The sequence below is a fragment of the Arvicanthis niloticus genome, chromosome 1 (genome assembly GCF_011762505.2).
Source record: "Arvicanthis niloticus isolate mArvNil1 chromosome 1, mArvNil1.pat.X, whole genome shotgun sequence".
NCBI classification, from domain to species: Eukaryota; Metazoa; Chordata; class Mammalia; order Rodentia; family Muridae; genus Arvicanthis; species Arvicanthis niloticus.
In genome coordinates this window covers 58,564,656-58,708,834 of record NC_047658.1, presented here as the reverse complement: position 1 = coordinate 58,708,834, position 144,179 = coordinate 58,564,656, and the positions used below count along the sequence as shown (strand labels likewise).

Below are 144,179 nucleotides of genomic sequence, written 5' to 3'. Positions count from 1 at the left end.
TGTTCATCTGGTCTTAAGTCACTTAAAAGCTTAAGGGTAATCAACCTTAGGAGCTGTTTGTTGTTGCCAATGTGTATGCACCACTACTGTAATATTAAGGTTCTCATGCTATGTTAGTCATTATTGTGGTTCATAGGCATCTTAAGCCTCATAGATGGATAGGTTGTTTTCATCCTTTGGAAGCCTGAACAGTGTATTCTGGTACCATTAAAGCAAGTCCTCATGAAGGAATCATTCAGGCTATTGTAGCTTAGGGGTCTCTGGGCCTTGTGTCTGAAGTACATGGTCTCTTCAGCAATAGAAATTCACCTTCCATCTCCTGGGACCAATCAGGGGTAATAGCAAAAGGCTGTAATGCTTTGTGAGTCTCTTGAGTAGTCCTTACTACCAACTCAAAAGAGGGCTTCTGTAAAAGTAATTTCTATTTTTGAAGAGGTAATTATCATCTTGGAGGCTTATTGCTTTATAATCTCATGGTTTGTAGATCTTACTGAACTCCCAGTGGCCAAATCAACTCAGCTACTGTGTTTTAAATTCCTCTCCAAGCTGAGTGATTCAATCAGGCTTCTTTCTGCTTCTCACTGAATTGTTCTTTTTGGCCTCAAACTAATTCTCAATTTGTTCTAATCATCTGGCTTCTTCTTATTCTCTGGCTTCAACTTTCTCTGCTTACCTGCACTGAACTGCATGAATTACAAACAAGCTCAACTCTAATGATTCCCAACTCACTGAACAGAACTGCCTGACTGGTTGAACTTTTCTTAAATAGCTTCTCTGTTCTGTGCTGTTCTTGTGAGAGATAGGCGTATCCTATTCTGCCAAATCTTTCTCTGATTCATCACTTTGTGCCTCGATAGACATTACTGTTTGAGACTAATAGTATGTACTAAGGGTATACGTATATTTCAGCCAGATCACAGAAACTTGGATCTTTGGATGTTATCAGATCAGTCGTGTTGCTGGATTAAAATTTCTCTATAGGCTTTTTATGCCCAATATTGCACTATTTTGCCAAATAGTCTTCAGCTCTTAGATGGAGCATTGTCAGATAGAATAAGAATTTTTCATTTAAAGTTTATAGGCACATTTATACAGACTTATGTGTATTACCTTTTTTAGTTAGGTAATTTTGTTATTTTTTAATCCTCCTCCCTCCTTCTTCTATATTTATCTCCTTCCTCTCTCTCTCTCTCTCTCTCTCTCTCTCTCTCTCTCTCTCTCTCTCTCTCTCTCTCGAGTCCCCCACTTTACCCATTTCTATATCAGATCACTTGTAACCTCCCATTCCCCACTCTATTGTTCTTCCATCACTCTACTCAGGAAATTGGCCCTTTTTATTTTCTTGGTTTCTGTGATTACTCCAGAATATGTACTCACATTTGCAGATCAGGCTTTTCTCATGATAGAGAACATGGAAAGTTTGCCATTTGGTACCCAAGTTACAACAGTTATGCACAGCACATTCTTTGACTGGGGGTTTAAGTAGGTGTAACACCACCAATCTACCAATAAACCCTTCACCTTAGTCATGTTTACCTTAATCATGTTAACCAGGACACTATTCCTTGTCCTGTTGTAAGAGTCTCGGGAATCCTTGTATGTGATACAGGGAATGATGTGGGTGACCACTGATAATCTCTCATTTTTAGGTTCTTGTCTCCCACTTCTATTTCTTTCTTCATCACTTGTGTTTTGACAAATTCTATGAGCATTATGTATCCAGCCTCTGCTTGGGGCTTCACAGCCTTATTATCTATCTATCTATCTATCTATCTATCTATCTATCTATCTATCTACATATCTATCTCTCTACCTACCTACCTATGATCTATCTATTTATCATCTTCTCTCTTCCTCTCCCTACTCTTTGTACCAATAGAGTTCTTCTCTAACCTCTAGAGATGAATCCAACTTGGCAAAAGCAATGTGCTGGAGTCAGCAGATTGACAGTTTTGTTTTTTGTTTTTTTGTTTTTTGTTTTTTTTTTTGGTTTTTTAGTTTTTTTGGGGGGGGTTGTTGTTTTTTTTTTTTTTTTTCAAAGAAACATCCCACTTGGGCTTATTTCTTATTTACTTAGCTCTTCTTTTATGCATAAGAATAAGATATAATTTTTTACCTTAAATAGTAATTATCTTATTGCACAGCTTCAGAGGCTAATGCATACTACCAGAAAGCTTTAACTTACTGTTCTCATGTTTTATCATAAATGGCAACAGTGTTTAATATTTTCCAAAGTATTTTAGAAATATCCTATTCGTTTTTTATTAGACCATTCAACCAAACAAACAAAATCACCAAGTCTTTATCTATCAAATCTGAAAATCCGTGCTCTTCTTTTATTTATTTCAGAGAGACCATTTCATGCTCAAATAATTTGTGAGTTTTGCTTTATCTTGCTGACTTTCCAACAGGCAACTTTATGGGCATATATGACACATTCCACATTGAAATTTACAATACTTTCTAAAAATCCACTCCATTTATTTATTTATTTATTTATTTATTTATTATTTACTGGCTTTATGAGGCTACTGTGCTCTGCTTTGTAGTTGTTAGAATAAAAAAGGAAGCTTTTAGCTATTCTACAGAATGGACAATCAAACAAATAAAATGAGCAAACAATGGAAATTTAAAAAGTAACATTAAACCATACTTGAAAGTGTGGTGGCTAAAGTTGTATTTAAGTTTAAGGTACTGTGTTGAAGAGATTTATAAAACAAAAACATCTAACCTCTAAGCCCTATTTATCAAATACATTCTAAGGAGGCTGAGGGCTATGGTTCATAGAAGATAAAAAAGCCACATTTTTTTCCCTTCTGTAAACAAGCTTGGTTGCCCCAACTGCACAGGATGTGTTTGATCATATGTAGGTAGGAGGGATGTAGGAAATATTTGGATGTATGGTTCCCCCTCATTGGACAATAGTAGGAAGTATGTGATAGCCCTGATTGGAAGAGGGTTAGATTCCTAGTTCCTTATAGGTTTTGTCTGTCTAAGCCTCTGACTAATGTAATTTAGTGTCCTACTCTTGGAATACTGGATATGGACCCATCAGTGTCCATGGTTCTGGCCAGTATTTAATAAAACTTCCTTCAAATTTGGCTCCAAAATTGTGGTAGTGGTCTTATAATTTCCTGGTGAGATTAACAAAAAGTACCTAATAAATACAAATATTTGAGCTGAGATAGGAAGAAATAAAAATTTGTTATCTATATATACCTTTTTTCTTTATTTGGAGCCAAGTTGAGGAAAATTTTAGATTGTGTCCTTTAGGGACTACCAGGAGGAAATGGACAGTATTTTTTAACATAATGTTGGAATCAATTTAGGGACTCACATGAAAATTTCATCCTTCCTCCTTCTTATATGACTAAGCTGAATGAAATTTATGCTAGAGTTGCCATTTTCAAAAGTAGTTTCATTGTTAAGATAGAGGGACAATGCACCATAAATCAGATTTATTTATTCTCCAGAGAGTTACTTAAAAGATTCCACAGGCAAATATAAATCAAACAAGCATATGGTGCCCTATATAAGCATAATAGTAGAATTAGAAAAGTTCTGTGGTATTAGTAGCCATGATAGGTAGAGCGTTAGATTTCTAGTCCCTTTCTTCCTAAGTTGTACTCATGAGTTGATAGGTCCTACAAAACCTTACTGATTACAAACTATTTGAAGTAAAGGAATCTGGAGGATAAGAGATGTCTTATTTGCACGCTGTGCTCAAGAACAAAGCCTAAATGAAAATGAGGAGTGGCAGAAATCATAAGCCTTGCAAAAAGTTATAAACAATGACTGTCTTAAATGTGACTGCTATACTGCCATCACTCAAGCAAGTAACCTCCCACTAATGTTTATGAAGGAACCTTGATGTAGTAGGATACACACACACACACACACACACACACACACAACATGAAAATAGGAAAGAGATTTGGAAAAATTGGTCATAGAATTTTATAGCTATAAAATTATAAAGAATAAGTAATAAAAACGTAACCTCAAACATAAGCATCTTCAAATGAAGAGAATGATGAAGAACGGTCTAATAGTGCAAAATCAGTCCTCAGCTTCACTGTAATGTATGAAAATGAACAAGGCAGTACAAAGATTCATGTGCTTATGATAAGATCTGATTCTCTTTTGTGGTCTGGAGCATCCTAGTTATTGTGTACTGACTAAACCTTAATGATTCTTAGATAATTGCTAGATATTAAGAAAGACCCAAAAGAGAAATTCCAAAATCTTTTCTATATTTCTTTACTCAAAGTATCACAGACTGTGAGACTGACGCAACAGAAATTTATTTGCTCATAGTTTTGCGTGCTGGAATTCAGAGCAAAGTATCAGCAGACTCTGCAGCCCCTCTTCTTCAAGACTTCTCCCTGCATCTTCACATTTTCTTCCCTCTGTGTATGTCTGTGTTTTATTCAGACTTTACTTGCTGTGATAAAATACCTAAGAGACCAGCATTACAGCAGCAAAGATTTGTTTGGGTTCAGGAATTCAAAGTTTTGTGGTACGCAAGCTTCCACTAGTCTATTAAAAACATCATAATAATGTTGGTCACTCGGTAACCAGAAAGTGGAGAGGAAAAAGGAAGGAAGGAAGGAAGGAAGGAAGGAAGGAAAGAAGGAGGAAAAGACCAAGAAAGGGAATCAAGAGAGGGAGAGAAAAAAGAGAGAAAGGAGGGGAAGGCGAAGGAGGAAGGGAATAGAAGAGAAGAAAAGGTAAGAGACATGTTGCCTTAGAATATACCCGAAGTGACCACTTCCTCCAGCTAGATCCACCTCTTAAGGTTTTCAAAACCTTCCAAAATAGTGCCACCAATTGAGAACCAGCCTTTGTGAGTTGAGTCTTTTGGAGGAATACTTCCTATACAAGCCATAATATTTTGTGCCTAAACACCCATTGCATTCAATCAGAACAAATTCTAATCTCATTTTAACTCAATTACCACTTTAAATATCCTATCCCCAGTATAGTTATATCCCAAAGTAGTAGAGATTAAGACTTTAGTATACTAAAATGGTGAGGGCGTAACATTTATCCCAGGATACTTGCCAAGATACACAACTGGAAAATTGAGGGTACTTGAATGAGACAAAGATAAAACAGTTATTAATTTTAAGTTATTTGATACATCTTTGCTCAGTGATAACTTTATCATATCTTGGTTTGTGCCAACTTGCTTAGCTTTTTACCAAATAAATAAATAATAAGCAAACAATCAAAGCTTTATCAAAGCTCTTTGTGAGTCTTTCTTTATTTCCATTCATGTCACTGTTCTTTAGAGGACAATAGTCCTCCTAAAAACTCAACAAAGATTTGTTTTAAATCCCTCTTTTGCAAATTTACCTGTATTCTAATCTGTTGTGCATAGTGGTTACTTTTGCTTTATAGTCTAATAGCAAATTATATTCTCTAGTATGGCATTTGACTGAATTGCTTATCCTGAGCTGAATTTTCTGTCCCACTCTCTGCCCTGCCCATTTACAGTTATGAGGCGAACGTGTCCCCGGCATTCATAAATTTCTGTTTCCTTGTGCATTTGTTTCTCTGCCTGAATGACCTTGCTTCTTGCCCTCTAATCTTTGGTCTGTTATTTATATTGTCGTCATTGAATAATGTCTCTGTCATGATGCATTTCTTTCCAGATTAAAATCATTGCTTTTACAACATTCTTCATGTTAAGGATTCAGAATGTGCTGAGTATAAAAAGCAGACATTTCATAATTCAATGTCTAGAATGTGACACGTAAAATGCTATTAACTCAAAATTTATTAAATGAATGACTAACATATGAGTTTATTGGTTGGCAATGTTAGTGATAAGACTGCTTGGCAGCACATACTACCCAATGAAGCTGAGAAAATGTTCAGCTGTTGGATAAATGTGAAATTAATGAACCTCTGAGCTCCCTTGTAAGAACAATAGATGCTGCATGTAGATAAGGAAAAGAAGAAAGATGAATTTTCTGAGAACTGTTTCTCCTCCTGAGACAGTCAGCATTCTCTTCCTTCCCAATGCAGCTGGGAGCATATGTTTATGGTTGATAGGATCCAGATGCTGACATTCGGCCCTCCTTTGACACCTGAGGGCTTAGACTCTCAGATCCTGTTGATAACTGTGACAAGCCACTAGGCAGCAGGGACTTTTATTCTCAACTTATTAAAATGGAGATGTGGTCCCTGGAAACTAAGTTGTCCATGACCCATATTTGGGAGAAAGGAGTTAGAATTTGATGGTAGATAACAGACCAGTCTCTTCATACAGATTGAGAGACCAGTCCAGGTTTCGAATAAGGAAAGTCATTTTATCACAATTATGCTCAAATTTAGACATAAACTAAATTTTCTTTTAAATAAATAAAATAACTATTTCTAACAAATCACAAGTCACAGATTTTCAAAGAAAAGGCAAAAAGGGTCTCACTAGTTACATATCTTTTCGAATTTGTACATACATGGTAGAAAGCCCTTGACCCTGTCACTTAGTAATCTTGGGAACGCAATTCATGTGTAGAGCCCAATAATACCCCTTAAATTAATTGTGTCTCTGGGAAGCCCTATGTATCTGGGGAAGGAGGCACCTACTGGTATACTGAGTTAACTCCCTGAGGCTGTCTCAGGCTCATTATCCGTTTCTTGCACATCTGCCTCTAGGTATCCCTGGAGCATTTCAAGTCAGTCATGACATAGGTGAGCATTCTGGATTCCTCACCTGACTCTTGAATGATATGACTGGAGGATAATCCCCAGGCATAGTGACTAGGGAAGCCAGCAAGTGCACTTGGGAGACTGGTAATCCCCAGGTAGATATATGTCAGCTCGTTCTCACTAATTAGTGAAAGCAGACAGAAGCTGTCTGGGTCTGCAGACCTGAGTTTCAGGATTGTCATTTGAGATGAAGCCAGAGAACAGTGCAGAAGCTTCACAGGAAAGCTTTACAAAGTCCTCAGAATGCCTGAGCCATGTCTCAGAATGGACCAAATAATCAATAATTGTCATTGAACATGTAACAACTATTTGAAGTAGAAATTATTCTTTAGAGGATTAAGACATAGATAACTTGCAAAAGGAATAGCTTAGTTTGGAGTATTTAAAACACACATACCATATGCATTTAAATAAAAAAGTCTTTAATGTACACATAAACCAACATTGAACAAGGATATGAGTTGTTTTACTGGGATAGAGAAATCCCAAGCAAAAGAGAGCAGTCTGAGGCTTGTTGACTAGTTAGAAAGAAATCAACATAATCTAGAAGATTCCAGTATTTGAGATATTTATATATTTTAATGCATACTGTTCTAAGATCATTTTAATTCTTCCATGTGATTATGACTGCTTCCTCAAGTAAATTCCAGTACTCTGAGCTGTACAGCCTTTGTCTTGTCTACTTTTTATATCACCTATAGTATCTAATAAAGTGACAGGCAAAAGAAAGTGCAGAGTTGGTGGGTTTATTTTTTTTTAAGGATGGAAATGAAGCAAAGGAATAATGGCAGGCTGGAGGCAGCGGAGACAGGAAGGTGGAAAAGAAGCTATGGATATTTAGGGCTTTCTGGAATCGTATAGAAAGCATTTGTTGAGCCAAATGCAGGTAGTACTTTTGTGACAGTGGATACAATTAAAATACTCTTGATTTTAAAGCATTAAACTAGGGATTCTCAACCTGTGGGTAACAATCCCTTTTGGTAGGGTTATGAGGGTCCCGTGTCTGCTCCACCACAGAGCTCAACCGCTTGGGAAGGCAGGACGTTGGAAGTTGACCTCACTTACCCCACGCTGTCACTGCTGGACACCACTGGTTCCAGGGGTAAAGAAGCTCAGTCGGAGATCCAGGATAAGCCAGAGCTGGCTCGGCGGTCTCCGGGCCTGTGAGGAGGCCGAGGTCATCTGGTTCTCAAGTTCGTGGACACCCAGGTGCCACTGGAAGCTACAGAAGAGCTGAGAATGGAGTCGGACCCGTGTGGTTGGGAATGCAGAGTGGCCTTCTATGGGAGATTAGATGGCAGTTCTATAGGGAAGGCCTTCTCCATGGCTCCCCACAGCAGATCTTGATGAAAGAGGATCCTGATCAAAGGAGGCAGTCCATGGTTTTAAGACATTTGCTGTCATGGCAGAAAGTAGATGAGTAATACCATACCCCACTTCTGAGGGTGGGCCTGAGATTAAACACCTTTTGCAGGGAGGGGTGTATGGGAAGAAAAAATTATTGTCTAAGCCCTCCAGGCTGCTAGGTACCTCATTAAAATGGAGATCTGTTTTGAGCCTATGTGACCACAGGTCACGTCCTTTACATGTGGAGGGGCTTGAGGCATTGCCCTTACATGACTGATGGCCACAAATCTATTGAGGGCTGCTGCTAGTGAACAGGCAAAATGCCTACCATTTTTTCAGGTTCTCTGGGGGTTGAGCATTAGCTCAACTGGGAACCAAGCTACCTTTCGCAGTCCCACACCTTTTGAATCAACTGACCCTTTCACAGGGTCACATATCAGATATTCTGCATATTGGATATTTACATTATGATTTATAACAGTAACAAAATTACAGTTATGAAGTAGCAATGAAATAGTATTTTGTCTGGGGGTCACTTCCTTAGACAGTTTTTATACACAGTCCTTAGTCTTCAACCATATAAAAAAATGTTAAGAAATCTTGCTGTACATTCTACACTATTGTAGCCTCCTGCCTAAAACTAGTCATGTTCAATAAGCAAAACAGTTGTGGGCCTGGAAGTAAGAAGCAGGTATTCTACACAAATGTCTCCACACAGTGCATTAGAACATGGTTCTCAGTCTTCCTTTTAGTAGGTCTTAAGATAAGTAAGGATGTAGTGGCACTAAGCTAGACCTACTTTACTTAAAATAATGATCTTCATAAAGATTTATGATTTATTGTTCATACATAAGAAAAGTAATATGGTCAGTGTTAGCAAATACGAAACACTTAAGAAAGATCCTCACTCTCATAATTTTCCCAAGACAACATGGCAGAAGGAAGTCATAGCAGGAAGCCTTAAGTTATGAATTACAATGTTTTTTCTTTCATCAGTTTAGACAGGAATATGATTTTCACATGTCACATTAAAGTGTTACTCATCTTGATCATTAAATGTATTGATGTGTTCCTAAATTTCATACCTGAGAAATCTGTATCATTTGCCTTATCCTAGTCTATATCTTGCAGGGAGATAAGAAAACTAAAACCCCAGCTTTCTGGCTGAGTGTTCCAAGTAGGCAAAAGCCAGGGTAAAAGAAATTACCAAAAAATATCAATGATAGTAGCTCATGAAAATGTACTCATGAAGCTAACTGTGACCTTTTTGATTGTCTATGATTAGATCTAGAAGTAATCAACAGGCTCAGATTGACACCTGAAGAAGCAGATACATCACTATTGATGTTGCTGACAGAAAAGCAGAAAAAAAGAAGCAACGGCTTTGAGGTTGCAATTAATATTGGCACAATAAGCATTCTCATGGGGCATGGTATCTGCAACCTGAATTTTACCAACATGAAAATCATCTATTCTCCTGGTGTTTGAATAGGATACAATCTAAAGGGAGTCAATATATGAAGAATAGTGGGCATCACCTGGAAAAATGATCAACAGAGACCAAGACACAGAAGTAAGGATTATCTGAAAAAGTCTTTAAAGGAACTTTCAGAAAAAGTGTTCTGACATAAGACAGGCTCAGTCTTGTTTATGAAATAAAGAAGGGGAAGAGTCAGAGAACTTTTGGGGCTGCTTGGCAAGAATCTGACATGGGCCAAGGACAAGGAAATGGGCTTCAGACACGAATCTGACATGAGGCTAGAACAAAGATGTCATTTTAGGCAGGAATCTAAATCTTAGGCTAGAATAAGGAAGTAGACTTCAGACATGAAAATGACTTTGGGCTAGGACAGGGAAGTAGGTTCAGATATTTTGGTCATCCTAATAAAGCCCTTAGAAACAGGGATCATGGGAGTGTTCATGGAACTTTGTTTATTGCCTTGCCTGTTCTTTGACTATTTGTGTTTATTGTCTTGTTTGTTCCTTAACTATTTGCATCTATTGTATTGCTAGTTCCTCAACCTAGAACTGACTTTAATACTTGCATGTAATTAAAATGGTATAAAAGCAAAAAGGAGGGGGGATGGGATAGGAGGTTTCTAGGGAGGGGAAATGGGGAAATGGGATGACATCTGAAATGTAAATAAATAAAATATCCAATAAAAAATAAAATAAAGGAAAAATGTAGATTGGCATTTAGCAGCAACTTAATGCCAAAGTGTAATACATTGTAGAAAGGACTTCCCACATCCTCATACAGAAAAGAGGAAACTCAATAAGAAAGCATTAAATGGAAGTTTTTGTAGGAATGCAATGAAATAAGGTGGTATTTGGAAAGAGGTTAAGAAAAACTGTTTTCTCCAAAGAGGTTGCATTGTGGATACAAAACACTTACAGGCAGGTTTTGTGCCCAGTAAGTAGTACATGGCCAACTCAAATGAAATAAATGATATTTTTGGAGGGGTTTTATTGTTGCTGTGCTTTTGTTTTGTTTGTCTCATAATGCTTTGATTGGGCATTTTTTATTTTATTTTACCCTATGAGGCTTTTGTTAATATATTATGATTCCTGAATTTATTTCTTTACAGGATTTCTATGCATGTTAATTTATGTGGATCTGAGTTTATATGTTTCTTGTGCTTTTTTTTTTATAGGCTCTTTTTCTGTTTGTTTGTTTTGGCCTGTTTAGGTTTGTTTGTATTTATTTTATCTCTTTTTTTCTAATTTTTGACTCCTGTTTGTTTTCAAAGGGAGAGCAAAAAACTGTATGAATTTGGGTGGGGAAGCATCTAGAGGAATGGGGGAAGGGAAAACCATAATCAGAACATGTTTTATGAAGAAACTCTACTTTCAATTTTAAAAATGTGGAAAAAAAGTGTTCCAAAACACAGTTATAAAAGGTATTTAAACAAACAGAAACATGTAAAGTCTTAGCAAAGAATTGGAAGGCATGAGAGAAATCTCAGTAGACATCTTTTTTAAATCTTTGTTTCTCTCCTTTGTAGTACTAAGTATTGAACCTTGGGCTTTCTACATGCTAGGCAATGACCTCCCACCTATACATAGCTCCAGTCTTCCTTTCACATTTTTTTTTTTTATTTTGAGACAAGTTCTATCTAAGTTATTCAGGCTGACTTTGAACTTACTCTAAAGTCCAGATTTGCCTTGAGTTTGTAAATTCTCCTGCCTCTGTTGCTCTACCTACTGGGATTATAGTACTTCACCATCAGACCCAATTCCCAATGGACAACTTCTAGAATAAAAGCATAGTGCCTGAAATGAAAATCTTGATGGACCTAACAATGGGATGCAGTTGACAAGGAAACAGAGGAAGAGAGAAATCAATGTCAGATCGCTGGAAGTTATCTAGTCTGAATAGAGATGAAAGAACTGACAAATGAAGAGATAAGAACACAGAACTTTCTTAGAGACCTGTCTACTATTAACATCCTTATTCCCAAACAGTGAAGAAAGAGAGAGAGTTATAAACAAGTGGAATGAATAATGGCCTGGAACCTTTCCAAACTGTTGTTGTGTGGTTCCATACATTTCCATGTATATGTGAATCACAGACCCAGAACTGTGAACAGGTAACATAATATGATAGGAATCCAACCCCAAGTGTTTTGTGATTAAAGATCGTTCAGGTATTTCTCATGTATTTTAAAGATTATTTATGTCTTACTCTTGTCTTTCCCCTGATCTGTAGCTGAGTTTTTCCAAATACATATTCTCTTTCTTAAAATATCAAAAATAGAATGCTATTTGGCTCTGGCCATTTCTTCTATTTCCAGCACCTCCTGACAGCACGCTATCAGTGCTACATTAGTGATTATGTTGGTGGTAGCAGTTTCCCTCAAAGCTGACTTTTTAATAGTTGAAAATCTCCAGTGACCTAGAAGAAATTGAGGCCACCTTTGAAAATCAGCATGAAATCTTTCAAGTTGTAAGCTCTTTCTACTTGCTGGGCCATGGCTGTCCCTCTAAAAGTGGGCAAATAGAGGTTAACATGAATTTTGTATACTACCTATTGCTGCCTATTTTTATGCAGTATATGTATAGAAGCTATGCTTTGTTTCTCCATTTTATACATATATTATATACATAAATATATTTGCTGCTTACACTTTCCAAAAATATCAGACCAACATGAAAGTCATCAAAGGCTGTTTTTCCAATGGGAAAAAATGCATTTATGAAATCCATGAGGGGTCTCACTAATACTAGGCAAGAAAAGTACAGTTAAAACTAACTAATATCAGGAGGCCAGGCATGTGACCAAGGCAAAAATTTGAAATAAATTCTACTAAAAGCCTAAAATACACAAAGGGCTTTTATGGGTAAATAGTCACTTTAGTTCTCAACCAGGGGCACTGTTGGAAGAAAGGAAATATTTTTTCCCACAGCAGGACTGCTGACAAAGGGGGGAACTTATTTGAGCCAATAAATGAACATAGAAAGGCACTGGAATTTATGTCACCGTTGTTCAAACAGCAAGAAAAGGCCATATGACAGAGAACAAAAGATACCCACTTTAAAGCTGATGAATTCTTTGCAAATTTTACATACTCTATTTTACCTTCTGTGTGAACTCGGCGAGCATTAAACTTGTCTTTACCCTGCTTTCATTATCGACAATGAATGAGATAACCATGCCCAAATCACATGATTATCCTGAGGATTAATGCAGATAAGAACATACAGAGAGAGCTCCAAGAACTTGAACATTATTAAGGGAGCAACTCTATCTGCAAAGCAAGAGTTCCATTCAATTGAAAAATTTTCTATCTTCATCTTAATTTGGGAGCTCAAACAAAATAAAAAGCTCGAATGAGCCCAACTCTCTGAGTTAAACACATTTCAATAAAGATTTCTTCTTTCTATCAGCCTCAAGCTATATGTATAAAATGGGAAAATAAATAAATTCCTAACCTTAAAACACTTCAGTTAAGCAATTCTATCCTGGATCTTAAAAAGCAAATGGCCATAGCTATTGCATAGGAGTGTCTCAAGTATGTTTTTAATGTTCAAAGTCTTAGATCTATTTCAGCTCATTTGGTTTTACAGATCATCTACTACAAATGACATGCTTTTTGTCACCTGATGGTGTCCTAGTTAGGGTTACTATTGCTGTGATGTAACACTTGAAGGGAAAGGGGTTTACTAGGCTTTTATTTATTTACACATGATTGTTCATCGTTGAGAGAAGTAAGGACAGGAACTCAAAACAAGGCAGAAGCTGGAGACAGGTGCTGATGCAGAGACCATGGAAAAGTGTTCTTTATTTGCATGTTCATCATAGCTTGCCTACCCTGCTTTCTTATAGAACACTGGAACACCAATCCAGGGATGGTTCTACCCAAAGCTGGATGGCTCTCCTTCCTCAACCACTAATTAAGAAAATGCCTTTCAGCCAGATCATGTGAAGGCATTTTCGCAGTTGAGGTCCTCTCCTTTCAGATAGTTCTACATTGTGTCAGATTGACAGAAAATTAACTGTCACACGTGGCCTATGATATATTAAGGGAGGCAATTTTTTCTATCCATTTCAATATGTAAAGTTCACTAAAGGAAAGATGTACAAGCAAACAGCTGGAAGAACAAGAGGAGGGGACTAATGTCACTCACATGTAACTTCACAGAGATATTGTGCTCTAAACAAAAGAATATATAGTGTTTTTCAGGTCTTAACTAAGATCAGATTTTTCAGAACAGGTAGTTTGTAAAAAATTTCTCTGAGTTATCTGCAGACATTCTTAAGTCAGTCATGATCTCAACAAAGGCAACAACAAATGAACAACAAAAGAAGTAATGATGAAAATTTTTTAATGAAAAAAACTGTACCATCCTACATTCTTCCTATGTCACAATATAGAAGATCAAATGTAAGTGAAAATATCAAGGCTAGCAACAAGATCTTGAGTAAAGATTTGTTGAGGATTTGTTTCCTTGTTTCCTAGAATAAATTTCATCATTGCATTAATACCTGTTGTAAGGAATTACCTATGAAAATACTCTTTAAACTGCAAAATTAGAGCCGGGCGGTGGTGGCGCACGCCTTTAATCCCAGCACTCGGGAGGCAGAGGCAGGCGGATTTCTGAGTTCAAGGCCAGCCTGGTCTACAGAGTGAGTTCCAGGACAGCCAGGACTACACAGAGAAACCCTGTCTCGAAAAACAAAAACAAAAAATCAAAAAACATAAACTGCAAAATTAGGACTGGTGAGATTGATCACTAGGTGAAGACACTTTCTGCAAAAGCCTGACAGCCTGAGTTAGTTCCTTCTGATCCACATGGTAGAAGGAGAAAGTCAACTCTCACAAGTTTTCTTCTAACAGAAAAATTTTAAGTCCAATAAATCTACACAGTTTTTAATTTTTAATGAATACTAACATAGACATGATTATTTGTAAATTATCAGCATCAGATAATTGTAAATAGCTATATTCATAAGGGAACAAATTAAAGACTCTTAAATAAAATAAATACCGAATATATGACTCCCCCTGGAGTCCTCTGGAAGGTAAAATTGGTCTGATAAGATTCAAAAATTGTTGAGTGGCTTTCAAAATTATTAGTAACCAAGAAGAGAAAACCTATCACTTATATAATGACTTCCCACAGGCAAAGTTTGCAGAGAAATCTTTAATAGGAACAGGTATTAAGACAGAGTAAGTGATGTAGAGGGGCAACCAGTGCTTTGATTATTTTGAAAGAAACTTAAAAATGAGGATACAATATTCAAAGATGAAATAGAGACCAAGGGAGCATAAAGCATGAAAAATAAAAATGGTACATCTTGCCACAGAGACCAAATGGAAGCAAAGAATGCACAAGACAGGATGGCTTCAACCTGAGCAATTCAAACGCAATGACTCCAATGAGATGATACCAGAAGACCTGGAAGAGTGAATTGCTGTGATGAGATAAAGCAAAGAAGGCCCGGATGGCCAAATAATGACAAAGGTCCTCACTGATTTGTTTGGGGAGTTCTACAAGGTTCACAATCCTTCTTGGATACTTAATGACATTTTTCTTTCTTTTCAGCATGTGCATGTGTGGAGAAGGTTAGGTTTTATGTAACAATTTGCCCTGAAACTTTACCAAGTAGAGCTTTTAGTTCTTTTTAGATTAAGACTGCTGGCAAAACCTTGTGAATCACCTGGTTGGAATCACTGAGTGAACTAAAGTGCTTAATTAATCAGTTAATTCAATGTTTTAATCAATCAGTCCCCTTTGTGATCCCAAGATGGGAGTTATGAGTATAAAGGTGACAATACAGCTACTGCTCTGCCTTTGAGATGCTTGTATGTGATGTAGGGAAATGTTCAAAGGACTTTAGAAAAAACGCTAATTGCTGCTTTTGTAGGAGATGCAGTGCTACAGGAATCTTGGAGCAGAAGCTTCCTGTCACACCTCAGACCTTAGAGTGGCAGTGGGTCACAATGACTATCACTGATAGACTTCCAAGAAAGCTTTCTGAGGTAGATGCTGTTTTACCAGGTCTCTCTCTCTCTCTCTCTCTCTCTCTCTCTCTCTCTCTCTCTCTCTCTCTCTTCCTCCTCCCCCTCCTTCTTCTTTCTTTTTAATCTTGTTCTTTCAAAGCATTTCATAAGCACATTTCATAAGCACTCAGTATATGCAGAATGTAGAAACCATTAAGTCAGTCTCCAAAAAGAAAGTTACTGTTCACTGTATCGCATAGTGATATAAGAACAAAGTGAAGGTGAGTCTACCAGGCAAGTTTTATATTTGCTGATGGGTGACCAACAATAGAAACTGAGCAAGCAAGCACTCTAGGACATTTAGTTCCTATCGTAGCACAGAATAGTGACTATTTTTACCATTAATGAAAGTAGAAAGGCTCAATATTATTAGGCATGGGAGCTGGGCAACAAACATGTCCATAAGAATTTCCCAAGAAAGGGAAGCTGTATAGACTATCTGGCCTCTGGCAGGGTGGCAGTCCTTGATGGAAAAAAAAAAATGTTTTTCACCATCTAATAGACTAGCATTTATCTTCAATCATTAAGTAAATTATCAAGGAATATTAATGTCTTATATGGGCTTGGCTTTAAGTGTGAGCACTGAACAAAACTGTCCCAATTCTCTCTCTCACTGAACATTAACGGAGCCCATCTACTCTCTTCACTGCAGCCTTGGAGAGATACTTAGCTCAAGTGAAATACTTATCCCAAGTTAGAAGTAGAGACTCTTCCCTGGGAGTAGTATGCTCAAAAAGCCTGTTGAACATCAAGAATCCCTGCCACTCCATTGCTGGCACAAGGGATGCAAATCTTCAACCAGATATTCTGGGAGGAATTTATTTTTCTCTTCCCCAAAATCATACATAAGATAACTGACTTCACTGTCAAGACTTTATTAGGCCTGGAATCATAATGTTTGAGGGAAAGTGTACCTTTGAAATATCACTTGGTTGGATTATTAGCCTCCAAGGTGTCATCCTAGGACAGCCACTTGTGATTCTAGATCCTCAATCCTTATTTTCATTACTTCTTCAAAAGAATTAAAGGAAAATTGCTATAAATCAGGTGGCGTCTCAGACTGCCTTCAGTGGCTCAGTGCTGGCAGCTAAGCTCTGGCGTCACAACTTATCAACCTTTAAAGGGTCGCTGCCATCACAGGGGTCTCTCTCTCTCTCTCTCTCTCTCTCTCTCTCTCTCTCTCTCTCTCTCTCTCTCTGTGTGTGTGTGTGTGTGTGTGTCTTTGTCTCTGTCACTGTCTCTCTCTCTCTCATCTCTCTTCCCCTGTCACCTGCCAATCTCTTCTTAAGTGAGACCTGTTGCATGATGCAATCTCTGCTGTGGCATTTCTTAGCTCCAATGTGCCAAGGTACTTTGCTGAAAAATCCTAACAAAAGCTTAGTTAACGTAAAGTCAGGCAAAATGCTAACCTAACTGAAGACATCATGTGTTGACTTATTCACTTCCAAGGCTTCTCTGTGTACTGTTACCCTAGGCTTCAAGATCCTATCCAATTGTCAGTACATTGGTAACACTTTCTTAGCTTCCCTCAGCAGACTGTGGTACTCAAAATTTTCCTCTGTTCTAATTCTTCTTAAACATAACTCTTTTTATTTTTATCAAGCTGAGTGTTTTTCCACCAAGCTACAAACTTCTTGAGCTAGGGAACATGTCTTCTGGGTCCATGTAATCTTCTCCCAATGTAACCTTCTCTTGGAACCCTAGCTGCTTTTGGGCTCTGACAACCCTTGTACTCACTCACTGTTATCCAGACTTCCCGCCACAAACAAGAGATGAACTCAGAGCTCAGGGGGAGAACTTCTAGTTAAGAGGATGTTAAATCAACAGAGATTTGTGATTTGTGGTTCCCAAGTATCATCTTTAATAATACAGACTGCTTGAGAAGACTCTGTCTCAGTCAGAGGGAGGATTTCCTGCACAGCTAGAGCCTATGAATTTGCAAAACGAGTGGCCATACACATTTGGCAGCCAAAACAAAGAAGAAAATGTGAATATTTACATGATTTGATGTGAGAAAGAAAAAGGCAAACAGAAGCATTAGGGAAGCATCATTATCCCTTGTATTAAAATCAGAGAGTTATTTCTCTAGGGCCTCACAGAGAGGATAGCATTTAATTTAATTAACAATTCCAGCAAATCATCAAACAACAAAAGGGCCATAGCCAGAAAATCTTGGATTTTTCTTGCTGGCCATTTGCAATCCAGAGAGAGACTTGTACTGTATCTGGGGAACAAATGGAGAACATAATCTTCAGACAGTCATCCATAAATAGTGTTTTCCTGGAGTCTGTTTGATAAATGCAAAATGTTGACAATCTACTCCCTGAAGAAAATAGCTGCAGTGTTGTTTAGTTATGGAGAATCAGGGCTGAGTTTGAGGCCAGGGAGGGAGGGAGGCGCTCCTTCACTGCTGGTGGGAATGTCAACACATGCAGCCACTATGGAAATCAGTATGGAGATTCCTAAAAAGAGCTAAAAAGAGAAGAACCTTAGGCAAGGAAACTAGCTCAGTCACCTGGAGATATGACTTATCAATAAAATTCTACCTGTTCAAGCATAAAGACCTATTAAGGATCTCAGAAATGGCAGTCATGTTAGTACATCTTCATAATCCCAGTTCTGGTAAATGGAAACAGGACATCTCTGGGGTTTGCTAGCCAGCAAGGCTAACAAATCAGAATCAGTGAGTTCTAGGACATTGAGAAAGCTGCCTCAGGGGAAAAAAAGTGTTCTGAGATATGGCTCCCAAAATCATAAATACATTGAAAAATTCATACAAGTCATATAAAATATCCAAACTCTGAACTCACACTATTAATTCCATGAGTATAAAAAAATACAAAAACAAAAAACAGTGAATTTTTTATGACTCTATTTTCTTATATATAGAATGAGGTAGATACAGAATCTATGTAATTAGAAGTTGTGAGCAGGAAGTGTAAAAAATGTATGAAAAGTGCTCAGCTCACTATGTAGAAAAGAACATGCGTTTAATAAGAATGAATTATTGACTCACTTTTAAGTTATCCTATTATGAAAGAGCTGGAATCTCACATCTTGGAGAAAGACTATTTCTATAGTAGCCATAAGTCCTATGACTCACAGACTATATAGAAAATGTGCCCCCTGGACGAGGCTGCCTTGATCTCTGCCTAGAGTTCTCCTTTCAGAACTCAAAGTCAAATATTACTAGAATTTAGTCATTATTTATCAAATACTATGTCCCATTAACTGTTCCTGGTACCACCTTTGCAGCAGTGAACAAAACAGCATGCCTCCTCACAAGGTTTCTGGCCAGATTATCTTGGGTCTCCTTGGCTCCTGTCTGTAACTACTTAACACGGAATGTAAACTGCAAAGGAGCCATACCTTCTCTGAAACTTTGGTCTGGTCTGTTAGCCTGGATGTTGATTTCAGTGAGAACAGATGTCATTATCTGTCCTCTGTGCTTGCGTCTGGCTTCTTGCATGTTGCAGTGTCCTTTGGAGGCTCTCAGTCACTATGACAGTCTTGGTAAAGGTAAGCCTTTGTGATTCTATTAAATCAATTAAGCAAACATTCAATTTTCTAAGTACTTACTGAGCTTAGGAAGTTAGTGTACTCAACATGTCTAATACTTTGGCATGCTTCTCCTCATGCAATCTATCTTTGGGAAACAAAGACAAAAGCTCAGAGTGACTGAAGGCTCCGTTTTTGTTCTTTTTCTGTAAGCACCATTTTGGCCGGGATTGTCCCTCTCTGTGTCTCCAGGAAACAGCCAATGTCTTACTATGACTCTTAGATCTTACTAAAACAAGAATCCATTTTCACCTACTTTCTTGTATGTGGATTCTTGCAAAACTTTATTTATGAAAAAATTAAGCATATTAGGAAATTTCTATGTTTTAATACCTTCTATAGTCCCTACATTAAAATAGATTATTTATGCAATTATGTCATCCCCAAATAAAAGTAAAAAGTATCTTTATGGTACAGAAGAAAAACTAAAATGTAGTAAAGTTATCTAAATGAACATATGAGTTGAGATTGAAACTAAGTCTGACTCCAAAGTCATATTTTTTTAATAATAGTAGTGGCTTCTAAGGCTAGCACTGTTAGGTTCAGAGCAAAATCATTCTCATTGTTTTCATATATTACATATTTTACAATGTTTTACATTATCCATAAGCCATACTAACAGATGTCCATAGCAGCTCACGTATTTGTAATAGCCAATATTTCTCCCTGATATTGCCAAACATCTCAAAATTGATAACTATTACCATATGCTAGCCTAAAAGAAAACATTCAAGTTACCTAACTTTTCCATATTACAAAGAAATTACACATTTATCAAATTATGTATGGTAGCACATTAGGAACTATGTGGATACAAAGGTGTATTTAGCATTCTACATTTGCGTACCCTCCTAAGATGGGATTGAAATGGCTGGGGCTACAACTCAGTGGTAGAGCACCGGTCTAGGATGGGAAAGGCTTTAAGTCTGAGCCTCAGCAACACATGAACACAGACATTGAAATGAAGAAAAGATTTTAAGATTGTGTCAGGTCAGCAATGTGGCTCAGAGAGTAAAGATGCTTCTTGCCAGGACTAATGACCTGAATCCATCCCTGGAATATGCATAATAGGAGAGAATAAATTCCTGCAAATTTAGTTTGTCTCTCTTTATATTCTATGTCCTGTGCATCTAGGTATATATATTAAATAAATTAAGTAAATAATTTAAGGGTGCTAGGACTTCTTATAGATGTAGCAATCTATTTCATCTACTGAGAGGAGAAAACTTTTGAAGAGAATTGTCATCTATTCAGTGATCTGACCAACCTTATCAACACCCTAGGAAATTGCTTCTTGGCCATTGGGCTAAGATCAAGTATAACATCCTAAAATGAGACAATGTGTGAGTAGTAATTATCATAATCATGACAATTATGTTAAAAGATTGACAGGCTTTTGCTGATTTTAAAAATAAATGCATAAATGCTGGGAAAAAAACGTTAGCTGTGTCAAACCACACATCTGTGTAAAGGAAAGGTCAGAATAAGCACCCATTTTCTTCTGCTTCTAACCTGAGTCAGAGGATCTATAACACTGGACAGTCACAGATGCTACAAGAGACCCAAGTGCAAGCAGTTGGTGGAAGCCTTGGAAGCAAAGTGAAAACAGCAATTTAGGCACCAGTTTCAGTGCTGTGTAAAATGATAATATTAATTGTGCATATTTGGAGAAGGCATCCCAGATGTCTAGAGACATTAGCCTGCTTATGCAGCATAAATGAAGACATCACTTTGTTTAATGATCATTTAAGAATCAAATTATAGTATGTGTTTGCCTCAGATGTGGAGGGCTGATTCTAGCTAGTGAAATATTAAACTCAGGCAACTGAGGAACACTGAAGCAATGTACAGAAAACACAGACCAAATAGCTTATAGGAAAAAAAAACACTACCAGTGTATTAGTCTTTTTGGACTCTCTAGTGAAATGTCTGAATTCTAAATTTGAGGGCCCTGTTTTTCTTTCATGTGATCAAGGATCTGAAGGTCAGCCAAGAGTTTGCCAGTCTGTTTCTTTGGGAGCCCATCTGGCATCATACAGAGGCATTGTTATGAGAGGAAATGGTCAAGTTTACATGGTTACTGGTATATCTACAAGTGTTCACTGGTTGCATCTTTTTCTTGACTTGTTTCTACCTATCCAGAAATAGAGTGTTTTGTCCTCTTTGTGACCTCCTTAATTTCACTATTTTCTATTGTTTTTTTACATTTAAAATTGCAACTTCTCTTGAATTTTCTGATAAATACATTCTCTTGCTCTGAGGAGAGGTGTTTTATACAAAATAAAAGATATATTATTTAGAATTAGCAATTAGATGATAATTTTATGGTGCTTTAAATGTTTCTTCCCATAACTGTCTTGGAGTTGCTTATGGAAGACAGAGTTTGTTCTTCATGGTAAGTGGTAAATGTACATGCATTGGCTTCAATTAACCCAAGTTATAAAAGAATACTTAGATTGGCTTCTAACCCTCAGTTCCCACTGGCTTGACTTGTCTTCAATCAGGGGCAGAGTATCTTTAGATTGATTATATCTTAGCCCCACAACACAAGATATGGTATATATTTCCTAAATCTTCAGTAATAGAAAGACTGTGGACTTATAAGTTTGATCAGTGTCCACATGTTCAACTTTATTTAAGTTTATGTGATTTTAGTAATCACATCCATTATATGACAAACAAAATATTTTGTAGCTCAGAATCACCATCCAAACTCAAAGCCATCAGAAACAACATACAAAACAAATGTTTGTTCACATAACAGTGGTAATGACAGCACTATTGAAAAGTTTTAAGTGTAAAAACTAGAATTGTAACTAGTTTTTAAAATACATATTTTTTAGATACCTAGAGAATCTTAATATGGCGTTTTCTCAGTCTAACTTGATAAATTTTATTTTTTATGCATGAAGTTTAGTATTTTTGTAAGAAACAAAATAGAGTCTGCTTGGTAGAAATTTTTACAGGAATTGTTTATTAGTAGCTTATAAATGTCTCCATTTGTTCCTGTGATGGAGTGTTCTGGTTAACTTTAGCTGTCAACTTGGCACAGCCTAGAACTCTATAAAAAGGGAGTCTCAGGTGGAGAGCTGCCCAGATCAGTCTGATCTGTTGAATTATCTGTGGGGAATTATCTGGATTTCTAATTATTAAAGGAGGACCCAGAACGCTTTGAGTGGTGTCGTTCTAGGCAGGTGTTCCTGAACTATACACAATGCAGGAAAGGCAGCAAGCAGCATTCTTCCATGGTTTATGCTTCAAGTTTCTTCTTGAGTTCATGCCCTGACTTCCTTCATTGATTGCCATAACAAGGAATAAAAGAAAAGGAGGAGGGGCCTTGGGTAACATCACTACTTTCTCTATTTGTTGGAATTTTCCTTATTGAAATCAGAATGCTTGAAAGTGATATAGATCTGTTAACTTTCACATGATATCATTAATTTTACTTGTGAGGATAATAAGTACTCTTGGATTATTTTGGACTCTTTAATATTAGTTTCACTTTATTACCAAACACTATTGGGCTAGACTCAGAGAAAGAAAAAGAGAAAGAGCACTTGTAACTTAAACTTTCTCAATATATTTGGTATTTCATTGAAATACAAGGAAACTTTACCATTCCATGTTGTTATAGGTAGGTAATTCATAATGTTGCCTAATGATAGGAGTGGAACCTCATCATTTTCTATGTCCTCTTAGGCGCATAACACAAAAATGTTACATAGCACATTCAAGATGAGGGAAATATACATAGGCATGAACACATTATATATATATATATATATATATATATATATATATATATATATATATATACACATGGCAGTGATCACTCTATGTATGCTAGAGTATAGCTTGGAGTTCTTGTGGAACTCCTAATGGTAGAAGTTGGGGTGGCATTTATGACTCTTTTAGTTGCTATAAAGACCTTTTCCTTTCTACTGGGTTGCCTCATCCAGCCTTGATACAAAGATATGTGACTAGTTTTTTATAACTTGCAATGCAATGTTCAGTGATATCTCTGGGAGGCCTGCTCTTTTCTGAAGGGAGACATAGAAGGAATGGATCTGTGGAGAAAGAGGAGTTTCAAGGAGTACTGGGAGAAGTAGAGGGAGGGGAAACAGTGGTAAAGATATGAAAGGAGAGTTTGGGGGTTTATCTTCCATGTCTATATACTATGCTCTGTGCAGCTTCTCTTTGCAAATATTGACTCTTTTGACACAATCATGTCTTGTAAGTTGATGGAAACTAAGATTTCACTTACAGTTCTTAAATCAGTCTAGTACAAAATAAACTACATTTCCTGGTATCTAATATTCCAAATATTCTTCTTGCCCTCAGAAGTCAGTTTTAATTTGTTTTCTTTAGTATACAATGCCCTGGGATTCTGAGCTTAAAAGAGTGTTTAGGGCTTGGTGAACTACTGAATGGGGCAGAGAAAGAAATAGATTCATTCTAAAACTACTTTCTAGAATCCATGCACCTCCAAAAGTAGGTGTAAGCAACAAAATATCTCAGTGTGTTTTGCTATTCTCTTGGGAAGAAATAATATATCTAGTAGTAGAGAAAAAAATGAATGGATATACCTTAATTTTGACTTTTCCACTCAAAAACTACCAGAAGTGTGTCCTTGAGTAAGTCAATTAAATTAATTAATATATATCTTAATAATCTACAAATGGATGTTTTCATAAAAAGTCCTAATAGGGTTGCTGTGAAAACTGGTTTAATATATGATGTACTTAACACGGACATTTGAATGTAAAGTGAGCTTAGATTATAGCACAGAGAGGCACTTTTCAGTTTATGCTCATCATGACACATAGAAAAAATGTCCTTGTGATTTGATCAACTGTCCTGTTAGAAATTTACATTTCAGATTCAGTTTTCAGTATCATTATAGGTCTTTTGATGAAAAGCTGGGAAGTAACATATGGGGCAAGGTTATTATAAATTTAGAAGTTGCTGAAGGAGAAAACGATCCTTAAGTGACCCGAGCTCTGAAAAGACATGGCTTTATGTTACAATCATCAAAATAGCAAGGGCCCTTTGCTGACATGTTTGATTACAAATTTAAATGTGTGCTTTGTCAGAGCGTTAGACATGTAGCAGGTTACTTGATTGCTGACATTCGAAGAGACATCCTGACTTTTTACTGGCTCACTGAATAGCAGAGGCACTGACAGCAGTCTGCTACTTTAGTTCTTACTGGGTGAGCTGCCATTTCAAAATGCTGCCAGAGGATAATTTTAAAGACCCCATCCAACCCTTGCCACAATTTCTAACAAGTACATACTGATTTCAGAAGATGTATCCTGGTATCAGATCCCTACTAGGCATTTTGCATGGATAATATGTTTCTCTTTATGGAGTTTTGTGAAAAATTTGGAAATCCCATCTCTCTAATTACATAAGTCAGGATATTTCAGAACCTATTTCTTTGTCTCAATCTAGATCTAAAGCAGCACGGTAAGCGTTAGAAACCAGAGGGCTGTGTTTTGTCTAGAAAAGTGGTGTTAAATAGTTAAGTGCAAGGGCCTTGCACCAAAATATGTTTGGATTTTTGTACTGTTTAGTTCCAGTAAATGTGAAATTGACTAAATAATTTCATCATTTAAATCCTTAGTTTCCTTATTTGAAAGTAAATATAAACCAACAAGGCAACAAAACAAACAAACAAATGAACAAACAAACCAAAACCACATCTAGGCAAATCTGGTTGGCAAAAGCCTATAACTCCAGTACTTAAGAGACTAAAGCAAGAAGATCATGGATGTAAGGCTAATCCGGGTTTCAAAACTATTTTTGGCCAAAACAGGCTACATAGTGAATATATATCTCAAGATGAGCAAGCAAATAAAATAAATAAACTAAGAGCACTTAAAAAGCATCACTTAATTCTATGTGATATTTCTCTTGCCAATCTCTTCTTGAGGTATAAGTAACTAATGGGGAATATCCATACCAAGGACAAACAATCACGTGTGAAGGAGGCGTACTTTTTTATAAGTTCACATACTTCCTTGAGGACTATTTCCCATTCAACCTCTACTATTCCACTTAAGAGACAGTTACTATTCTGATTTATTTCATCTTTAAATTAGGTTTCACTTAAGCAAATCAAAGTGTAGATGAAAGCATGGATTTGAGTGCTTAGACTATTTATTGGTGTCTGATAAATATTCACTTGACTATTTTCACTAATAACATTAATAAATAATAATATATCCACACAAAGAGAAAATTATTGCAGTTGATTATTGGCACTAGAAAAAGCAATGTGAGTAAGTTCAGACTAACAGGGAAGAGTTATATGAGGGTACAGGAAGTGCTGGAGAAATAACTAGAAGCGGGAGATTATATTACATCCATTCAATGACTGCTAGATGCCAACATTATGATAATAGTTACTTTTATTTAATACTAATAGTTTAAAGTAGATGTTGTTTCTCTCTCCACTGACACACATGTATGTGCACTCACATAGACATTAAGCAGCCTCTTAATATAACATTACATCACTAAGTAACAGGGCTGAATTTAAGCCTCCTCCCAGATACAAGATTCTATTAATTTCAACAAAAACTGGGACTCAGAAAACTGGGACTCCTGTATTAGAAAGCAACACTGGAAAGGACAATGATAGTAGTTGAATCTAAAAATAGAAAAACATTCAGCTTGGTGCTTTCTTTTCAAACATTATTTCATCTAATCATCAAAGATATGATTTTTTTCATTTAAGTTTTGTTGAATTAGCAGTACAAAAGAGGTGAGCATTGGTATGATTTTTGCTGAGCTTCAACTGTCAATTTTCTGCTTTTCAAGAACAGAAACTAAACATATATATGCATATATATATGCATACATACACACATATACAAATATATATTTAAAAATAATATTTATTACATTATTCAGGGCTCAAAATGCCCGTATAAATCTTAGTAGTTAAACTTCAGGTTAAAACACATGTTCAAACACAAAAGTTGGAAAATGTGGTATGATAGCAGATCAAGCTAAGTTGACCTTTTCTCGTTAAAAGCACATTTAAAGTTATGTGTGTAGCTTCTGACATTACTAAAAGACATAATGGCATAACAAACTCCGTGATCATCTGGCTTTTACATTCTCTCTGTTCTCCCTTCTACAGCACTCCCTAAACTTTAGGTGTGGGAGTTCTTATGGATGTCCTAGTTATACAATACCAAGCGATCAGCCCTAAAATCACACATACAAGCAACAATAAACAGGCTGAGCAAGTTGTAGTTATATATTTAGGAATATATGTATGAGAAACAATAAAACAGAGGCTATGCATTTGGAAAAGAGCAGGGGTATATGGGAGGGTTTGGGGGGAGGAGAGGTAAGGGAAATAATATAATTCTAATCTCAAAAATAAAAGATGGACTAAAAGAAAATTATGTGTGGATTTTTGTTAACTATCTCATTAATTTAGTAGCATTTACTTTGAATAATGCAGCAACTACATTGATTTTTTATACCGTTTTAAAGAACTTTATTATATTTTTTTCTATGTGGAAGCACTGGCTGATTGAGAAATAGAACAATAAATAGCTCTCAAACTTATACAAGCCTTGAAGTGATCCAGTAAAACACAGGACATATGTGCATAAAATCAATGAATGAAAACAGAGGCCATTAATTCAAAAAAGGATCATGAGGGTTTGGAGGGCAAATTGGACTAGGAAAATGTTTATTCTAATATTAAAATATTAAATAATATAGTAATCTAAAAACCTTTAAAAATATAGCATGTGTCTAGACTAGAATGAAGAAATTGAAAATGAAATTAAACTCTTCCAGACCCTGAGAAAATTGATTATATTTATACCATAAGGTTTTTCTTCATCTTATTAATATGAGATTGAAAACCAATTCAGTGATACTTTTTATATTAAGAGTATTTCATAAATACTTACCAAATAAAAATACCCCGTGCATGTGTGTGTGTGTGTGTGTGTGTGTGTGTGTGTGTGTGTGTGTGTGTGTGTGTGTGAAATAAGTGAACTTGGTTAATCAGGCAAATAAATGACTTTGTAAAATGGGCAGAGCACAGAGCACAGACCACGGATCTATGGCTACCAGAACTTGAGAAGAAACGTAAGGAAACATAAGGAAAAGACTGTTTGCAGGAGCAGTACCCTTCTGGTAAGAGAATTATCTAGTACTTTGTAACCCTGCTGGGAGAGGGCCAACCTTATTCTCTTTTCCTGCTACTATCCTTCCTTTGTTCTTCTACTAGCCAAACCAAAGTCACATGAAAAGTAGCTCCTGTAACATAGTTCCTGAGATCACAGCCATGGATAGAGCAGAGCTGGTACTAAAGCCTGCAGGGATACCTTGGAAGTGGACTGACTTTTCCATAGTCACAACTTAAATCTTACAAATAGAAAATGTAAAACCGGATTAGCTGGCTGCCAACCTAATTACATTTTCATTACATTTTGCTACTATCCCATCCTAAGTCCTTCATGAATAAATATTATAATCTAGTCTGGAAAGACATTGTTAATTTTAGGTTATATCTTTGAGGAAAACAGTTACATGCATCCCTTCTAAGGAATAATTGAGAGCTACTTGTTCTAAAACAGAAACCAACAGGAAAGTCATTTATTACTTACATACGTATTTTAGTGTGACAGTGGTATGTTTATCAGTGGATACATTTCATATGCTGCTTGTTCACCAAACTGCAAACTTTAGTAAAGACTGAGACCACAACCTTGCAAAGAATAAAGTATTTTCTATCACAACCTCTACAGAGAAGCTTCCTGATACCTGATTTGGTTTTTTTTTATTCTTTTATTTTTCTCTCCTATATTACCTTCTAACAAGTTTCCCCTCCTTCCACTCTTCTGAGCTCCACCCTCCATCCCACCTCCATTCCCCAAGCCTGCTGAGCTGACTCCTCTTTTCCCTGATCTTTCCTTCACTGGTATTTCCAAAGAAAGGAAAATCAAGATGAGGGGCAGCTTATGGTCCATTGGTAGCCTAGTGTGAATTGTAACGCAACCGCCTTCTAACTGCATGACTGAGAATAACTTAATCTTTCTACCCTTTAATTCCTTCATCTGAAATGTAACTTAATAAGACCTTATATTGTTATTATGAGTCTCAAATTGTTTAATGATTGTATTTCTGGAAATCATAAGTATTAGAAGCATGCCTTTTGTTTTGGGAGATGAAACATAAAGCATGGGGCTGAGTTCCTTTGGTGTGTGTTCTTGTTGAGGCTCCCTCCTTATATAGTTCCTCATCTGTCATGAGGAAGTCAGCAGTTTTCTGTCAATATGTCAACCTAACCACAACATCTATCATGAAGTCATTGAAGTGAAGAGGTAAAATTATATTATCATGGCCCAAGGAGACACATGCCTAGGAGAGTCAATGCTCATCAGTGCTTTTCCCTTTGAGTATGCACAGATTAACAAATCATCTTCATTAAGAGTCTAGTTATTAATGTGTAAAGTGCTAACATTTAATTCTGGTATAAGATGATGAGCTCTGACACATGCTAGTCCAGTTACTGAGCCTTAAGATTTACCAAGACCCAGATAGGGCTAGGATAAGAGTCCAATCAGAGTTTTATATCAGTCAAATGATCAACTTCAAATTTGAATTTCTGTACTATGCTAATAAATAGTATACACATTTGATGTTAGAGTATTGTAAAATAAAAAAATAAATAGATAGAAAGGTAGATAGGTATTTAGGTAAAGTAGTTTGGCCTTTTAATTGTCTTCCCTGAGTGTGCCTCTGGTTTGAAATCCTATGCCCTATGATTAAATGAGGTTCATTCTTATGTCTGCATAATATGGGGTTTTGTGGACCAGAGATAACATTCTTACTACAGTTCTAATTCCTAACATGGGGTAAATGTCCAAAAATATATTTACTATTTGTGCTTGAAAAACATTGATTGCACTAAAAAGTGGATGGTAAAATGATACAGGAACAATGAGAAAGGTGTCTAAGAAGGAAAGATAGAAAGGTGTCTAAGAAGTTTTGCAGCACAATTTGTAATAAGACAAAGGATGGAGAGATGCAGAACATGATGTAGAAAAAATCTGGACATTGGTTAATTCTCTTTCCTCTAACAGGCATGATGTACCTTTTTGAGCATAATGTTACTTTAGCCAAATACTAAGTTCTGAGTCCTGGTATATGAGGTCAATTATGAGGAAGTGAAACCTGGAGGAAGATCTACCCTGTACCCAGAGCAAAATCTTTCTAAGAAACAGAGCAGTGCTCACAATTTACAATTATTTAATTTATTATAAATACTTAGTCATAAAGATTATGCTCTGTGTTTGTGGGTGGTAGTTAATTCCAATCTTTACAACATGTATGATAAATTCATATAAGAAGTCACCTAATTGGGAACACCCAATTTAGAACTGACTAGTCAACATATGAAAGCATTGCCCAAATGTTTTTGCCTCAGAGGAAATACAAAGATTAATAAAGTTTTGTGGGTTGGTTGATGTATATTTTTCTAGCTGGGATGCTTTGTTTGGCCTCAATGGAAGAAGATGTGCTTAGCCTCACTAAGACTTGACATGCCAAGGTGGGGAGATATGCGGGAGGAGAAGAGGGAGTGGGGGAAGGATTGTGGGAAGGGTGACAGTGAGGGTTCAGTGAGATAATGTAAAGTGAATAAATAAAAAGCAATAATAATAAGAAGAAAAGATTTAGAAAAATCACAAGGGTCTCTAAACTCATGAGAATTCATTTTGAAGGGCACATGGGATCATTAAAATGGGGGGTTGGGGGAGCTTCTTAATATAGCCAAACCCGAAAAAGATGAGAACTCTGGAACTTTAAAATCTTATAAGATACAAGCACCTCTTTTTGCTTCTCTGGGGTCTCATTGTCATCATGGCTTTTCAGAGAAGTCTACTTTCTCTGTTCCAAACAAGAGTGGTCAATTGTGTTTCTCTATGTAGTCTCAAATTTAGACACTTGTTGAAAAAAAATGATTAACTTTCTGAGACAGCATAATCTTTGCAGAGTCTCCATGTATGCCGATGAATAGAGATTTCTCAGTAAGCTACTTCACAGACATTTAATGACTTTCTCACTAATAAACCCTGAGATGTACTCTCTGTCCTCACTCCTGGGCCTGTCAGTGGCTGTGACATTATTTTCTCTGAACCCTTGAAACTTTCATTTGTATTCCAGGAGGTTGTTGTTTGCTCCATAGACCAGCCATTACTTTCTGTCTTTTACTCTTCCTTCTCACCTCTCACACTAAATTTTGAGTATCTGAAGAACTCAGATAGAATTATTTGTTTCCATAGGCATTTGCATGTTTTTCTATCATCATCATAACTATAATTACAGTGTATAAGCTCCAAAAGTTTTAACTAAATCTGAACTTCTTCTTTATTCAAATGTCATGTCTCACATATCCAACTATTTATGTCAAATTTAAGAAGCTTAAATTTAACTTCTAATCTCTCCATCATCAGGAAAAGTTCTCTCATTCGTCCCAGAATTTTTATAGTCAAGATAAAATTCTTGAATATCTTCAACATCTCTCATTTCTCACACATAATCTATCAGAAAATCTCTTTGACTTTTAAAACTTTACAAGTCAGTAAGTATTTTCTCCTATCTTGCTATTCAACTCTTGACAAACAGACCCCCCCCCCCAAACTCTTGTAGGCATATATTAGGTCATTCTTTTTCACAGTTATTATTGATCATGTGAGAGTTCTTTTGCCCAGTTTGGATAGAAATTATGAAAAGATTGATTTTAGTCTTCCTGGTATCACCTCTTAGCTCTTTGTTTTTACAGCTCTGGATTACCAGCTCTTAGTGTTTGCCACCTTAGCCCATGGTTCTTTTCTTCAATTCAAGAAAGAAATCATGAAAAAGAATAACCCAAACTATATAAAGGAGACATTACTGGATCTTATGATACAACCCAAGGAGTGCAGAACAGGGAGTAGATATTCTGGACTGCCTCCAAGGAAGTGAGAAGTAAATCTTATATAGTCAAAAGATGTGGATCAATATGCTCAAAATCTGCTACCAGACACAGAATTTCTACGTAGTCATGAAGGCTCCTTGCTCTAGGTACTGCAGTCAGTTTGCACTTGGCAGGGAATCTGGTCTTTTGTTGATTCCTCTACACTCAGCTGTCATGGGATCAGGGGGTCATTTCAACCCCTGAAAACTATAGAATATTTCCTGGCACATCTATAGTGAATCGAGCAGCTGAAGCAATGGTTATTGCCGTTTCTACAGAGACTAAGCAGCTAAAGCAATACTCACACGGCAGCCATAGAAGCAAAGGGTCTTGATAGGGTGCCCTTAGAAGTAAGGCCTGCAGCAGCAGTAGAGAAGTCATAGCAGCAGCTACTGTCCACTGACCACCCCAAATCTTTTCAGATATGGTAACTCCAAAACAGCATCCCAGTGTACCCTACTCTAATTCCCGAGTCTTTAACGAAGGAACGTAGCATCATAGGAAGCATGACCTCTGCCTTGCCTTTATCCCATCTTGTTGGACGGCGTGGTCTTAGCCATTTTATAAACATAATCTGTACACAGAAAAACAGTCACCTTAGGAGCCTTATTACTCTACTTCACAATAGTTTCTTATTTTATTTTAGTCAAATTTGAGGCAAGAAGTCTTATACCATTTCACACTCCTCACACAGGATGTCTTTTTAATCATTCATTGCTAATCTCCATTACAGCCTTCACATTCCTTAATTTTCTTGAGGTTTCTTGGATTCTCCAAACATGTCCCCACCTGGAGATTTTTAGTGTTTGTTCTGTTTCTCTAGACTTTTGTCTTCCAGGATATTTTCAGATCTTGCTTTCTCATTTTCCATTTACTTCTATATATCTTCATCGTATCATAGAAGACTTCATTGAATAACCTATAAAACAATTAAAAGACAAAACCCTACATTTTACATTCAAGTATTTCTACTTTGAACATGAGAATCTTAATACCTAATATAACACATATTTATTGCTGTACATTGTATGCCATGTGAGCTACGTGGGAGTGAGGAATCCTGTTTTATTTATAACTTTGACTCAGCAATGTCAACAAAGCCAAGCTGTTAAAGAAATGAATTTCACTTTAAGAAAGAATATTATTGAAGCAAAACATGGGAGTGAAGAAGAAATGAAAGAAAGATAATGAAAAAAAATAAAAGCAAATGTAGAACAAAGGAAGGCAGAGGGGGAAAGGAAGGACTAATGACAAACGAGTCAAACTAAAGTTCCATATGCACAACATTTGTCTTATTTGGGGTGGCAGTGAATTATGATTTGATATATTGTTTATATTTTAAAATTAAAGAAAATTTATATAGTATTCATAAAGAAAACAGTGTAGAAACATAAATAATAAACTATTAAAAGAGTGCACAATTCAGTATTGTGGTTACAGAGAAAAATTTGGAAAGAAATGGGATTTATTTTTTATTATATTATTTCGTATCTAGAAAATGATCAAAGAAGACCTCCGATTTTCTTCTATGAACTGTGTGTGTGTGTATGTGTGTGTGTGTGCACGCACATGTGTATATACATGTGCATATGGATACTAGAATACAACCTTGGGTGTCACTCCTCAAAAGTTTTATTTTATTCTCAGGTAGATCCTTTCATGGGCCTGTAGCTTATTAGGTAGTCCAAAATGGAGACTGCGGGCATCAGAATCTGCCTGTCTCTGATGTTGGGATTACAGGTGCTCATCAGCAAGCCTATTTGATATTGGTGATGTTTGCTTGCTTGATTCATTTTTAAAATGTATTCTAGAGATGGAATTCAGGTCAGAATGCTTGCCTGGCAAGTTCATTATTGACTGGGACACTTGTGAATATTTTTAAATGGAAAAAAAAACATTAAGAAGAATAAGATCTAATAAGATGAGTGTGTGTTCCTATTTTTTCCCATCTACCTCCTAAGCAAAAAGCTAATCCACTGGACTAAATTGGTACAGACACAGTTTTAGCTATTAGGAAGGGACCTCCCTTTCCTCTCCCATCCCCTCTGGCTTTTCAGACTATCATTCAAAATCCATGAAATGCCTGAACTGACTGTATGGAAGTAGAATGTTACAGGCCCAATTTCACATGCACCTCTAGGTAAAAATAATAAAACTCTAAGCACTTACCTAACTTAGCTAAGTACAGAGAAATGTGCACTGCAAACAGAGTAAACTATCAGGAAGCAAACACAGTGTTTGCATTTTGGGAAATAAGGTAATGTCTGTGTGTGAGCCATGGGCTGTAGTCTTTAGGAACTCAGTTAAAAAAAGTAAACAAGACTATACTGGAGCCTTCCTAAGACAAACCTGCTACAGCATACCTGGACACGCTCACGGTCTAATATATGCTTTGTGGTGCTCTTCCTGTGATTCAGCTATACCAAGGAGTTTATGTCTACACAAGGACCATTTCCATTTTCTACTGCTCAGAGAATGCACTCTCTTAACTCTCTTTGTAGCTATAGGTGTGGATGCCTAACTACTCCATTTAAAACCTAAAGAAATTCCAACATATGTAGAAAAATTTTATAATAAGAAAAAGACAGACTGAGGCTTCAGATTGTATCTCTGTTCAACTTATGTCTTATTCTAAGGTTGCAGAGGTTCTCCTGTCATATCAGCACTAGGTAATGGCATGGTTATCAACACTTGGTAGAGTCATACATAAAAAATAAACTCAACACAGTATCAGTTCATCAGTGCTCTAGTGATCATGACTTTCATTTGTGAAGTCAATCCTTTCAGAAAGTCATCAACTCTTATTTGATTTGTTACTAGAAATTTGTAAGCATCTTAGGAATTTCCACATGGCCCATTTATAAACCGATATATATTATAAATCGATATATATATCACATAGATAATAGCACAATAGATAAAATAACAAAATGCCATTTCAACACATATCACATAGATAATAGCACAATAGATAAAATAACAAAACGCCATTTCAACACCAAAGTTGGAATACAAAGCGATGAGGACTATAGGCTAGTGTATCTAAAAGACTTATCCTAAGGATGACAACTTTATTTGGCTCTACTCTTATATGTATGACCATTCACATGTTACATAACTTCTCTGTCTCTGTTCCTTTTAAAATTATATGTATAGTGCAAGTTTGATATACGACTTCCAAAACTAATATAAACGGAATACCTGTCTTCCAACTTGGTACTACAAACTGGAGGTATGACTAGTGGAATGCTGAGAATGCAGCTTTTAGCTACCCTTCTGTTTCACAGCTGGTTGCATGGTCTCTTGTGGGCCACCCAACCTTCTGAGATTGAAGTTATTTCTTTTAAGAAGTAGGAAAAAAAAATGGTTCCACACTGTGGGTTTAAAATGACCTAGATCCTTTGTTTAAAGATAGGGCATCTACTTGTACTAATACCCTGAGAATACATCTCTGAAGCTCAGCAAGAGTTAAACCCAAAGCCGGGCTGTCAGTACCCCTTAAAGCTAACCTGCTCACTGTTTTAGAATTCTGATTTTTCAGGTAAGGCTGTGTATTCTGTTTACCTCTGAAATGCCTACCATATCCTGGAGAATAGACCCAACTCCTGAAAATCCAAGAGTCTCTTTATTTTGTATCTTCTGAATAGTCATGCTAATGAAATGATTTTTTTATTGTCTTCATTATTATGGGCTTGAGGAATGAATAAAAATTTAATCCCTTTCATTTAGAAAGTTAATAGTAGCAAAATTTATTGTTATTTATTTCTACTTGAAAACAGCAGATCCAAGGAAGTGAAAGCGTTTCCTTAGTATCCAATCTGATTTGAAGTAAAGTTCTCAGATCTCCTCTTTTCTAATAATTGCTTAAAAATTATAGAGAGAGCTACATCTTGTCTTTCTCAAAATATAATCTAAATATAAGGAGAAACTTGTCCATGCAACTTTCTCGAATGTAAACTGTGTGGTGAGTGTACAAAATTCAATAATGTAATAAAAAATAAATTCTGAGATTAAAATCAAGCCTAAGTTGTTATTAAATATTCAATGACATTCATGCCCTGTGGCACAAGGAAATCCTTTTCCTTGTAATATTACTTTATATTTCAATTTTCACAGAATTCATTACCTCTTGAGTCACAAATTTCCTTTGATTGACATACAGGGAAAAAAATGAAAGGAGAAAGTGAAAGCAAACTTCATAAAGACTGAAGTGGAAATTCTTTACATTGAATTTCATTGTCACCAGTTATAGTCTCCTGAAGGGAGTGAACTCAGTCAAAGTGTAAGCATCGATGTTTCAGCAGTGGGTTGGATAGGGAGATAGGGAGGATCTGGGAGTGATTCGGGAAGGAAACAACATGATTAAAATATAACATCTGAAATAAGTAAGTGAAATAAAAAAGGAGTGTGTACTGTTCTTAGAGAAGAATGGAGTTCAGGTCTCTGGAGACTCCCAAGGGCCTGTAACTCCAGACCTAGGACATCTGATACCCCTGGCACCTGCATACACATGCCTAGACTTACACTTAGAAATACATACACATTCATCACTAAATATAATAAAGAAATAAACCTTAAGTCATTGCAAGCATTTGAGTGAGTACACACACACACACACACACACACACACACACAGGTGCACAGAAACCACACAAACCCACAGAGCTTCATCCAACAGAGTCTAATAAATAAGAGAGTATACTTAGAGGTCTCAGATAAGCTTTTTCTATCACCATTAGTGTTGCACTCTTAGAAGAGAGATTGGGGTCAGATGTCTCTAAACCTCAATGTATGGTTGTTGTAGAACACGTTCTTGGCACAGAAGGTCACAGAAATTCTCTTTGTCTTGTGTGACATTTAACTTTTAATTCATATCAGAGAATCACTAGCTAACATCTTTAGAAAGCAAGAAGCCAGGGACTCATCTAAATATTTCACATTGATTATTTCATTTAATTCACTTAGGAATTCAATTATCAAGATTTTAAAGTTTTATCAGCAAGTGTTTAATCATGAATCACTTCTGAAGTCTCCCCCTAGGAGAAATTAAAACTCAAACAGGCAGCAAATCAAAAGGAAAGAGAGGGAGGGAGAGGAGAGAAGAAACTGATGTACAAATCTTGTTTTCTTTATCTTTTATTTTGGGGATTACAATTACGACATTTCTCCCTTTTCTTTCCTCCTTCAAAACTCCCATATATCACTCTATATTTTCCTTCAAATTCTTGATCTTGTTCTTTATTAATTGTTACTGCATGTGTATATGTATTTATATACACATAAAAATTTCTAAATACAACCTGCTGAGTCTGTATAATGTTCTTTGTTTTAAGCACTGACCACCTGGCACTGGACAACTGATTGACATGCTTTCCTCAGTTGACTATAGTTCTTTGTTCAACGTACCTAAAAGGATTTTTGAAAGATATTTTTTCTCCTATTCTAAATCCAAAGAAGAAGGAAGATGGAATAATATTGACAGTCATCATTAACTCTGATTCAAAGGCGGCCAAGATAAACTGAAAATGAAAGGTATGAAGTACCAGAGGAGATGATATGATTATGTGTAGCCTGAACACAAGGAAATCATATGCACTAGCCTTTACAATGGTAGATTTAAATTGTATCACACAATCCAGAGGTCCTCAATATCTAATATTTTGTACTTTTCCAATCTAATGTACCATATTATGATGGGTTTGATAGGTATGACTTCCATAGACTCATGTGTTTGAATGCTTGGTCTGTAGAGAGTAGCACTATTAAAAAGTGTGGCTGTGTTGGAGGAAGTGTGTCACTTTGGGTGCAGGCTTTGAGGTCTTCTATGTTATAGCTATGTTCAGTGGCACAGTCCCCTTCTGCTGCCTTGGGATCAAGCCAAGAACTCTTGGCTCCTCCAGCACCATGTCTCCTTGCACACTTCCCTGTTTATAAAATCCAAATTAAGACAGATGTTAGTATGAGGACTGGTGTATTGCTGTGATAGGGCTTTTGTTTGGAAGAATCTGGATTTGGGGACTTTGGATTAGGAAAGCAATGGAATGGACATTCTAACAGGAACATTGAACATAGTGCTGTTGAGAGTGATTTGAACTATGGGGCCCTGGCTCAGGAGGTTTTCTAGAAGAATTTTAGTATGTTGCCTAAGATCATCCTTGATATTTTGGGGGAGAATGTGGCTGTTTTTTGCCCTTGTCAAAAATGTGCCTGAGGCAAAATCGAAAAGTTTTAGATTAATTGCATTTTTACAAAGGAGATTTCAAAACAACCTAGTATGGCCTGTGGCCTGTGGTTATTAGTGGCCATGCTTATAAAGATCTATAATGAAGAGAAGAGGTCAAGAAAGGATAACTACAAAATGTAAAATTTAAGAAGAAAGGGGCACTAGGAAGAGTAGAGTTAAATCCTATGCTCAAGGAGATAAACAGATTATTTGGATGTTAAGTGGAATAAATGGAGACCTCAAGGGAAGACGCCATCCAGCTAAGCTTCTAACTTGTGAAAATGAGTTAAAGAAAAACATAGATCCATATTTGTTTGTACACATGTTTAATCCTAACATTTAAGAGACAGAGGCAGGCAAATCTCTGAGTTGAAGGCCAGCCTAGTCTACAGAGTAGGTTCCAAAATAGCCAAGCTTAGGCAGTGAAAGAAACCATCCAAAACAGAGAGCTGTTAACGATGTAACTGAACAAAAAGCCATGTTCCAGCCCCAGCAAGCACTAGAACTTGATGGCTTTGACCATGTGTTTTTGGCTTTAGAGTCAAGAATAAAAGAAGGAAATTTGTGATCTGTGTTTTGATTTTGGTTTTATAGGGGATTATAGTTAAGAGATTGCATGAATCTTAGAAGAGACATTGAATTCAGACTTTTAAACATTGTTGAGACTATGATAGACTATGGGGACTTTTGAAATTGAAGGAAATACATTAGAATCTTATGGCCACAGGCCTATGGGGACCAGGGACTGGACTATGATGGTTTGATTAGGTAGGGTCCCATACATTCATGTATTTAAATGTTTGGCCCATAGGCAGTTGCATGATTAAGAGGTGTGGCTTTGTTGTCCTGGGTGTGGTCTTGTTGGAAGAAGTGTGTCACTGTGCAGGTGGGCTTTGGGGTCTCCTATGCTCAAGATATTCCTAGTGATACAGTTGCCTTCCACTGCTTGGGTCAAATTGTAGAACTCTTGGATTTTCCAACACCATGTGTGCCTGTACACTGCCATGTTTCTCACCATGATGATTGTGATGGTTTGTATATGCTTGGCCCAGGAGTGGCACTATTAGGAGGTATGGCCTTGTTGGAGTAGGTGTGTCACTGTGGATGTGGGCTTTGAGACCCTCATCTTAGCTGCCTAGAAGTCAGTATTCTGCTAGCAGTCTTCATATGAAAATGTTGAACTCTCAGCTCCAACTGTACCATACCTGCCTGGAAGCTGCCATGCTCTTGCCTTGATGATAATGTAGTGAACGTCTGAACCTGTAAGTCAGCCGCAATTAAATGTTGTCCTTAAAAGAGCTGCCTTGGTTATGGTGTCTATTCACAGCAGTAAAACCCTAACTAAGACAGAAATTGGTACCAGGGACTGGGGTATTGCTGTGATAGGTCTGACCATGCTTTTGTTTGGAGGAATGTGGATTTGGGGACTTTGGGAAGCAGTGGGATGCTTTAAGTTGGGCTTAATGGACTATCCTAGTAAGGATATGGAAGACTTTGTTGCTGAGAGTGATTTGAATTGTGCAGACCTGGCCTAAGAGGTTTCAGAGGAGAACTTCAGTATATGGCCTAGAGACTGTTTTTGTAGTATTTTGATGAAGAATATGGCTGCTTTTTGTCCTCCTCTGAAGAGTCTGCCTGAGGCTAAGTGAAGAGTCTCAGATTAATTGTTTTGGCAAAGAAAGTCTCAGAAACGTCCATCATAGACTTTATTCTCTGGTTAAATCTCATGAAGGGCATTTTGAACAAGGATAACAAGCTTAGAAAGGAAAAATATAAAATATACCATTCGATTATTAAAAGGGTACCAGAAAGAGAAATGGAACTGAATCCTATGTTCTAGGAGATAACAGATTAAGGAATTTTGAGGCAATATCCTACTCAGCTAAGTTTAGATCCAGGCATGGTGGTACACACCTTTAATCCCAGGAACCAAAGCCAAACAGATCTCTGAGTTCAAGGCCAGCCTGGGACAAATCAGGTTCTAGGTGAAGAAACACTAAAATTCAGGCATGGTGGTATATCCCTTTAATCCCTGCATTATAGGAGATAGAGGCATGCAGATCTCTGAGTTTAAGGACAATCTTCAGAGCAAGTTCTAGGAAGGCCAAGCTTAGGCAGAGAGGGAGTCAGAAAACAGAAACTTGGTAATGAAAGAGTTAAAAATCTTTTAAACTTTTCATAGATGGAGTCAAGAATGCAGATCAGCTTGTTCTGCATTCTGGGTCCTAGGAAACTAGCTATTCACAAGACAAAATAGATGATAGATTGAATAGAGTTCAGAGGTGGGAGGTAAAGATAGCGTGATCAAGCGCTATGGGTACCAGGAACTAAAAACTGACCATAAGATAGATTGAATAGGGTTTGAGCTGAGAGTTCAAGTTAGCGTTTCTGTGCACCCTGGAAACCAGGAGAGTTTGAGTTGTGCACCCTGGCTACCAGGAGAGTTTGAGTTGGGAGTTCTCAGCGTGCCCATACATCCTGGATACCAGGAACTTGGCTGATTACGTATAGGCTCTTAGAGAATAGCCTGTTCCTTGTGCCCTGTCACAAACTGAATAATGGGCTGGGACTTTCCACAGGTGCTCTCCAATAGCCCTCCCTTACTCCCCCTGTGTTGTGGTCCCCCACCCCCCGAGTTGTAGTTTTGGGCTTTAAATTCTCTCTGTCTCCAAAGCCCTGGGGTCAGACCCCATTGCCCCTGCGTGGGCTACAGGTCTTGACCTCATTATACTGATTAAAATATGCCTCTTGCTGATTACATCAAGTTTGGTGTCTTGCAGTTATTGGGGTGGCTGCGAATTCCCGAGGCTTGGGTGAGGTCCTCCATTCGTGGGGGCCTTACAGTAATAGAATAAGGGGAGACATGTTCTAGACCAAGAAATCAGCAGAACATGGCAGTTTCAGCCATGTGGCTCTGGCTTTAGAGTAAAAAATAGAAGGACTACGGACAAGTGATCCTGGTTAGCTGGAGCTAAAAAATTAGGGGTGATTAAGAAGAGACCAGTATCACCTCTAGAGGTGAAATCTTCTAGGAAGTGTTTTCTGAGAGTACAAAGAAACTGCGTTCCAGAGATAGCCAGGGTTGTAACTCTTGCTCCAACTGTACTTGGTAATATGAAGAGTCACCCAGGTGGAAATGGTTTTGAAGGCATGAAAGGGTCATGAAAAGCAGCTGACACTGTGAGAGGCCATGGAAGGCCATTGAAGAAGATGCAGCCTCAGTTGCAGTTGATGGCCCAGTATTGAGGGTGTCATGCAAAAATGTTAAGGCTTGGCACTGTGAAGAGAGCCTATGAGAGTCTACTTACTGGTAAAGCCTAGTTGCAGCAGAAGACCCTAGCGTATTGGAGATGCCAGTACGATGGGATGACCACTTAGAACAGCTGTAGCAGTGGAGTGGATCAACCTGAGCTTAGTATGCTACAGATGGCAGAGCTGGAGAAATGACACCAACCCTTAGGAGGATCACAGGAGATCATGTGTGGATCCTAGACATTGAAACAAGAAACTATAACATTGAAACCATAGGCTGTCTGCTAAGGAAAATTGCTAACACAGAGTGAAACCATCCCAGGAAAAGAAGTTTGTTGTAGTCAAAAAAGATGAAAAAGGAGTTGGAGATCTGAAAACTGCTTTGACATCAGACATGGAGATGCAGAGTTTGGAGTTTGTCAGCTGGTTTCCTGTCTTGCTTTGAGGATTACAGTTAAGTAATTGGATGGATCTCAGAAGTGACTTTGAACTTTAAACTTTTAACATTGTTGAGACTGCTGTAGACTACGGGGACTTGGAAGTTGAACTAAATGTACTTTTTATTATGCTATGTATAGATATGGCCCCCATAGACTCATGTATTTGAACAAGTCTATGGGAGCCAGGGAGTGGAATATGATGGTTTTAATGTTTGGCCTAGGGAGTGGCACTATTAGGAGGTATGGCCTTGTTGGAGTAGGTGTGTCATTGTGGGTGTGGGCTTTAAGACCCATATCCTAGCTGTCTGGAAGTCAGTATTCTGCTAGCAGCTTTCAGATGGAGATGTTGAACTCTTAGCTCCAACTGCACCATGCCTGCCTGGAGGCTGCAATGGTCCTGCCTTGATGATAATGGACTGAACGTCTGAACCTGTAAGCTAGCCCCAATTAAAAGTTGTCTTTTATAAGAGTTGCATTGGTTATGGTGTCTGTTCACAAAAGTGACACCCTAAGACAATGATAATGGACTGAACCTCTGAAATTGTAATCCATCCTAATACATGTTTTTTCTTTATAAAAGTTGTAATGCTCATGTCTTCACAGCAAAAAACAAAACAAAGAAACAAAAAAAAAAAAACCCAAAAACCCAAACTAAGACACAACAGATCTGATTTTTATTTATATTTTTGATACTCGACTCACTGTATAGTCAGAGCAAAGTAATATCCAATTCAGTGTCCTCCTGCCTCAGCCTTTCTGAGTGCCAGAATGGCATTACAGGTGTGTGAAATTGGGGCTGGAAAACCTTTATAAACTACGATTAAAAACAAAACAAAACAAAAAAAGCAAATGAAGTATGACTGGGGAAATGTTTTATGCTTCGATTTATTCTGTCACTACAATTCAATTTTCTACAAGGTTAAAGTGAAAACAGTCTCAATAGTATTTTGCAAAATGCACTTTATTGTCATAGATTGAAGGCAAACCAAGAAGATTCTACTATGAATTTGGAAGTGTTATAATTTACAGTGCCTTTGTAGAATAAATATAACATTATAAACCACAATACTTTAGTTATTGATTTTATTAATATTGGCAAGCAGATTTACTGAAGCCTACAGGTTACATCTTCCTACCAGATAAAACACTTCCTAAGAAAGCCAGTGTGTGCTCATTGGCTTGAAGTGGTTTTTTTGTTTTGGGGGGTTTTTGGTTTTGTTTTGTTTTATTTAATACCATGACACTTCTCCCCAAGGACTAGAGAACACAATGACCTTTTTCAAGGTATTGAGAAGAGGAGAGAGGAGTCTAAATTTGTATTTAATAGGGTCTCCTATAAAAAATGACATCATGTCTTTGGTGTCTGCAGAGATTTCTCTTACTCTCATATATTTGCCTATCCTCTGCAGCACACACACACCTAGGGAGATTTTTCTGCAAAGAACGTACAATGGGTTTGAGTCCAGGCAGAATAAAGAATCCTAGCTTGTTTTGCTCTCTGGTTATTTTTGAATACCTTAGAGAGAAAAAGAGATCGGTATACATTTTCTGCAAAATAATTTTCAGGTGGCTCTAAAATTTTGTATAAATTGTGACACAGCAGTTTCATTTCTAGAAATTTATTCTGAGGAATTAATCAGGTCTATATAAAAAGTGTATCTTTGAGATATTTTAAATTCAAATTATTGATGAAAACAAGTCCTTCATTAGTGGTGTGATTGCATAAACTACACTGATTATACTGTGTGTAATTTCTATCCACCCTCAAAATTTATGATGTAAAAAATGTTCATGAACTAGAAAGATACTCATCATAAATAGACAGAGAGGAAAAAACCCTACCATCAGGTTGAATACCAATTTCTTTTAGATAGAGAACCAAATGCTGGTTAATTTGGAAAGTGAAGTCACTCATAATTTCTTCCTTCATTTTACTTTTCATAACATATGCAGAGGCTTATTACAGAGGCCTAGTCACTCTTTTATTGTACTAAAAGATCTTTTTAGTTCTGTGGCCACGTGCTTCCTATGAATATCTTCAGCAGATTATCAGGTTACCAACAAAGAAGCAATAGAATACATAATTATCCTATTAAACCTAAATGCTACATATTCATAGTTGTGGTCTTAGATATCATTTCCATATTTAATCTGAGTTGGGATAATAACTACTGTGATCATGAAGAAAGAGGGAAACTAAACTAAACATGAAGAAAGAGGGAAACTAAAATAAACAGCAAAGCTTCTTACATGCCTGAAGTACTTCTCTACATGCAAAGCCCTCATAGCCATGCCTGCAGTAGAGCATGTGCTGCAAGCCTCCGTATTCCCACTGCTGATGTTGTTGAGGACTCTTTACAGTAGGCGATGACTATGGAATGGTTATCAACGCTTCAATACTGAACCGGAAGAACCAGTGTGTTAGAGTAGGTGTAGAAAATTCATGCTAGGATTTACTAATGTCACAGCTTCAATACATAGGATTTCTTCAAATATGTGACTCATGATAAAGCAACCATTATCTGGCATCTTGATAATTTAAAAAAAAAATCTGTAAATTCCATCACTAAAATAACAAGCTTTTTTCTGGTTCCCTCTATGAATTACAAATTGAATATCTTTTTTGTTATCATGATGACTTTTATAGGATATTTATACACATGAGTTCTCACCCCAGCCTTATTAATTGCTAATTGAGGGAATTTAATATTTACTGGATATCAATATATGCAGTTAGTATCATCATTTTTGTATTATAGATACAATAATTGAAATCTGGACATTTTTTTGGCATGCTGAAAAGTTAAAATTAACAAATCACTTAAAATCTAGTGTGGCAAAGACAAGAAGATTACATGCCATTTTTCTTTGGCACATTCTCGGCTTCTCATAAAACTAGGAATCTTCTTTAGTTTGTTCAGCTCAGTGTGAGCCAGAATTCAATGTGACCCTTATAAAATCAGCCTTAATCTTACATACTTCTCTCTTCATACTTTCATACCACATGTGTTTTGTTACCCTTTCCTTCCTTTTCTGGAGGTTATATTCTCATTTCAGGGAACATTCTTGTTTACTAAACAGTATTGTCAGCTATTGTCACTTAAATGCCCACAGTTAACCATAAGAAGCTACAGTCCACATTGTCTCTCCTTTGATTCCAGATTCTAATTCTCTCCTTTGCTAATATGCTTGTTGCAAATCCTTGTCAGTAAACAGTGCTAACCAGATCCTAAGAGGAGGAGACTTTTCTTCCTGGATCCACTGTTGTTCATTCTTCCATAGGCCAATGCTAATGAATTCCTTTCTGGCAGACAGCTCTTTTGTCAGAAGACTTTGGTAGTGGTGGACACCACTCAGTGGGCTTCAGTAACATTCATGTAGATGATTTCCAAAGAGTGGTTCTTGCATATCTACCCTTGCATAGGATTATTCATGTTGAGCCATCCCATCCCCCCTCCTCCTGCTTCCATGAGGATGTGCCCCCACCCACCTACCCACTCCCACCTCCCACACTCAAATTCCCCTACAATCAGCATCCAGCCTTCATGGGACCAAGGATCTCCTTTCCCACCTTTGCCTGACAAGGCCATTCTCCCCTACATATACAACTGGAGCCATGGGTCCCTTCGTATGTGCTCTCAGGCTGGTGGTTTAGACCCTGGGAGCTCTGGTTGGTTGGTATTGTTGCTCTCCTCATGGGGCCACAAACCCTTTCAGCTCCTTCAGCTTGTTCTCTCTAACTCCTGCATTGGGAACCCCTTGATCAGTTCAATGGTTAGCTGTGAGCATTCGCCTCTGAATATGTCAGACTCTGAGAGACCCCTAAGGAGACAGCTATATCAGGCTCCTGTCAGCATGTACTTCCTGACATCCACATCAGTGTCTACCTTTGATGACTGCACAAGAGATGGATACCCAGGGGGAATGATCTCCAGATGGCCCCTCCTTCAGTTTCTGCCTCATAATTTATCTCCATATTTGCTCCTTTGAGTATTTTGTTACTCCTTCTAAGAAGGACCAAAGCACCCACACTTGCTCTTCCTTCTTTATGAGCTTCATGCGGTCTGTGAATTAAATCTTGAGTATTGCTAGCTTCTGGACTAATATCCACTTATCAGTGAGTGAATACCATGTGTATTCTTTTGTGATTGAGTTAGCTCACTGAGGATGATATTTTCTAGTTCCATCCATTTACCTAAGAATTTCTTGAATTCATTGTTTTTAATAGCTGAGTAATACTCCAGTGTGTAAATGTACCACGTTTTTTGTATCCATTACACTGTTGAAGGACATCTGGGTTCTTTCCAGCTTCTGGATATTATAAATAAGGCTGCTATGAACATAGTGGAGCATATGTTCTTGTTATATGTTGGAACATCTTCTGGGCATATGCCTAGGAGTGGTATAGGTGGGTCCTCAGGTAATGCTATGTCCAGTTTTCTGAGGAACCGCCAGACTGATTTCCAGAGTGGTTTCACCATCTCGCAATCCAACCAAAAGTGAAGGAGTGTTCCTCTTTCTTCACATCCTCGACAGCATCTGCTATCACCTGAGTTTTTGATCTTAGCCATTCTGATGGGTTTGAGGTGGAGTCTCAGCGTTGTTTTGATTTGCATTTCTCTGATGACTAAGAATGCTGAACATTTCTTTAGATGCTCTTCAGCCATTCGAGTTTCCATAGTTGAGAATTCTTTGTTTAGCTCTGTACCCCATTTTTAATAGGGTTATTTGGTTGTCTGGTACCTAATTTCTTGAGTTCTTTGTATATATTGGATATTAGACCTCTTTTGGATGTGAGATTGGTAAAGATGTTTTCCCAATCTGTTGGTTGCTGTTTTGTCCTGTTGACAGTGTCCTTTGCCTTACAGAAGCTTTGCAATTTTATGATGTCCCATTTGTCAATTCTTGATCTTAGAGCATAAGCCATTGGTGTTCTGTTCAGAAACTTTTCCCCTGTGTCCAAGTACTCAAGGTTCTTCTCCACCTTCTATTATTTTCAATGTATCTGGTTTCATGTGAAGGTCCTTTATCCACTTGGATTTGAGCTTTGTACAAAGAGATAAGAATGAATCGATTTGTATTCTTCTACATGTTGTCCTCCAGTTGAACCAGCACCATTTGTTGAAAATGCTGTTCTTTTTCCACTGGACAGTTTCAGCTGCTTTGTCAAAAATCAAGTGACCATAGGTGTGTGGGTTCATTTCTGGGTCTTCAGTTCTATTCCATTGATCATTCTGCCTGTCGCTGTACCAATACCATGCAGTTTTTATCACTACTGCTCTGTAGTACAGTTTGAGGTCAGTGATGGTGATTTCCCCAGAAGTTCTTTTATTGTTGAGAATAGTTTTTGCTATCCTGGGTATTTTGTTATTCCAAATAAATTTGAGAATTTCTCTTTCTAACGCTGTGAAGAATTGAGTTGGGATTTTAATGGGGATTGCATTGAATCCGTAGATTGTTTTTGGCAAGATGGCCAATTTTACTATATTAATCCTGCCAATCTATGAGCATGGGAGATCTTTCCATCTTCTGAGATCTTCGATTTCTTTCTTAAGAGACTTGAAGTCCTTGTCTTACAGATCTTTCACTTGCTTGGTTAGATTCACACCATGGTATTTTATATTATTTGTGACTATTGTGAAGGGTGTCATTTCCCTAATTTCTTTCTCAGTCTGTTTATCTTTCAAGTAGAGGAAGGCTACTGATTTGTTCGAGTTGATTTTATAACCAGCCACTTTGCTGAAGTTGTTTATCAGGTTTAAGAGTTCTCTGGTGGAAATTTTGGGGTCATGTAAGTATACTATCCTATCATCTGCATATAGTGATAATTTGACTTCTTCCTTTCCTATTTGTATCCCTTTGACTTCTTTTTGTTGTCTAATTTCTTCTTTACCAGAGTCAATATTAGCTTTAGGCAGCAGTGAGAAGTGGGCAGGCTCATCTGAGTTTTCTCCCTTTTTGAGCTGTTCTCTCAGTCTCAGAAGTACTGGATATCCCTTACATTCCTTCACTAATCTTTCATAAATATCCTCCAGTTACTAGTCAGCAAATCTTCATATTAAATATTCATTTTTCAACTTCTTGTATGTCTTTTTCTTTACTGAAATTCCATATCTTCACACACAAAATAAGTAAATTTGAAAACTGTCTTTTGAATTACCACCAAATATCTATGGTTATGTTACATAGAGAAATGTTAAAATGTGGGCCCTGGGCTTTCAGTAGACCTCCTACATCTGGCCACCAGAGCATGAATTACAGGCATCACCATGACCCTGGCCCCTCTCACACTTCAGTGAGCCCATGTTACTCCATACCTTTATAAAATGTTTATTCCTATCCTATTTTTATTCTCATCAAAAACTTCATCTCAGACAAAGTGTGGGACTGAATCTGAAGGAGAGGTTGTATGGAGATCATTCCACCTGGGTATTCATTCCATGTGCAGTCACCAAAAATAGACGCTGATATGGATGTCAGGAAGGGAAAGCTGACAGCAGCCTGATAAGGCTGTCTCCTTAGAGGTCCCCCAGAGTCTGACATACCCAGAGGCAGATACTAGCAGCTAACCATTAATCTGATCAAAGGTTCCCAATGGAGAAGTTAGAGAGTAAACTGAAGGAGCCTAAACGGTTGGTGGCCCCATGAGGAGAGCAACAATACCAACCAGTCAGAGCACCCCAGGGTCTAAACCACCAGCCTAGGAGCACATATGGACACATATGACTCCAAGAGACACATGACTCCAAGAGACACATGACTCCAGCTGTATATGTAAGGGAGGATGGCCTTGTTGGGCATAGGTGGGAGACTAGGTCATTGGTACCTTGAAGGCTGAGCACTGAGTGGGGGGGGGGACCTGAGGGTGGGGAGGGGGATTGGGGGATAGGTGGGTAAACACCCTCATAGAAGCAGGAGGAGGGGGATGGGATAAAGGATTCCTGGGAGGTGGGGGGAATGCAGTAAGGGGATAAAATTTGAAATGTAAATATTATATCCAATAAAAGAGGGGAAAAAAAAAGAAAAGCGGTTAGAACCAACATCCTTAATAAAATGTCAGCCCTCTTAAAAAAAAAAAAAAAAACTATCTTGATACTAAAATTTGTTTTGAGAATTGTATATTGCAGAATGATCAGCCTTGGTGTATCTACTCAACAAGCAAGCTGGGCAGACCTGCTCAAACCTCTGAGGTCCGGGAATTCCATCTGGAGGCAGTGAAGACACAGCATCAGAGGCTTGTCAATTTGCCCCCCCCACTCCTCTTCTAATATCTCAACGCCCATAATCAGCTTGAAGAAGCTAATGAAGAGTCAGCGCCCCTATTCCCTGGGCTTGGGGACTAAGGTGGTAAATGTTGGGCTGTCTTTCTGGGGAAAAGTAGTGGTTTTGTGGGAATAGAGAGGATTAGCTAGGATTTATTGCATAGCCATAACCTATTAGAAGAAATCTGTACAATTATTATCAAGATGAAGATATAAATTCTTAAATGGCACCAATTTACTTTTATTACAAATTTTAAGGTTTTCATTGGTACGAGCTTCTTATTGATATAAAAGTGAGATGAATATTGTTACTCTCATAGGCATTGTACCAGTATAACACATTTAGGAATACAAGGCTTAGACCCAGTCCTTCTTTAACTTTTTTTAACTGATTTGAGATGGACAGCCTGTGAGTTAAGGGACTATAGCAAATTCATGGCTTGGAGTTTATTGTTAGGCTGTTTCCTATGTTTTACTTAGAAATAGCTGAGTGGAGTCAACAGACAACAGTCCAGATTACCTTACATGGATAGTTGGTTTTCAAAACATCAGAAATCCTTAGAATTGACATGACAAACATTTCTGTATTAATGTTCATTTTGATTAGAGACCTGTCTGCTCCTGACAGCTTCCTATATTGAATTCTAAGAAGAAATTGAGCATCTTTGGAGTTACTCCAGTTGTGGTGAGACAGCCACTAGACAAGAATTGCCTCTTCCCATCTACAGACAAATTACTGTCCAGAAAAGGACACACTTGCAGAATAGTCGACTGATTATATCTGCCTAGACAGAGTAATCAGCCCTTAATAATTCTGCAGCACTAAGGTCTGTCAGATGATGCTGGGCCAGAAGGCAGAAGAACAGATGCTCCAATGTTTTGAAGTAGAGAGAGTGTCCAGGTGTTCAGAGGTCTCTATAAATTGGCTAAGTTTTAGAAGCTATGCTTTGTGCTTCCCACAATTATAGTTAACTCAGTCATTCTGGATTTCTGACGGGGTTGAAAACTTATAGCCTCATAGCCAATCCAGGCTATTTACCTTGAGAGAAAAGATTTGAGTGGATGGTTGTCAGCTGACATTCATCCTAAAGCAAGGTTCAGAACTAAATATTTTATAGTTAGGATTGATGACAGAGGTGCTGGTTAGTCAACAAAATGATAGACTGGATATTAGGACTATCTTGTACCTCACGGGTACAAATCGGCATAATTATGCTCTAATTGTATTTTGAGAGAAAAGTTTCATTTTAACAGGAAGGGTGATATTTAGGAGGAGCTAAGGTGGGAGGAGTACTGAGAGGAAGAAAAGGAGTAAAAAGAGGTGAAGAAGGAGAGGAGAAGCTAGGTGATGAAAGAGAGAAAGAGGGGGGAGATAGGGAGGCAGATGTTCATGTATCTCTACCAGTCAAAGATAGTTGATATATCTAGGTTGGGTAGTGGGTTACACCTCTAATTGAGCAATACCAAACTTATAGAGCCTATGATTAATATTTTTTTAAAAAATGTATAAATGCAAAAAGGAAAAGGGGGCATGGGATAGGGGTTTTCTAAGGGGGTGGGGGGGATGGGGAAAGGGTATGGCATCTGAAGTGTAAATAAAATATCTAATAGAAATGGGAAAAAAACCTCCATCTCTCTTTAAAATAGATTATACTTCTTCAACTTTTAAGAAAATCCATTTTCCTAATTGACAAAAATATACTTGAAACATATTTGCACTAATATTTAAATACAAATTGATATGCAATGTGAAATAATTTATGCCTATTATACTGTTCTCTATAATCTTATTAAGTAATTCAATCACAAAATCTTTGTTTGTTTTTATTAGGTGGGCCACTGTCAACTTTTCAACTGACCTGTGAAGATCTTGTCTGCTGGACCCGGGATATGAGGACCTGAAAGAATAAAATTGGGTGGAGTACAGTCTAATGCTGTAGACAATGTTATTTCAATTTCAATGAGCTTTTATACATGACTGGAACAAGCAAAGCAATGATCTAAGGAAGGTTAAGTTCAGAAAAACATGATCAAAAAACATGTAAATAAATACCATTAAGCACACTGAATATTAACAGAGCAGCTCCTTCCCAAGATTTTCTCAGGACAAAACAATTTAAACACAGTTTACTGGCATGTAATATAGATTATACCTGGAAGAGCCTGAAAGCAAGGTAGAAGGTCAAATCCACATATCCAGATTCAGGGTACATAGGCCAGATTGGGTTCTATAGCCATGTTCTGACATTCAACACGAATAAAGATGTCTTATAAATTGAATGTAAATGTTTGTCACAGGAGGCACGAAATGACATCCAGAAACAATGCAGTGAACAAAATGCACTCGAGGTAAAGGTCCCCTGTGTTTTTCTTTCTGGAGACTTTCTAAAAGTCTCTCAAGGTCTTGTTTGCCAATAGGACATTTTTTTTGACCATGTTCCAATGGGCCAATTTTTTTTTTTTTTTTACCATTTTATTATTTATTTTTGTAAAACCATCTTTGATTTTTATTAGCATAAAGCAGTTATCCTTGTATCAATTACATTTTTTGATGTTTCTATACTACTAAAATATTTGACGATAAAACTCTCAAAAGAAAAGTGAAAAGTCTTCATGTAACTGGGAATTGTAACCGTTAATGAACATTATGGTCAGGAATGTGCACCCTGTGGACCATGAATACAATTAACAGGGTTCAGATTCAATGCACTCTCAGTAGCCAGGAGCATTTGGTTGACAGATAGTAGAAAATCAACTCAATTTTTACTGAACAGAACACAAAGAAACAAAGTAAGAATTTGTTGCTTCTTGTAACAAGATATTAAAGGTTGAATCACGATTCCTGTATAGTTGAACCAGGGGAGCTAGATAGGCTTTTCCATCCTTTTCACTGCCCTGTCTCTCTGCTTGACTCTCACCCCACTGTGTATAGGTCAAGAGTTCCCTGAACCGTGGCTGGAGTGAGAAAATAACAGTAGCTTTATTAAAGCTCTAAGGGTGGGGAAACTCAGAGGACTGCATAGTACAGCCTCTGTCACATATACATTTCTCTACCTCACATTAGTTAAGGAAAGAATATTAAAAATAACCAGAAAGGCAGATAAACTGCCTACAAGTCTCTCCAGAATCATGTTAATAAGGACATCTGTTTTTCTATAAGCTAATTTAATTTTAAATTTTGAAATCCTCCAGTAAATAGAGTAATATGGATAATTAAATGACACTGTATTTAGAAATGATATACTGTAGGGTCTAGAAATAAATGACACTATTACCATCCACTGTAATGATAAAAGATACTATAAAAATGTAGGTTCCATGTAGTAGAAACAGAAACAGTCATTTTCATTAACTCCATCTTTTGTCTCTCTCATTAACCACTCTCTCTTTCTCTAAGAAAATCCCAAACTTAAAGTACAGAAAACCATGACATTTTATTCTTCATGTTCCCATGACAACAGCTATCACAGGAAAAAAAAGAAACTAACATATATTAAGCACTATGTATTTTGTTACAAACCTTGACAGGTGGCCTATTTAATACAAATACAGAGACATTCTCAGAGCAGTGACTTGATAGCTATTTGATTATAAACTTCTATGAATACAAATTGATTGATGTTACACATCCAACATAAGAGAACTTCTTAAAACTCCAATTCAAAGCAACTGAAAACACAAGAATGTATTACAAGTATCAGCATATACTTTGGTATTTGATATATATATATATATATATATATATATATATATATATATAATTATTTCCACAACATTGATTTATGTTCTAATAAAAAACATAACCCTGGCCTTTTGGAATATTAGATTCTTGCATTCTTATGTCTAAAGTCAGCTAGAATAGTGTGTTAGGCATATCCTGCCTGTGCTTGTAGATTAACACTCTGACAATTAATTCAATTGCAGAAAAATAAGTGGGTTGTTGAACTGGAGCTTTTCAGTCTTAACTGTGCTTTGAAAGTGAGCGCCACCATGCTTTACAGAGATACTTTCCTCCTATATTTGAGACTCTTGCTTTAGTTCACCTGCATTTTCCAGCCTTTCATTTGGAGTTTCTCATACTCCTTTCCTTCTAGCATTGGAAGATGTAATATTGCTTTGGAAAATGCAGAGAGGTAAAGATATCAGGGACAGGGGCAGCTCAGAAACAGCAGAATTTAAAGCTATGCACACTGATAGTTCCCAGCATATAAAAGCAAGTTGTGTTATTCAGCAGTGCATGCTGCAGAGACAGATAACAACAGTGATACAAACACATTCAGGAGACACCTTTCTGTGGAATCACATCAGGACACATTCCCCTAGTTGAACTACATTAATGCATCAGGGAAAACAATTTCATATTTATTTTTCTCTGGCTTCAGTTTGTTTTTTAAGGACTTTGTGATTTATTTGCACACCATTTATCCTACCTTTACTGGATTTTAATACAGTCACAAAGTTGTGTGACTATAATTACAATAATATATTTTTTTTTTGTTTTTCTCCAAAGAAAACCAATTCTTTCAGCTATCATTGGAACTGATCACTAAGCAGTACTAGTGAGTTAGTTCTAAGGGCATATCCTTTAGTTTACTGATGGCTAACTCATCAGAATAATAACACAGTAATAATTTTTGTTGATTACTTGCTGTGTGTTAGGCACTGTGCTAAGTGTTTTCAGATAGTGTACAGCAGCATCTTTCGTGGTTCTGAAGAGAAGTGCTTGGCAGCAGCTTGCAATTGGTATCCCCGCATCCTGCAGAAATCTAAGAAGAAAGTTTACCATAATGTTTAACAACATTTCTCTTGGCATCAAGATTCCTGGGAGTGAGTTCTAGTTCTGCTCACTAGTAGCTGTATGAATTCTAGAAAGTTGATCACTGTCTTCAGAGATGGGTGAGCTCATATTACTACATCATGGTTTGGATCCTTAAGGGTGGGTATGATTTTAAGACAAATCTATACCCCCAAAAGAGAGTAATCCAAAGAGCAGGAAAAGGTAGACAAATTTTTTGTAGGGCATCTAAATCTTAGTGCTCAAGGAAGAGAACAATAGGAACACATCTCATTCCCCCACCTTGATCATAATTATAGCTAATGTTACAACTAAAAACAAATTATGTTTCCATAATATCTTAACCTTATTAGATAGTCACCTTTTTTTCTTAGCATAAAGTGAATTGCTCATGTGCTTGCCTCTTTGAGCGTAACATTATCAGGTCTGGGACCCTAACTTAGTCATTTATCTCTCCATAAACAGTTTCTAGGGGCAGTGGTAACAAAGAGATTAATTTAGATTTGTGGAGAGGGCCAATGAATTACCATGGTTGGCAGGTAAAAGTGCCTCCTGCCAAGCCCAATGATCTGAGTTTGGTCTCTAGGGCCCACAGCATGATGGAAGGAGAGAACTGATTTCTGAAGGTTTTGTTGTCATCTTCACTGTTGCTTGCCTCCCCATATACTTTCTAGAATGAGCACATGTGATGTATATACACAAACAAAATAAAGAAGTAAATGTAACTTCTGTTTTAAAAGTATAGATCAAGCTACATATCAATGAATATACATGAGCTGGAATGATGACTGAGTGGTTAAGAACTCTAGCTGCCCTTCCAGAGGAATCATGCTCAAGTCTTTGAATCCATATTTTAGCTCACACATCTAGCTATAACTCCAGTTCCAGTGGATTCAACGCCTGGTTCTGGTTTCCAGTAGTACTGCATGAAAATGATTCACAAATGTACAAGTAGAAAAAAAAATAACACTCACACATAAATTAATAAAATATAAAGAAATATTAAAGCTGTGTAGAAAATATATAGTAAGAGCTGGATGGGCTGGCCCACACTTGTAACTTCAGCTATTCCAAAGGCTAAGGCAGGGATAACATGAGTTTGCGGCCACCCTGGCAATAGAGTGAGAGAGAGCCTGTATCAGCAAAACAAATAGAGTAAGCAAGAAAAGCCATGCATTATGAACTTCATAGTTACTAACCAGTCCTCTGATGTTTTAAGAGGCACAAGCACACAGAGCTCAAACAAATGAAATTATTTAAGAATCCTGGGACCCACTGGTGCTGAGACAAAGGAGGCAGGAGGGAAGGTTTCCTCAGTTTCCCATTGTGTGTAGCTTCACTTTGGAGGAAGATGTCTGAGGTTTATTCAAGCCAAGAAGAGCATCTCTTCAGATCATTTTTATTAGATTATTATTGTTGACATTGAGTTTTTAGAGTCCCTATTTACTTTTATGTTAATTTTTATCAGTGAATAGTTTGAGCGTATCTTTTGCATTCTGTAGTTCATCTCTTCATGTTGCCGATTGTATCTTTTGGTGGAAGCTTGAGTTTGATTGAATCATATTTATTGCTGATCTGTTCTCTACCTCCTGCGAATCTTAGTAACTTGTTACTATAGCTAATAGCTTTGCTCACGAGCATTGAGTCCATCTTGACTTGTAAATGATTCAATTTAGGCATCTTCTACAAAGGATCTACCCCCTAGGTTCACCTCTGTCTTAACAAATTTATGTTGCCTTCCTCATAAGACAATTCATGTATTTGAATGAATGTAGTTTATTTGGAAGGATAACCAGAGAACATCACCAGAGGAATAAGAAAATAATTTGGGATGAATCAAATGGAAAACTACCTCTATAAAAACCAGATACTTAGCACCACTAGAAACATTACACAGACCATGTCTTGGAATTATCCCTTGCAAGTAAAAAGAAATTTGGGGACCATTTATAGTTCATTCTTATTTTCATGGGTGAGAGGTGGTTCAAGAAAGATGAATTCCTAGATGTTTCAAGTCTACCTGCCTCATGGGTCACTGCATCAGGGATAAGGGTACATGCTAAGGGAAAAAGAGACACAACAATATCATGTGGGTGTAGAGCTTACAGAAACAATGAATGTCAATGGAATATGAAAAAATATATGTTGTAAAAGTTGAAGTCATTGTGAGTATACTATGAATATCAAAGAAAATAGTTCTATTAAAAATGTTACCCACCTGCAATATTTCAACAGTATGATCTGTTGTTTGTTTTTACATTCACTGTTCTGTTCTGCCACCTTCTTGGTCAGAATGTATGAAGATATGTTTCCATAATTAATAAAAAATTCATAAGCACTGAGTATTTCCTTGACCTAAATACTGAATAAACAGTTGGTGCGGATGGAATACACTCATCCCAAGGCCTTACCTTTCTCAAATCAAATGTAGAAATGCATTTTGAGAAGCATGGTTGTATAGTCAAAAAAAATCCACAGTACTAAGAAAGAAGGCAATATCAGAAATAGGGAAACAGCATTTTTAATGTTTTATTTTTCACTTGTGAAAAATATATATATATAATATATCTTACATGGACAGAGCAGTCCCGCAGCTTGAGTCAGAGGAAGCTGAAAGAAAGGCACATACAGGGAGCACATCTTTCCATACAGTTTTCAGTTAAACCAGCATTCAGGGCACAGCAAGTGACAACAAAAGCCCAGGCTGCCTGTGCACACGACTCTGAAGAGAAACATCACAGACAACCCTTAGGTCTGCCATGAATGGAGAAAATAGCGTTTCTATTTAATCGACCTATCAGACCACCCGAGAACAAATTGATACCTGAACAAAGACACATCAGGGCAAGACAAATCCCCACACTTAGCTTGACCTCTGTCTTGCTCTGTTATTGCCCTTCTCAAGAAGACCAGAGCCTTTGTTGATTTAAAGGAATGAATATCAGGGCTGCCTGTGTCCCTGAGTGACTTTGCTCAGTGATAAAACAGCATATTGCAACAGACTAATATTTTAAAAGCTTGTAAACACTGTGCTGACGGTGCGGGAAAACACATAAAGAACATTTGCTGTTCCTCTTTGACGGGAAGCATACAGTCATATATCTTTGGCTTGTCACATGTGCTTCCCTATCCTGATGCTTACCCAAAATGGTAATAAGGAAAAACTGAGGCACAATTCATGAGGACCACAGTTTTTGTTTTTGTTTTTTTTTTTTTCTGTCATTTTCCAGGAGAGGAGCCTTCTAGGATTTGGCACAGCCAGAACAGCTGACAACCTTGGTTGATGTGAGATGGGGCTTCACAATGTCCGGTTCTATAGATTCTATGAGGTCACACTCATTTGCAAGTATGTGCTTGACCAGGCATCTTGAGGCTTCATCAATGTTTATGTTTTCCTAAGGGGGGGAAAACAGTTTTCTTTTAATGCAACATTCTAAAATAACAGTCTTACATACGACAAAATCCAGTATTTAAAAAATGTTTGTATACGTGTGTGTGTGTGTGTGTTGCTTGTTTCTCCATGTTAATGTTATGCATAGATATGTGGACATCAGAGGATAATCCCAAGTGATGTGTCTCTGGTACCTTTACCTTTCCCTGAGGACACAGTATCTCACTGGCTGGCAACTTCCCAAATCAGCTAGGCTGGTTGGCCAGTGGCGGTCAACTATCTGCCTTCTCAACTTTGAAATTAAAAGTGCCTTTGGAGCACCTTGTCTAGAATTTGCTGCCTGTGTTCTGGGGATCAAACACCAATCACTATGCTTATAAAACAAATACCTTACCACTGAGCTATCTCTCCAGCCAAGGCAGTGGTTTTGGTGATTAATGGAAAAGTCCTTTCTATACATCATCCATTTTCCTCTCACACTCATAGCCATCTATCTATCTACCTATCATCTATCTATCTACCTATCTATCATTATCTATCTATCTATCTATCTATCTATCTATCTATCTATCTATCTATCATCTATCTACCTATCTATCATCTAGCTAGCTAGCTATCATCTATCTATCTATCCATTTATCTATGTATCTATCTATCTATCTATCTACCAATCATCTACCTATCTATCTACCTATCTACTACCTACCTATCTATCTATCTATCATCTACCTATCTACCCATCTACCTATCTATTATCTATCTATCTATCTATCTATCTATCTATCTATAATCTACATATATATCTATCTACCTATCTACCTATCTACTATCTATCTATCTATCTATCTATCTATCTATCTATCTATCTATCTACCTATCATCTACCTATCATCTACCTATCTACCTATTATCTATCTATCTATCTATCTATCTATCTATCTACTATCCAAACCTATTGTCTGTCTGTCTGTCTCTCTGTCTATCTAACTCTTGGTTCTACAGAAGTGTTAAAACATAGATTTCATTTTTTTCAAATAGAAACAATATCATTTGATGGATATATTTAATGTCATATTTTTTAGATTCATTTTTTAATTTTTTACCTGTTCATAATCTTATAAGACAAAATATATTTTCAGTCTAGCATAGATTTATAATTGCTTGGACTCATATTACTTTTATAGTCTCAATAGGAAATAGAGTTAACAGGATGCCTTTTGCAGCAGTCATTAGCAGTTTAACAAATATGTCTTTCTGCCACCCAGCCAAATGCTACAACTACCATATTTCTGGCCTCTTTGAACTCAGATAAGAACATGTGATAGCTGCTGGCCAATTAAATATGAAAAATATCTTACTTTCTTGGTTAGAAGAGAGAAAAAGTCAGGATTTAATTGCCCCACATTGTTTTCCTATGAATTTATAAAAACCTTTGGGTGGGAATTCTTAGACTCTGTTTCAATCAGCTTTTGATGATACATGTAGCATGGATAGGAGTTATTCATTAGCTATTTGAAATTACTAAGATTAGAAGTTACTTTATTATGGCGCCTCCACATTCCAGATAGAGGTAACTCTTTAAAGGAAGACAGGAAATCAGAAGTAGACCCAGGGCTGGGAAGACAACCTTGTGAGTAGTGTTTGCTACATAAACCTAAGGTTCTGAGTTCAGATCCTTGGAATCTATGCCAAAGCATGGATGCAGTAGCCATAGGGTATTTAATACAAGCATATTCCTGCATGAAGATGTGAGGCTCTATCAGGAGACTTGCAGCACACTCATGGGCCAGTTAGTTTGACATTTACACTGGAAATACAACCAAAAGACCCTGTTTCAAACAACACCCAAAGTTGTTTTCTGATTTATACACAGACACTGTGACATGACATGGTACCAGCCCCACACCAACCCCATGCCTGACACAGACACACACACACACACACACACACACACACACACACACACACACACAGACAAGACACACACAGGTGCTCACATAAGATATACACTTAGTAATAATACAACAACCTTTAATTTTGAAAAAAAAGGAAGAAACATTTTAATCTAAAATATACATCAGAAACTTAATTGCTGTAAATTGTGGAATTTTTTTTCCTGCTGGGCAGAAATAAAAGTAAAAAAAGAATTTACAACCAGGATACCAAAAACTACTTTTTCTCATGTAAAATTTAGTAAAGATCTCCAGAAAAATTTTAAATCATAATTTATAGAACCTTTAGAAAGTACTTCCAGATATTCCAGGGCTAAAATACAAAGGTTTTTGTCTTGTCAAACTATTGACATCACTGTGTATTTTTGTCTAACCTGAACAGAAATTATTTATCCCTAACTTTTTGTTTTACAAAATCATTGTTCTATTTTAAGAAACTTGAATGAAGTTCTAGTAGACAGAAAATGCCAAGGGTGATGATGGTCACCAAATGTATCCATGGCCAGTGGCACAAGCTGACAATAGATGTTTTCATACTCTGAATCCTTCATACCTGACCCTGAGTTTACCTGCTGTTAAAGTACAGGTTGTCTTACCTTGTTACTGATCTTATTTTCTGGAATAGTACTCAATAATAGTCTCTGAGCCTCTGTTTTGTCAACTATAAAGGTATCCTTCTGACAACGCAGAACTAATAATAACTCATTTCACTTGACTCATCATGGGTACATGTGCTTTATATTCATATGCCAAACCTTTAGGCCCATATTCCTTAATTCTACGTAGAATTACTGCAGGTTAAAAATTAGGTTTTATTCTCATTGATTCTGTTGTGACTGTTGAAGTAGAAAGTAAGTGACCCCTCTTCTGCAGCTCAAACATCTGTCCCATTCCACAGAAACAAAAAAACAGCAATACATGTACCACTGCTCCCTGAGTGGAAGACCATGGTGCCTCGAAGTTACTGTCCATTCTTGCCACACCTGTCACTTCTGTTCCCATCATCATACCCAGAGGTCACAACTGAACTTCTTGCTCAAAGGCAATATAATCTTAGTTTAGGCAGTGTCTGGGACAGACTGAGATGAATGCTTTGCTCATGAATTTAGCTACTTGTTTATGTCACTAAGGAATAGCCTAGTCACTGGTTCTCTACTGTATTACATTTAGGATGGTGAGACTGTGTAATTGCACTTAGCCTTGTAGTAGATCCTCAGCATGCCAGAAAGCATCTCTCACTAAAGAAACCCTATATACTAGGGTGGTTTTAAAGTATATGCTGTTCATTCAGATGTTGATTTTTGTGCCCAGACATCTGGTTACAGTACAAAGTATGGCAATATCAAGCATCTCTGGTCTCAATGTTATGTAAAACTTGTTGTCCATCACCTATGATTGGTCATTAAAGAGTTGATTACCCTATGACTGGGCAGGAGAGGACAGTAGAGGCAGGACATCAGATCCCAGTGAAAGGGTCCCAGGTAGAGAGAGAAGAGCTGAAAGAGAAGAAAGGAGTGAAGAGAACATATGGAGACAAGAGAATTCACCATAAGGTCACAATGAGATGAGAGAGCAGCCAGGAGGACACAAATGGAGCAGAGGGATCCAAGACAAGACTGAGATATCAAGTAACTGGGCATTTATCTGGACATTAATAGAGGCTTAGAATAGCTCAAAACCTGCCCAGCATAGTGCATCTTTTATTTGGGAGCTATATGAACTAAGTAAATATAGAAACTCCCTACATTTATATGGGAGAAAAGGGGGCATTAAGACCCCACCCCCCCAAAAAAAATCTTTTTACATACCCCCAATACCAGACATGAGCTATAATCATATGTTGGAAGACAGATAGAAACCTTAAGTTTAGAAAGGTTATAGAATTTCACCATGACTGCACAGCATGTGGATGGAAGAGCCAGACATCTCTGATTGCGACCCCTACCCTCAGCATTAGAGTATGTCTCTTATCAAGTTGTATTTGTTTTGGGGATTTTTTCCTAATGTTAAAATATTTATTCTTTAATGATTTTATATATGCACATAAAGAACATTATGCATGCTCACCCCCACTTCCTTCTCTCACCACTCCCTCTTCCACAAGAAATATTTCCTCTACACACATACATCCTGTAACACTTTCATATCTTTTTTTTGTGTGTGACCCACTGAGGTTAATTAAGGTTATTTGTATGAGCATGTGTGAAAGGTTACTACTTATGGCAGCACAGACTACCTTTTTCTTGTTGTTGTTGTTTTGACTACACTACTGTAGAAAATAGCAGCCTTTCCCCAGCAACCAGCCACTACCAATAACCCTTCAGGAGAGGTAGGGTCTCCTGTGTTCTTCCTGGATCCATAACAAAATGCTGACAAAGTGGTTTAAAGATCAAATGCAGTAACAAAAGTTCTTTGCCCAGCATTAGACACAATAGGTACTAAATGTGTCTCCTTTTCATCTGTTACGTGCTATCAAAATATGTTTATAGAATAGAAACTCCTCAAACCTTAAGAGAGCCCCTCCTTCATGTATAGTATAACTTAGGCATTTTAGTAACACTTTAAAAATTTCCCTTTACATATTTACATAACAGTTCTGTGTAGTTTCATTCACTAATGTAGAAATTGGCAAAAAAAAAAAAAATCTCTTAATGAGTAGGGTTAAATGCTAATACTGGCAAATAAATGACAAGTATAATGAGGAAATGACCAATCAATCAGTGGCAGCCTAGTTAGAAGGTCCCCATAAAATGCACTATAATGTAGGAGAAATTGTTTTGAAGAGTAACTTATCAAGTTAAGGTGGGTGGGGTTAGGACTGGGATGGGGAAACTAGTGGAACAGAAGAGTAACAGATACTTTACTGAGGCTGTGAATAGGAACACAGTGGCAGTTCATGGTGACCAAGCCACATCCATTATTTTAACCAGTATTATCTGCTAAATCCTAGGCAGAGAGGTGTAGATGAGAAAGACCCATTCCAGTCTGGGATTACACACTAGAACCACAGAGGTATAGAGTATCCAGAAAGAGCATCTGGAAGCCAGTTTATTGCAGAGGTTTGAACACTAGAATCTCTAGGAGGGGAAGTGTTAGTAAGTACAATTTTATAGAATCTCATTATAGATGTGACTGTATAGACAAGACACTGAGCACTCGGCCTTAACCATCTATCAGTACATGTTTCATGTACTGATAATTATGCTGATAATTATGGCATCATGCCTGACTCAGACCATAGGCTTAAAGATGAAGCCAGGAAGTGGTCAGGGGTTCCATTTATCACTACATTCACAATATGCATGTTATAACAAGGAAGGGATATAACAGGTAGAGAAAGTGTCTCAAGTCACATGCTTATCTTAGTTTCCCCATGTTTTTTGGATCTTGTATGAAACCAGGAAAGTTCAAAGCATCAGATGCTTCCTCTGATAGTACAAATGAGACAATTGTGTCTCATAGACTTCAGTACTAGAATACTTGGTTCCCGATGATGGTGGTGTTTGGGAAAGTTATAGAACCCTTAAGGGGTGTAGCTTTGCTGGATGAAATACATAATTAGAGATGGGTTTCCATTACTCATCACCTGGCTCCAATACCTGTTCTTTTCTCTACATCCTGACTACAAGACTAGCCCATGCTTTTATTGTTATGTCTTGCTAGCTATGATGGACTATACTTCGTTGGAACTGTCAGCTAAAATAAATAAATCCTCTTCTGCTCTAAGGTGCTTTAAGTAATGATATTTTATCACAACAGAAAAGTAATCAATATACCTAACCTTTCTCCTTTCAAAAAGAGAAATAGAAAAAGAAGACCTACCACACTGGTGATTACCAGTTCATCATATTAATTCTTAAACAAGGGAAATAGTTGGAGCAGTGAAGCATGGGGAACTATCTGTATTCTTCTCACATAAGGCTTTCCTTAGCATCTAAAGAACAGTAATGTGTGAATTCTGTCAGCTGAAGAAATTGAGATTGAAACCGAGGAATTAGTTAGGCCCAAGCCACACATTAGTAGGTGGTAGGATCAGGTGTGCATTCAGAGAAAATAGTGAACAGTGATAATGATCACAGGCTTACTGCTAAAAGGTAAGTGAAGTGTATAATGTCTAAAGCCAGCTTCAATTCATTTCTACTCTTCTAAACATTTCCCCAATAAATACAGGGAAGCAATGGACAGGTAGTTGGTACCACAATGAAAAAGAGAAAGAGCATGCTAATGGGATCTCAGACAAGCCCGATTTTAACTGCTAATACCATTTCAAATATATTTAGTGTGCTTTATCTTGCTTTCATTGTGCAACAATAGTCTCAGCCAAGCAGGCTGAGAAACAAATAGCAGTGTAGAAACCAGTAAAAGAATTATCTATTAGTGGTGTGTGCTTGTGTTTGTGTATGCCTGTGCATGTGCCTGTGTGTGTGTGTGTGTGTGAGCGCGTGCGTGTGCACGTGTGTGTGTGTGTGTTTGTGTGTGTTTGTGGTATGGTGTGTGCATGTGTGTACAACTATGTGAACCCGAGGAAGTAGATTCTCTCCCTCTACAGGACTTTGAACTCCGATCATCAGGTTTGGCAGGAGGTACTCTTACCTTCTGAGTCTCCTCTCTAGCCTAATACAGAACAAACTTCTCTCAATATGATACCATTTGTTCCAAGACAAAGGTGAATGATAAAACCTTGCTGGTTGAAACTTGAGTTAAGTTGCAGGCATCACTTCCTGAGCTATTCTGCATCACTGTAGGCAGTCAGGCTCACATTGCAGGTGACTGTGCAGAAGCTGAACTGCTGGCTCAGCTGTAAAGAGCTACCTGGGGATTTTTGTTTGCATATGTGACTCAGAGTAGTAACAGCATCCCAGGAGTATCTTCTGCCTGAAAGGCAATGTACACACTCTGTAATTCCCAAACCACACACAGGCTGGCAGGATCTGGCTGATTCACTCAGACATCTGCAGTGTGAGGTGGTGGTGTATTGTACTGACAGCTTCAGGTCAGAATGCTTGGGCTGGGTCCACTTCTATGGATTCTCTTCACTGTAACCCTCGATAAGCCTGAAAAAAAAAGGCTGATAACTGCCAACAAAGCATTTTGGTAAAAACAAATGGAGTGCATCCTATGGTTTGACAAGTGAGTTCTCATGCACTCACCTCTCTGTCTTTCTCCTCTGTCTCTCTTTCTGTCCTTGTCTCTCTGTGTGTCTCTCTCTGCCTCTGTCTCCTTCTGTCACTTTGTTTCTGTCTCTGTCAGTCTCTCCTCTCCCCCCCCCCCCCACATAAAAAAAACAAAAAAAAAAACCAAAAAACAAAAAAAACAAAAACAAAACCAAACAAACAAAAAAAAAAAAAAAAACTTGCCAGCTACATTTTAAAGGTAAGGAAGCCATAGGCCCAGGAGCCTAGAGCAGAGCCTGTCCTTGGTCAATCTGTCATTCAAAAGAACACAACTTCTTGTGTTAGTCTCTGAGCATTACAAAACAGATTTCAAGTTAAAAATACAGAGAAAATAACTTTACTTCTAAACCCAGAGGTCTCAGTCATGGCTATATATGCTTACCACGTGTGTTTACAAAATGTATATTACCAGGGTCCTCCTCCTCTCAGGCACTGATTCAGTGGATCTGTCACAGTAACTCACATGGACATGTTTCAGAAGATTTTGGACTAAGAAGATGACTCAGCTGGAAAAAGCAATGGCTATAGAAGCCTGAGCATCTGAGTTCAGATCTTTAGCATCCATGTAACAGCTGGTTATGGCTACATTGGGAGGGACAAACATGAATATCATGGGAGCTCATTAGCTAGTCAGCCTAGCTGAAAAAGACTGAGCTTCTAGTTCAGTAAAGGATGCTGTATTATGGAAATAGGACAGACAACAGTAAAAGAACCTCTATATGCCTCTACCAATAGCCTCTACATGCTTGGGTATGGGCACCTATGGGTACACAAACATATATAAATATATCCATGCAGCACACATATACAACACACACACTCTGCAGGGAGGTAGCTTCATTGGTCAAACAATTGTGTTCAGTTCCCCAATATCCATGTAAAAAGCTGAGTGAGGTCCATGTATGCACAACTACAGCACTGAAATAGGAGGGTTCCCGGGGCTTGCTGGCCAGGCAGCCTAGCTAAACTGGTGAGCTCCAGGTTTTGAAACAGAAGCTGTTGTAACCAAGAAGGTAAAGAGGGTGAAGGTACCACTGTCTTCCGTGAATACACACACACACATGTACATAGGCAGTGCCCTCTCACCCTCTCCCATGTTACAAACACACAAAAATAAAGAACTGAAGTGTGCATCCAGTTATAAGACACAGATAGTGAAGGCATCTTTAAATACAAGTGTCCTTTTATTTCTAATAAACTTCTAATGGAATTTCTGAAAATATAATTTAATACAGTGCCCTACACTGGAGTGATTCTGATTTTCCCATGGAGCAAAACACCTAATTATCTGGTGTCTGAAGATCTTTCAAGATCTGGAGATCTTTAGAACATCTGTCTGTCTGAGGTCAAATTATTTAATCTTTGACCCTCAATGCTAGGGAAGAAAAACAAAACAAAACAAAAACCTCTAATAAAAACAAAACAAAAATAGCCAACCAAACAAAAAAAAAAAAAAAAAAAAACAATATTCTGCTTCATTAGCAGCCAGTAAAAATTTCACTATCTACAGTCTTTTCAAATATGTCAACCTCAAACAAAATACAAGATGTACCAGAGGCTTGAGGTTAGGGTGCTAAATTCCTCAGCACTGTGCAGTTTTAATTAGAGCGGGAGCATGCTGGGTAACATGTCATACGCAGATAGGTTCTTTACATTTAAGTGTCAGAAAGTTTCCAGCTCTTTGTTGACTGTAATCAACATTAACCCTAGTGCCTGTGTGGTGAATTCATGCCTACTTTGCACTTTTTCCTCTGCTTTTGTTTGGGATTTGCTGCCTCTTGTGGATCTCAAGCTTTGAAGAAGGGGCTCCCTTCTTCTGAGATTTAGTGTCTCACATGCTGTTCTCATGGTGGAGTTTTCCACTTACTCTCCACAGCAATATTGAATACACATTTCTTCAGAGAAAATTCAGTTCATAGAACATTGTACACATGATCCTGTAACACTAAAGTTCAGGACCTGGCTCCGGCCTTCACAGCCCTGCATTTTCTATTTGCTTGGGAAACTCTTGGCCACTTTTTATTTATGTTCATATTAACAGTCGCCAGCACCCAAAGCTTTGTACTCTGCCATGATTTCTGAATGAGAAGGCATGTGTGGTATATAAAGAGAAACTAAAAGTAACCAACTGCATTCTAACAATCACTGGGAAGGGCAGGCTGAGCCATATCCCTACTGGACTTGACACAGAACAATCATGCTGTCAGCACAAAGAAATGGCATACACAGAAGTTTGCAGATACACTTAACTAAGAGGACTGTGGTCCTCTGCAAATACTTTCCATCACCATCGTACTCTTACTGTCTTTACTTTCAGGTTTTTTTTTTTTTTTTTTTTTTTTTTAATTTGCTGTGGATTGAACCCAAAGCATCTGGCATGTGAGGCAACTGCTCTCCCACTACAGTCTGACTTCAGGCTTTGTGTGTGCTTCCCTACAGCGTCAGGGCCTCATATTTCACAGCTCTGCTCTCTTAACTTTGAGGGAACACTTCCTCCATCACCCGGGCAGCCATGTTCTGAACTGGACCCCAGTTCAGCCTTGAAAACACCCTAGATTTACAGAGTAACAAAACACTAGGAGGAAGGGAAACAAGTTGTCACTACTTCAGCCTTCTCTGACACCCCAGAAATTTTAGGCAAACAGAAGGAAATATGACTGATGGGCATAATTACATGGGTTACTGAACTGCACAGCTTTTGCTGCCCACTCACCTCCTCATTTCTGAAAATGTTATCTCTTCTGAGTGGCCTTCTGTCTGTTTTGTGAAATGCATTCTCTATGTTCTTTAGCTCTTTATAGCCACCTCAGCTGACCCCGAGGACTGTGCCTTTCCTGTCTGTTGCTGGTGCCCCAACAACAGTATCATGTTTAACTTTTAACTATGATACATGCTCTTGTGCTACTAACTTCCAACATAGCAAGAATGCTCTAAATCATCTTACTCAACATCACTAATACCCATGGACAAGTTATAAATCATGTACCATGTACACACGTGTCCTGTGTCAGCTAAATCAATGCTCCCAAAGAACCACAAGAAAACCTAAGGTTGCATAATTTTCTCAGAGTTATCCAGCCCACAAATCAAACTAGTCACATGACCTAAAAACATTTATATCAGGGCAGCACCGAAGGCAAGTGTGGTTTTTGTTCTTAGACTACTCTTCTCCATAGATGCCATGAAGCCAACAGGCATCAGCTCTCCTACCTCATTGCTCTACTGCTTTTTTTTTTTTTCTTTCTAAATCTGAAAAATGAGAAATGAGCAGTCTACAATGCATGGTACTTGGTCCATGGTTATTAGTTAATTTGGTAGCTTTGAGGCTTAATATATTTAAATGGCATATGTGTAGCTTCAGGCTTCATACTCTCTCTAGCTTGGCACCCAACTCATTTACTTCCATTAAATTCCGGAACCTGAAGAAACATGGCATCATATCTATTTTTTTTCTCTTTATTAAGTACCTACAGCCCTAATATTAGGCAGACAATTCCCAAGAGGGTTTTTTTTTTTTTTTTTGAGTTTTCCATTCCTGAGATGCACTTTCCAAATCCAGTGTGTGTAACTCATCATGAATGATCACTCAGTCATAACACTCATGGATTCTGCTACTATTAACACTTCACTTTTAATTTACTTGTGTTTTAATTATCATCACTGTGAGTCTTTTGCTAACGCAGTGTTAAGACACCCAATAATCAGTTTTAAAAAGAGAACACCCAAGTTTCAACACTATTGTTTAGTCAGACTTAATAACTCCATTCATGAAAAATTGCTTCAGATAATATCCTTTTTTGTTTGTCAGCTCTGGAAAGTAAGTGACCCAACAGAAACAAATATTAATAGCAATAATTTCTAACACTACTTGCTTGGACACTTAGTATTCTGCTATGCATGCTGCTACATATATAAACTCATCTGAGAAGAAATATATTATCAACCCCAATTTGTCAAAGAGAAGATTGAGACACCCACAGATTACACACTTAGCCGTAGTGTATGCTGGATGTATTTGATTCAATTTCAAGTGTTATTGATTTCTTTATATGAGCAGAAATGATCTGTCTTAAAATCTATTTCTGTCTTGATTAAATGCCTTTGTTCCAGCCACTCTGTGTTAAGACCACAAACTGAAACTGGAGCATCATTGTCCTAGGAAGCAGCAGGGTGTAATGAAATGAAAGAAAGCTTCAGAGTTAAGAGCTATACTGTGACTTATCTCTGGGGCCAAGGATGAGTAGATAGGCTCTGCCTTAACTTCTTAGTCTGCAAAATGAGACCAGTAATAATTCTTTTTCACAGGGCTCTTGGTGGAGTTAAATAGTAAACAGAGATGAAGGACCCAGATGTTACTCCAATACAGTCACCGGTGCTTCAAGATATATAAGTCCTACTCCTATCTCGTTCTCTTCTTGCTTCAGGTCATACTTTGGCAATCATATTCTGTGGGGAGTCACCAGATTTGCTTTGGTTGGAACAGATACTCTTCAAATACTGTCACCTATTTCTGATCAACAGGAAAGGACTAGTTTGTATGCATCCTTCACTGGAATGTCACTGATGTATTCTACTGTCCACCTCAGTGACTGACGACAGCAGATGAGGAGTTAATGAACAGCCCAGCACCTGACTAAATGAGTGATCAGTTGTGCGGCAGAGTGACAAGTTTACATTACAATGTGAAAATACACTTACATATGGGTGATCTACGTAGAGATTGAAAGAGAAAAATATGTTCACAACAAAATTACTCCCCAAGCCAAACTGCCTGTTCTAATTTGTTCCCAGCTGCTATCAGACATCACTCTATCCAGAAGTAGACAGATTGACTGAACTCTTCATTGTCATTGAGCTGAACTCAGTTGGATAATCAGACTTTCACCCAAGCAGACCTAACTTGAATCATTTATTTCTTTTAGAAATAAGTCTTTATATTTTGTTGTTCCTAACTGTTTAGAATAAACACTGCTGCTTAATAACTATGTTTATTTAGGAAAAATGACAATTTTCTTGAGCCTTACTTACAAGATCAAAGTAATTAATAAAACCCACTTATCAGAATGTTCAAGCTTCACTTCCATTGATGAGTTAAAATGTCCTTACAAAAATCACCTGATGGAAGAGTATATTTAGCTTACATTCCCAGCTACAAATCGTTATTTAGGCATAATCAGGGCAGGAACTTAAGGCATCACATACATAGTCAAGTATAGAGGGTTACTTTCTCCGATAGCTTTCTTTCCTTTTACACAGCTCAGGGTGCTGTGCTTAGGAAATGATGCCACATGCAATGGGCTGGGTCTTCCAACGTCAATTAACAATCAAGACCGTCCCACACAGCCACAACCACAGGACTACTCGATCTGCATCATTCCTCATTAAGACTTTCTTCTGACCTAGAAAGACGGCTCAGCAGTTAAAAGCTCTTGCTGCTCTTACAAGGACCCGAGTGAGGTACCCAATACCCACATAGTGGCCTACAACTATCTTCAACTCCAGTACCACCGGATTTGATATCCATTTCTGGCCTCCATGGGTGTCAGGCACAGATGGGGTGCATACAGATGCAGCTGAAGCACTCATGCACACAAAACAAAAATAAATATTTACTCAAGAAAAACTGTCGATGTGACAGTTAAAACTAATGAACAGAGAACTATAAGCATTATAAATAATACGTTTGATAATATGTATAAATATTACATAACATATAAGTCCTTCTATTTTGGTAGATACTAGCCTTGTATATATGCCTATATATACATGTCTATATATGCCTATGTTATTTACTATTATCTTTTCCAATGATTTTTTGTTTTACAAAATTAAATGAATGGCCAGTTCAAGGTTGATAATATCTTCCCAATCTTTCAGTTTAGCGTTTCTTTATATATTACCCTTTTGTCCATTTCTTAATTAACTCTTTAGTAGAGTGTGGTGGTTTGAATGTGGTGGTAAGAATGGCCCCCATAGAGTCATATTTGAACTTGAGTCATTAGCAAGTGGCATTACTTGACAGTGATTAGGAGATGTGGCCTTGTTAGAGGTTTCAAATGTCAGCTTCAATTAAATGCTTTCCTTTATAAGAGTTGCTGTTTTCATGGTATCTTTTTATAACAATAGAACACTGACTAAGACTTTGGTCTTTTCATACCAGGGACTGGAGTATTGCTGTAATAGCCCTGACCATGTTTCTTGATGGTAGAATGTAGACTTTTAGACTTTTAGAACTGGGAACACAGTTGAGTGCTTTAAGTGGGACTTAATGAACCATACTAGCAGGAACATAGAAGACAGTGGTGCTGAGAGCAGTATAGATATGACAGCCTACATCAAGAGCTTTCAAAAGAGAAGAATATTAGTATGTGGTCTAGAGAACATTCTTGTGATATTCTGGTGAAGAATGTGGCTGACTTTTGCCCTTGTTTGAAAAATATTCCTGAGGCTAAATTGAAGAGTCTTGGATTAATGGTATTAGCAAAGGAGATATCAGGGAACTCTGGTATAGACTTTGTTGTGTGGTTATTAGTGGTGACTCTTATGCAGGTCTATAGTGAAAAGGAACATACTAAGCAAGAAAAAATATAAAACTGAACAGTTTGAGAAGAAAACGACTACCAGGAACTGTAACAGAGCTAAGTCCAGTGTCCACAGAGATAAAAAGTTTAAAGAAAAGCCTGATCCTAAATGGAATAAAGACCATATTGACCTCAGGGCAAAATCCCACCCAGCTAAGCTTTTAATTTTTTTTAAAAGAATTAAAGAAAATCTTAGAATTGAGTATGATGAAGCACTCACTCAGGAGGCAAAAGCAAGCAGACCTCTGAGTTCAAGGACAGACAAGTTTAGGTAGTGAAGGAAAACGTCAGAAGCAGAAATCGGGTGAAAATGAAAATATATTTGGATGAAGGGGCCACATTCCAGCCTCAGCAAGCAGAAGAACTTAACTTCTGTTGTTCCATTTGGTTCTGGTTGTAGGGTCAATGATACAAGAAAGGGGTTGTGTAATCTCTCTCCATGGCTAAGAAAGGCTGCAGAGGCAAAGCGTGTGTCAAGGATCTCCCTTCATGGAGGCCCAGAAAGGCCTTTGTATGAAGCTGTGAAAGTGAAGGTTGGGTTGTCTTGAATAACAAGATGTTGGTGATGCCATAGTTATGGCATACCTGCCAAAGAGAGCTGTTAATGGGATGTGGCACTAACCAAAGAAAGAGAGGTGTGTTTCAGTTAACAGAGCTGAAAGGAGCTGGAGATCTGAACAGTTCTTTGACATCAGGCATGGAGATGCAGAGTTGGGCATTTCCCAGCGGGTTTTGGTCTTGCTTTGGTTAAGTATTTCATCACTATACTCCCATTTCTCTCTTTTGGAAGGATAATGTGTATCCTATGCTATTGTACACTGGAAGCTCATGAGTCTTTTGATTTGATTTTACAGGGGGTTATGGTTAGGAGATTGACAATGGGTTATACAGTTAAAGAGATTGTCATGAGTCTCAGAAGAAACATAAAACTTTGGACTTTTAAAACAGCATTGAGACTTTTATATACTATGTGGACTTTTGAAGCTAGACAGAATGCAGGTTATGAGATAGCCACAAGCTTATGAGGGCCAGAGTATTAAATGTGACAGTTTGAATAGGAATGACTCCCCATAGCACATATTTGAATGCTTGGACATTAGGGGGTAGTACTACTTGACAGAGGTTAGGAGGCATGGCTTTGTTGGTAGAAGTGTGTCACTAGTGATGGAGTTTTAGATTTCAAATGTTCAGGCCAGGTAGTAGAGTCTCTCTCTCTCTCTCTCTCTCTCTCTCTCTCTCTCTCTCTCTCTCTCTCTCTCTCTTTCTCTCTCTCTCTCTTTCTCTCTCTCTCTCTCTGTGTGTGTGTGTGTGTGTGTGTGTGTGTGTGTGTGTCTCTCCTGGTGATCAGGGTGTAGAACTCTCAGTTACCTCTCTAGAACCATTGTCTGCCTGAAAGCTGTGGTTTCCTACCTTGTCAATAATGGACTAGACTTCTGAAACTGTAAGCAAGCTCTTATTAAATGTTTTGTTTTATAAGAGTTGCTGTGGTCATGGTGTTTCTTTACAACAATATAACACTGACTAAGACACAGGGAGTTTGAATTTCTTGCTTTTTCTGACAGTATAAATGATCTTTACCAGTATTATGAGAGTAATGTCAACTAGGATAAAAACAAATAAGAACAAGAATGATGTGCAAAAATGGAAATGTTGCTAAAGCTCTGAAACTCACCCTTTATCACCTTTCCATGTGTGGAATGTCTGGAAGGTTAGTTAACTATCAGAACCCAAGCCTGCAGCCTTGGAAAGAAGACTGCCCACCTGCCTTTCTAAAACCTGAGTTCTACCTCCTAGGTGCCACAGTCAGATAATGGGCTGGGCCATGCTTAGCATGGTAACATCCTGAAGTAGCACATAGAGACTGATATGTAATTTATTTCTTTCTGATATGGAGTCATATGTTCCTTTCTTCATTCCATAACTCTGTAATTGGAAAAGTAGATACTCCAAGACTTAAAATATCAGATCATTGAACAGAATGAACAGAATAGTCATGAAATAATCATTGAGCTTTTTATCAGATCAGGTATATTTTGTCTCAGTTCATGTTTTACCACACTGTGTCAGCCTCTGTGATTGTTGACTTAAGCCAGGGATTGGTCTTCATGTTTAGAGATGATGAGAGACAGGTTATGCTCTTGTCTCACAGGCATTCTCCCCTATATAAGCTCTCAGGCTTCACGCCTCTAGTTCCTTTCCATTAAAAGTCACCCTTCCTTTCCCTGCCAGGTTTTCTCATTATTTTAATTAAAGTTTAATTATAAATAATTAAACATTTAATTATTTATAATTTTGTCCATGCCTCATCCTCATTATCAGCTTATAAAAGTGTATTGGCTCAGACTGACCTACTTGAGTGAGTACACACTACTAAAGTGTGCCAAGCTTGTCTCTCCTGTCTCATCTCCACTGACTCCCTTGCTTAGCTAAGGTCCAACTGAGTTAGATCACAGGATGTGCCAGAGGCTTGAGTACTCACTGTAGCCTCTGTCTAGTCTAGTCTTATATCCTTCCCAGGCTGTAGATCAACCACACATCTCTGGTTTGATTATTCTTACTCCAACTCTCTACGTAGATGCTTTGCCCATTCATAGCAACATGAAGAGCACACATGAAGGTTCATATCCATGGTGTATGCATCAGGACATGGTAAATTCCATTTAGAAAGAGAAGATTAAAGAAAATTGAAAAGAAGCCCCATTCCCTTTATTCCTTCTATGCCAACCCAGAGGAGTATCAAGCAGTGATACTGTATCTGACCATAGAGCTATTACATAATGCGATATCAGGTTTAGTGGTTGTATTTATATAATCGGCAGCTACTAACTTGAAGCAGCAGTATTTGGAGAGAGTAGAGGATGGAGAAGTTGGGCAGCAGGAGACATTTATCAACTGTTTTCATATAACCTTGTCCTTTTTAACCTTTATCTAAGGTACATTACTTCTACTGTCACCTTTCTCCATTTCTCTGAGGCTAGTTGAAGATGGTTTGTGTGTCTGTTTGTTTGTTTTGTGTGTGTGTGTGTGTGTGAAATATATTAACAAAATAGAGTCACATAATATAACACTGAAGATAGTGGATGATGTCTTATGAAAAGACATCATGTTCTTTGATAGATTGGTATCCATCTATCAAAAGGTCTAGGTGCTTCTTCTAGGTGCTTCCTAGTATTCCTCTGCAGTACTATTACCTGGTACATAGGGGAATAGTTTTTAAAATGTCATTTATGAGTAAGTCATCTTGTGAAAGAGAAAGAAAAAAAGATATATATGAGCTGCATATGTTGATATCCATTATACTCAAATTCCTTTAAAATCAAGATTCATTAGGATAGCAAAATCACCTTGGTCCCGATGTCACTGTCCTAGTCATTAAGGCTATGTCAAAATCACTCTCTCTCTCTCATGATGTGGTTAGTCCTGCTGCAACTTGATGTCTCAGGGCAGACAGATACCAAAAAGAGCTTCCCCGTTTCTAAGGAGAAAGGAAAGGGGTAATGGGGGAGGTGTTTGTAACAGTGAGACTGAGAGGAAAGGAGGGAAGCTGGGGCTACTATGGATATGTAAAGTGAATAAATAAATAAGTTAATGAAAAAAATCTCTCTGTCTCTCTCTGTGTGTCTCTCTGTTTTTCTCTACCCCCTCTTTCTATGCACATACACACACACACACACACACACACACACACACACACACGTGTCTCTCTGTCTCCCCAGTGTCAATTTCATCAACTATAAAGGCAGGGAATTTATACTCTGCCATTTTCTTGACAGAGCTGAAGATGGCCCTTGAGACGATCTCTGTCAGTTGACTAATGCAGTGAAACTTGTGGGAGACCTAAGAATAATGGTCCTTTAATATGGAAGATTCCTCACATTGAGGCTTTAAGTAGGAGACATTTGTTTAACGGATCACTTACTGGAGCAAGTACACTCTCTCAACTTGATTAGCTGTAAGTTTTTTTGACTATAAAATTCAGACACCCATTGAATTGCCCAGGGCATCTGGAGTTTAGTTCCCAAGAGTGACAGAATTGCTGAAGGACTCAGACTATTCCATGAACATTAGGCAATAAAAATTATACTCTCAAATGCTATCAGATCTGCTTCATTCTCTACATTTGTAGTGGCTTTTTGTATATGAAGAGACTTGAAGCATCTAGACTCAGTGGTTCATCACTTTGATGTCTGAGAAAAAGATTTCACGTCCTCGACTTCAGATGCAAACAATCCCTGAGGAATCAATCACTTGGATGGATCTAGTTTCATCTGCATGTTCACACTCAAAGCTAGAACAACTCCATGTCCAGTGGTCCCGGACATGTATGTGTGTGTGTGTGTGTGTGTGTGTGCTCGTGCGTGTGTGTGTGTGTGTGTGTGTGTGTGTATTCTACATCATCAAACCTTATTCAGCAGAGGCGCTTCTATCACTAGCCTAGACTCTTCTCTCCTTGAAGCTGTTACTGTGATGATATACCTATAGATAGCAAATCTATATAGAGAGATAACGAGTCCATGTAAAGAGCTAGTGTCAGAATAAACAGGGTAGCCTGAAGAGACAGCTCAGCGGTTAAGGGGGTTCTAGATGTTCTTCCACTGAGCTTAGACTGGATCCTCAGCAGGCAGATGGTGGGTCATATGTACTTCCAGTTCCAGGATGTTTGATGCCATCTTCTGGCCTCCATGGACAACAGGTATGCATGTGGTACATAGACATACAAGCATATAAAATATCCTTACACATGAAAATAAATAAAAATTTTAAAAAGAAATAAGCATGGCTTGACAAAATTAGGATGGAGTAATTTTAAATGCACCTATATACACAAAATCCTTGACCTTAGAAAACAAAGTAAACTATTCTCATTTAATTCAATTAGTCTTTATAGAGATTGTTATCTTGTGTTTTTAATTGTGATTATTTTTTAAGTTCTCCATATGGCACCTATATGATAATATTCCCACTTAAAGGTAGAATAGATAAAATAAGGAATTTTAAGTTTTAAGCTAAAAATAGCCTAAAATAACTTAAGAGATTATTTTACTACTGAAGCCCAGTTATGAAAGAAAGAACACACTGTTAACATTGCAGGAACTATAGAACTATTAAGGATGAAAAAAAGTTAATATAACAGAAGTCATTGTAACTGTAAGATGAGGTTAAAAAGAACATTGACAGAGGTCAGAAGTTCTACAATCTGAACTCAAAACAGATTCAGAATTAGTCTGAACTTGTAACAATAAGGTCATGAAGCTAACTCAGTTTTTAGGACAAGATTAAAGAAACTGGTAATGGTACAAGTTAAATCAGAACAAAAAGTCCTATTACAGAAAGCAAGGACTCACAAAAGGAAAAGACTTCACGGAGCAGAAATGAGCCTCTACCTAAATTTTTCTGTTTCTTCAGCATCTGTTGAGGAGGCTACATTTCCTTCAGTGTATAGTTTATCATCTTTATCAAAGCGTGGGTGGCTGTAGTCATCCGGGGTTTACATGACTCCTATATTTCATTCACCTACAATTCCATCTTGGGCTCAGTACCAAGTTATTTGGGCTACTGTGGCTCTGTAGAAAAACTTAAAATCAGGTATGGTGATAACATCAGCGTTGTATTTTATGCTTAGAATTGCTTTGGCTATTCTGGGTCTTTGTGCCTTAAATATGATTTTTTGGAAATTTTTTTGTCTTGTTTTGTTGTTGTTATTTGTTTGTTTCATTTTCTAGCTCCCTGGAGAAGACGTTTGGAATTCTGATGGGAATTACATTGACTCTGTAATTATCTTCATCACTATAGTATTTTCACAATATTAATTCTGTCAATGTGAATGAGAGGTTTTTCTATCTTCTAGTATCTGCAAATTCTTTTCCACTGTTTCAATTTTTTCATTATTCAGAGCTTTCTTTCATTGACTAAATTTGTTCTGAGGAATTTTTTCCTTCTCTTGTTTTGAGGTAATTGTGAATAAGACTGTCTTCCTGCTTTCTCTTTTATTATATCCATTACTATTATATATTATTATTACTATCATGTATTTTAAAAAGTTACAGAGTTTTTGTAGGTTAATTTCACATCCTGCTACTTTTGAAAACTAACTGGGACTTCTGAGATCTCTCAGACACTGAGCCGTCAGCCAGGCAGCATATATGAGTTGGTCATCCCGATACAAGGCCTCCTGACACATATCTAACAGAGGATTACCTGGTCTGGTCTCATTGGGAGAAGACACGTTTAACCTTCCTGAGACTAAGGACCCAAGGAGTGGGGAGCCCTGGGGGCATCCTCTTAGAAACAGGAGGGAGGAGGAATGGGATAAGGAACTATGGGAGGGTGGACCTGAAGGGAGGCAATGACTGGATTGTAAAAATAAATAAATAAATAAATAAATAAATAAATAAGAAAAAAAGAAAGAAAGAAAAATGTCCATTCTAAAACTCTTCTGGTAGGGTATTATGTGCTCTTCCATGTATGATCATGTTTTCTGCAATAAGGAAGCTTTGACATCTTTCTCTTTCTTTCCTATTTGTATGTCTTTTATTCTCTTCAGTCACCTTATTGCTATGAGACTTGGAGCAGAAGTTGGGGGGTGTAGAAAGTTTATGGTGGTTCTGGGAGGAGCCAATAGGAAGGTGTTTGTATGACCAAATACATTGTGCAAAATTCTTTTAAAAAATGAAATAATTAAAATATTTTTGAGTGGTGAAAGCAAATGCCTTCCTTTTGTTCCTAATATTAGCAAAAACTGCTTGTAGGTTTTTCCCATTTAAATATTATCTGTCATGTGTAGTTTGTACTGTGCTGGAGTATGTTTCTTCTAACACCAGTTTTGTTGGTTCTTTTTGTTATCATGAAGAGATGTTAGTTTTTTTTTCTCCCAAAGGCCTATTCTGCTATCTGATATATTTACTCTATCTTTAATCCCTAATAGACTTTCTTTCATTTGACTCTTCTATCCATGAGACTTACACTGAGATTTTTATTTTATTTTATTTTATTTTATTTATTATAGTTTTCATTTCTAAAGTTTAAGTTTGGATTTTTATTATTTTTCAGACCAGTGTATATATATTTTTTCTTCCATGTTTTTTATTGAATTCTTTATTTTATACACATGTTTATGATATTCTCTTTGAGTTCATTAAGGAGCTTGTATCCTACTGGATTTTTTTTAAAGGATTTTTATATTATTTTTCTGGCTTCCTCTGGAATTAAATCAAATTCAATCTAAGTGGAATACCGTGCCACTATGTTTTGCAGCCAAGTCTGGCTTTCATTTTTCCCCCTCTTTCTCATGCATCTGCAAGACTTAAGCACTTGGGCTTATGTAGTTGGTCGAATTTTTTTTAGTTTAAAAAGCATCTTCTTTCACTAGAAGTCACTGCAATATTCAAGTGTATCTAGGCTATAATAGGGTTGAAGTGCCATTCTGCTATACCAGATTAGGGCTGTGGCTCAGAAACTAAACCCTCAGTGCACCAGACATGATCTCTACTAGCATTCTGAGATTAGAATATTAACTGAAACAACTACAAACAATAGATAAATTCATTGTGACCACTGTCAATTATAAACAATTCAACTCTATCAACCTAAAAAGAATAAAGGTGCAGGAGAATGTGATATGTACTAAGACATTTATTGCTAAGGGTAAGAATGAGAGGAATATTGGATTGGAAAGACTAGAAATCAATATAAGAGTAATGGATAAAAATAAAGAAAAACAAGTAAAATAAAAATGGTTTGGGATATCATTAGGGCAAAGGGTTTAAAACATATTAGTAATACAGATACATATATTGAAGAAGTAAAAATACGAATTGATGGACAAAACAAAGAGAAAATGAGACATGAGAAAAATAGAAAGTTAAATGTATTGTATGTAAATAACAGAGAGAACACAACGGAATAAGTATAGAATGGAATGGAGTAATCACGGAAACTAATTGAGCAATTAAAAGAATAGAATAAATCAAGGGATGCTTTTTCACGTGCTGTGATAAAATATCATGACCAAGACAACTTAAGTATTTTGGTTTACGGTTCTAGATAAGAGTCCATGATGGAAAAGAAGCAGCTGTAGCAGAAAGCTACACACATCTTCAACCTCCATCATGAAACAGAGAAAGCAACTGGAAATAGAGTAAGACTATGAGCTCTGAAAGTCCACTCCAGTGACATACTTCCTCTGGTAGAGACATACCCCAAACCTCACTTAACAGCAAAACTAACTGGGAATCAAATATGCAAGTACTTGAATCTATAAGCAATGTTTCTCTTTTAAACAACCATAGTAAATAAAAAATTTAAAACAAATAAAAGCCAAAGTGACGTGTGTGTGTGTGTGTGTGTGTGTGTGTGTGTGTGTATGTGTGTATTATCTTCAGTCAATTGGTAAAGCAAGTGTTAGAGCCATCTTCTCCATGAAATATTTTTTTAGAGCAAACTATGATGATGAGTGACTTGCTGTTCATGTATCCAGATGAAACTTGATACACATGATTGGTCAATATTGATTTGTGCTGTATTTCTGCATAGACGTCAGGAAGGGTGAGTCATTGTTTTGGAGTTCCTCAGACATTTGTATGAAGTGTTGTTACCTCACTCACTGATATGCAAGACATTTACACTTCCCTGAGTGAAACTCAGCACCCAAGGCTCTGAAGTAGCCATGCCCTATTTACTTTTTGTCTGGACATGCTCATCTGACTAATATAAGTTTGCCCTCCTAAGTTTCATTCAGTACCTCAATGGCTTGCATGGAATATTCATGCGGTTCTCTGGGCCTCACACTGTTGACAGAAAGAAGGTTTGAAGATTTAGGGACACCATGGTGCATCACTGTCTCTCTAACTGCTTTCTTCCAAGCTGAGAGGTTTAATTGAAAAGTTTCTCTTGGGATCTGCTCCTTCCTTACTCCAGCATTATAGGCAGTAATGAGGCATGGCTCCCAGCTGGTGGATTGTCACCCAGCATTCTGTCTCCATGTCTTATAGGTCTTTTGTTTTCACTTCTACAGATTTTCTATTTCTCTCTATTTTTGGTAAGCACAGTTCCCCGTCTTCCTTGCCACACTTCATTCAGTGTTCCAGGTTAGGCTGTGAATTCCCTTATAAAGTACCCATTCAATATTTCTTTATTTTATCAAGTCTCTTCCAGTCTGAAAATTAATGTGAAGCTCTGTTGCCATTCCACACTTTTCCTTGGTTTTTGGAGTCACAGATCAGATGTTTTCTTTCAGCTTTACTAGAGCATAGAAAAGTGCTGCCTATGCCTACCTGGCCACCTTTCCTTCTCCCTATGACATTCTCATCATTTCAGAATCTATCTGGGCCCAGCAGGCTGAGCCAGTCTTTGAGCACTATCCCAGCATGTCAGGTCCGTAAGCTGGCAGCTGAGGTGCTCCGCTACTCCTCACTTACGTCTAATGGGATATTGATTTTCCCCCCCAATCCCAGCAGGCTCTCCCAAGAAATCAATATCTTACTAGCAGGGAAGCAGACAGAGATGAAATGGAAGGCCTTGAGATAAGGCTGTCACCAACAAATCAAGAATGCTTAAAAGATGGCAAACAAGACACCATCGGAGAAGGCAAAGCACCACAAAACAGGGGACAAAGTCCATACAGAAAACAATAAAGGAACACAAGGAGGGAGAAGTCAAACAAGTCTTAACGATGAAGCCCTCCTGAAGCAGGGAAAACCCTTGCCACGGCTAGAAATAGTAGAGACACTGGTTCTGACAGAGGAGGAAAAACTTTGTCTACTCTGATTTTTTTTTTTTAAGTCAGAAATTGACAAACAGAGCCTGAAAGTGAATCAACTGTTCCAAGTTTTAGTTCCAGCTCTGATGCTCACTAGCTGGGTCACTGTGAGGAAAGAACTCATATACTGCTACACTTTACTTCCCTCATTATAAAATTAAGATAAAATACTATTTTTTAAATGCAGTAATTAAGTCATATATTAACTAGGATTGTAATGAGTAAGCAACCAGCAAGTCGACAAAGAGCATGCACAAATTCCAGTTAAGGATGACAGGACATGGAAATATTTGTCTGTTTATTTTCTTTAACAATATTCTGCAAAAATTATCCAAGAGCAATAAAATATATTAAATAGCATCTTAATAATTAAAAGAACAACAAAATGTGCATTTATGAGATTTTGACGTAGTTTTAGAAATCTGGAGGGAATGGAAAATTGGTAGTTCTAGCATGTAGATGCATAGATTAAAGCTTGTGTTGAGGAAGACGATAGACAAAAGAAATGTCATGCCCACAGAATCCAGCCATCCCTAGAACTTCATTTTAAGGGTAGCTGAAATCAGAGGGACTGAGGGAAAGAATAAAGCCCTCCATCCCTTCTCTATAACATACCAGCAACATCTATAACATTTACAGTATGAATCAAATATACTTATATCTTCCAAATAGCATGAAAATAAATGAATAGAAAGCTTAATCAAAATGAATACAATAAAATAAAATTTTAAAAGCTTTGAAATTATGTGAAAAAATGAAAAGTTTACAGACTTAAATGCAGTTATATCAAATCATCAGGGATATCATAAGGAAAGAATAAAGAAAAGATAGAAAACTATCGTGTGTGTGTGTGTGTGTGTGTGTGTGTGTGTGTGTGTGTGTGTGTGTGTGTATGTGTGTGTTTTCTAAGGTGAAAGAACTCAGAATCTGGAAACACAAATGAACAACAGCTGTACACCACAGTAACATGTGAAATTACAGAGTACTAGGCTTAAATAAATGATCCTGAAACCTGACAGACAACGGAAAACAGCTTCAACAAAAAGTTGTAAGAATCAGACAGTCTGAGCCCTCTACAGAGAAGCAACGAGTATTATGTAACAGTTCAGCAAAGCTTCCAGTAACAAACCGAAGTAATTTTAAATCTAAAATCTGAGACCAATCCAGAGAACTAAAATTGTGTGCAGTTTAGAAAATGCATACTTGAAACTATCAGAGTCAGAAACGTCCATGGAGCTTTGCCTAAACCATTTCAGAAGCTTGTGTTCTAGTTAAATAAGGTGACGATACAGGTCTCCAGAATGCAGGCAAGCCATACAGTGGGCAAGCAAAGGCAACCACACAGAAAGGAAGAGCAAAGTTCCAGGATTGCAAGCTGTATGATGGTCTGGAGGATGTTCAAAACAAACAGGAAGTGGGAAATAGAGCCTAGGATGGAGTCTGCTAGAACAAAGCTGTTCTCAACAAAATAATCAGTAGAAAGGAGAATTTGTAAGACCATTAAGGAATAAAGTTTCACTGATGTTAACCACGAATTGCAAACTACATAAGAAAATGACACTGTTGAGTAGAATCATATCAGATAGAGTCATTATTTATGATTCAACTAAAAGCAGTGACAGGAACACTGGAAAGATTTGGGATAGTTGAAGAAGAAACAGCCATGTACAGGAAGCCATCTAATGCAGCAGACAACACCTATGTTTATCATCCTCTCATAGACTAAGAAAAATAATAGAAATGTTATTTCTATCCTTAGAAATACAGAAAAAAAAAGAATATGAGGCTTGAGAAAACAGAGCTGCATTCTAATTGTGACTCTGCCACAAGCTAAATACATGATTGCAGGTAAATAAATGAACTTCTAGACTATTTTCTGCATTTGGGTCATAAGGGTTGGTGAGAAGTTGGTAAGATGAGTAGCTGAATTACATAGGGGAAAGTCTCTTTAAAAGAAATCACGCATTTTTAACAAGTTTGACTAATGTTAGAATTCTCAGTGGTATTATAGTGACAATTCTTTTAGGAATTATAGAGTCTGATAACTCTAGTAGCAGCAACATACTGCTGTGCAGATACTTCGCATTAAGATGAAAGGCTGGAGGGCCGTCAACAATCCCTGGGTTGCTAAATGGGATTCCTAAAGCTCCACTCTATACTCATGAAAAACGAAGGCCATCCAGAGACTGCCCCACCAAGGAATCCACCCTATCTACAGACACCAAACCCAGACATTATTGCTGATGAGAAGAAGTGCTTGCTGACAGAAGCCTGGTATGGCTGTCCCCTGAGAGGCTCTGCCAAAACCTGACCATTACAGATGCAGATACTTACAGCCAACCATCAGACTAAGCTCTGAGCACGGAAACCCCAATGGAGGAGTAGGGGAAGGACTGAATGAGCTGAAGGGGTTTGCAACCTTATAGGAAGAACAACAATATCAACCAACCAGACCTCCCAGAGCTCCCAGGGACTAAACCACCAACCAAAGAGTACACATGGAGGGACCCATGGCTCTAACTGCTTATGTAGAGAGGATGGCCTTATCTGACATCAATAGAAGGGGAGGCCCTTGGCCCTGTGAACACTTGATTTCCCAATGTAGGAGAATGCTAAGGTGGTGAGGCAGGAGTGTGTCAGTGGGTGGGTGGGAGGAGTACACTCACAGAAGCAGGGGGAGGGGGATATCATAGGGGACTTGGGGGGGGGGGACTGGGAAGAGGATAATTGTAAATAAATGAAATAACCAATAAAAAAATTTGGAAAAAAAAAAAACAATTTTCCTAAGAATTCCCTTTGAGTCTCCCTTTAATGCTTTCTTATGCTTAGTGGTCCTGATACAACAGAAAGGAAGCTGTTTCGCTAAAATATAGGTAGCATGTTTACTAGAAAATTCTCTTATAGCTCTTATGAAGTAGATTTTTAAAAATCAAACCTCACACTGTACTGGTTTATGGGTTTTCTCCTTGGATACTGGGAACTTTGATTAAGAGAAACTGCCCTTTTTTTTCTTTTCTTTTTCTTTTTTTTTCTTTTTTCTTTTTTTCTTTTTTTTTTTTTTTTTTTTTTTTTATATCAGTACTTAGCAAAGTGCCCACTTAAATACAAAGTAAAAATTCCCAGAATGTTTTGAGAATGAATGAATGAATGAATGTTAACACAGCAAATATTACTATTGAAATTAAAATCACCGAAGTAATATTTTCCAACAATATTGTATTCCTCTACAATTATTTCTAAGTTAGATTGAAGCACCTGCAATTGCAATAAGCCCCTTCGATGGCCCTGATGTTCAAGCCTCTTCAAGAATCACTGTCAGAGGACAGATCTAAAACCGATCTAAAACCTAAAAGCCTAGATCTAAAACCGATGTTTGGTATGTCCAACAAACATCATTGAAAAGCTTTACTGGGGCTGTAGGGATGGCTTAAGGTGCTTATTGCTCTTGTAGAGGGCCTAGATTCACTTCTTAGCATCAAGATTATGTCTCACAAATGTCTATAACTCCAGATCTAGGAGATTTAATGTCCACTTTTGGTTCTCTCCCCCCAGTCTCCTAGATATATAAAGTGCACAGAAACTCAGCCAAGCAAGTACACATACAAATAAATAAAACAAATGTACAAATGTTTTATAGAAGTTTATGAAGCTTTCTTAGAACTCTGTTCTTCCTTAGTAAAAACAGACAAGTATGATAACCATTTCATATGGCTCAAATAACAATACCAGAAATTTCTATGACAATCATGCAAAAGAAAATTAATAATGAGAATAGGTGGATAATATATTGGGTGATCAGACCCAAGGATTAATGTCAAGTTCTTATGGGATTCTAGGTAACATTACTATAGTTTGCAATTCCAGTTTAGGACTGAGGACATTAAGAAAAAAGGAGGTCTCCTTCACCTTCATGTCTTTCTTCTTATAACCCATCCACACAGCAGGGTACAGCAGCAGTCTCCTTATTGTGTAAAGTATCTGGAGGGCTTTCTAGATGAAAGGAGTTGAATTCTGTAGAGTCCTTCTGGGAAATACACAAGTAATTTAATTTTTCTCTTCTGCAGAGTTCTCCAAGGACAGAAATCATCCGCAAAGGGCAGGAAGAGAATAATACAGTAGGCAAATCTTCTGAAAGTGTCCTTGAAAGGCACGACAGTAAACACTGCTATTCTATTCAATAGCTTCTGACAAAGTGATCCCTTTTTGTAGCAGACATTGTATTGGATTATAAACAGGGACACTCATGGATGACGGTAGGGTCCAAGCTCATGAAAAATAATCATTACATAAAGTCTGAAGTGAAGAAAGATATTACCTGAAATCCTTAATGTTGGCTATCAAGCTAAGTCCTTAAGAAACAGAATAAGGTGCATAAAGGCAGAAGTATGTTCTGCTTACAAAGACCAGGAGAAGATTTTGTGCAACTGAGAATAATTGTGGAGAGAGATGAACTAAGCAAAGCTCTGGGGAAGTGGGTAAGAAGCTCTCTGTGGGAGTTTTTGATGCTCAGGAAAGGATCCTGAAGGGTGAGTAATAGACTATATTAAGGGCGAGTGTAGGTGTCTGTGTGTGACGGGTCTCCAAACAAGATGATGGCATTTGTAGAGAAACACTGAGATCCAGACATGTCAGTTGAGATCTCTAGATGGTATGAAGGCACAGATCCAAAAAAAAAAAAAAGTTTAAAGAGTGAAAATCAATAATTACAATTATTAGATAGATATTCAAGCAGAAGCCACAACCCTGAAACAAATTCTGGTTTTATTTAATCATTCCTTGGATCAAGGCATATGTAACGTGTTCTACTTATAAAGTCTGGAGATCAAAACTTAGTTATACCCTGTACTGGGCTATACCTAGGTAATATTTTTATCCCTACCAACCCAGAATTTTATGAGCTGTTCTTATTACCTACAGTTTTATGAAAAAAAAAAAAGGGGGGGGGCTTTTGTGTTTCAGATGAAGCTTGAGCTAGGTGGGGCCTTGCAAGTACCTTTAGTCCTTGGAAATCCCAAAAGAAGTACATAGGTCTTTTGTTTTTAACAAAGAAAAGGTATAGAAATATTTCAGATGTTGAGTTGGAAAATGATAGCAGAATACAAAATGAAATTTGAGTGGCTAGGGAGACAGATCCATGGATAAAGCATTTGCCTTGCAAGCATGAAGAGTGGAGTTCATATTCCCAAAACCCACTTAGAAACATAGCAGGTATGATGAGCCTCTTATAACTCCAGTATCCAAGAAGAAGAAACAGAGGATCCTCTAGGAAACCTGGTTTGTGAGACTAGCTGGAGTTGAGAGAGAACCTGACACAATAAATAAGGTAAAGTGATTGCAGAAGATATCTGATATTGACTTTGGGCCTCTACATGTGCATATGCATGTGCATACGTACTCTTTTATACTTGTGTAGCCACACACATGCGACCACACACATACACACCACAAACATACAGGCAAAATGAGAAATAAATCCAGTTCTTACAACTCTAGCTTTTCTCTAGAAAAGCTTGCTAGTTTGTAGCTTCTATTTCCTTTATCACAGTGAACTGATCCACATGAGAACCATTCCTAAACCCATACAAGTGACTCTCCAAGGGGAAGGAAGGAGGCAGTGGGACCTTCTACCAAGATAGTTGGCAAATTTCTTTGAGCTTTCCTTAAATTATCTCCCCCATGCTCTCTGATACTCATTCCTCCTCCCAAAGAATACTCTTAAGCACATTTTTCTTTCTGAAATCCCCATCTCCAAGCACTTTTCTTAACATGTTGCGAAGATGACTTATGAAATTCAAAGAACCAATGGTATAGCTACAGAGGATTCTATGATTTGACTGCCAGGTATGACTGAGAAGCCTTTGGAATTTGGAATTTGGTTCAATGATTGCATAAATTGTATTCTTGAATGTAATGTGTTGTAATCAAGTTCATCCGCCATTCCTTCTACTCCAATTCCTCCTTTTTTCCCATGTCTATTTGATCCCTTCAAATTTCAAGTATTCTTTTTAAAACTAGATAAAAACATCTTAGTACACAGTATGTGCACAGATGTAAGGCCATCTACTGGCTATGTGTAGCTCAGGAGCTGAATCCCTGAAGAAAACTGACTCTTCCTCTCCCAGAAGCCATCAATTGCCAATAGCTTCCCAGCTAAAAGTAAGACTCCATGCCCCCTTTTATTCTCCATGCTGAGATTTGGCCTGGCTTGATCTTAAACAGGTCTTGTGTATGCTGTTACAAGCCTGAGTCCGCCTGTGCTACTGCTTTGCTGCATCCAGAAAATGTTAATTTGCTGTCGTCATCCACTAACTCTATCTCTTAGAATCCTTCTGTCCCACCTTCTGCAATGATCCCTGAGTCTTCAAAGAGGAGAAATATAAATGTCTCATTTAGAGATGAACACTTCCAAAGTCTTAGTCTCTACATGTTGACCAGTGGTAATTCTCCTTGTGTTAACTGGCATCGACTGCAAGAAAATCTTGTTTTGTTTTGTTTTACAATGCATTTTAATTGAAAATAGATTCTTCTTTCATAGAATACATATGGACCACAGTTTACCCTCCTTCCACTCCTCCCAGCTAACCCACTACCCCTCATCTCTCACAGATTCACTACCCCTCTGTTTCCTCTTCAGAAAATAGCAGGCCTCCAAGAGGCAGCAGTAAAACAGGACAAAACAAGATGCAATGAGACAAAGGAAAGCCCTGATATTGGTGTTGGACAATGAAACTAATAGGAGGAAAAGAGTAGCAAGAGCAAGTGAGAGCCAGAGATATACCCAACCCTTACTGTTAAACTGTCAACAGTCCCACGAACACATCAAGCTAAGAGTCGGGGTTTTTAGAAAAAAAAAAAAAAAAAAAAAAACTAGGAACTGAACATAGAGATTTGCATTTGTTAGACAAATGTTCTACCACTGAGATAACTCCCAGCCTGGTTCATAATTGGTAGCAGTATTAGAAAGTGATGGAAATCCTCAAAGTTGGAGCATATTTCGGTTCAGTAGGTCATGAGGGTGTGCCCAAGAAGAGTATGTATTATCTGTTTCTCTTCTTCTTGACCTTCCTTCCTTTCTTTTCTAGTCTTCCTTTTCTTCTCTCTTTGCCTTTCTCCCTTTGCCCCTCCCAATATCTCTTCATTCCTGCCTTTCTTAGCTCACATGTGGCCTCCCTTTAGTCAAAGGATCATGGATTGAAGTCTCTGAAACCATGGGCTGAGGTATATATGTAGACCTTTCTTCCTTCCAAGATGTTTCTCTCTAGCCTTTTGTCACAGTGAAAGCAAGGCCTATTTTCAGCACATGCATCTCTCTCATTAGACTTTATTTTCTGGAGAACAGACCATCTGCAAGTGTCAGTTGCTCAGTATAAGTAGTTATTATAGAAGGTCACACTAGGGGAAAGCTACAAGTTAGCGCACTGCAGTGGTGGAGTGACTAAACTTGGCTGTTAGTATACCTATATTGAAATCTCAGCTTTATTACATATCAACCATGAGTACTCTGCATAGTCATTTACAGTTTCTACTTTAAACTTCAATGCCCTCATCTGTAAGATGGGAATTAGCAGCAACTTCACTACAAACTTGTTTGACAAAAAAAACCAATGGCCCAGCATTTCATGCAAAGCTAGGCTTACACTACCTGGAAAGAGAAGCTGTTCTTATTATAAAACATCTGAACAGTTCAGGATTTGCAATCTACCAGGCCTCTTGTGTAACTGCTCTTCAATTGAGCCAGAAAAGCAGTCATCAATAATGTATAAATCATGAGCATAGCTCTGCTCTAATAGAAGCTTAGGTTAATACAGAGGTGGCCTAGATTTGACCTACAGGTCACAGTTTACTGGCACTTGCTAAGTTGTCTAACTATTAATCATTAATAAATGAAGCCTATTGAAGATTTTTTTCTAGTCAGTGAGGAAATCAAAACAATCCCTTTTCAGGGTGAGTTTTCAGTGTATGGCACCTAAACTAGGGTCCTGTAAACAAAGTGTCATGCTATAATTTTCTAAATGTGAGAAAGCAGAGGTTTGGAGGTCTAAGTTATAAAATCATGAATCATGAAGGACAGAGTATGAGGAGCAAGCAACACTGTACCTTCTAGTCACCAAGTCACGGTGGCCCTCTCTAATAGTCTTTCCACTGCCCTGAAATGGGATGATTGGCTATCTAGAAAATTATAAGCACAGAGCTAGAGCACATTTAGAGAACTAATTATGCAAAAATTAATAAGCTATTATTAATTTATGCTGATCTGTAGGCAGATGGGTAGATTGAGTTTGTGACTCAGTCTTAAGCCACTCTCAAACTCAGGCAAAGATTGCCGTTTTTCAAGTAAGGCATTAAGAACCTGTCAGAAGTAATTATTCAGATGGTGCTAATGCAGACTGGTAGTCATTACGGACGCAATCGTGACTGTTAAACACAGGCATAATCTCCTTTAAATTATACTCTCTACCTTCATTCTGATTTTGGATTTCAAATGGGTCGCATACTTTTATGATTGTATGTTCTAACAGCTACAACTAGGAGAACTAAAACTACAGGGTTAACTGGATGACCAGTTTAACAGGCATGACCATGTAAGTCAGTCTAATAATATCCTATAACTCCATCTAAAGCCATGGGACCTGAATGTACAAACTTATTTATTTTTTCAGAGCCTTGTTAAAAAATAATAATCATGTTTTTTGAACACACTCTGGCCTTAGGGTATACAGTTTATAACACAAATCCTGAAAGAGAAGTCACCTGATACAAATTATGTTCCAAAAAGAATACATAAAGTGACTATAGAGGCTTCTTTTTTTCCCATTTTGACATTTGGGGACTAGAAAGAATGAGAGATGGCTTATTACTTGATTTAATAGAAAAGGATTTAAAAAATAATGTGCTATGCTCAACTCATTAAAAAAGAAATTAGAATAACTATTTACCCATACCGAGTGTAATTATCTATGCAATTCCAGTTTGTATAAATGCATGTTTTATAACTGTTTATTTTCTAGATGCCTGTAAAATAAATGACGTGTGATACTACCCTTTAAGCAGCTTCCAGAAAACTCACCAATCTTAACTGCTCTCCATGCCAGCTTCAGAATTAACTTAATAATAATAAAAGAGCTCAGTAAGTTTGATGAAACACAGAAAACTTTTCCTTTACAACAGCAACAACAACATCATTCTAGGCCAGCATTCCCACTGCTTTCGCTAAGAGTTTAACATGGTGCAAAAACACTTAGGAACTGCCACTCAGTATAGCTGCCTCTTAGAAGAAACAGGGAAAAACAAAACAACAGTAAACCTGTTGTTTGTTAAGCCACAGCATCAGATTATAGGAAGCTTCTTAATGTTTAAAATGTCACTATGATAGGGTATGAAGAAACATGTATTAAAATAAAAAGATAAAATAACTATAAAACATCAAGGTAGTCACCTATGCTTTAGTTTTTTATTTCTTTTGAATGATAATAAGGCCTACCCCATAAAGTCTTACAAATAATTGAGTGGGGTCTTAGATTAAAAAAAAAAATCTTTGCACAAAGTTAACAAATAACACGGGATGGAGAGATGGCTCAGTGGTTAAGCGAGCTTCCTGCTCTTCCAGAGGACAGAGGTTTGATTCCCAGCATCCCTATGAAGCTGCTCAATACTCCTGCAACTCCAGCTCCAGGGAATCCAACACCCTCTTTTGGCATCGTCAGACACCTGCACACATGTGCCACATAGACACACATAATAAAAATCGGTAAATCTTTTTTTTTTTTAAAACAAAGATAGCAAATAACAAAATTTGGAAATTGTCAGTGTGGATTCCAAGCACACAGGATAGTAGAATCTAAAAGGTGTTGAAGTAAAGATTACAGAGCATTTTTTTCTCCCCCTTTATTTACGGTAAGCTATGTTCTCATTTGAAAACCATGAGGAGAGCAACAATACCAACCAACCAGAGCTCCCCAGGGTCTAAACCACCAGTCTAGGAGCACATAGGGAGGGACCCATGGCTCCAGCTGTATATGTAGGGGAGGATGGCCTTGTTGGCATAGGTGGGAGAGGAGATCCTTGGTCCCATGAAGGCTGAATGCCGAGTGTGGGGGAATTCGAGGGTGGGGAGGTGGGAGTAAGGGGGTAGGTGGGGGCACATCCTCATAGAAGCAGGAGGAGGGGGGATGAGATAGGGGGTTCCTGGGCAGGGTGCAAGGATGGGGTAAGGGAATAATATCTGAAATGTAAATAAAATATCCAATAAAAAATAAAATAAAATGAATAAACTACATGAAAAAAATAAAAAAGAAAACCCTAATTACGGTGGATGTAGTATGCAGAAACATGCGTACATCCAGAAAAACAATCCAACTTGATCTTCCATAATGGATTCAAGCCCCACAGAGAAATGGCTTAGGGAAGAAACATTTTCTAGCCACCTAGCAGCATTGGACCTGTTGTTTCTGAAACAGTGACAAATTTAACTTTAAACATGACTATTCTTGGGTCTAGCAGAGGCTGATTGTGAAAAGCTTATAAACTCCAGAGTTTCCCAGACACAGAGCCTTTTCTGCCATCCTGCTCCAGGAAAAAAAAAAATGGATTCTGCATTTTACCCTTGTCATCTAGTTGGTCACTTCTTAGTGTATTTAATTGGTACAACTGAGGTCATATGACTGAGTCTTAATTCCAGAAGAAGCAATAGAGTAAAATATGAACAAGTGAGATGGTTCAGTGGGTAATGGTGCTTGCTACCAAGTTTGACAGTCTTCCATTCCTGAAACCTACATAGGGAAAGACAGAACTGACTCCCAAAGATTTTTCTTTGGCTGCCACACATGTCAAGATACACACACACACAAATAAAATCTATGAAACTATCATAAATAGCATATTATGAGCTTATCTAGAATACACAAAGCTGTGAGTTTAGTCCAATTCCTAGCACCTCATAAAACCATGGGTAGTCGCATTTGCCTGTAATCACTTCTGCTGCTCAGGAGGTGGCAGCAGAAAGATCAATAAAACAAGGTCATACTAGGACAACCTTATCTACACAGAGGAAAATAATAATTCATGTTCATCCTTGACTACATAGCGAGTTTGAGGCCAGTCTAGGACATGGAAGACTTGCCTCCAAAAAAATAACAAAAACAAAATCAAGAAAACAAACAAACAAACAAACAAAACAAAACAAAACAAAACAAAAGAATTATAGGTTTTCCCTGTATAGGTGAACTAAAAAACAAATCTCTAAAGTTAGTAAGTGTGTTTAGCACTTACTAAAATATAGGGAGAAAACAACTGCTGTGTCAAGTGTTCACTGTTTTTCTACAATAAGTAGGACCATGATAGAAGGTGCAGTCAAGCACAGTCATTCTCATCTACAGGCATATTGACTTTTAACTCAAAATAGCTGCTTCCCAATGTACCTATTGACCTAGAGCACTCTTGGAAGTGTGCACCTAGAGACACACTATACATAGAATAGAAATAGTTGAGGAAATCTGCCAGTAGTAAGGCTGAGGTAAAGGGAAACAAGAACGGAAAACACTGGAAATTTTCCTCTGCGGATCTGACTCATCCTCACTATTACAGATACAGCATGCTCCATTGTTTCCAGCTAGACTGCCATTGCCCAATGCTCTGTTTCTGCACAAAGCTACACCTGCAGAATCACACTTTAAGAGCAAACTGGAGTGGTGCAGAGAGGTCAGATACAAAAGCACTTCTCACAAGTGTGCAGCTGTGTGTGCCTCAGAGCCAAATATGGGCAGAAAAACTCAGACTACCAGATGGGCTCTGGGCTCTGGCCATAATCAGTAGGGGTGTGTGTGTGTGTGTGTGTGTGTGTGTGTGTGTGTGTGTGTGTGTGACAGCAAAGACATACGTAATGAATCTGGGTGATCAACATACATTTTCACAATGATTACAACAACTTCAGAAGATGGTGAAAAAGCAAGTCCCAAAGCTGAAAGTGGGAAAACTCAGACAACAGCCTCCAGAAATGCACAAGGTGAACCTGTTAACAGGTAGCAGGGTTCAGTCAACCCTTGAGATGAGCTTAGATGGCAGGACTCCAAACTTTTATTCTGAAAGCAAATTGTGAAGATAATGTCTGATCTCGGAAAGGCATAAAACATCCATTGTTACAGTAAATATACAGAGAAAAATGGACTGATATCCCACTTATACCTGTAAGTACAAGCTTACAACCAGGAGTAAAAAAAGTTAATAAGTATTTTAAAATAGCAGGCATAAACTAGGAATGTCTGGGGGAAGTTGATATGCTTGAGGGAACAATCATATGTTACCTAGAAAATCCACAGTGAGCAGTCATTCACACAGACTTCAAAGAAAATATGATTTGGTAAAGATCATTTTTCCTTTCTTTGAATTTACAATAAGAAGATAGGATTTAAAGATCAGATGCACCACTTTATATGCATATACACATACACATACACATACACATACACATACACATACACATACACATACACATACACATACACATACATTCCCCTTTTTTACTCATTAGTCAGCCAGGGACTACCATCATACTTTTCCAGAAATGATAACAGGCACTAAAACTCTCAATGCAAATTACTGAATAAAATGCAAGGCTAAGTCATTAAATGCTCCTCAGCAGTGGGGTCAGCAGCATGGTGGAAGATAGTTTTGATTACGAGCTCCAGTTTCAATTAAGGGCAAGGTTGCTACCGATGTCCATGGGATTTCTACATGTTGTGTCTATGAGGGCAAAGGCAGAGTGTGTGGCTTTGGCTCAGTAGTTTTTGAGATATAAAAAGAGAAAAATGGAAATCACATGTTCATCACCAGCTGATTATGATATCATGCAAGAGATCTCTTGTCATTTAAAGACTTTCTTTATCAGAATGTTTATAACAGACACATCCCCTGGTCCCCCGTGTAATCAAAGAAGGAACTGTTTGCAGTTCCCAAATGCTGCCATCTCAGGTTCAAACAGGAAGTTTAATCTGGGTCTCAGTTTTATGGGTTGCAATGCTGTATTTAAAACTTGAGCAGACTTTTATTTCAGACCTGTGAAAAGACTTGCTCAGCAGCTTGGCACTCCACTTTGCCAATCATGCATGCTTTTGCAGAGGTTTCAAATATTGATGGGGAATGATAACTCAGGGTCAGCAAGCCATTATTGTTAGGATGTTCAGTAGAACAACTTCAAATGAATTGCTTTTAGAAAGAAGAGGGAAGTAGAATGTAGATTCAATGTTTCACCATGTAGTTTTATACGATCATGTGTACACTGCTTGTGACTTTCCATGGCCCACTTTCCCACACATATACATAGCTTCTGTCAAACTTAATACTGGTGTAAATTTGGACAATTAGAAATGCAATATTAACCAGTCTTTGGAGGCCCAGTGCTCCCACCCAGCTGAATCTAGTTCAGGGGTTCCTCCCTCCATCCTGAGCTTCAGGCAGAGGCTGGGGTGGGAGCAATAAAGCACAACTATGTACATAGTGTAGAAATGCTAACAGCTGGGAAAGGGAGGGACAGCTATTTAAGTCAGCATGTTCCTCTGTGGACTGGCCTGCACCTTCCATGTGGTGTCTACACCTTACCGAGCACAGACAGCTCAGGGGGAGGGTCAGCTCCTCTAGGGGTGGGCTTTCAGACTCAGCTCCGTGTAAATTCTCCAGTGACCTGCTCCTCCAAGTTTCTCTTCTCTGTGAAGGTGAAGGATCAGTACAGCTGTGTGTTTTTTTTTTTTAAACCACCTCACCTCCACCCTGTAGCCCACACCCAGCTTGGGGAGGCTCTTGCATCTACTGGCAAAGCACCTGGGCCTGCAAGCAGGGTGCTGGCCTGTTGCATCTCCTGTCTGTGCAATCTATTAAAGGACTCCTTCTTGGGGAAAAAAGAGAAATACAGTATTCAAGTGGGAGGTCAGCTAGGCCTGAAGTTAATGAGCATAGGGTTCTTAGGCATACAGAATTTGATGCTGCACTAGAGGAACAGAGAGATATAAGGAGAACAAAGTTAAGAAAGTTCTTAGACCCTGAAGTAATTTAAACCTGCCCAATAGTTCATGGCCTCCTTACCCCTTTCCTTGTTAGTAATTAATCACTATTCTGCACACTATAGATTTTACATATGTTGTCCTATGGTTAGGCATGAAGACCGATTGTATCTGCTTTATAAGTATCTGCAGTTTCAGTGTGCAGAATACTTAAATGGAAAGTAAGAGATACTTGATGGTGTTCATTCAGTAGAAGAATAATAAAAGACTACTTCTCCTTAGAAACCATTCATTCCAGTTCACCAGTAGTTAGAAAAGTAATCCAGAGTGTTATGTCTCCTTGTGAATAGATGAAGAGTTGAAATAAAGTAAGGAAGCAAGCAAGCAAGCAAGCAAGAAAGAAAGAAAGAAAGAAAGAAAGAAAGAAACAAGAAAGCAAGAGAAAAAACACAGGATCTTAAGGAAAGTACAGGCAGAGTGAAAGCGGGGTGTGTGGCTAAGGAAAAATGAAGACAATGTTAGTTAACTGGAATTTTGGAATGAAAAAGAAAAATCCGGGGCTGGAGAGATAGCTCAGTGGTTAAGAGCACTGACTGTTCTTCCCAAGGTCCTGAGTTCAATTCCTGGCAACCACATGGTGGCTCATAGCCATCTGTAATGGATGCCCTTCTTCTGGTATGTGTGAAGACAGCTACTGTGTGCTCATATACATAAAATAAATAAATCTTAAAAAAAAAAGAAAAGAAAAAGAAAAATCCAGGCTAACATTCAGAAGACTACAGATGTTAAAATTCCCTGTGTTTATCAAAAACTAAGAAAAAAACATGATAGGAAATGGCTAATTAAGGATGAAAAGAGCTAGAGAAGTTCAGGAGAAGATGAAACCATTAAAAAAAAGCAACACTAAGAACTGAGCAAAACAACTTTCTAAACACAAGAGAATCTCAGTGAGCTGTGGTGGACCAGAGGGAGGCCAGGTGCTGAGTGTGTCCAGAAATTACTCTAACCAAGACTGCTTCAAGTGGGACCCCAGCAGTGGGACCCCAGCAGTGGGACCACCAGCTCTTTTTCCTTTCCATCATCTTGTGAGTCGTGCAGTAGCTTAATCCTGCTGGATTTACACTTCTGGGATATTCTCAAATAAACTTTTTCTTTTCAATCCCTAGAGCCATTAATCTTGAGCACGGTCATTTTCCCATAGGAATCCAGTAATGTTTAAATTAAAGAAAACATATTTAATGAAACATTTTATTCCTTCCAGTTATTTGAAAATACATAGCTATGTTTAAATTATACAGTAAATTATCATATCTATAGTCACATACTATGTAACAGAACACCCACAGCCCACTTTAAATGATGGTCATTCAAGGAATTTCCCCCAAAATTCTCTGGAGCTACGTACAAATGTCTACAATGAAGTCTACTGATGACCTCTGTAAGTAAAGAGATAATACCTGTCTTATGCACGTTTGAATTCCAAACAAATAGAAAATCCGTGGGCTTCACAGATATCGAAATATTTGTCTTACACAAATTAAAAAGAGTAGAACAGCTATGACAACAAAATTATATTGATTGTAATCTAAATAATCTAAATACGATATTTAAGTTCACACAGAAAATCTCAGAAACAACAAAATAAGGTGATGAATATGCTGATTACCCCATTTGGATTATTATCCAATTAGTAAATGAATCAAGGTACACTGCATGACATAAATTTGTACAAGCATTATATGTCAATTAAAAGTAAATTGAACTAAATAAATTTACCATATAAGTTATTTCCTGCTAATACTGAGATTTAATAAATAAACCAAAAATGGAACTGAAAGTGAGAGTAGTAAAGAAAACTTGTACTAACAAGTCAGAGTAATGCAAGGCACAATTCTATATGCAATGCTGTTTGTACTCAAAGGTTCCTAGGTCCTGTTTCTTGCATAGGCTCCTACTTCCTGGTACTTTCCATTCCTGGTCTCCCTGGAGAACCAGAAATACCAAGCTAGGCTATGCTCTCCACATTTGTAGTATTCTATCTCTTGCCCTGCTATCTTAGTATTCCCAGTATGGTGGTTCTATATTATTGTCATCTCTTCACTCATATGACAAAGCGAAATTCCTGACAGGTAGGTGCATGCATTTAACAGTCATAGTGTGAAGAGTAAGACAGTGACACCGAATGAGACATCTATTTCTTTCATATATTTTCGAATATTCATGAATAAATATATATTTAATACACATAATTTTCTATGAAATTATATAATGTTGTAAGGACTGAGTGCAAGAATGTTTATAAAACATGCTGGCATAAATTGAGCTCGAAAATGTTGTGCACAATTATAAATTATGATCAATGTGGCCACATACAAGTCATTTAGCTTATTTAGTCATAGTCATCTTAAGTTGTAAATAATAATTTCTGCCACTTATTACCTTACTATGAGACAGAGCACAAAGCAATTTGCTAGCTCTAAATCACTGGGCAGAAACATTATTAACAGCATAATAATGATAATGGTTATGTGTTGGGTTCTTTGTGAATCTTACTCTATTAAGCTTATTATTTAATGTAGCATTACCTTGGCTGATGTTTCAAACCATCCTACGAAGCCATGCTCCTTGCAGAACTGGTCCATCTTGAGTCCATTGTTCACAAGCACATCCTTCCCTTGGTCACATTTGTTGGCCAACAAAACCACTGACACTGGCTTACCATTAGGGAGAGTTAACTTTGAGTCCAAATCATTTTTCCACTTTGCCACAGCTTCAAACGTGGCTGGTCTGGTAACATCAAAAACAATAAAAGCCCCCATAGCTTCTCGGTAATAGACTCTTGTCATGTTTCCAAATCTTTCTTGACCTGTCAGCAAAAAGAGACAGAATTCACTAAGTTACTAAAGCTGGAATCAGAATTGTACACTACACTGCAGCTTCATATGCTCCCCCAAATGAGCAGGTGATGAAATAGACAGTTTTAATGATAATATTTGAAGAGTAAATAAATATACATTTATGTAGCTATGTTGTTTAATATTTACAACCAGGCAGGAAACTTTCATTTTTAAAAAATGGGATTATGATAATTGAAGCTGTAAGATGGCTAAGCAGTTGTAGGATCTTGCCATTTATCCTAGTGACATGAATTCAAACCCTTGAACCACAGGGTTAAAGGAGAAAACTGACTAGTTTAACTTGTCTTCTGAACTACACAAATGTGCTTTACTATGTTTGTGTCTATGTTTGTGTGTACACCTAAATGGACACAATATAGGTAACTAAATGTGAAAGGAGTACGAAGTATTTATTATAACTCTGCTTATATAGTACCTCACTAAGTGCATGTGGATATATACATTAAATTAATTAAAGCCGAATAAAATTTAAAATTCAATCTGTAAGTCATGGCAGTTAGCTACATTTCAAATGTTAAATAACTACATGTGGCCTTCTTTGGAATTCAAGGTAAGATGCCATATTAGGAGCTGTGTCTGTGAGACTGGATGAACAAAATATTGACGCTAAAAAATAGAGCCTATTCTAATAAAAGAAAGAGCAAAACAGAAATAATTCCTGGTATGGTTTTGCTCACAAAGCAACAACCAAGCCAGCATGGCAGCCTAAGCACACTGCTGCCTGCACCCTAGAAAATTCAGCTGTAGCTGCCTGGGAAACAGATTCCCAGAAAACCAACAATGTAAGACGAAGTTTCAGAAACCCAAACCAGATGTGGGAGAGCATAGCCAGCTTCAGAGGTCAAAGTATGGCACAGCTGTTTGAAGCTGAGAGGAATTCCAAAGTCACACACCTGCTCCTGTCCATTACTTGGGTGAGCAACAGTACTCACGAAGAAATTTGAAGCAGAATTTACTACGGTATGCAGAAGAGTACAAGGCTTCAAGCAGAATAGCCTGAAACATGAATCTGAAAACTTCTGAATGATCCTCAACATACATCTGTGCCACTGCCTAGACATGCTACAGGGTGGGGTATGATATTCAGATAGACTCCATAAAAAGTAAACGTGGCCAATTAGGTCTTCCAAACTCTTTCTCAGAGTCAGTCACAGAAAATTTTGACAAAATGAATGATCCTCAAAACACCAGAGACTAAGTTGCAATTTGACAGAAAGTGTCAGACTGGGAATTTTGGAAGAAAGTGGACTTCAGCGATATAAATTTTTCACACTTGCAAGAACAAACATAGCTTGTTTGAATTATTGACCCTATTATGAATTATTATTGACACTATAAATCTCCCTTACCTACCTATGAAGACTGGTTCAAAAGTTAAGACAAGGTGAAGAACAGATCTTCCTAAATACAGTCATAATGCCTTCTTCTGTTGCATTTTACAGCTATTATAACTATTATTATCATTATTTATATCAAGTGTTATGTTATAGTGTTTTAACCTATATCTCAGTTAAAAGAAAACCTTTATCCTGCTCCTTTTTCTCTATATCTACTCAAAAATATTTTCTCTAGTAATTCTCAGAACTCTTTTTTGCATAATTTCTTCCTTAATATTATTCTAACTTTTTCTCCTCCAGATTGTCTCCTCATCTGACTCTGAAATACTGATACCCTTACCTCTAAAGGCACTACAAAATATAGTCCCTTAACCAGTACCCTAAAGGCACTGTTCTGAACTCTATCAGGACATAAGCAAGAGAACAAATTATCTTCTACTGAATGTTAAGATTAAGATTGCTGATAATCTGCCACTATGATATACTACAAAATAAACAGCGTTATAGAACATTAAAACCTAATTAAAGATATATCACCAAAGACCTAAGATAAAAAAATAGAATAAAGATAAAAACAATGGAAAGAATAAAAAAAAAAGAAAAATGAGAAATACCTCTATTTTAACAGAAGATGAAATACAAATGTAGCAAACAATTCACTATATTTCCACAAGTTCTCAACTCCTAGTACTGGAAACCAAAGATAATGAGCTGTATGAAATGCTAGAAGAGCTCAGAGTCCTACTTTTAAAAAGGACCAGTGACTACAAAGAGAGCTCAAATAAGCAGACAAATGAAGTAAGAAACCCAGTACCAAGACAAGGAAGGTACTAAAGTGCCTAAAACAGTAACTTGGAGAAGAAATTTAAATATCAGGTGTCCAGAGGATAATTTCAGTAAGGATTTTGAAACTACAAAAAGGGAACCAAATAGAAATTTTGGAAATGAAAGAATAAATCTTGATTGATTTATTTGATTTTAAAGAACAGCAGAAGCATGTACAACAGAGAAGCCTAAGCAGAAGACATAATTTCAGGAACAAGGGTGGAAATTGGGGAAATATTAAGACAAGTAAAGATGAAATTAATGAATGTGAAAAAACCTCATAGGAACAATGGGATATGTTCAAGATATAGAATCTAAGAATCTGTGAGGTAGAAAATGGATCCAGTAAAGCCTAAAGGAATAGAAAATGTATTCAATAAAATTAATAGAATTTTTTCTATAACTAGAGAGACATACAAATGCAAGAGGCTTTTTTTTTTTAAATACACCTTATGGTCCATGTTTTATTGACAAGAAAAATATTTGAAGGGTTAGCTTCAAGGCACTGTGTTCACAAATAAAGATTTAAACTCTAGGGTTAAAATTCAGAATGGTCTGACTTCAATGCTTTCGCTTCTAAAAGCCACACTAAACCATAATACATAAAAAATAGATTTATGAATACACACTTTATCAAGACAGATTTCTGATTTTTAAATAATTATGTTTAATTTTTTATGTTTTATTTTTTATTTTAAGTATATGAGTATTTTGCATGAATATACAGACATGAAACACTTATGTTCATTGCCCACAGAAGCCAGAAAAGAATATAAAATACCATGTAACTGACTTAAGGAACATTTTATGCCACCATATGGACAGTATAAATTGAACTTTGGTCCTGAATCACTGATCTATCAATCCAGCCCCACAATAAAATCATTTTAGAGGTTGTTTTAGAAATACCCACAGATCCTGGGTAATCTAAATTTTCTACTCTTATGTATGGATTTTTCTATGGCTTGACTTTTTTTTATTTATTTATTAGATATTTTATTTACACTTCAGATGCCATCCCCTTTCCCCATTCCCCTCCCCTTAGAAAACCCCTATCCCATCGACTGATTATATCTGCCTAGTCAGAGTAATCAGCCCTTAATAATTCTGCAGCACTAAGATCTGTCAGATGATCATGGGCCAGAAGGCAGAAGAACAGATGCTCCAACGTTTTGAAGTAGAGCGAGTGTCCAGGTGTTCAGAGGTCTCTATAAATTGGCTAAGTTTTAGAAGCTATGCTTTGTGCTTCCCACAATTATAGTTAACTCAGTCATTCTGGATTTCTGACGGGGTTGAAAACTTATAGCTATTTACCTTGAGAGAAAAGATTTGAGTGGATGGTCTTTAGCTGACATTCATTCTAAAGCCAGGTTCAGAACTAAATGTTTTAGTTAGGATAGATGACAAAGGTGCTGGTTAGTCAACAAAGGGATGGACTGGGTATTAGGACTATCTTGTACCTCACTGGTACAAATTGGCATAATTATGCTCTAATTGTATTTTGAGAGAAAAGTTTCATTTTAATAGGAAGGGTGATGTGTAGGAGGAGCTAAGGTAGGAGGAGTACTGAGAGGAAGAAAAGGAGTAAGAAGAGGAGAAGAAGAAAGAGAGGAGAAGCTAGGTGATGAAAGAGAGAAAGAGGGGGGAGACAGGGAGGCAGATATTCATGTATCTCCACCAGTCAAAGATTTGTTATATCTAGGTTGGTTAGTGGGTTACACCTCTGATTGAACAATTCCAAACTTATAAAGCCTATGATTAACAATTTTTTTTTTAAAAAATGTATAAATGCAGGAGGCTTTTAAAATTCCCAAATACTCATGACTAAAGAAGAATCCACCACAACATATTAAAATGCCAAAGGTACAAACAAACAAAATAACATCAAAAGCTTTAAGTTAAAAATATCAAATTATTACATAGATGAGTATTATCAGAATACCATCAGTTTTCAAATCAACAATCTTAAAATCCAGTGTGAAGTTCCAAGCTCTGTATATTTTAATTACACAGAAATTCATTGAGACACACAGCTTTTAGGTCTGACTAATCTCAGAGGGTATTGTTTTTTATTTGTAAGTGCTTTACAATAATGTTTGAATTACTAAGAGCAAGAGCCATATTAGCATCAAATGCTATGCTTTAATCCCTCAAAGAAAAAAGAAATTATCAAAGATACCATACACAGAAAGTTGTCTCTTAAAATTGACATAAAATTTAAGAACATCTTATAATAAACAAAAAAATAAGGCAATTATGACAATCAGGCCAACATTGCAAAAGATATTAAAATGGGAAACTACACAGTGAAAGAAGAAAAACAAACTCATCAGTGAACACACAAGAAATAATACAATTTATTTCAGGGTTTGATAAAAGATTGAGAATTGGTAAGGGATTGATCATATTCAACACTGGAAATCAAAAATCCCCAAAATGAACAGGAAAAAGAAGAAGCAATAACCAAAAAAATAAATAAATAAGTCATGGGAAAATCAAATACCTCTCAGTAACAATCGAAAATGCAAAGACAACTCATCTACTGAAAAAAGCAGACTAATAGATTAAAAACAACATTCAACTAATAAGCACTAATAAAATCCATTACTTTATGTACTATTTGTTTTTAAAAATTGCTAATTTAAAAAATACCCACATATATCTAATGACTGCCACATTATATGATGTCAATACAGAATATTTAAACAAACACAGGTCATTGTATTGATCTCTGAACACTTGGTACAAAATGATGTTGTTATGCAAATCCTTACTCTCCAGAGTTTATATTCTAATGGAAAGACAGATTAACAAATAAAGTATGTAGCATGATAAAGGTACATCCAAAATATACTTCCATTAAGGGCAATAGAAGTTAGCATACTCTGTATGTTTACTCCCCCTCAATAATATGATTTACATACATGACAATTACAGAATAACTATTATCCCCACTGTTTTGTTTCTTATCATTACTGGTATCATGGAGATTAAGATCACATCCAGAGTCTCAGGAGTGCTAAGTAAGCCCTCTACCAAAGGGCTACATTTCTAGTCGTTATGCACAATATAAAATAAGAAAATTGAGACTTGGAATGTCTGTAGCCTTATCAAATTAAACAGATGGCAAGCGTGCAAAGTCAGAATCTAAACCTCAGCTGTCTGAGTCCAAAGCTATGTTTATTCACTAACATCAAGTGCTTTCAGCTTCTACACTACATGCATGTGATATCTTGACTGCAGATTTATGTTCCAGAAGCAGCCAACTCAATCCAATTTTACAGATACTCACTGGACATGTATAGAATCTGTAGCAGTCTGTGGTGTATTTCCTGACAATACAACAGTGAGCCAGTCTCTTCATTAAGTATTCTACAATCTATTAGCAGAAAAACATCTCTGATACTACAGAAAGCCATTTTCTGTTAAAGAATAAGGATTGGTTTGGCAATTTGTTGCAGTCAGCTGGAATCAGTTTGACTCTGAAAATCTTCCAAATGAGTATTGGCAAATTTCTTAGACTTTCTCAATTAAGCCTTCCTCATCTGGAAAGTGTTTAGAAGAATAGGAGACCAGTTTTATGCAGATGGAATGCATTAACATAGACTAAGCACCCAGCAGTCAAATTTGCTTTACTATGTCAAAAATATAATAGAAATATGATGTAAGTACTAAAAATAGAATTTGGGGTCAGAGTTTAAGACAAACCACTATTACAGGTACTTCAGCAGAGATAGAGCATGAACAAAATCCTATTACCTCTCATTCTGTCTACTAATGATTGCTGGAGGCACGAACTAATGAAGGATGGATTTTTATTTCATGAGCCACAAATCTTTATTTACATGGAATTATAAAATTATATTAATCAGAATCTTTTCATAGGAAAATAAAACACTGAAAATGCAATGCATTTAGAAAAATTCATGTCAACATAACTCTATACTTTAAATAAACTTAGGACACAATGTTTTCTGCTGGTAAATTTTCATAAAAAGTAATGAATGTTTAGTAGGTTATTTTAGGTTATTTTCTCATTGGTATCACAGAAAAGACAGTTTCCGAAATATGCCTTTGGAAGGGATGGAATTTGATGGCTTTTGCCTCAGTATCTGAGCCTCTCCTCAGGAATGTGTGGGGAAGCAGCATTTCGTCAAGATCAGCACATGACAAGCCAATATTTCTTACATAGGTTGCACCATAGAAACTTAAAAATGTTTCCCATAGTAATTAAGTCAATGAAGGAGAAGGGTAAAACAGTCTTCATATGACCCACAACCCATGGATGAACTTTGCTTTTTCCCAGAAGACCTCCCCCCCCGTTTTCATTTTTTAATGCCTTAAACAAATAATGATCTCCTTTGATTCCATTCAGGGTGGAGCATGACATTTCAGGACAAATGGGGAAAATAGCCCTCTGTGTCATTCAGAACTTGGAGGGCCTCTAGGCTTGTTAAAGATGTCTTATGATCTCTCTAGAGAGCAAACCAGTTGAAGGGCAGTCATGGGTTATTCAATAATCTGCTTGTCAAGAGTTTTGCAATGTAGATGGCTCCCCAAAATGAAGATTTTACATTTAACATATTGCCGAGGATCATCTTCAGACTATGCAAAAAGCAATATATGGTCTTATATCCTGACAGGGATTGAAAAAGAATGTGAGTGAGTGAATGAATCAGAAACAAGGAGAAAGCAGTATGTTTCTAGAAAGAAAAGACCTTTGTAAATGGAGGTCACTGGGCCAACCCACTGGGAAAGTTTGTGTTTTTGACATTCCAGAAAGGGGTCACAGGAAGACCAGAGAATTTCTGGTTCTCACATCTTATCCTTCCTCCATCAGCTGACAGCCTTATTTGCTAGTTCTTGTTAAAAGTGAAAATCGTGTGATTCTCAGCAAATGCCCACTTACGGGTAGAAACCTGTACAGTCTATATCCTAAATAAATGTATTTTAAAACAAAGGTTATGATTCAAAAACTATCTCTGGCAGTGCAATACTCACTGAACACACATTTATTAGACAGCTATTTAACTCTGTGCCACTAATATGGAGGGTTTTGCCCATGAGAAGGTCCAGGAGTCATACTTGATTTTTCTACTTAAAATGACCAAGTTCACCAGGTGGGGCACCACTTACCTGTCTTAGAGCCTCTAAACATACTCTGGCAAAGTATGGATATGGATCATAACTCAGCTTCCAGCTTTGAGGGATGTGAAATTATAAGCACATTTATTTGAGGAGTCAGAAAACATGAGTCTTAATTTTATCACCTGTGATCTTTCACAAATCAAGGTAGCCTCAAACAAACGTTTCTGTCCCTACATCTCATTTTTCTGTGGTGCTAATGACATTGATAAGGGTGATAGTAGATAAGGCCTCCAAGTTGCTCTCTTTTTACGATTTAGTCAAACTTGGGCTCTGTTTTCTAATGCCCTGTAATGGTTTTCTTGGTGTCCCAAGCATAGATAAAAATATATGCAAATGTTACAGCCATAATATGTATTTCATGGTATTTTCACTTAATGATCCATGTTCTTGTTTGTCTTCTGTGGTTGTGATCAAACAGAGAGAAGCAAATCAACCTAGAGAGAAAAGTTTGGTTTATGGGTTCATCATGAAGGGAAGTCAAGACAGAAAATAAAGTCAAGGTCACTAAAGCAGAGATGACTGAGAAATATTGCTTACTGACTTGCATTAATGTTTTGTCAGCTATGTTTTCTTAAATGGTCTGGGCCCACTTGCTCCAGTACTGCCCACAGTAGGCTACGCCTGCCTCCATCAATCAGCTGTTGGGGTTCCCAGGTAACTCTAGGCTGATGTCACGCTCACAGCTAAAGTTAACTGTAACAGTCGGAACCCTAGTACTCTCACTAAGAACAACCCAGCTGTTTTATGCCTGAGTCTCCTAAACAGGTATAAAGTCTATGGCAGAAGCATAGAAGGTTATAATCTACAAAACATTCAGCACAGCATCTTGTATTCTAAATTTATCTATAGTGGTTTTGAGGTTATGTTGGAATGCGTTTTCCTAACGACTTTGCATTTTCAGTATTTTACTTGATGAAAAGTGATGTCTACCTAATTTTCTTCTGATTGATATAATTTTATGATTTACTGTAAATAAAGGTTTGAAGCTCATAACATAAAAATCCCAATCACTAGTAGACAGAATTAGAGGTAATAGGATTTTGGTCACTTTTTTTTGTCTCTGTGAAAGTACCTGTAATAGTGTTTTGTCTTAAACTCTGATGCCAAACTCTGTTTATAGAACCTACATCATATTTTTATTATGCTTTTAACATAGTAGAGCAAATCTGACTTCTGGGTGCTAAGTCTATGTTAATGCATTCCATCTGAATAAAACTGCTCTTCCCATTCTTATAGATACTTTGCAGATGAGGAGGGCTTAACAGAATCAGTGCAAGAGACAGGTGAATACTGAGCAGATACTTTTAGCCAACTGACGCTAGCCCACTAGTTTGTGACTTCAGATTCATCATGAAGGGTCTCAGTTTCCTCATTCAATGTTGTTTCTGGGAATCTGGCAGGTGTAATGGTCAATATAATTAAATTAATAAAATTAATTATCTGGGCTTGCCTGTGAGGGAAGATCTGTGAGGGAAGATCAGCCTTAACTGAGGGCAACACATTAACATGAGCTAGGGTCCTGGTCTAGACAGAAAAAGAAAACAGTGACCTGAGTACTACCCTTTACTCTTTCCTGTTTCCTTGAGTGTGCTGCTGTGCAACCAGCCAACTCCTGCCACTATAGATGCCACTAGGAACTATATCTCATAGAAGTAGATGCAAATAAACCTACACTGAAGTTGCTTTGTTTCATCACAGCAAGTAGAAAACTGATACAGCTGATGCCCAAATCGTTCACCTCCTACCCATCCTATGTTTGCCAATCTGATTCATAGCATCATTGACACATCTACGTAGAATGAACTGTATTCTCCATACAAATGGTCCCTGCCAAATACCCATCCCCAGTTCCACGACTTGAAGTACCTCTTAACTCTGCCACCTTCTATCCGTCAAAATTGCCACTGCTTGCTAAAGCCTTATCACCTGGACCCCTTGGCAGGTCCCTTACTGCCTCTCATCACTTTCTCTCTATATAAATATAAGTATGAGTAGAACTGAATCAATACAAATCTTCCAGTTACCTCAACCTGATAACATTTTTAAGAAATTTGAAAAAGTCAGGTGGTGATGGTACACGCCTTAAATCATAACACTCAGGAGGCAGAGGCAGGCACATCTCTGTGAGTTTGAAACCAGCCTAATCTATACAGTGAGTTACAGGATAGCCAAGGCTACACAGAGAACCCTTTTTTGAAATACCAATAAAAAAACAAACAAACAGGCCTGACATTTTTATGGAATACCTAGTCCTGCTCTACTCTCTTTAGAGACATACTGTTTTGGCTTTGCATGGAGTCCATAAATCTCCATTTAAAACCACTCTACAGGTGACATTAATGTATGTCCCTATCTTATAATTCCAATGTTATTAGGATCTACTTACACAAGGTAATTCCTGCCCTTATTCTGCGTTTTTAAGTTGTTCATTACTCATGTATACTTAAGAAACAATATTTTATTAACACTATACATAATACTGTATATCTTTGTCTCTAACTTCCTTTACAATCTCACTTCCTTCACTCCTCACTTTGTCTCACTTCCTTCAAAATGCTCTATGGCTCAGTCATATTGGAAACTTCATCTCCCAAGAAGGCCTTAGGCAGCTGTTCTATGAGCTCTAGGCATTTGAACTTGGGTCTTCCTGTTTGCATAGCAAACACTCTGACCCTTTGAACCATCTCATCAGACCCACACCATTGTCTTTATCCTACATAATGACCACTTATCATGGAATGTATTCATGCTGCAACCTCTCTCATGGCACTGAAATATCAGATAATAGGTTAGTTACAGTTCTAAGTTGTAAAGCTTAAGAACTATTTATCAATAAATAAATAAACTGGCGGCTCCAGATACTATGATGAAAATAAACTAAGCTTAAACTTTCAATTTTTTTCTACAATACAGTTTATATTCAGAAGCCACTGATGCATGTTGGCATACTTACTCTATAGTCAGCTCTCATTTCTAGTAAATGATTAATAGGTATTCATTAGAGAAAAAAAGCAACATTATTCTAAAAAGATCATTTACACATCTGTTACAATGAATTTCAGACTACAGTGCTATATTTTCTGTAGCCATTCTCATCCTTAAGAAATGGTATAATGACTTTACTACAAGTAGTTCATGTTTGAGGGTTATGGCCTGATCATAAGATCTAAAAGAGCCATAAATATTTTCTCTGTATTTATAGGACTAGTATATGAAAGGCAGAAAGCCAATATAAAATCAATTGTAAATATATTTCTTTCACAATGTTCTCAGAGAAAACTAGTCAAGTCATACTGTTCCTGCTGTGGTTCCTGCTGTGGTGAAAGGAATGCTGAGCTGTTAATAAAATACGCTTGTCCTAAAGGCTTAGAGAAACCCACATATGCTATGATAGGTGTCTATAAATTTCTTGTTTTTAGGAGCTGTGATGATCATCTAGTGGTAGATTTTTATCTTTTCACTCTTTATTATTTTGCCCTGATATGCCAGTGGAAAAAGGGGTGTTTATTATTCACTATTTTTCATTATCTAAACATACATTATATTTAATACCAACCTTTTCTCATCACCCCTGAAACATTACCATCTGATCTACAACCATGACCAAATTTCTATCACTCCCATGACCAGCTACGAACAGTGAAAGTTCACTAAGGTTTATATATGAAATAAAGAGAAACTATAGATAGAAAATGTCTCCCCCAAAAAGCTCAAGAACAAAAACCTTAAGGTTTACCCTAGTTAAGAGGAATGGGTTATGAAGATGTTTGTTTCATATATCCATGGTGATGTCACACTACGTAGAGATGGTATCTGGCTACAAGAAATAGGTAACCTTCCCTGTAAAGGTCTCTCTCCCTCCTCCTCTCTCTCTTTCCCTCTTTTCCCTCTCCCTCTCCCTTTCCCTCTCCCTCTGTCTGTCTCTCTCTTTCTCCCTCTCTTTCTCTGCCCCTTGTCCAGATATATATATATATATATATATATATATATATATATGATGTATATGTATATATACATCATATATATATATATGATGTATATGTATGTGTATATGATGTATATGTGTATGTATATATATCCCACTATGTAATAAAAATGTCCCCCATAGTTTCATATATTTGAAGGCTCAGTTACCAGGCAGTAGCACCACTTGAGAAGGATTCTTAAGTGTGGCATTATTGGAGTAGGTGTAGCCTTGCTATAGACAGTTTATCACTAGGACTGGGCTGGATGTTTCAAAGCCTCATGCCTTGACCAGTATCTATCTTGTTGTAGAGCAGGACGTAGAACTCTTAGATACTTTCTCCAGTACCATTCCTGCCTGCCACCATGCTCTCTGCCATGTTGATAATGGACTAAGCCGCTGAAACTAAGCAAGCCCCCAGTCAAATGTTTTCTTTCATGAGTTACCTTAATCATGGTGTTTCTTCACAGGAATGGAACAGTGTTGAAGGAAAGATAGATGATAGATAGACAGACAGACAGACAGACAGACAGACAAACAGACAGATAGGGTGTGTGTATGTGTGTATGTGTGTCTGTGTGTGTCTGTATCTTTTCCTTTCCTTATCTCTCTTTCTGAGGTGTGATGAGATGCTCAAAATAATCCTTATTTCATTAAGTTTTTTCCCCTCAGATGTTTGTCACAGTGACAGAAAAGCTACATGACAACTCTAATCCCTTGGCTCCTTCCCAATAGACAAGTGCAGGCTTACTAAGTCGTCAATGTTTCTATCTTGCCTGTTGTATTTGTCACTGTCATTATACTTGGACCGAAGTAAACCATCTTATCTCATCATGTAACAACAAACCAACAAAAAATCTTAATGCTGATCATTTTCTAAGAATAGGTCCGGCTACTATGATTTTTTTTTTCAGTTTTATGGTGATTACGTTGTATGGTGAGAGATAAACAATAAATGTTTAAAAGAAAGCAAAATGGAAAGAATCTTATTTGTTTCTTTTAAAATGTTATAGAGAAAAATAAAGCAGGAAATGAGGGGGGAAATGTATTCTGAGAGTGGGGACAGACTTTAAAAGATTAGATACAGAATCCTCCAGTAAAAGGACATCATTTGAGAAAAAATCAGAAAATTAAAGGATTAAACTGTGTGAATATTTTGTAGGTTTGAACACAGGGAATGCCTGGCACAATGATAATGAGGCACAAATCAGTCTGTCAGTTCTTTGAGGAAATAGTACATGGGTTAAGTGAGAAACCAAAGCCTGAACACAGGTCAGAGTAGACTGAGGTAAAACAGAGACTAGAAAGTCTAGAGTATACACAGTTTGGTGGCATTGTATTGATATTGTCTTTAATGTTGGGCAAGAGATGTAAACACTAAAGGACTGCAAACACGTGAGAAGTTATGGATTACCAAGGCAGGTACATTGAGAGATGATTTGTGGGAGTCAGAATAGGACTGGAGATACCAGTTAAGAAGGCATTGCAATAAATGGCAAGCGATTATTATTTGAATTAAAGTAGTAGTTGTGAAGATTGTTTGTTTCCTGGATACAACTGGAGACAGAGACAGCACATAATTGTACAGAAAGGGATGATTCAAGCGTGACTTCGAAAGCCTCAAAGAAAACAGGACTTTATCAGTAGCTAGGACAAAGATGATTTCATTAGGTTTGATGTGTGACACTTGATGCAGAAAGTTAAGTCAGGATTCTAACATGTTACAGTTGATATTAGATTTCTATTGATAAATATGTTACGTAGATAGTTGAGTGTATGGCCAGAAATTCCAGGAGAAGGTCAGGACTGTAGAGTTAACCTATTTTCTTTTCTATATACTACCCAAATTCACTTTCCATGGCCCTATGTCTCAATATCAACATGTATAGAGAGTACTGTACCTAGAGCCTGGAGCTGAGGTACATAATTAGAAGTTGAACTACTAATATGTGTTGTGATCCATACCAGGTTTCAAAGTATTTAAATTAGCTCCTTCAGTTATAACAGAAAGGAAGCTATATCATAAATATTCACATAGTGGAATACCTTAAAGATTCTGAACACTTAGAAATACAGAACTCATATTAATATTTCATGACCATCTATTGTTCACTTGTGAACACTTTTGAACTAATCGATACTAAACCTCTCACTATTAAACAGAAAATTGTGCTGAGACTACTTCCTTCAAATATTCATTTACAAGAAAAACACCATTTTAACTGTATGTTTTTCATTCATAACCATTTTAATAAGTATGCCTTCTTTTTAACCATAATTATGACTAGAATATGCCTCTTTTGCTTTGAAATCATTCCTTTCTTTTCTAAGTTTCCACAGGAATGACTCACTATATCACCCTCTTGGTTATTTAACTTAGCACCTACTTGTAGCATTTTTCATGTTCTGTACCCCTCTGCAGTGTTTCCAGTGACATTGTAGATTCCTCAAGCTACCTATCCAATTACTCAATCACAGTACTCATGTCTGCATAACACGTGGATTCTAAGAGGCTCTTAGTGTGTGCTCCTAATGGACTTACATAACAGAATGAAACTAGCAATACAGGGAGTTCATATAATGAAGTGACTATTCTGATTCATATTTGTGGCAAGGAACCCCTGCAAGGAAAGAAGTCGACTGAATAAAGCAGAATCACAGATCCTATGTATTTACTTCCTACTTCTTCTAAACTGCTCATTAACATCTCAACCCACCTATATTTCAGAACTACACAGGCTCTTTCCATCATTTTAGATCCACCATAAGCAATGGCTCTTATTTCATACTCATGGGAGTTATCATTTCTTGGATTTATCCATCAAGAATAAACAAGCTATCTGTGATATATTTAACTAAGCTAAAATCTTCAAGAAAATATGTTTCCATGAAATAATTTACTATGTAACCCAAGCTAGTTTTCGACTTGTGACCCTCCTGTTTCACATTCCAACTGTTGAGAACACAGGTATGCATTGCCTTCCCTGGCTGAAATTTAAAAATCTTATGATTCCTTTCAAAACAGCAATAATTTTAATTAAAGACATTGTTGCTCTAAAATAAACAAATAACCAACCTAAAATACATCCACTAAATAATTAGCCCAATACATCCAAAGAAAAGCAACCTTTGAACTATTTGGCATTTGAAATAGTAGTCCCAAGTAACCTTTAAAGACACTATAATACATATCATACAAAAATACCCTCTTATTTCCTATCTTGATTCTTGAAATATTTCTAGATTCCTTTAGAGTACTAATTCCCCAAAACATGTGCCAGAAATGCTCTAATATGCCTCCAGGAAATTCATGTGATATTTTAAAATCCAAGGCAAACACAGTAGTATTTTTGGTCAAGAAGATATCAGACCAATTGGGGTTGTTCAATTTTGGAAATTTCTGTCATAGAAAACAAGGATTGTGTGACAAATCAGTGCAGACAGGAAATGAGGAAAGTGGGGCAAGTTTTTCTCAACAAGTTAAGAGGTCATTCCATAAGCAAAAGCACACAGATTTCTAAATTGTAGTTTATAAAATCTTTTGTAGGTGCGCTATGTATTTTTAAATGAATTATTATTTGCTAGAAGATAGGTTTTTATGTGTATAACAAAACCACATGTACTCCAGGCTTTCCTTGAACTTGCTACATAGCCCAGAATGACCTTAGATGAGATTTGATCCTTCTGCCTCCACAGTGCTGAGATTATTGACAAAGATCACCATGTCTGGTTTCATACTGTGCTGAAGAGCAAACCTAGAACTTTACGTGGATAGGCAAGCACTCTACAAACTGAGTTACTCAAAAATATATGCTTATTAAGTCACCTGGTGTTAACCTTCTTAAAGAACAGACTTTTTAGATATTTCCTTTGTCTAGAGAGCATAATAAAAAAATTATTTTGACACTAAGAATCTAATCAATTAAGAGTTTGAGATTTTCTGCATAACCCTCTAGAAGCTCCTCTTTTTTATTTACATCAAAACATAGATACATACATACAATGACACAGAAAGCAACCCTCCTATCACCACGATAGTTACTTAGTATTTGGAAATCACATGGCTATTCTTAGCTTTCTTTCACAAATGAGAATATACTTCTGCCCCTCAGGTACTATAGTATTCTGGCCTAAAAGTCATATATAAAGATGGGTTATATTAAGCTCTGCTAATCATAAGCTTTCACTGATGATGAGAATAAAGAATTTAGCTTTCTTAGTAGATGAGCCTTAAACAATCTATGAGCTGCAAAACTATTGCTTTATTTTATCATATATTGGAAAGCATTAGAATAGACTGGTTAGAAAATAGTAGTGGTCAGATAAATCATAACTCAGCAGAACTCCTTATTTGTATGCCTGTCCAAGAAGTTTTACCTGCTTCTCATTTTTATAGCTTAAATAAGTATAGTTTTCTTGTCTCTATGTAGTAAGTGTCCAGATAAGCTCATTGTGAGCAATAAAGCTAATGGTGCATACTCCTATAATGTGCCTGACCCTCAATAAATAGAGCTGTTAATAACACATTATATTGTGAGAGAAAACAAGTTTCTCAACAAGGACTTTGAATCAATTTATTTTGAACTTCCCCTATGCATTAGAGAGAAATCTTTTGGAATCCCCCTCACACTATAAATACTTGGTCTGCATTAGAATGAGGAAGTAAGGAAGAAAATCCATCATTCTTCTTGGGAGAGCAATTTTATGCAACACTGGTAAACTAATTAAAAGTTAAATTTGAATATAAATATAGGGAACAAGGCTAAACAGTGCATCAGGAAAATACAAACTACAAAAATTGCAGAGATAAGGAAAAACGATAATCAAACACTTCAAACTATCTAGTCTTCTTTTTTTTTTTCTTTTTCTTTTTTTTATTGGATATTTTCTTTATTCACTTTTCAAATGTTACCCTCTATCCCGTCGCCCCTCCCCTGCTTCTATGAGGGTGCTCCCCCACCCACCCACTCCCACCTTCCCACCCTTGAATTCCCTTACACAGGGGCATAGAGCCTTCACAGGACCAAGGGCCTCTCCTTCCATTGATGCCTAACAAAGCCATCTTCTGCTACATATGCGGCGGGAGCTATGGGTGTACACTTTGGTTGGTGGTTTACATAAGTGGATATTAACCCAAATGCTTGGAATGCCCAAGATACAACTCATAGATCACATGAAGCTCAAGAAGGAAGACCAAAATGTAAGTGCTTTGGTTCTTCTTAGAAAGAGGAACAAAATACTCATGGAAGCAAATACAGAGATAAAATGTGGAGCAGAGACTGAATGAAAGGACATCCAGTCTTTTTAAATTCATAAGCTCTTCCTTCCAAAATTAGACCTTTTCTTAGCTCTCATCTGAGATCACAGACTCTAGAAGCAAGTAGGAAATGGGCCCCTGTGAACACCTATGGGAGATTATATTGATGTCTTTAAACGATGAGGAAAGACCCATGATAACTGAGTATGAGGCCTTTACTGAGGCAGAGGAACCTGAACTGTATAAATGGAGAAAGCAAGCTGAGCACTAACATGCGTGCACCTGTTGTTCTCTGCTTTCTGAATATGAACATGATGCTTTGGGCTCCTGCTGCCTTGACTTCCCTTCTGTGATGAATTGTGAGCTAAAATAAACCCCTTGATTTCTTACATTGCCTTGTTAGAACATTTTATTACAAGTGGAAACTTAACCAGGACACCCTCTTAAGTACCATTCTCACTTTCTCTACTTCTTTGCTGACCACAACCACCTAATTAAAATACATACCAAATAACTCATGGCAGAGGCTTCTGAAACTTGCACAGTATATCTACATAGGGATAAGCTCACTTTAGTACAAGAGTTGTCACCAAGTATTATGGGGGAGTTAAAAGAAAATATCACATGGGACTCAAAGGATGGAGAAGCTACAACTGACAGAAACAACTGGGGGATTTCCATAGGGCAGTTGTTTTTCAAATGAGTCAAATATTAGCACTATGATATGTGGAACCACAGAAAGGTCTCATGGATCTTGCAGGCTAGACAGAAAGGAGTAGAGACAATAAACATGAGACCAAACAGGGAATGCCAAGGTGTTAAAATGACTGAAATGTAAATATTACCATCTATGATCATTGGGATGGTTTTCCTTTTAATATCATTGTTAAAGTGCCTGAGGATATAGCTCTGTGCTATATCCCTTGCCTTAACCTTCACAAGGTTTTGAGTTCAATCCCTAGAGGTACAAAATATATATACTTTTAGCAACTGAACTGTAGATCCTTCTTACCTACCCAGTTCTATCATATTCGAACCTCAGTGATTAAGATAACACAAGCTAACTACTTTTAAAAAGATTTTAATTCTTCAGACCTCATCAATAATAAACATGGAATTAGTTCTATCATTAGTAATTTCTGTGGACCTAAGACTCCAATGCTATTCTTCCAAATCATTAATCCCTTTATCTCTGAAAGGACTGGAAAGATTTGGATGAGGTACAAGATGATGTAACTATATAAAATTACTTTTCATAAGTTATTACTCCATTTAACATACTGAAAATTCCAAAGAACATATTTTTCCACTTGACCTTTAAACAACTGACATTTTACTCCAAATTATAGAGATTTGATAAATGAGAAATCATAGCTTTTAAAATCATATTTAAGCTTATTCTCAAGTTTTTATGTTAAAAATACTAGAATACCTCCTGAAGGTATTTGATAATCATATTTTCTAATTTAAAAAATACTTTATATTTTTATACATATGTTAAGAAGTGAAATTCTGGTCCTTCAACTACAATCACATTTGAATCAGTAACTCTTTTATTTTATCAATAAAATTGAAAATCAATCTGTCTTGGAACCAAATTAATGATACAATATTTGATTAGAAATGTTTTATTATACATGTGCTAAGTACTATTTTAGGACCATGGGATACAGTTTCGATGAACGTACCACTCTTGCATAGAAGAAAATCATTATTATCTAGAGAAAATACAGACTAATCTGTGATTTTTGAAATAGTATCTCCTCCTATCTTCACGTGAAGTCAACAAGTTGAATAAATGGAATGATACAGGATAAGTAGAAGTTGTCAAAGTAAAACAGAGGACATTGATACAGGGGCAATTGTGTGAGCTATTGCATTGCAGGAAAGGTAAGTAAACGGGACATTGTGAGATGCCTGCACAGTCTAATGCCATGTGTGGATGATAAAGCTGATGAGTAACAGAGGCCTGATCATGCAAAGCCTTGAATTTCACTTGAAATTCATAGTGAAAAGTCTAGTTTTTAACTCTAAAACTGGTGCTGTTTGGTAGCAAGAGGTCAAACTGAAGAAATCAAAATAGATGTGGATCTTATGTGAGGATTGGGCTGCTGTAAATTTCAATCTGAGGACATAAAGAGGCTGCCACCAAGATTCAAATGGGTGGTGAGCAAGTCATAGTTATTCAAAAAGAAAAATATTATTACTTTACAAAGTGGAAAAGAGCCATTTCTTGATCTAGGACTGGGAAATCAGAAGAAAAAAAAAAAAAAACAGAGTGCAAATTCAGAACCATTATCCCAAAGAAATAGTGAAACAATAATTTAAAAACCAAGTCTTAAATTTGAACTTTGCCAAGCTATACTAAAGCATAATGACCTAGAAAGAAGATTCTTCCATGGATGCATTGTATCTAAATTTTCCTCTAAAATAATGAGGTCACCTTGTCTTTCTGGAAAGTGTACCTCTAGATCATAGAAAAAGACATAAAAAGTGTTCACAGGGGCTTGGAAGTCTTGATGTATCCCTTCCTGAAATGAATTGCCATAAAAGAAAAAAGCTGTAAGTCTAGTTTAAGACAACTACTCTCCTAAAAGTCTCAATATGCGGTAGCTGTAGTTTAAACAAAGTGACTGTGTACACACATGTACACCCACACACAAATACACACAAACTTAATAAACAACTAATGTTCAAAAATATTGTAGAGGAAATGACCATCGGGAAGATGGAATTGTAAGGTGAAACTGTTCAGTGTCAAGCCTACAGGTGGTTTTAGAGTCAGAGTCTGAGCCACTATCAGGGAATATAACTCCCCAAAAGAAGCGAGATAAGTGTGAGAACAAGAAATGCTGTGCTAATTCAGGCTTCCTCCAGTTTTCTCAGGCTTTTTTAGTCTCAAACAGCAAAAGGGTGTGGCATGGACAGGATCCACTTTGCTCCATCTGCAAGAGTATTTTGCAATTACCTCTATCAATACATGTCACTCACTGTTATGACATGCTTGCATGCTTTCATGTCATCATGACACAAAAAAAAAAGTTAACCATTTTGAGGTCAAGAATCAAGCATATATAATTCAATATCCAGATTCCCCTGGCTTGACATAGAATCCAACCACACATGTAAGAACTGTTCTTTGCAGTCCTCTTTCCCTCAAAACACTTAGAATTATTTTATGAAACTGCTGCCCACTTTCCTGTCAGAACAGGTCCTGGATGATGGGTCATATTCCATATGCCCATACATTTTTAAACCAATGCAAACTTAACAAAGGTTCTATAAAAGGTCTTGACTTCTTCCTCCATGTTTTCTGTACAACATTGAAAATTCTCCACTTCTGCTTACTATAAACTCTATTTAGCTGTAAGCACCCAGCATGTTATTCCACATAGTGATCTGAAAACCTATAATTAGCCAGGATAAAAATGGGGCAACAAATTTCCCCACAGAGATAGACCCTTTTAAAATGCATTTTGTTTTACTTGACATACTTGTTTTCAAATGTTAGCTTTTTCTATATATCTAGATCTAGTGCCAAGATACTTAACACTTATAAAATTCATAGGATAATTACTATTGACATAGATACTGAGGATACTGAGGAGATGGCCAAGTCCAAACCCTTCCTTCAGTTGAGACCACATCATGAGAACACTTTGAAAACTATAAAGCAGTCTACCATGGTAACCCAAGTGAATGAATAAAGACAGAATAGCTGAGTTTTGCATAGAAATGGAAATGCTGTTCTCCTATGCTGTATCTTGTGAGAGGCAGCTATCATATAGAAGACTGTTTCACTAAAAATTTTCCCCGGTGAAGAAAGACTCTTCAAAGTGTCTGCAAATGAAATGTTTTACATAGCAGTTTTGAATATTGATTGAGTTGGGTTTTGTGATGATTAGCAGACTCAGTCAGATTTCATTGATTCACTTGTATGTATGCATGTAAGTATGTATGTATGTACAGTTATATACATATATATGTAACTGTACATGTCAAAAGACTCACAATTAAGAAAGATAAGAAAAACTATCATGTATTGCCTATGCTGCATGCAGTGCAAGGTAAAACTATAAGAGCTTAGAGAGGCCAATAAAACATCTTACAAATGTGATATCATAGGGAGATAAAATAATTTCTATTCTATAATACCTGAGATCCAGGAAGATTTCAAGACTTGACCAATATCAAGTATTATATTTTCATCAAACATAATTCATATTACATTTAGAATGTGTTGGAAATACTCTATTAAACAAGAAGAAGTAGAACAAAGCCGTTAGAAAGGGTAGGGAGTGGCCTGCTCAACAGCCATATTTTAAATTCTAACACTCCTGTATAGCCAGCGATTTTACTAGGAAATTAAATGTCCTTGGACAGCCATAGTAACAGGTGCTTAAGGGACGGTAGCTACTACATCTGTAATTGTCTCAATTCCTGAAGCTGTGTCCCAAAGTACACAGGAGCTCCACAGAGAATTACACGGTCTCTGAATGTGTTCACGAGGCAAACTGCTGCTGTCTGTATCTAGTTTCGAGAGTAGTAAGAAAATAAGTCTCAAGTATAAACTTTTTGTTTCTCCCCCTTTTTTTTTTGGTTGATGTATACAGGAATATAAACTCATGTCTCAATAAGTGATCAAATGTTCAAAAATTTTTAATTCATTTATTTCCATTTTCTCCATAGTGGTATCTATAAATATCCAAAAAATTGTAGGAAGAGGACAAGGATTGCCTAATAACTAAAAGGCAGGAAAGTTGGAGAACAACTTAGAGCAGTAGATGGATGGAAAATGTGATCAGGATGTATTATATGAAAAAAAAATTATTTTTAAAAAAAGAAAAAAAAATGCAGGAAGAAAGCAAAAATTATCTACCAACCAAAGAAAGAGAGAGGGCTTTATCCACAGGATAAAGTGAGAACTCACTCTTTGTCAGGTACTCACAGGCTGGTGGACTTGCAGAACCTAGTATGATTTCAAATCAGACAGAATAGGTACAATCCTGCTTGGCTGTTAACAGGTTCATCCTGGGCAAAGTAACTTAATACATTTGACTCTACCAAGAACATCTGAACAGAGCTGACCCAGGTTCTTCTATGTAGTCGACTTTCTCAGAAATGGGGTAAATTTTGGAGAAATCATCATCTTGTTTCACAAGCCCCTAATGTCTTGGGAGTTTCAGAATCAGTCAGGGCAGTCAAGGTGATATAAGCTAAATATCATGGGAACCCACATACAAAGCAAGCTTTACATCATTGTACCAAATGAAACACAAAGGATCTACGTATGCCAAGAACCACTCTGTAGTAGGCTAACATCCTGTAGAGCCAGGGCAAGTCCTTGTCATCTCATTTAGAGTGTCAGGGCTAAAGATAAAACTCAGTGGGTTAAGTGCTTGCCTAACATGCCCAAGGCCCTTGATTTGACCACAGTATTGCCTGAGATGAATATGGTGGTGATCACATGTAACCTCAGCACTTGGGAAGCACAGAAAAAAAAAGATTAGAAGTTTTAAAATCAACTTTGGCTCCATAGTAAGTTCAAGGGTAGCCTGGCTATATTGTCTCAAAACCAAACCAAAACAAAACAAAAACAAATGGGAGAAATTAGAGGTGGCTCACCTCTCTAATTTAGTTAGGCACCTTGACAGCAATTGCAGAAGACCTACCTGAGTATGATTCCCAGCACCCACATGGTAGCTCACAACTCTGTAAATCTCACTCCAGAGGCTGCAACACCTTCTTGCCTCCATGGACACTGCACACATGTGGTGTACAAACACACATGCAGGCAAAACACCCATGTACATAAAACCATGTTTTATTTTTTAAGTTAAAAGAAAAGAATTTGAACATTCTCAAAGCTCAGTTCACTATTACCCATTCTTTATAGATACAAACCAGAGTTAAGAAAAGGAAGACAGCATGCTGGGACTTGAGGGCACTCAAAGGCATACTTAACCTAACTTGAATCTCAGTGGAGAGGGGAAGGTTGGATTTCATATCACCTTAGAACCCAGTGGTCTCTAATACAACTTGAAACAATTATGTTACAACTATCCTATCTGCCAATTACCTTGCTTTTACCCAAACATCTTTCAACCTCCAACTCAGCAGTTCAGGGCCTTTGAGCTTGAAGTCAGCAAAGAAAGTAAGCTGAGAATTACCATGAGGGTGAGTGCCACTCTGTCTGCTGAATGGACCTCAGATCCTTTGGATTTCCTACGTGCACAGACTTCTGTGATTACAGCCTTCACCAAAACTTTGGTCTGAAACTGTAGCTTAGGAAAGGATTCCCAAGTCTGGGGGTTAAATTGCTTCTGAGAGCAAGCTTGGAACTCAAGCTGCCTTATGATACAAAATACATGAGGCTAAAACTGATCGTGGACTGACATTTGAGGGGAAGATATATGTGTGGTATAGGAATTGCAACTTGTTAGGATGTAGTCACCATATGTATGCCATGTTCCTCTTGCTTAGTATGTATAGATGTGCAAACAGTGGTAACTTCATGAGTGCCTAGAGTGTAGCATAAATGCCTTTACCCATTGATTATTCTTCTCTTATTTGGGGGAATAAAACACACTCCCTGTTTATAGATAGCTAAAGCTGAACAAAGATATGGGGGATTTATTTATAATCACAGAGTAGTATTCAGAAGGAGGTATTCTGGCCTAGAGGTATCTCATTCTAGAAGCACAGAATCATTACATCTTTCTGTTCTTCCTGTTTAGAAGAGGAAACTAAAACTCACTGACATAACAAGGCTGGAGACATAATGCTACTTAGACTACAACTGGGCTAGCTATATAATGCTAGCTACAGCTACATCTTTTAAACAGTAAGCTATTCTAAACTGGGGTTCTGAGAACTTTGGTGCAGCTGTAAGACATTTCAGACACTGAAACATGCAACAACAGAGGGGACAGGCTCACGGTGAAAAGCTCAAAAGACTCTAGTGGATACAAGTCGTCTAGCTCTTCAAGTCTCCAATAGCTCGTGCTTCTCTAGAATTGCTAAAGACTCCAAACCATGAACCTGTCTACACTAACTATTACCTTATCATAAGACCTGCAAGCTCATGGCTACAGAAGCACATGGGTCTCAAGACTGTACATAGTCCTTTTAGGAATGTTCCTTCTTGGTGCTCATTTCAAGTTATGGCAAAATGTTTCCAGTGAAGTGCACTAGCTGAAATGAACATATCTTCTGAGAAGAGAATTGCTTACTTTAAATCCAGAACTTATCACAAGGTTCAAGGTTCAGGGTGCTACAGATCATGAATAGAGATTAAGTCGTGTTATTTGAAATGGATCGGATCGTGGAGTTTAGAATTCATTGATTAACCTGCTGAGTTTGAGTTTAATCTCATTGGAGTTTAAAACTCCAAAGCAAGAGGATTCTTGAGTTATCACTGCCTGGCCATTTGCAGCTTAAAATACTACTGTTCTGGTGAGTTACCACCTGGAATAAGAGGCTAGAAATGCCGAGGTTACAAGCGGCCAAGTAGAACCCAGTCTTGAATATAAAGTGCAGTCTGCCTCAGTTTTTATTGTGCCTAGGCGTTGGTATAAGTTGTTAGTCAAATTCTGGTTTCATAATCTTAGATTTCTCAAAGAATACACCACAATCAAATCAAGAAATCTTAAAGCAGATGACACTAACATCATCAAAACCCCAACCCTTGCCTCTAGGGAGGCAGAGGCAAGTAGATCTCTGAGTTCAAGGTCAGCTTAGTCTAGGTTTGGAGAGTTAAATGACGGGACCCTGTCTCAGGTTTTTTGTTGTTGTTGTTGTTGTTGTTGTTGTTGTTGTTGTTAATATTAGACAATAAAAAATTGTAAAAAATAGGTTAAAAACTCGTTTTAAGTATACACACACACACACACACAGATGTTGTTCTAAAAAACAAAGACAGTCTTCTTTTTGAAACAGACTATGAAGAAGAGAGAGCCAGGAATAGAGGGAGATGGAAGAGAGATGGAGAAGGGAGTGCTGTGGGAAGAGATAGTTCGTTCTAGATTTATACAAATTCAGCATCTCAAACGTTCCTGACTGAAGAGACCAATAAGCAGTGAGACGATAGTAGTGAAATATGGAAGAAACTAAATTCCTAAGAAATGAAAATAGGCAAACAAGAAAGAGTTCACAGGAGACAATCCTGTTCCTTCTTAAGTTTCCTAAGGGCTTCCCCTCTTGAAAGCCACCTGAGACACTCTGAGCCAAGTCGGGGCTACCTGCGTCCATAAAAAGACTAGAATGAAAGCAGAATACGACTGCAGTCTCCTTGTGAGTCTGGGTCACAGTCTGCTCTGCACCCAAGAATCCCAGGGGAAAGTGGAATAACCAGCTCAAGGCATGGGGAGCGCCAGAGAAGTTACTATAAGTTGCAACTAGAGTTGGGAGGACTCCAACAGTAACAACAGAAACACACACACACACACACACACACACACACACACGCACGCAAGAAAACACTTTCATTTCTTTGAAATCAGGTTACCAAGCCATTAAGCCAAAGTTTTCTAGAGTGGAGCGCTCTGGATCTCCTGCTTGATTGTACTCCAGGGTCCCGGGACAGAAAATCAGCTGAACAGTCACTCTCCATTCCCCGAAACTTCGCCGCCCGCTCCCCACCCCCAACCCCTCACTGCCCCACTCCACCCTCACCTGCAATGTCCCAGAGCTGCAGGCGCACCACCGTCTCGGGGTCCCAGTGGAGCACCTTCAGCGCGAAGTCCACACCAATGGTGGCCCGGTAGTGCGAGGAGAAGTTTTGGTGCACATAGCGCTTGATGATGCTGGTCTTGCCCACACCTAGGTCACCGATCACCAGCAGCTTGTACAGGTGCTCCTTGTGCGGTGTCTGCATCCTGGAGGCCCGCGGGTCTTGCGGAGCCTGGAGCTTGCACTAGGAAGCACTGCCGGGGCCGGACACAGGATGGAGACCAGAGCTCTATGTGGGCGCTAAGGCTCGGCGTGCTGGCACAGGCTAGGGAGCTAGGGCGGAACTCCTCCCCCGGTATAATCCTCCTTCCTACTCCACGGTCTCCAAAGTGGGAGGAGACAGGAGCAACTCCTAGGACTGAAGCTAAAGGACCCCGGACCCCAATGCTACTGCCTTTTCCAGCTCTTATTTGCATAGTGCTTTACGCCTTTCGCAGGGATTTTTCTCTCACCTTCTGTCTATGACACAAACTTGAAAGGTGTGGGGTTTGTTTTCCGTGTTCTGCCTGAGACAGGACTCAGAGTAGAAAAGTACCCAGGTCTTCTGAGGCTACCGGGCTCTGCCTCCACCCACACAGTGTTGCAAGGCTGGGGAGGCCACGAGAAACACCAAAGCAGTAGGCACTTTGATTTAGGTCATCTCTGGCCCCGTTGTTGAATGACATTAGGCAAACCCCTTTGAGCTCCTTTTACCTGAGCTTCTATAAAGTGGCGATGCTGATGCTGATTGCTTAGCACCTTTTCAGCCATTCAACTGTTAATGACCTTAAGTAGAGGCCACCTGAGATGAAATGCACTTTCAGCCTCCTTTCCTATCCTAAACCCTCCAAGCTAGACTGAGCAATACACACGTGGTCTTATCATTATAAGTAGCGGCAGATGTTTATAAATCTTCTCATATACACCACTTAGTCATCCTGGAAGTCTTAAAAGTATCATTATTCTTCATCTTTTACAAGTGAGACGTCCCAAGAACCGGATGTAATTTAGAAATGTAAAGAAAACGTCTATTTTAAATCCAGGTCCTGCTGGTTTCAAGACCTTCTCGTTTTTTTTTTTTTTTTTTTTTTTTTTTTTTTTTTTTTTTTTTTTTTTTTAATTCATTCACTTAATCATTCGTTCATAGGTATTTGACCTATGCAGATACCTGTGCGCTAGTGGGAATATACAAATAATCAGAGACCCACAGCGGGATAAATGCACCAGTAAAGGTGTAAAGGAAATATGAAAAGCCTGTGTGTGGTTGTTTACATAGGGAGGCCAGAGTAAGTCTTGCTGGGCAGATGAGAATTCCCTGGGGAACTTAAGGCTGTGAGGGAAGGAAGGAGCAGATCTTTGGAATCAGTATTCTACTTCAAAATGGGTTATTGTTTACCAGGTGTGCTCAGAAAACAAACTCGGTCCATGCAGTCTTATTTCTTCTTTATATTCCTTTATGAAGTGAGGTTTTCTGTGTAACTATGAAGGAGGAAAGCAAGATTGAAAACTGTTGCCCCAAGAATTTTATGTAGCTAAATAGTGTGAGAAATGAGATTTAAACTGTATAAAAGAGTGAGCAAAAAGTTTGTGATGGTCAAAGTTTTTCTGCTCTGCTCCTCTAAAATTACATACCTTCACTTTCAGCTATTACCAGCCCCTCATAGACAGAAGGATCCTTTCTTGGGTGGTCACACATGTACAACAGGGTGAGCTTTGGTTTCCAGAACAAAAAAGAAAGTAATAATGTCTAAATGAAATGGGAAGAAGATCTCTCTCTCTTTCTCTCTCTCTTTCTCTCTCTCTCTGTCTCTCTCTCTCTCTCTCTCTCTCTCTCTCTCTCTGTCTCTCTCTCTCTCTCTCTCTCTCTCTCTCACACACACACACACACACACACACACATATATATATATATATATATATATATATATAATAATGACATGTAGTGGATTTAACTAAATGTGAATAAATGAAAGCTTTTAATGGAAATGACAAGAAAGTTTTAAGCTTAGTCAAAATAGCTCTGTCTCTTCTTACAGGATAGTTCAGAAGCTTCGTTCGTAATGGAGCACTAAGGGAGGATGTGTAGAACCAGTGTCTTCTGATTTTGTTGAAGTGCTTAGTATCAGGTAAGAGTCAGCCACATACACACTGAGCATATTATATCTAACAGGTAAGAGAAACTTTCTGTCTGCTGACAGTATTGACTAACACTGTATCTTCACTTCCCAGGAAGAGCCTTCAGGAACTGGAAGCACTTATACCATTTTAGCATCTACAAAATCAGTCTCTTGCCAGATTCCAATCCGCATTCCTGTAGATAAGAAAAATAAAATCATTGTGGCCAAAGATCTGATGGAAGAAGCCAGAAGATAGGGAGAAATTTGAGACACATAGTGGTCCACCCCTCACTGCTATAGACGTCCCAACATTTTTTGCAGGCCCCAGCCTGTTTCCCTAGCCATCTGTGTCATCTTGAATTTAATTTGGTCTCTCCTGTTATTGGGACATCAGATATCCAAATATATGGTTTAGTGCAGGCAGAATATGACTCAGGGTTTCTGAGGCTAATGTTTATAAAAATGGGGTACTCTTTAAGCAAAAGAACACAAAATTAAAACTTAAAATGTAGGTCTAGGGCCATGGAAGGAGCCCTAACATGTCTGTTTTGTGGCCTCTCTGGAGCAGTAGATCACTCTCTCAGGGACAGTACCTGACCAGAGTTAGCAGTAACTCTGACTAGGCAGAAATTATGTGCAATTTATTTCCAGAGGTAGTCATTGTAGTCTTATGATAATTCCTCACAATGGGAAGAAATTACTGTGAGCTTCCGTTTTAAACCTTTTAGACTTAAGTGGCACAGTAAGCTAAGACCTAACTAGGTCTCTGAACTTGTAATGGAACCTTGTCAACATCCATCCTTATTTGCATCACGGAAACCGGTTTTTCCCAGTGACTCTCCATACATCTCTGGCACTGTTTTCATACTCTCACTATGTGCCTATTGCCAAATCACAACACACCCTCTCCCCAGCAACAGAAAGGCAGATGACACAAGTCATAAAGGTGTGAGCATGCAAAGTTCTCCCAGTTCAAGGCCTTCAGGATATCCCAGAATGCACAGGGGCAGCTACCTCTGCCTCCATTCACTTGCTGTCCAGTGTGGATACAAAAGCTTTCATTTATTGAGTGGAGAATCTAATTTAAATGATTGAAAATTGCTTTGCAAATATAAACTTGAAAGGCCAATTCCTTTTGCTTCTCTCTGGGGTTGCCAAATTGGATGAGCCTCTGAAAAGTTACTTTATTTGCTTTTGCCATTAAAAGGACCACAGGGAGTTAGTCGTTAGCTTATGTGAGCTCTTAATTATTATATCAAAGAAATACTTAAAAGACTGCAAGACAGAGTCAGTCTCAAAGGCTTTGTTGCAGGAAAGGTAAGCTAAGTTTTCTTAGATTGATATAAGGAAGTTATCATCAACAAGATGGATCTTGGCAAAAAAAAACAAAACAAAACAAAACAAAAAAAAAACAACTTTGAAGAAATGCCATAGAAGTGGTTATACAAAACTGGCCCTCTTAAAAACAAAACAGAAAGGGACATTACTAATGATTACACCAAATAAAAGGAATGAGCCATAGCTTTCTTCAAGTCTATTTCTTCCTGAGGCAAAAACAGAGAGTTAAGAGATCTCAAATGACACCTGTATTTAACAGTGGCATCTGAAAATCTCCTTAAGCATAATTTCAACAAATAAAGCTGCCAAGTAAAGGCTGCAGCAGTGCTTTGCTCTGTTATCTTCAAAGAGTTCCCCTTTTGTCCGCTAGGCTTGTCTGAAACCTGTTCCTCTCAAACCTGCTCTCACTTGTAATGGGCGTTGGTTGCTGATTCAGGAATGCAGCAGTCATCTACACATACATATTAGCATTTGGATTATTTGGAAAGAGGTCCAGGTGGATTTAGTGTGAAGAGTGCTTGAAATGAACACACGTTGGTTGGTAAGAATTCTGATGTTGCAATATTTTTCCTCCAAAAGTTTATTTAAAAAAAAAAAAAAAAGCAATTATCAGCAGAAACTAACTGCAGTTGAAGTTTTGAACTCTCCATTACTCTAGATCAGGAAAACTTGATTCAGCCTTGAACCATTTGGCCATAGGTTCATTGAAAGACAGAATTATGTTCGCAACTGCTCTCATTAGAGTTGCATCAGACAGATGTGTCAGATGTGGAGCTCCTGTTCCTTCTAATCTGCCCAACATAGATGAGGAGAAATGAGTAATGGAATAGCTAAAAGGATATGTGAAGCACAGGCATCAGAACATTCCAAATGTAGTCAAATTTAATGTTCCTCATACTATAGGTACCATTTATTTAGCTGGATTTATTGAAGTTTCATAATTATGCTATAGCAAGTACTTCCTCTTTATTTGGGCAAGATAGGCATGAAGTAGTTTATACAGTCACCCTAGAATCTAGAAATAAAGTAAAAGAACGAGAATTTCATTTAATAGCTCCAACGTTTGTTTCTTTTGAGTGCATACCCCAGCATTACTCTTCGATCCCATTGCTGTTTGTAACTCTAGTTACAAACTGCCTGGTGGGCATTTCTGCAAGATTTTCTGGCAGGCATTTTAACTGCAACATGGGCAAAACTGAATCCCTTATCTAACCTAACAGGCTTGTTCCTTTTCCTGTGCTTCCTGTGCCCATGACTTTTGGTCTGTGGTTGCAACCTAACATCATGTACCAAGCCTGGAAAGTCAGCCACATTTGACTCCTCCCTCTTGATTACCAGCAACCATCAGCTGATCCACTGATTCTATCACAGGTCAGTTCCGGAGAATGTTTCCTCTATGCCACAGAAGTGGTATGAGAAGATAGAGATGAATGGTTTTTCAATATTATTGGTAGGGAAGATTACATGAAGGAAAGAGTGATGCAAGGAAAAGCAATCTGTGTGTACATGCATTTCTCTGTGTGTCTCTGTGTGTGTGTGTGGCTACACATGTGTCTGTGTATATGTGACTGTGTGTGCTTGTATTTATGTTGATATGTATGTATGTCTTTAGAAACAAGGCAATGACAGATGGAAAATGGCTGGAAATGTACAATTAAGAAAGAAAAAATGAAATATGTTTTACATACATAGATTCCCACTGAATTATTTTAAAACAGCTCCGCAAATAAAAGCAAAGGTATTAACAAACTATTTGGTGCAAAGGAAAGACAAAATTCCAATAATATTAAAAAATATTTTCTACCAATTTAAAGAGTGAAAATTAAACAATCTGTAGATATCAACAGCACATCAAAAGATGTTCATAATATTTTGTTCATATTTATCTTACAATTGGGAAAAAATCAAGTTATAAACTATAATCACCAGTTACAAATAAAGCATATACATTAATTTTTTTCCTTTGTATTAATTTATTTATTTTACATCCTCATCCTGCACACATCTTCATCTCCCTCTCTCCTCCCAGCTCCCACCCCGATACTTTGTCCTCAGAAAAGAGGAGGCCTTCCATGGATATCAACCAGCCTTGACATATCAAGTTACAATAAGACTAGGAGCATCTTCTCCTATTGTGGACAGACAAGGCATTCCAATTAGGGGAAAAAGATGTAACTGCAGGCAACAGAGTCAGAGACAGTCCTTGCTCCTGCTGTTGGGAATCCCACAGGAAGACCTAAATATACAACTGTTACATACGTGTAGAGGGACTAGGTCCTTTTTATGGGTGCTCTCTGTTTGGCAATTCAGTCTTCATGGGCCCCTGTGGGCCTAGGTTAGTTGATTCTGTATGTGTTGATTCTGTATGTTTTCCTCTGGTGTTCTTGACCTCTCTGGCTCCCCCAATCCTTCCTCCCTTTATTCTATAGGATTCCTCCAGTTCTACCTAAAGTTTGGCTGTGGGTCTCTGCATCTGTTTCCATCATTTGCTGGGTGAAATCTCTCAGATGACAGTTATGATAAGTGCTTATCTTTAAGTATAGCAGAATATCATTACAAGAGTCAGGGGCTGGTTCCTTCTCATGGCATGGGTCTCAAGCAGGGCCAGTCATTGGTTCACCATTCCCTTAATTTCTACTACATATTTATCCCTGCATATCTTGTAAGCAGGAAAAATTGTGGTTGTAAGGCTTTATTACTGGGTTGGTGCCCAAGTCCTTCCATTGGAAGACTTTTCTGGTTACAGGAGATGGCAGTTTTGGGTTTCATATCCCCCATTGCTAAGAGTCTTAGCTAGGGTCACTCTCATAGATTACTGGGAGTTTCCACTGGCCATGGTTTCTAGCTCATCCTAGAGATTCCCCCCACCAATTCCAGTTCTATCTCTCACAGTTTGATCTTCCCTATCCTCCTCACACTTACTCCCTCGTTTTCCTCTCCTGGTCAACTCCCTTCCAACCCTGATGTCTATTTTGTATTCCCCTCCTCAGTGAGATCAAGCGTTCTCCCTTGGAGTCTTCTTGTTTCTTAGCTTTTTGGGGTCTGTGTATTGTAGCATGGTTATCTTGTACTTTATGGCTAATATCCATTTATAAGTGAATACATACCATGTGTGTGCTTCGGCATCTAAATTACCTCACTCAGGATGATCTTAACTAGTTCCATTCCTTTGCCTGCAAATTTCATGATGTCGTTTTTCTAAATAGTGGTGTAGTATTTCATTGTGTAGCTGTATCACATTTTCTTTAACTATTTCCAGCTGAGGAACATCTAGGTTGTTTCCAGTTTGTGGCTATTACAAATAATTCTGCAATGAACATAGTTCTTTGTGGTATGGTAGAGAATCTTTTGGGTATAGGCTGAGGAGTGGTATAGCTGGGTCTTGAAATAGATATATTCCCAATTTTCTGAGAAACTGCAAAATTGTTTTCTAAAACTTGCACTCCCACCAGCAACAGAGGAGTGTCCCCTAGCTGTCCTTGCCAGAATGTGCTGTTACTTGAGATTTTGATCTTAGCTATTCTGACAGAGTCATTTTGATTTACATTTCCCTGATGACTCCAGATGTTAAACACTTCTTTAAGTGCTTCTTGGCCATTAGAGATTCTTCTGTAGAAAATTCTTTATTTAAACTTGTACAGCATTTTTAAATTGTGCTATTTGGTTTTCTGATGTCTAGTTTCATGAGTTCTTTATATATTTTAGATATCAGCCTCTGTTGGATGTAGAGTTGGTAAAGAACTTTTTGCATTCTGTAGGCTGATGTTTTGTCCTATTGACAGCCTTAGAGAAGCTTTCAGTTTTATGAGGTGTTTGTCTTAATGCCTGAGCTGTAAGTGTTCTGTCCAGGAATTTGTCTCCTGTACCAATGAGTTCAAGTATATTCCCTATTTTCTCTTCTATCAGATTTAGTGTGTCCAGTTTGATGTGGAGGTCTTGGATCCACTTGAACAGGAGTTTTGTAAAGGTGATAGGTATGGATCTATTTGCATTCTTGTTAACATGAAGTTAGACCAGTACCATTTGTTGACAGTGATTTTGTTTCATTGTATAGTTTACTTCTATGACTTAAGTTCAACTCTATTGATTGATATGTTTATTTTTATGCTAACACCTTAAGGTTCTTATTACTATCACTCTGTAGTAGCTCTTGAAAATAGGAAGAGTGACGCCCCTAGAAGTTCTTTTATTGTACAGGATTGTTTTAGATATTTTGGGGTTTTTGCTTTTCTATATGAAGTCAAGTATTATTCTTTCAAGGTCTGCAAGGAAATTTGATGAGAATTGGATTTAATCTGTAAACTGTTTTTGGTAAGATGGCGATTTTCACTATGCTAATCCTCCCTATCCAAGAGCATGGGAGATTATTCCCTCTTCTGATATCTTCTTCAATTTCTTTATTCAGGGACTTGAAGTTTTTATCATATAGATCTTTCACTTGCTATGTCAGAGTTATCCCCAAGATGTTTTATATTATTTGTAGCTATTATGAAGATGTTGCTTACCTAATTTCTTTCTCAGCCTGTTTATTCTTTATACAAATGAAGATTACTTAATTTTTTAATTAATTTTACATGCAGCTATTTTGCCAGAGGTATTTATTAGATGTTGAGTTCTCTGGTGGAACTTTTGGAGTTCTTTATGTGTACTATCATATAATTTGTGAATAATGCTACTTTGATGTCTTTTTTTTCCTACTTGTATGCACTTGATATCCTTTAGTTGTCTTATTGTTCTAGCTAAACCTTTAAGTACTATATTGAATAGATAAAAGGGGAGTGGAAATCCTTGACTTATTCCTGATTTTAATGGAATTGCTTTAAGTTTCTCTCCATTTAATTAGATGTTGTCTATTGGTTTGCTGTGTATTGCCTTTATTGTGCTTAGAATATGCCATGTATCCATGATATCTCCAAGACTTTTAACATGAGGGGGTGCTAGATTTGTGTAAAAGTTTGTACAGCTTCTAATGAGATGATCATGTGGTCTTTTTCTTTCAATTTGTTTATATGTTGAATTACATTGATAGCTTATTATATGTTAAACCATCCTGCATCCCTGGGATAAAGTTTATATGATCATAGTGGATGATGGTTTTGATGTGTTCTTGGATTCAGTTTGCAAGTATTTAACTGAGAATTTTGCATCAATGTTCATAAGGGAAATTTGTCTGAAATTTTCTTTCTTTGTTGAGTTTTGTGTGATTTAATCATCAGGGTGACTGTGGTCTTTTAGAATGAGTTTGGCAAAGTTCCTTCTGTTTCTATTTTATAGAATAGTTTCAGGAGTATCAGTATTAGCTCTTCTTTACAAGTCTGAGAGAATTCTATACTAAAACTGGCTGGTCCTGGACTTTTTGGGTTAGAAGACTTTTAATGGCCATTATTTCCTTTGGAGATATAGGCCTATCTAAATAGTTTACATAATCTTCATTTATCTCTGGTAAGTGAAATCTAGCCAGAAAATCATCTATTTAATTTATATTTTCTAATTTTGTGGCATACAATTTTTTAAAGTAAGACCTAATAATTCTTTGGATTTTCTCAGTGTCTATTGTTATGTCTACTTTTTAATTTTCTATTTTATTATTTTAGATTCCCTCCCTCACTCCCACCTCTCTCTCTGCCCTTTAGTTAGTTTAGCTAAGGGTTTCTCAAAGAACCAGCTCTTGGTTTTGTTGTTGTTGTTTGTATTATTCTTTTTGTTTGTAATGTACTGGTTTCAGCCTTGAGTTTATTTCCTGCTCTTTACTTGAGTCTGTTTGCTCCTTTTTTCCTGAGACATTTTAAATGTGCTGTTGTTAGTATGAAATCTCTTCAATTTTTTCATTTTGGAGAAGGCTTCATTGTACTCTGTAATTGTAAGTATGTTGCACATTCATTTTTGTTGAATTCAAGAAAGCCTTTAATTTCTTTCTTTATTTCTTTCTTAACCCAAATTGAGTAAATAGCTGTTCAGTTTCCATGAGTTTGTAGGCTTTCTGTTGTTTCTATTGTTGCTGAAGTTAATCCGTGGTGGTCTGATAAGATACAGGAGGTTATTTAAATTTTCTTGTATCTATTGAAAATTGCTTTGTGGTCAGTTTTGGAAAAGGTTCCATGAGGTGCTGAGATGAACATATATTCTCTTATGTGTGGATGAAATGTTCTTCAGATATTTTTTAGATCTATTTGATTTATAACATCTGTTAGTTTCATAATTTCTATGTTTGGTATGTGTCTATACGACATTTCCATTGGTAGAGTAGGGTGTTGAAGTCTGACGCTGCTAATTTGTTGGGTTAGATCTGTGATTTAAACTTCAGTAATGTTTATTTTATGAATGTGGGTACACTTCATGTGGAGCATAGAAATTCAGAATTAAGATGCCATTTTGTGGGGTTTCCTTTAATGAGTATAAAAATTCCTTTCTCATCTCTTTTATTAATTTTACTTGAAACTCTATTATGTGTTGGAATGGATACTCCAGCTTGTTTCTTATCTACATTTGCTTGGAAAACCATTTTTAGTCCTTTACTTTGAGGCAATGTCTATCTTTGTTGCTGAGGTATATTTCTTGTATTCAGTCATCCATTATATTAGCCTGTATTTTTGGAGAATTTAGTCCATTGATGATAGTGAGAGATATCAATGCCCAGTGATTGTTGATTCTTGACATTTTGATGGGGGTAGTGACTGTGTGTGTGTGTGTGTGTGTGTGTGTGTGTGTGTGTTAGTTTAGCTGGTGAGGAATTATTTATTTCCAGTGTTTTCTTGAGCATGGTTAACCTTCTTGAGTTGGAGTTTTCCTCTAGTATGTATTATAGAACTGGAGTTTTGGATAGATAATGTTTAAATTTGGTTTGTCATGAAATATCTCAGGTTTTTTTGTTTTGTTTTTGGGTTTTTTTGTTTGTTTTTTTTTTTTTTTTTTTTTTTTGCCACTTATAGTGATTGAAAGTTTTGCTGGGTATAGTAGTCTGGGCTGGCATCTGTAGTCTCTCAGAGTCTGGAAGACATCTATCCAGGTCCTTCTAGCTTTTAGAGTCTCTGTTGAAAAGTCTGGTGTAATTCTGATAAGTCTGCATTTATATGTTACTTGGCCTTTTCTTCTTGTGGCTTCTTATACTCTTTCTTTGTCCTGTACATTTGGTGGTTTGATTATTATGTAGTGGGAGGATTTTCTTTTCTGGTCTAATCTATTTGGTGTTCTGTAAACTTTTATGTTTATAGACATTGCCTTCTTTAGGGAATTTTTTCTATGAATTTGTTAAAATTCTACAATACTTCTACTCTTGTTTTTGTTAGGTCTGGTCTTTACATAGTGTTCCAGATTTCCTGGATGCTTTGTGTCAGGAACTTTTTAGATTTAACATTTTCTTTAACAAATGTGTCAATTTATTTTATTGTATGTTCTATACCTGAGATTCTCTCTCTCATCTATTTATTCTGTTGGTAATGTTTATCTGAAGTTCCTGACTTCTTACCTAGATTTTCCATCCCCAGTATTCCATTAGTTTACATTTTATTTATTGCTTCCAGTTCCATTTTCAGGTCTTGAACAGTTTTGTTCATTTCCTTTTCCCATATGATTGTATTTTCATGTATTTCTTTAAGGGATTCATTTATTTCCTATTTAAAGGCCTATATAAATTTCATAAGATTGGATTTAAGATCATTTTCTTGTGCTTCAGGTGTTAGAATATCAAGATCTTGTTTTAGTAGAATATCTTGATTCTGGTAGTGCCATAGTGTCCTGGCTGTTGTTGATTGTGTTTCTGGCCTTTGATCATAAGGATCTTGTGGTTATTATGGGTTTAGATGCTTATTTCTAGGTTTATCTTTGTTCAATGGTTGGTTGTTTTTTTTTTTTTTTTAATTTTTTATCTCCTCCTTTCCTATTTCCATTTCTTCTCTGACTATTGGTCTGAGTGTTCTGGGGTTCTAGGGACTAGCTTGTCTTCAAGTTCAGGAGGTTGTTTCTCCTGGGGTTTTTGTGTCCTGAATGGGTTTTGTGATTTTGGGTGATATCCTTGCCTCTCAGGACTCTAGTACCAGTGTGACCTGATGTCCCTGGTACAGATGGGCCTATAGGAAAGCAGGTGGAGTATGATCTGGAAAATGAAGTCCAGATGGTGGAATGCAGCTTGAGGCTGATAGGTGTGTTTTATGGGAGTAGGGTAAGCAAGGGCTTAGGAGAAGGACTTACCTGGTATTCCAGGTGCAGGTAGTCTTCCAGAAAAGCTTTGTGGAACAGGAAATGGGGAACAGAGTACAGAGTACAATTTATTGCTCTTGTGCTTTGAAGACAAATTGTGAGCATAAAACATAGTTTTATGTCTTATTTTATAAACATTGATGTGGTATGCATAGAAACTTATCAAAAGAATACACTATTACATACAATTGAAGTGTATTCTTGATTAGATGATTGCCTTTTAACACTGTGTTGCTCCTTTTTTTTTTTTTTTTTTTTTTTTTTTTTTTTTTGTATATTTTCTTTTTTACCTATACAGGCTGATACTGAAAAGACTAAAGAATCTGAGTGTACAATTAGGTCTTGGCCAGGGAGTCCTAGCAAGTCTAGATGCAGGTTTCAGGGTTCAATGTGCAGTGACAATGAGGTCCAATGTCTTGCTGCCAAGTTCTCAGCTGTGTGTCAGTATTTTTCCAGCCAGCATTTGTCATTCTCATCCCACGGATCTTATCAGTGCTCAGAAGTAGTCCCTCACCACAGACCAATACACCATTTCATGTGACACTCAGAACCAGTCAGACAGGGTCTGGCCACTGTCCTGGAATGACTCTGCCATAGCTCAGGAGGCATGGATAGGAGCTGTCCCCATGAGCTCATTTTGTTAAAAAGTTTTATCAGACTCATGGATGTCATCAGGTAATATCTTTGTTACTCTCTTGATCCTGCCCTATTCTCTCACTGGTGCTCTTTGCTGATTTTTTTCTCTAGTGCCTTTCCAACTTATCTTGTCCTGGTCCCAGTTCTCTTTCTCCTTTACTCCCTCCCTTGTTATACATCCATTTATTTATTTTGGGGAAAGGAATCGAGGTACGTGTAAGGATGGATGCCAGAGAACTGCTAGAAACAGTCATTCCTCTCCATCCAACATGTGGGACCCAGGGCTAAAACTCAGTCTATCAGACTTGTCAGTAAGTGCCTTTACCAGATGAATCATCTTACTGGCCCAATTTCATTCTCTCTTAACAGCTCACCAAGCAGCTGCTTCCTTAGAAATCTGCCTGACTTAGTTTTCCTAGGCTGGAACTTTGTCACCAGCCTCAATTCGATCTGATCTTGATCTGATCACCAGATCTTCTTTAAATATAAAATAGTACATATTTTCCCCATAATCTTGAGATATACTTATGCATGCGAGCAATATAATCTATTTTGTTTATCCATTAGTTTAGTAGAGTTATATTAGAGTCAGCCACACCAAATCCTAAGTAATGACTATCCTTGAGTCTAAAAAAGGGAGTTATGCCCCCTCAATAGTACACTGTGAAAGCAGATTTTATGAATGCTGGTATGCCATTTCTCTCTGCAAGCTTTGTTTCTGGAGACTTTGTCTCCTCTTTGACTCTATTTGTGAGGTTATGAACATATCTCTGCTATCATATTAGCATTATGACTGTCATATCATATCTGGAAGGCTGAGACTTTTTCACATCTGTCCAGGTGAAGCTATATTTGATGTTCTGCTCTGCACCTGTGCTCAAGAATCACTTAATAATAATATAAACCATGAAACATGACAATACAATGGAAAACAAAAAGATCTTCAATAAATGGTGCTGGTTGAACTAGATGTCTGCATATAGCAGACTGTAAATAGGTTTTTATCTTATACCCTGCATAAAACTCAAGTCCAAATAGGTCAAAGACCTCAACGTAAAACTGGACATACTCAATCTAACAGAGAAGAAAATGGAGAATAGCATTGAATTCAGTGGTACAGGAGACTTTGTAATAGCCAGAAACTTGAACAACTCTAGACGTCCCTCAGCTGAAGAACAGATAAAGAAAGTATGGAACATCTACACAATGGAATATAATTCAGCTATTATAAACAGAGTCATCATGACTTTTGTGGGCAAATTAATAGAACTTGAGAATATAATCCTGAGTGAGGGGAACCCAGATCCTTAATGACATGCATGGTATATTCTCAATTATAAGTGGATATTAGGCATAGAGTACAGGATACCCATGCTCTACTCCACAGACCCAAAAAAGTTAAACAAAAAGGAAGGCCCAAGTGTGGATGCTTGAATCTCACTTAGTCATAGGAGGTAGATGGAGGGAGGGAACTAGGTGGGACAAAGAATAATGAGGAGAATAGGGGCATTCAGGATCAGGTATAGGGAGAGACGAGAGATGGCCAGATGGCCATGAGAATGAATGGAAATCTGCAGCTATCAGGGGTGTGGCAGTGGTGGGCATCTTCAGATCATGCCAGAGACCTAGGATAGGGGAGGCTCCAGTAAAACAATAAGGGTAACCTTAGCTGAGACTCACAGCAATGAGTGGATGGAACCTGAAAAGGCCACCCCCTGTGGCCAATCAGGAACCCCGGTGGAGCAATAGGGGAACCAACCCACCCACGAAACTTTCAATCTAAAATTTATCCCGTTGACAAAACAAATGCAGACATGGGGGAAGGAGCAGAGATCAAGGAAATACTCAAGCAATAACTGGACAAACTATTTCATGGGCACGCACCAATCCGTGACATGACACCCTGCACATATATAATAGATGTACAGTCAGGTCTTGTGGATTCCTAACTGGAACCAGGGCTATCCCTAAATCTGTTTTCTGTCTTTGAAATATGTTCTTCTATGAACTACCTTGTCTGGCCTCAGTGGAAAAAGATGCACTTAGCCCTGAAAAGGCTTGATGTATCAGGGTGAGGGGATACCAAGGGTGAGGAACACCATCTTCTCAGAGGAGAAGGAAATGGAGGATAGAGGGAGTATTGAGGGAGAATGTGACCAGGACAGGAAGCAGCTATTGAGATGTAAAGTGAAATATATATATATATATATATATATATATATATATATATATTGAAAGACCATGACTGTTCTTACTGTGAGCCTTAAGTATAGTAAGGTACCTGTTTCAGTTGGTTTTGTTGTAGCTGTTGTTTTCTTCTAAGACAAGAGCATTCTGACAGACATTGATAGAAAACAATGGAAAGATGGAAGCCCAAAGATTGCTAGAAAAAAAGCTTTAAGGGTTGTCTTTTCTTTCTGAATCTGCCACCAACTCCAGGATTAGCCTAGTTTTGCTACCTCATACTGTGCTACAGCCTGTTAAACAGCTTCTCTCAGTTATCAAGATCTTTATAAATAGGTGCATCGTGGGTCTCAAACATAGATATAATTATCTAATAAATTATATGAACTGGGTAACCAGTGTCTTATTAAGAATCTATTTTAAAGAAATTGGCTATCTTTCAAAATTTGTTCACAAAATATTTAGTATACCAATAATTATAAGAAAAACCATTATATACCCCAATTTAAAAATGGTAAAACCACAATGCCGTGACATGTCCATAAAATTTTATAACTTATACTCATTTAACATTTAGTTCATGAATTTTAGTCAATAGAAATAATCATTCTATTTTATTATTTGAAAATTTAACCTTCAAGTAACATGTGATATGTTTTATGTATCAATTATATCAAGACTGTATAATATACTTTGAAGAAATATTAAATGACACATTTATCATATCTTTGTGTATGAATATTCTAATTCTATAGACATTTGGCCATTTTTATATATGAATACATTTACATATATTAAATATATATTATATGTAATATTATCACATTATAATATTATCTATTATATAATATTATATTATATATATATAATATTAATAGATAATATTATAATATATTATTTTCCCAGGTATCCTCCCACCCTGGGGAATCAAATCACATCCTCTCCCACTAAGGCCAGACAAGGTAGCCCTCTGCTACATATGTGCCAAGGGCCTTGGACCAACCATGTATGTTCTTTGGTTGGTGGCTCGGTTTCTAGGAACTCCCAGGGTCTACGTTAGTTGACTCTGTTAGGGTTGCCATGCCCTTCAGCTCCTTCAATCCTTCCCATAATTTTCCCCCAATCTCTGTCCAATGCTTGGCTGTGGTTATCTGCATCTGTCTCAGTTAGCTGCTGTTAGAGCCTCTTGGAGGATAGTTAATGTCAGGCTCCTGTCTGCAAGCACAACATAGCATCAGCAGCAGTGCCAGAGCCCAGGGGATAGATCCCAAGTGGACCAGTCACTGGTCGGTAATTTCTTCAGGCTCTGCTCCATTTTTGTCCCTGTATTTCTTTTAGACAGGAGCAAGTTTCTGTGTTGGTGTTTGATAATAACATCCTTTTATGTTCCTAAAAAATAAACTGGGAAGTTTATTACATAACGACCTCACTTCCCCCACCTTGCCACATTGGGAGTAAAGCAAGGACATTGTATATTGTCTGTAGATATGCAAGCCTGACATATTCTCCACAATAACCTGAATATTTTGCAATTGTGGTAACAAATCACCTATGAAAAGCAAACCTCCTTCAATTAATTATTGTGGTGCTTTGAATAAGAATGGCCCCCATAGTCTCATGTGTTTGAGTGCTTGACTCAGGAAGGTGTGGCTTTGTTGGTGCAGTTGTGGCCTTGTTGGAGGAAGTGTATCATTGGACAGGCAGGATTTGAGGTCTCATATATGCTCAAGCTATGCCTAGTGTGGCAGTCACCTGTTTCCTAGATGTAGAACTCTCACCTTTTTCTCCAGCACCATGCCTGCCCACATGCTGCCATGCTTCCTGTCATGACAATAATGGTCTAGACCTCAGAACTCAATGAAATATTTTTTTTTATAAAAGTTGCTGTGGCCATAGTGTCTGTTCACAAAAATAGAAGCCCTACCTAAGAAAATTACAATTGGAAGACAATTTGATGAGCTAAACTGATGTTTGTTCAACCTTGAAGGCATGTGAGAGATGACAAGCCTTCTGTCATTTTACTTGGAGCCACTTAAAAGATCATCTTTGATTCAGGATTTGGGTAAGAAAATATTCAAACAAAATGTATGAAAGGGGAGTGATGAGGAAAGATGAAGGGTTCTGTTGTTGGCTGTTTACCAAAACAGTCACTTAGCCCAGGTGTATTTAAATCTTTTTGGTAGGGTCAGATTCTGTGGTGCAGACAGTTGGTGTTGGCCCTCCTCAGCTAATTCACCTATGTTCATTTCTACAAGTGATGTCTATTGTTGCACAATAGACTCATGTCAGAGGATACAGAGTAAGGAGGATCAGAGAGATGTCTCAACAGGCTTGTCTACTAGACTTCTTGAGGTACATATCTCATGCTAAATTACAAAGAGAGGCACAAGAGCCAGCATCTGAAGGGCTCACATCAGGGCTATAAAGAGCCCAGTCAGGTCCCATATAGGAAAGTGTTTATAAAAGTTGTTTATAAAAGAGTCATTTTTGATGAATGAGGTCACACTGTTGCTGACCGTCCATATGATACAAATGGTTCTGCAAACAAATCTTCAGTAACTCATTAAAGTTCTCAAGTAAGCACATTTTCCAATGTTCTCCTCAGTCTTAGAGTAAATTCTGCACATACACAAAGAACTGATGTTAGCTTTGCTGATCTGGAAAACATTAGGAGGACAATCATCCATTAGCTAGGTCACTTTCTTATACTTCATTTGCTCTCTGATCTTTTGTGTTTGTTTTGGTTTGGTTTTGGTTTTTTGTTTTGTTTGTTGGTTTATGTGCTTGCTGGCTTTAGTTTGCCTTTTTAAATGGAGTTCTTAGTGTTTTTATTACCCTTAGTATAAGAATCATCTACAATGCTAGGAACTTCTTGGGTTATTTCTAAAGTAGCTCTCTTGGCAAATGTCCATTGGACACGTGAATTTCTGAAACAGAAGATTTGAATGGAATTGGGGGATGGGCATTTCAGGGGCAAGGATACCATAAGACCACCTACAAAATCAACTAACCTGGTCTCACTGGGGCTCACAGAAAATGAACTGACAATCATGGAGCCTGAATGGTCTGAGCAAGTCAATCTGCATAAACGTTATGGCTATGTTACTTACTTGTCTTATGGAACACCTAATAGTGGGGGCAGTAGCTGTCTCTGACTCTTGTTTACTTAAGGGACTCTTTCCCTCTTACTAGGTTGCCTAGTCTAGTCTTAATATGAAGGGGAAGTGCTTAGTCTTATTGTAATCTGATATGCCATGTTTGGTTGATTTTTCTGGGATGCCTGCCCTTTTCTGAAGGGAAAACAGGAGGAGTGGCTCTGAGGGGAGAGCAGAGTTGCACAGGGGTTGGGGTTGGTGGGAGGAGCAGATGGAGGGGAAACTTCAAGCGGGATGTAATATATGAGAAAAGAATGGTATTCAGTGTTTTAATTTTCCTTAATTTAGGAATCATCTACAGTGCTAGAAACTTCCCTTGAGTCATTTCTAAAGTAACTCTCTTGGTCAATCGCCATGGAGCAAGTGAACTTTTGATACACGTCCACCTCCATCTTTATTAAGGTCAAGACCCAGTCTTCGAGCTCCTGGTATGTAACACTAGCATTCCTTTCTGCCGGGGCAAACTCCTGAGGCTCAGTCAAAAGGATTAGACAGCCCCCTGCCCTCCAGGGAAACAGGCCAAATAAATAATAATTGAAGATGAAAGAGACTTTCACAGTTTCAAGTAAGGCTAAGAAGATTACAGCTACTGTAACCCCAATCACAGTGGTAGCCTTATTGCAGCTTGGGTTCACAACGAGGTCATAAGTCACAGACAACAAATAGGGGCTTTGGAAGGTAAGAGTTATGCATCAACACACAGTGTCTGACATTTGCTAATTAGCTGGTACTACCTGACACTCATTTTTTTTTTTTTTTTAGAGAAGTTAGGCTAAATGGGGAAAAAGTTTGAAACACTAGTCTGCAAGAAGTGCTTAAGGCTTTAATTATGGGTCTCACCAAAGGAAATGAGGGCCATCTTGCCTGAGAGAAGGAAATGCTTGTAGCAGATTCCAGAGACATACTCTGCTGGGAGGCCAACAATTCACTTTGTGTCAGGCACTTTAAATTCAACCACAGAAGTTATACTATCCAGTTTACAACTCACCTGAAGTATGAACTTGGAAACTGAACCTCAAATTCTACATGTGATATTAACCAAAAGACCAAGAAGAAATAAACCTTAATTCTTAGCAGCAAATACTATATACTCTCTCTAGCTATAAAACAATCAAATTAGATAAGTGTAATAATAGTAGCTTAAGAATTGCCTATATGAAAGTAACTTATAGATTCTTCTCTTGTTGAAAATGCCGTAAGATTAAAAGTAATTCTGATGTTTTTAAATGTTAAGGTTAAATACTAATTGCAGTAATGTTTTTACCAAAGTACTAAAGTCTAAATGCTGTACTGCCTAACTAAACATCAAGCTTATCCTTTAAGTATAAAACAACTTGACTAAGTCAAGCTAAAAACTAAAACTGAAAAGAATTCCTCCTCTAAGGGAGCATTCCTGAGCATTGCCCAACAGAGTGACTCTAGCCTCCCTGACATTTGGTGACACATTCTATTTTGCATCAATGAACCTGAACTTGAACTGAGACTGTAACACTCATTAACTGTGCGCACTCAGAGAAGTCACTTAATGTGCCAAGACACATTTTTCTTGTTTGTGCCTTATATATAATTCAAGCACATTCTTTCTTTAACACAAAACAGTATGACTATTGCCATTTATTCACAAAGAATTTCAAGCTGAGAGGATAGGTTCCCTTTCCAAAGGCATATTATATATAATTTATAATATATAAATTCTTAAACTGAATATTTATAAATTATTTGATTTGACAAATAAAAATTATATATAATAGCATACTTGCATACCATGGTCAGCACATTCTTTGAGATACACATACACACAGAGAGAGGGAGGGGAGAAAGAGAGAAAGGAGAGAGAACAGAATGGCTAAATTGAGTTACTTAATATATGCATAACCTCCTATATTTACTATCTTTGAATGCAATACAACTTAAATCTGATTGCATAGAAACAGTCAAGAGGAAAGACAACTGTTTTCACTGTAGGATAGAGAACTGTTACACAATAGATCTTTTGCATGTCATTGTATTTGAAGTGGAATTTAAGTCCAGAACTTTCTTCCTTGGCTGTAATGCATAAACCAAAGTACAAAGGAACACAGTGGACATCTAGCAGGTACAGACAGAACGTTTTAGTTAAGAACTGGATAAGAACATAGGTCCTAGGTGAGAGTTCCTGGTTTCATTTTGGTTATAATAGTTATTAATTGTGGAAACTTGTGCAGAATAGTTAAGCACAATCCTCTGGCTGGATATGTCAAAGGCTTTAGTGGAGGATTTACCGTTATTGTTTTACTAAATGAACATGATATACTTGTTAAATTTTCTATACAACCATGTTTATGTGCTATTGACTTCTTTAAGTAAAGAAGCTCCTTTTGCAGTAGCCTGTGGTAACTGCGGAGATACATGTTTGGTCACCGTATTCAGAGTAAATGTCCAAGAATAAGTTGAAGAGCCAGCTATAAATGCAAGACCTATACTGCTCTCTCAAAGAATGGAACATTGTGCCGGGCGGTGGTGGCACATGCCTTTAATCCCAGCACTTGGGAGGCAGAGGCAGGTGGATTTCTGAGTTCAAGGCCAGCCTGGTCTACAGAGTGAGTTCCAAGACAGCCAGGGCTACATAGAGAAACCCTGTCTTGAAAAAAAAATTGGAACATTGTGGAAGAAGTCCCTGAAACTAACATAAAAGGCAAAGAAAAGGAAGGAGAAGACACGGTGCATAAATATTGTCTGGGCATGAGAACTCATAATAGATGATCCCCTGAACAAAATCTTCAGAAGACCGGTCCTATTTAATGGTGTATGAAAGCATTTTACACTGTGATATGATCTCTAGTAAGATGCTCATACTCCTATGAAGACATTCTTATCTTACATTTTGATCACACCTGAATACAGACATGTCCTTATTACACACCTTTAATACCAAGCAATGAAGGAAAAGTTGGTTTGTAGAAGGAAGCACCCATGTTTGATAGCTATGTCTAACTGAGTGACACACAAAGTAACAAATCAGAAAGATTTAACAAAATAGGATATGCCAACTCTCTCCAGTAGAGAGAGGAAAGTGAAGCTACTTACAGAAGAGCAGTGTGGAGAAGAGAAGTTTTACTAGGAAAGTTGTAGAGAGCAGGGCCAGAGAAAAGACGAGGTAATTTTACCAGGAGAATTTTAAAGAGACAGGTTGAAAAGAGAACAAGGTATACACAGGTAAAGACAGAACAAGACAGAATGAGAAGGAGCCAGAAGAATAGAAGAGACTACCAGAGTTAGTTTGAGGCCAATCAAAGCAAAAAGTCAGAGTCAGAGAAAGAAGTCAGATTGAATCATTTGGCTTGGGAAGGAGGTTGAGCCAGAACAGTAGAGTTTAGTCAGCTAACCAGAGCTCAGAAAGAACTAGGAAGTTTTATTTATCAGTAAGTCTTAGAGGCTGAAAACATTGTAGACCTAGATAAAATTATATAGAGACTAGAAGCTTTCAAGCCGAGGCCTAGAATAGCAGATGGAGGCAGTAAGCCTCAGGTATGACAATTATATCAGGAGAATGAAAGTTATTTCACAGAAAACTACTTTATGTATAATTAACATATGCTAACAAGAAACACTAAAAGGATGTTTCGCCCTTCTGGATTTCTATGTTTTCTCCTAAAATAAAGCCATACTGTAGAGATGAATCAGTGGTTAAAACCATTTGCAGGAGACCTGAGCTTGTTTCCCAGGTACCCACATTGAGCAGCTCACAACTGCCTATAATTCCAGCTTTAGGGGGTCCAGTGTCCTCTTTTTACCTTCATGGGCGCATGCAACACACACACACACACACACACACACATTTTTCTTAAAATATCATATATAGTCTCAAATTATCTTAAGAATAGAGTTAATGTTTGGATAGTACTTAAAGTAATCATACTATTAGAGAAGAAAAAAGCTATTAATTTTACCCAGGCATGAATTCTATGAGCTAGAGTAACAACTGGCCTGACAAAACATGCCTATGAATGTCATAGGAGTAACCAATCACTTTCTAATTGGATGTAAGGCCCTGTCTATAAGATGAAACCCATACCTGGCACCATTCTTACATCATAAATCAATGGCTACATATATCATGGACCCTGTGGGAAAACACACTACTATTCTGCTAAATGTCAAACCAACCCTTCACCACTACTTATCATATGCCCATATATTATGGCATTTATCAGTGCTCACCATAGAAGCTTCTGTTTTCAGTAGACAAGAATCATGCCAATAATTTCAATATCCAGGAAGCTGAGGTAGAAGGATCTTGAGTTCAAGGTTATCCTGGGATATCCCCAGATTATGAAAAAAATCAGTACCCAATAAAAACAATCTACTATGGTTTAATAACAATGAATTTTTTGCCCTTCACCAATTAGTGATATACATGTACTAAATTGTGATCTACTTCATGAAGAAGCAAAGCAACACTGAAAATAATTT

The 144,179-nt window shown here is 37.5% G+C and overlaps 1 protein-coding gene across 2 annotated transcripts; it reads right to left on the bottom strand.

Moving 5' to 3' along the window:
• Nucleotides 1-31,743: 31,743 nt before the first annotated feature.
• Nucleotides 31,744-122,585, bottom strand: Rab38 (RAB38, member RAS oncogene family). 2 transcript variants are annotated; one of them, XM_076937550.1, is made up of 4 exons: nt 122,066-122,585; nt 96,529-96,809; nt 50,162-50,200; nt 31,744-32,044 (listed from the first exon to the last, which is right to left on the bottom strand). In XM_076937550.1, the coding sequence occupies exons 1-4, from the start codon at nt 122,265-122,267 to the stop codon at nt 32,033-32,035; spliced, it is 534 nt and encodes a 177-aa protein (XP_076793665.1). In that variant the 5' UTR covers nt 122,268-122,585; the 3' UTR covers nt 31,744-32,032. The 2 variants fall into 2 exon arrangements, with proteins under 2 accessions (XP_076793665.1, XP_034345889.1); XM_034489998.2 differs by lacking the exons at nt 31,744-32,044; nt 50,162-50,200 and adding an exon at nt 55,603-56,492 and having other exon boundaries at nt 122,066-122,518.
• Between the last annotated feature and the right edge of the window lie 21,594 nt (nt 122,586-144,179).

Bases quoted from the DNA above. Each gene is read 5' to 3' on its own strand.
- Rab38 (XM_034489998.2), bottom strand. From the start codon at position 122,267: ATGCAGACACCGCACAAGGAGCACCTGTACAAGCTGCTGGTGATCGGT. The intron at 96,810-122,065 runs GTGAGGGTGGAG...TTTTGCTGACAG, and splicing joins GCAGCTCTGGGACATTGCAG to GTCAAGAAAGATTTGGAAAC. The intron at 56,493-96,528 runs GTAATGCTACAT...TCCCCCCCTTAG, and splicing joins GGTTTGAAACATCAGCCAAG to GAAAACATAAACATTGATGA.